This window comes from Silurus meridionalis, chromosome 8 (genome assembly GCF_014805685.1).
Source record: "Silurus meridionalis isolate SWU-2019-XX chromosome 8, ASM1480568v1, whole genome shotgun sequence".
In the NCBI taxonomy this organism is placed as follows: Eukaryota; Metazoa; Chordata; class Actinopteri; order Siluriformes; family Siluridae; genus Silurus; species Silurus meridionalis.
The window spans coordinates 5,559,815-5,691,092 of record NC_060891.1 but is presented as its reverse complement, the minus strand read 5'-3'; the positions used below and the strand labels follow the sequence as shown (position 1 = coordinate 5,691,092).

Genomic DNA, 131,278 nt, shown 5'->3' with positions numbered 1-131,278 from the left:
CACAAAGCTCCTCCATCATACCTAGTTCTGTGGACTGGTGAAATGAACAGAAGTTTTACTGCTCTCAAGAAAGATTTACAGTCTTTCAGATTTTTCACCTCTGTGTGAACATTTAAAATTTTCGATAGATAGATAGATAGATAGATAGATAGATAGATAGATAGATGGATAGATGGATAGATGGATGGATGGATGGATGGATGACTTGGTAGTGCTGGGATTTGAACTCACAACTTTCTAACCAGAAGCTACAAATCTGAATATGTGGAGCATTAAACAGTTATAAATATAACAATATAATAGTAATAGTATAATTGTTTTACTTTTACTCATTACTTTTCTACACAAATATCTGTACTTTCTACTTCTTACATTTAAAAAAAAATTTTTTTAGTTTGAATCTATTTATTTGGTGAAATGTCGATATATTTTATATCTTCACCGCATCCCGATTTCAGCCCATAAACCTGTTTCCTGTCATTGTGCGGCTTTTTCAATCTACTACTGGTGTATCATTTACTGGCTCTCACACACCACAGACGTAGACTAGTTTATGAAGCTCACAATGACCAGATAGCAACAAGAAGTATAATTAACGTGAATGAGACAGAATAGCAGTGATGACTGAGAACAGAGACATTCCTGATCACCTGATCATCATCTTTTCTCTGCTTGTGTTCTATATGGTGGATGTTCAGCCTGGACACATTATAAAGTGTGAATCTACAATTTTCATAGTCATGAAAATAAAGAAAACTCTTTGAATGAGAAGGTGTGTCCAAACTTTTGGTCTGTACTGTATATATTATTTATCCATCTCCCAATTGGTAACTTTCAACAATTAATTCTCACAGTTTCTTTGGCAACTCTTTGTGGCTCATGGCTTTTAGTAGAACAACCCCAAACATTCAAGCAAATACTACAGCAAGAGCTGAATATATATGGTTCTAATCAGAATCACTTTAATTAATGGCATTTTAATTCCATTTACCTATAGGCCTAATTGTGAATGTGGCTGGTTAACTCTGAGAACAGTTTGAGCCCCCATTATGAAAGTGTGTGCAGATTTATACAAACAGAGTGTTGTACAGATGTGGCCATTAAGAATGCGCATCAACGGAAAAGGGATCCCACAATCTTCCACGGCTAGACGCGGCCTGTAGTGATGTTCTCTGGCAGGTGAAGTACATTAAAGTTGTTGGGATGTACTGTACTGTAATCACAAATAAAGTGACAGATACTGGTCTATGCAATTGAAATAGTTTGCTCTAACTCAAAGCATTGCAAATGTGCTATCAGTAAAACTCAAACAGCCTATTTCTGTATTTGTTGCATGTCACTTCTGTAAGTTCCTCAAACCAAAATGCATTAATGGCAGCAATTAAATCAGACTTTGTAGTTGGTTTTGCAGCTTTTTGAATGTAGTCTTTCAGAGCATGCCACACCATCTGAATGGGATTCATGTCAGGGGATTCTGCTGGAGTCTTCACCCAGTTAATGCCCTCTGCATCAATCACTTTTCTTGCAGCAGTGTGGTTCAGGTCATTGTCCTGAAAAAAATGATGATAAACTCTGAAATTTTCCCTAATGTCAAGTCAAGTTTATTTGTATAGCGCTTTTCACAACAGACATTGTCTCAAAGCAGCTTTACACAAATCAACAGTGATGGTGAATGGTGTGAATTTGTCCCTGATGAGCAAGCCGTAGCGACTGTGGCAAGGAAAAACTCCCTTAGATGTTATGAGGAAGAAACCTTGAGAGGAACCAGACTCAAAAAGGGGAACCCATCCTCATCTGGGTGACATCAAGAGTTTGATCATAAATCTTTCAACAATAAAGAACAGTGGACAGTGAGAACTAACATGATTACTGGAGTATAAGATTATAAGTGATGTTCTTTCTGCAGTCTTATACAGTCTATATGGTTAGTAGCTCCGAGTTTTATGAGCTCAGCATTTGTGATCACCACAGATCCAGCATCAGCTTCTCCATGCCAGAGCCTTTAAACACTCCAGGAGGTCCAATGTCAAAACTCCACACATGTAGCTGGATCCAAATGGCACTGGTACGTCTCTAGATGGTTCGGGATGTTTGTGAGTTCGGCATCTACTTCTTCAAAGGTCCGTAATCATCACGAGGTGGGAGGTGACTGGAGCTGGCCAAACCTCAGGGTGTCTCGGGATGGGGAGAGAAAGAGAAGCAGTGGAGAGGAATTAGCGTAGCTGCTGTTCATGATATTAACAAAACAAGTTGATAATGTGCATGTGATCAGATGTTCTGGAGCACAAGGTTATGATGTGAGACGTATGTTATGTGTAGGCTTTGCTAAAAAGATATGTTTTTAATCTACACTTAAACTGGGAGAGTGTGTCTGAGCCCCGAACACCGTCAGGAAGACTATTCCAGAGTTTAGGAGCTAAATGTGAAAATGCTCTACCACCTTTAGTGGACTTTGCTATTCTAATGTATGCAGCAGCCGTATATATCTGTACAATGTATAATCTGTGATAGCATCAGGGTGAGCAACTTGCTGATGAATTTTGCAAGGATTACGTTTGAGAGAATTATGTTCTTTGTAATGTCTTTTAATGGTGCTCAATGTTGCATTTACATCAACAGCTTTTCAGATATTTCGCGAGTGGATCTTCCAGCAGACCTGAAGCTTACTGATCTTGGTCATTTTGAAAAGCCTTTACTGCACCTGTGGATGGACTGTATTCATCTATACAAATCTCTTGGTGTCAATGGGGGTGTGGAAAATAAGTGAGAATGGGTTGTGGATAATCTAGATTCACAGGATGGCCTATTAACAAGTTGTCAATCTAAAGAATAAATAATAATAATCAGGGGAAAAAAAACTAAAATGTAACTTTAGAAATTGTGCTTTCTTTTACAATAATTACTTTCAGATATTTGTTTAGATGAGCAGTTTAATGTTTAGGTTAAAATATACAAATTAGGTTGAGAATTGTATATTTTTTCAGACGCTTTCATGTAAATGTTTATATCTGCTTATTTGAAATTTTCAGTGCAGTCTGTAGAAGACAACATAAAAACTATTTTAATACCCGTATTACACCAAAGAACTGTTCATGATTCCGTACTGGTGTTACGATAAAAATAAAATGCATACTGATTTATTTTTTACGAGCCGAATGTTCCCTGTTATTTTAGTGTTTGGTCACGGCTTGCTCTATTTTCCAGAAGGCTGTAAATAAAGTATAAAGTTTAACACAAGTACTGAATGTAAAATGAGGTCAATAGAAAACAAAAGATTTACTTTTGTTTGATATATTCTATATCTTAGATCCATTCCTCCATAAAAAAGTGTGAATGTTTTTGTATTGACTGCATGTAGACAGAAAATGCCCCAAATTACCAGTTAAATAGACTGTAATATGTTAAGGAACAACCACCTGATAACTACCACTATTCTCAGATCGATTGAATAACTGACTCTAAAGGTCTTTAAAAAAGAAAGATTTTAAGATAATTTAATGTTATGTTAGGACTCAATGTCGCTAATTTATGTTATTTGTGTAGAAGCAATTCCAAAAGCAACAGTCACAATTTGTCAGCACAATCTGCTGTACGAATCTTATCATTTAATTGGATGTCTTAACAAATTTAATACACGATACATGTAAAACAAATGTTTGAGGAATATGTAAAAATAAAAAGAAACAACTGTGACTTAAGAACTTTGTCCCTTAAAAGTGTGGTAACAATGTAATTGTAACAGAAAGAGTAAATATATATACAATTTCTTGTTAAAGAAGAGTTTAGTGTTTGTTTGATGTGAAACGATCTTTTCTCATTTTTCATTCACAAGGCATTCAGTGTATTTTAGGATGAAGCAGTTTTGCTAGTTTTCCCACCCATGTTTTTTAAGGGTTTGTGTCAAATGTCTGCAACTGTGAGTTTAGGCTGTAACTTCAACATATAGAATCAACATATAGAAATACAACAAATACATAGTTACAACCCTTATGAAAATTAACTATGTGTGTTTTATATATATATATATATATATATATATATATATATATATATATATATATATATATATATATATATATATATATTAAAAGTGTAGTAATAACGTTGTTTTTTTAACGTATTGATTACTAGATTTTACTACAGTAATCATGGTTGAACCAGGATTTTTTTTTTTATCAAAACCATGGCTAATTTTCATAGTCCTATTCGGCTTTAGAAATATAGAAAAAAATGTGAAAATGTCATCTTTATTTCCCTTTGAGATCGATGAGATATTTCTAAAACAATGCTAGGTAATTTTTTCATGCATAGCAGCAATATTAAAGGGCTATACAACAACTCTACACATCTAACACTTTTTATTATAAAAATTATTTTAAAGCACAATTTATGCACATAACTTTTAAGTGCATTTATCGAAATTCCTTATCAAAGATTTAATGCAAAATACATGATTGATGTTTGCTTCAGCATTGGATACTGATATATTTTTAGGTTAACTTTCATTGACTGCATGTGACAGACGCCCTTTTTCAGAGCAACTTACAACAGAGCATGGGAGCGTTTTCCAAGCCAAAGTCCAAAGTCCACCTAGATCCTTTATTATACAATTAATTCTCTGTTGCACGTCATCTTTTTTCACACATTCACAGTCATTGTAAATTTAAACAACAAAGACAAATTATACGCTGGTAGGCAGGTTATTGTTCAAATAACTTTACCAGCTAAATAAATTTAAATATACACAAATTAATAGTTGTTAAACTTACTGTACACATGAATACCAAGTCAAGTCAAGAGGCTTTTATTGTCATTTCTACTATACACAGTGGTACACAGTACACAGTAAAAACGAGACAACGTTCCTCCGGAACCCTGGTGCTACACTAAACAACAACATAGAGCTACAACACAACCTTTTTTTTTTTTCAAACAGGCAGCGCTATCACAATAAATTGTTTACAATGCACATCGATTTATAATCCACTTTACACTCGTGTAAATACAGTGTGTAGTGTCCGTATTATCATATCAAATATTTGAGTGTAGTACTATTTTATTTATAATAAAACATCATTGTGGATGTTTTATCACAATAACCACATTACATGCAGATAATCATTTGTCATATACTGATAATTATGTTAATTTTACTTTTGATATGTAATGTACTGTAATAACCTGTAAGCATATTTAACAATCGGCTGGAAACTAGAAAAACATGGAAAACAAAAGAGTAACAAAAGGTCCAAAAAATAGTGTGAATGTTTTTGTATTGACTGCATGTAGACAGAAAATGCCCCAAATTAGCAGTTGAATAGACTGTAAAATGTGAAGGAACAACTTGATAACTACTGCTATTCCCAGAATGATTGAGTAACTGACTCTAAAGGTCTTTAAAAAAAAAAAAAAATATATATATATATATATATTTTTTAAGATAATGTAATGGTTAAGAAAAAACGTAGCAGAATTTTTGTATATTTGACCACATATTGATTACTACCATAGCTAATTTTCAGGGTGTTGTATTAAATTAAAGTAATTTTTACAAATTATTTTTGAAATTATATAATTAGACTCATAAATAACAAACACTCCTGCTTTCTGTAATTGAAACAAACTAGTGCAAAGAACTTCATGAAGCCAGAATCGCTGACACTTGGATTCAGTAAAACAGCATGTACGTGAATGTGCTGATTAAAAAAAAAAAAAAAAAAAAAAACAGTAAAGCTGCTCGCAAACTTTTTTTGGCTTCACCCATTGTTAGAAGGATTCAGACACCCTGACTGTGCTGTGTGTTCTCTCTCTGTGCTGCATGCTCCCTCAGAGTTTCTCCTGCAAAAAAAAAACAACGAAGCAATCCTTAGTAATATTGATTTGAACATAAACCCAATGTCATTATCCAGATCAGTAGCAGTATAAACAGTTGTAACTGTCAAAATGTACAGTCTGCATGTGAATATGAAATAATGGAATCACCACTTTGATCCTGTGCTCAAGTTACTGTTTGAGTTTTAGTGTCTTTCTGCTGTAATCAATTACTGAGATTCTGGATTTTACCCCTGTTCACTACACAACTTTGGAAATTGTGGAAAGAGATGCAAGGAGCTAAAGAGTGCAGGAATATTTTTTACTCCCTGATGCATCCAATACAAGGAGAGAACAAATGTTAATGATTAACAATAGATTAAATGAAAAGGGACAAGCGTAACCATAACAAATTCATCATTTTAAAGGTCTAAGCCTCAAACATCGATCTTAGATCACTGTTTTTCAATGGAAAGTAAAAAATAAATTTCTGAAATTGTGCAATCAGTACTCACCAAAACACAAGCAATGAAAAAGGAAGTGCATACCTTTATGATTATAATAAAGGGTCACAAAAGCATCCACTGCTATGAACTGTGGTGTATTTCGAAAGGTAAGTGTGGACAGAATAACATGCCAGCATGTGCATTTAATCCAACCAAGCAATAATGTTATAAATTTGATGGATATTCCTTTCTTTACATCCCATTGCTTCGGGGAGCATTTTTGTATTATTTACGGAATAACTTATGGACAAAAACTGCACGACTTTATAGCAAACCTCTCACAAACAAAATGAGACCATCCACAAAGTGGATGAAATAAAAGCCGAAAGCTTTTCCCTAAACAACCCAACGTTGCTGTTGCTTTGTGATGACGCACTGCTATGCACAGCCTTTAATTTATCTTAAATATTTCCAGCCAATAGTATTATGTACAGGACATGATTGACAGAATATATAGCCAATAAACGCATGATTCCAACGATATATGGGACGTATATAGCAAGTTATTTTCTTTATGTACATTCGGCGCTCCTATTGGTCAAAGTTGTACCTTGCTCGTGACATTTGGTCACACCTACCACCAGTCAAGGGGCGCAGTATATAAAGTATCTGCTCTTTACACCAACTCAAACTCAAGGAGGAAAGACGACAAAGAAAACTAAGAAACCATGGATCAAGAATTTTTGTTGAAGCTTGCTAGCAGCAGTGAAGAGGACAACACTGTTGAGGAGAGTAGTGACAGCGACAACAGTGATCTGCTTGTGGCTGGAAAACCCGAGCCTAATTTACCCAGGTGAGTTGCAATATATTTTTCTTTACAGTGATATACGATTTGTTTGTTTGTGTTCTAAGTAATTTGCTTGGGGAAATGTTGAATAGAAGAAACAGAGTGGAAAAAAGCAACAAAAAAAAACATTTATCGAAACTAATATTTTGTGTATACAGTTAAACCCTGTTGTACGAGCAACCTATAGTACAAGCAAACGGAGATACAAGCGACCTTGCTCGCAAAATTGTACCCTGTTTCACGAGCAAATTTCGAAGGCACGAGCAAACCTACGCGGTTCCCCGTTTTCGGCGGAGGGAAGTATCAGTCGCTTAGTTGATGACGTATCACTCGGTCTCTCTCGTTGTTCAGTGCAGCAAAAACATAATTTTTTTTAGTTTTATATTTTTATTTCAGCAAGGGGGTGCGCCTGGGAGTTCTGGCATGGAGGCCTTCATTACGCAGGGTGCGCCGTATTGTCTGAGCAGAAACTTCAGTACCCACATCTGACAAATCTTTTCTCAGTTCTTCAGCAGTCACACGGGGACTTTTCTCCACTCTACGCTTCAGGTAGCGCACAGCAGTCTTTAAGGGGTTGAATAATTATGTCAATGAAGAATTCACAAAAGAAACATTTACTACTGTATTACAAAACTAATTGATGTCATTTTAGTTGCATGTGGTTCTTTAAGAAGTCCTTGTAGGATTTCATTCTGAATACAATTACAAATGTACACTAAATTCCCTAAAACCATTTACAGCATTGGGGGTTGAATAATTTTGAACACAACTGTAAATAATTCTATCTCTTAGAGGATTATCAACTATAGATAGTGGATAGTAAAGCCCAGAGTGTCTTTTTTCCACAGATACATAAACTGTGAATGTTTTAAATACGTTAGCAAACATCACTGTTTCATATTTGGGAAGGAGGTAGCAGAGCTGAAGATAAGGTTTTTGTTGGGAGTGACGAGTTTAGACAAGATTAGAAATGAGTTTATTAGAGGGACAGCCCATGTAGGACGTTTTGGTGACAAAGTCAGGGAGGTGAGATTGAGATTGTTTGGACATGTGCAGAGGAGGGACATGAGTTATATTGGTAGAAGAATGCTGAGGATGGAGCCACCAGGAAGGAGGAAAAGAGAAAGGCTAAGGAGGAGGTTCATGAATGTGGTGAGGGAAGACATGCAGGTAGTTGGTGTGAAAGAGGCAGATGGTGGACAGGGTGGTATGAAGACGGATGATCCGCTGTGGCGACCCCTAAAGAGAGCAGCCGAAAGAAGAAGAAGAATTCTGAGAACGTGTACAAGTAATATGTATTTATCCCTGATTAGCAGCCATGGTGACTGTGGCAAGGAAAAACTCCTTAGATGTTATCCTCAAAAGGGGAACCCATCCTCATTTGGGCGATATCAAGATCTATGTGTGGCAGCCTAAGGAAGGAAATAAAAGCTTTTGTCATACTTTGATAGATCGATCTATCAAGGGAAATCTCAACATTAGTAGGTCATTTTCAGCTGTGTAATGTATTGTCATTTTGACAATGTTTTTTAAGTGGCGCTCCGGCCTCCGTAATTGATGCTATGACTCCTCCTACTTTGTATATGCACTGCAGTACCTAATAAAGAACCGAGTATGTCTCGTTACTGAAGCTGTGTGTCAGTCGCATTACTTTACAAGCTCTAAGTCCCAAAAGCAGGGGTGAATGCCATATAATGATCCAAAAGTTTCAGCATAGGTTTATAAGTGCATTGCTGAAATATGTCGTTACATACACGACATTGGTCCAGTGCATCACACTACTCCTTCACAGCTCCAGGATCCCTGGTTTAAACCGGAACTATTGGTACTGTCTATTATCTTAATATATTGTCTATCTTTAGAGCTTCACTGAGACCCAGCTGCAGTTGGTTATAAAAAAAAAACAGTTGAATTGTAACTGCAAGGTCTCATCAGTCTCACACTGACCTCTAGTGGCACTATCAGGACATGCTTTTTGCTTAATCTGTAAAACATTTTTTGTTTTAGACTTATATTTAATGTTGAGATTTCTCTCTCTCTCTCTATTTGAGGTTGGGTTCTGCAGTATGCGTAAAAGAAAAGCTTTGCAGCACAGATAGATAGATAGATAGATAGATAGATAGATAGATAGATAGATAGATAGATAGATAGATAGATAGATAGATAGATAGATAGATAGATAGATCAATAGATCGATAGATCGATAGATCGATAGATCGATCGAAGTATGTCAAAAGCCTTTATTTCCTTCCTTAGGCTGCCACACATAGATCTTGATATCACCCAAATGAGGATTGGTTCCCCTTTTGAGTCTGGTTCCTCTTAAGGTTTCTTCCTTATAACATCTAAGAGAGTTTTTCCTTGCCACAGTCACCATGGCTGCTTATCAGGGATAAATATATATTACTTGTACAACTCTTAAATTCTGTAAAGCTGCTTTGAAACGATGTCTGTTGTGAAAAGCCCTATAGAAATAAACTTGACTTAAATTCAGAATTGATTTCAGCTTCATGTTATGTTGGAAGTTAAATCAGTATTTCTGTAATTTTAAAAGAGGAAACAATTAGAATGAACAGCTGCTGGGGGGTTTTATCGGCTCCTTAACACAATAAAGTTTCGATACTATGATGTTTGTTGCTGGTTTCAGGAAAATATACATTTACATTTTGTCTTTCATGTATGTGTATCACAATTACTTGACAAATTCCTCTTTAAGTTCTTATAAAATGTCAAAAATAATGAGTCAGATCACTCAAAAGCATTTACATTGTTGAAGTCTTTATTTTTATATGATTAATAATAATAAAATAATAGTAATAACAAACAAACTGAATGTATAAAAATAAATAATACAAGGAAATATATATATATACACAATAAGTATATTTTTTATATGGTTATTTACCATGAAAAAAAAAAAGATTAATAATTATTTATTTTTCTTCTTCTTATTTCTCTTTTTCTTTGTACCAAAGAGCATCTTTAGAGTTTCCTGAAAGAGAAATTAAAAGGGGTTTTAGTCTAAACTGTGTGTGTGTGTGTGTGTGTGTGTGTGTGTGTGTGTGTGTGTGAAAATAATGTTGAGTATCACATCAACAATTTGCAGCGCATAATCCAGTTTTAAGGAAAGATACTCACCGGCTTGACTCCTGCTTCTCCTGCCTTTAGGAACATATCCATTTTATCCACCTGCACACAAACACACACATACGCTTCTATCACACGTGTGTCACATGCATATAAAGAGTGAACAGAGGAGTGATATATGTGATTATGAATAGATGTAAATAAGGAATTGGTGGGTGGGGTTTTGTTTCCACATGGCCAAAGCAAAATCACAATTTTAATATCAACAGTTCATCAGAAATGATACACTTGATATATTTTTAGAATAGACCCTTGTTACTACACCCACTTATTACAAATCATTCCTAAGTATAATATTAATAACTGTGTGTGTGTGTGTGTGTGTGTGTGTGTGTGTGTGTGTGTGTGTGTGTGTGCTCACTTTGGCACGCAGGACATCAGGATCTGCAATCATGTTAATGATATTAAAGTTATTTTCACTCTGCACCAGCAACCATGAAATTTTATTTGCATCATTTGGGTGTATTTTCTCAACCAGAGGTAACAGGTGATCATCTGCAGAGAGAGAGAGAGAGAGAGTTACAAAAGTGTACATTAGCCATTATTTTGTGTTTGTGTTGGTAAGTGTGTGTGATACTCACGAGCCATCTCTATCTGCATTTCAAAATCGGCAGACTCCAACATATAGATGGTCAAGCGCTTTTGAGGTGGAGGAGCCATCGGTACATCCTGCACACATACAACATAATTATTATTATAATTATTCATTTAGATTTTGTTTCTTTTTTTTTTTTCAAAAGAAGAACAATATAACTAATAAATATAGTTATTGTTTTGTGTGTGTGTGTGTTTTGTGCTTTACTTACAGATGCTGACGGCACTTTAACTGAAGTTTGAACTGGTTTCTCGTCCACAGCTGGAACTTGAGCTCGAGCTCGTTTGTCTTCCACAGCTGCAACTTGAGCTGGTTTCTCTTCCACAGCTGGATGTTTAGCTGAAGCTGGTTTCTCCACCACATCTGGAGCTTGAGCTGGTTGCAGGTGGAACTGAGTGTGGCGGTTCCCTTCAGCCTTGCGCTCCTTACGGGACTTAAAGTGTTCGATGGAGCTGTTACACAACAGAGACACTGCTCTTAGACACTGCTGTTAGTTTTTATGCCTACGCCACCAAGATTACCCCTGATGGTGAGTGAAATATCCCCATATGATCAAACCCCCCCTTTATATCAATAGCTTACACTTTATGGTCGTTGAAAAGTTTGCCGTCAAGTCTCTCCTTCGCCACATTCGCCGCCTCTGGAGACTCAAACTGGACGTAGCCGTACCCTTTTGTTCCTGTCTTGTAAGCGACAACCTTCAGGAGAGACACGTCATGCCAACACACAAATTATCTAACAGAACTAATACAGGACTTTAGTATAATAGCTGCTAATTATGCTATACAAATGCTATTCAGATCCAAACAGTACAAAGCACAAACCTTGCATGACAGGACATTCCCAAAAACCGAAAAGAGGTCAAAAAGGGCCATGCTGTCAATCGTCGTCATGTCCAAGTTTCTGATGAACAAGTTCCCGACGGCGCTCTTCCTCAAGGTGGAATCCCTCTGAGACCACATGACTCTCATGGGCCACCCCATAAGGAGCTTACAATTAAGAGTTGCCAATGCTCGCTCAGCTGAGGGAACAAAATTAATTCCAGGTCATTCATTTAAGAGAAAAAGACTGTGTAAAGACATATTCAGAATTATTGGCACCCTTGGTACAGATGGGTAACTGAAAACTCACATAAAATGTATTTAAGACACAAATCCTCACCATATCCATGTAAGAAAGCAGTAAATAATACAGAAATGACTCCTGAAGTATTAAGTAGGCTATAAACTGGTATAAAATGCAGAAATAGTGTTTGGGTTCGGGTGTGGTTTGAATTACCATCGGCTTGTTTGTAAAAGTTGACGAATGCATGGTTAATTGAAACGCCGTTATTCCATTTCCTGCAGACCCGGACAGAGTGAACATGGCCTGCAGAGCTGAACTCCTCCACCAGCATGGACTCTGTCACTTCTGGGTGCAGATCACCTACATACAGTGCTGAAAGACTGTAATTCATTTTACCTAAAAATATAAAAATCAAACACTCAGTGGTGAAGAAAATCAAAAACACTAAACTTACAGTCTTAAACAGACAAATATCAGTATAAGTGCAATGCAATCACTTTTCTACTCTGAAATGTAGAAGGATAATAAACATAAAGGCCTAAAGGGTCTACTATATTCTACTACCACTAATTACACTACTTACCAGCTACCTAATGTTCAATAGTAAAAAAAAAAAAAAACAATTGAATAGAGCGGACTGTATGACCCCTGGAACAGTGAGTTTCCAAACTTTATGGGTTTTATTCTCTTTGAAACATAGTTTATCATTTATTTTTGTTGTTATTATTATTATTGGGAAACAAATCACCCATAATAGCCCCAAACAGGTGGAAAGGTGAATATCGGTACAGGAGTGAAGAGGAGAAAAGTAATCTGTTCCTAATTTTTTTGTCTAATCCTTCCTGATATTAGCATAAAGATCATGGGCTTGCAGGAGAGAATGGATAAATGTGACTGAAGAAATTAAGTATGAAAGACTGATAATATGTCCAGAAATGTGAGCAGAAATGGACATTTAGACTAATGGTGTAGGACACATAATTTTTAGCCTCATGCTAGCTGGGTTTGCTAGTGCTGCTTCTGTGTTAGCTAGTTTGTTAGAAATATCAAATATTCGACTAAAAGTTAACCAAAAGACAAATAAAAGTCTAATTTTATTTATTAAGATATATATAACCATTAGCTCGCTAAGAGTGAAATATTTAGACAAAGGATGAAAACTATCAAAGCTAAAATTATCTAGCCAGCTAGTTACCCATGCTAATGTCACTAAATAATTACTTTTTATTTTTCGAGTCTTATACTATAAATAGATAGTCTACTATATTTCACTACTACTAATTAGACTACTTACCAGGCACCTGTATAAAGAAATGTTTAATAATAGAGAAGTTTATAAATTTTGTTTGTCGCTGCTAATTGCTGCTGCTGCTGCTCCTTGCTGCTGTTTGTTTGTTTGGTGGTTGTCAAGGTGATACCTAGATATTTTATGATGACGTAAGAGGATCGATTCTGTACGCGTCGCCGATAATTGCTGCTGGTCCTGCTGCTGCTCCTTGCTGCTGTTTGTTTGTTTGGTGGTTGTCAAGGTGATACCTAGATATTTTATGATGACGTAAGAGGATCGATTCTGTACACATCACTCTGGTCACCTGACCAGCTGGTTAATATGAAGTGCTTCCACAGCTTGCATGTTAATTGGCTGTATGGAGCATTTATTCATTAGTTATTTATTCAGTTAGCATCTGTTAACCTGTTATTTCAATAAAACCAGAGTTTCTCCTGCTAACCAAGTTCAAGAAAATGCTAGAAGGAATTCACTCGCATGTCGTGTTTGCTGGACGTAAATCTTTATTGCACTGGGGTGCTTTAGTACCTAAAGGTCTACGTTTGAACATATTTATTATTTTATTATTATACATTGTTATTATTATATTAATTTCCCCCTTATACTATATCCTAATTCCTTTTATGGTTTGTGCATATAGAATGTGTGTGGTTTTGTAAACATAAAATATTATATTCAATAAGCATATAAAAACAATGCGTTAATAATAGGTTAGATTATTACATGAAATATTAATCAGTATAAAGTAAATGGAAACATACACAGCAATATTGTTAACTATTTGTACAATGCGCACTATCAGGATTTTTTTTTTTTTTTGCTTAATTCTGTACAAATATTATTAATCCTGTTTTGTTGTCTAGTTACATGTAATGATCTGTTATAAAGCAAGATTTTTTTCTTAATAATAACCTTGAGTACAGTTACAAAGTATTTGTACTTCGTTAATTCCCACATCTGGGTGAGAACCTGCTTGGAAACAAGATAAACTTGATCTAACCTCAAATCAGACTCTAAACTGTAGGTTCACACACTCTGGCATGTGTATAAACATAAGATCCTTGGATTTGAGTTTGCAGCCAGACTTTCTTCTACTTCTTTCAGTGACTGATTAATAAAAGGAGTAATGCTTCTAATGCTACTGCACTTGCGTCTTGCTTTGAGGTTGAGAAAGTTTCTACCCATTAAGGGAAGAGGTCAGAGCGGGGCTCAGTGGTGGTGAAGAGGTGCTCGATAATTGGGCAATTACTGTGAAAGTGATCAAGGAGACAGCTAGAAAGGTACTTAGTGTGACATCTGGAAATAGAAAGGAAGACAAAGAGACATGGTGGTGGAATGAGAAAGTGCAGAAGAGCATAAGGAGAAATAGGTTGGCAAAACAGAATTGGGATCAACAGAGTGATGAAAAAAGTAGGCAGGAGTACATGGTGATGCTGCAGCAGGTAAAGAGGGATGTGGTCGAAAGCCAAGGAAAAGGCATATGGGGAGCTGTATAAGAAGTTGGACACTAAGGAAGGAGATAAAGATTTATAACTATTGGCCAGGCAGAGGGACCGAGCTGGGAAGGATGTGCTGCAAGTAAGAGCAAAAAACTTCTACCCAGTCGCCATGGCTTGCTCATCAGGGATAAATGCACACCATTCACCTTGACTGTTGATTTCTGTAAAGCTGCTTGAGACAATGCCTGTGTTAAAAAGCGCTATACAAATAAACTTGACTTGACTTGACTTGACATTCAGAGAAGAGATCTACCATTACCAAGCAGCATTTCTTTTCTTCTCCAGGTGTTACTTCAATAAAATCCATCTATCCATTTTTATGTTCGTGGATGTAAACTCTGAAGAACTTTAATATCTCTGCCTTCATTGTTAGTGGCACAAATCTTTTCACAAACCTTTTGGGAGTAATTAGTAAAACCTTTGGTAAACCAATGTTGTACAATGTTGTCCGATGTACAATGTAATACTATTGTACATCCCTCCTTTTGACTCGTGGTCTTGACAGGCAGGGTTCACCATTAGAGTCGTACCGTGCCCCATCTTTTACTGTACATCCGACTTTTCTCCATGTGTGTTTCTCTTCTACTGTAACTTGTGATTATAGTTCTGCAATATTTGTTGTAGGAATGAATGTGTTATAGACACTTAAATGTTCATTAATCTGACATGATTGTTTATCAGTAATCTCACACTTCAAAATTCCTCCTTCAGTTTCCACCATCTTATTATTAATTCAGTCCTCACCTAACTCTCCTCCTCTTCTTCTTCACCTCCAAACACTGCATGATACAGTTTTGTCACATAAACATGTGATGGAATTAGTGTGATCTTGTCATGGCCAATTATAACAAGTATAAAAATATACTAAGTTCAGGTTTCAGGATGGTGGTGTCAAAGAATAAGACTTTATTCAGCAAAAATAAAGGCAGGCAGTTCTATGGAAGTTCCCAATTCACAGTCCACACACAGTTTTGATTAACTCTCTTCAGCCATATGTGTAACACCAACATTCCTCATTATTTTCTAAAAAGCAGCATGCAATTCTTGTATGGCCACTACATGACCCTCTGTCCCATCCTGACAAATCATCCTTCAAGAATAAGATATGTTATGCTCATTACTGCTTCATTACTGCTGTTTATAATCACACATTAAGCACTTCCTTATATATACTGACTTCATGTGTACCACAAAAATATATTTCATGCATGACAAACACCCAATAATGAAAAAGGCTAAAAGGTTAATAATGCACAATAATCTGAGCACATTTTCTAATTATTTTACAGACAGAAACACCGTTAAAATCTGGAAATCCAAGTACAAAGTCTGACGCCTCAAGAAAAACATCTGATTAATGGAGGTACTTTCTTTTTTTTTCATTTCAAATGCAGAAGGAATTGAACTTTTAGTGAGAACTTTGACTAAATGAAAATAAATGCATTTGTGTTGTATTTTATCAGTTGATGTTTGCTTTTAATCTTAACAGGAGAATAAAGGTAAAACTGTAATCTCTCTGAGTTTCTGTATACCTTGATGTATATGGTATTTGCATTGACTCTGTCATTTATTGTTTATTGTCATTACATGAAAAGGTGTTTCTCCACCCAGACTGAGAACAAACAGAAAGCTGACAAAGTTATTTAAATGTGACATGTAAACTATTTTCTAGAGGAGATACAATTGAATCTTAGCATGTGCTAAAGGAATTCCTTCAAATCCTTCTGATGTATGTACATTCCTCTCCAAAAGTATTGGAACATTTGTTTTGTATGTAATGAAAAAAGAGGCAACAATGCAAAGTGCTTCCAGCATTCCATCCAGTTCCCTTTTCTGTTAAGAAGTTCAGCTTCTCCCAGGCATGCCATTGTGTTCCATCAGTCCTCCAAGCAGGAGAGCTTTGAACAGAGGCACAAATATCAAGTATCTCAGTACATAAAACCATTAACGTCTCTGGCCGAGTTTTCACCAAGACAAAAACTCGACGGCAAAGAGAACTTCCTGTTCTGAGAGATGAAGAGAAAGCAGTCATTTCTGAGTTTTGTGTAAATGAGGTCAGTTCTTATCTTATGTTTTATTTATTGTGCATGCAATTCAAAAGACTTTATCTGTGGATTTAAGTTAAAAAAAAATTCAAAGTCAATCCATAATTAATTGATCCTAATGTTCTTATGATTTGTCATGTAAAATCTTTACTCCCTAATATTTGTTTTAAATACATTTTTGAATACAGGTTTGATTTAGTTGGATGTTGGATGAACATTTTCTTCTGTCTCGTTTAGTCCTTAGCAAAAAGACATTTCTCTCAGTGATTTGGACAAGTTCAAGGCAGAGAGAGAGTTTATGGCACATGATCTCCTGCTGTTTCTCTGTAGGGTTTATGTAGGCTTGTGTTAACAGAGAGGAGGCTCTCACAAAGCACATGCCCTCTCCTACAGACTCCTTATAGGAGGTGAGATTAGATTGACATTTCATTACTTATCTACTAAAAATGGTCTGGACAATGATACAGAGAAGACAGTTGTGTATTGTTGTTGGTGATTTTTCTATACAGTGTATTTTCAGTTTGTGGTAATGTTTTGTTTACTTTGCATTCTTTCCTGATGCCCCAAAATGGTGATGGTGACAGCATGCCAAGTGTTTTGTCCCATCGCAGCTCTTTATTCCAAACCATTCACATAGTCAGCAAACTGAAAGCAAGCAGAAACATATTAGACTCGCTCAGCAAGTATTTGCACTGGGATGAGGTAAGTAGCTGATTTTCAGTGTTCCTCTGTTTCATTGTTTATTACTTGTAGGCCAGAAGAGTCATCGAACATCTTTTTTCAACTAAACCTTTCATGTATTTTTGTGCATTCTGAATCTACTTTAGATTGCCAAATGTCAGTGTAATCTAGTGGGACAAATTCCTTATAAATTATTATTATAACTGTTATAAATTATGAACTGGTTATTAAAGAAAAGATGCATTTTCTGCCAGGAGCCCCCAGAAAACATCTACAATACCATTACCTGCACACTGAAGGCTCTTCTGGAAGACAGCAGTCTGACATTCCAGAAGAACAGCTGATATGGTGAAGATCTCTGTCCTGCTTTCTGGGACTACATCTTTAGCCTGGAGCTTGTGTGTGCACATCTGGGCCGGACATGGACTTTTACCAATATTATACGGTACTGAATGCAAAATGTCCACAACTTAGGAATATTGTTTTATTTTACTGTGTACTGTGTCGACTGTATATGGTTGTAATAACAATAAATCCACTTGTCTTGACTTCAGTTGCAATTTTTTTTATTCTGGTACATTTTGCCCTAAATGTATCAAATATGGAACAAATAATGTTGCATGATTGTTAGAATTAAGATGGGCCTCACACTAGTTCTTAAAACACACATTCCAATGTTGTCTGTTCAGTGTATATAGGATAAGTATGTAAGGTATACAGAATGTCTTTGTCTGTGCTCACACATCTCTGGTTACTATGTCTTTGTAACCAATTAGGAACAGTTTTAGCTCAGGTTTTGTCCAGTGTGTACAGTATATATATACCGTAATTTGTCTACACTGAAACTAATGTACTTTCCACAGGCATTAACGAAAGACACGTTTCACACGGTGTAAAGGGTGAAATATGTTGCGCTTCCTTTAGGAGCATAGCGGTATTTTGGGAATAGCCTGGCACTTCATTTTTCCAGTATTACTGCGTGTGTGCATGACGAGGATTATGTCCTTATTATTTTCTGATGCTTATTTCTAAGTTTCTTTGACTAACCTGTAACGCTGTTGCCAAGAAAAATAAAAAAGCACGAGTTTTGGAAACCTGTCTGTGCTTATATGATTTCTGTTGCAGCTGGAGTTAGCGAGCTATCCAATGACCCAGACTCAACGCGTTACTACGGCTTGTATCTAAACAGTAGCCGACCAATAAAGTCATTGTTCACTGTCTCCTTGCACAACAATTTCTCGCAGGAGTTTATCTTTTGGCATCGTCGTGCGTTTAAAAAAAAAAGTTTTTTTCCCCGATTCCATGCAGCTCAGAACACAGGTGAGGTGCGTTTTTTCGTTTCCGTTCGGAAATTTAATTGGTCTAATGTTATGGGGTTCAGTTTTTTGGCTTGAAGTTTGTGAAACCGGGAAAAACCCAGGAAAAATTCATAAATAAGCCGCTTCGTTGTTTAAGCCGCTGGGTTCAAAACGTGGGGAAAAAGTAGCGGCTTATAGTCCGAAAAATACGGTACTTTTCTGTTATCTGCATAAAATTGAAGAAAAACATATGCACCATTCTGTGTGCAGTGTGATTCTTCCCTGATCAGAAAAGACATCGTAGACTGATGGGAAACCTCTTCAAAAATATCTTTTTTGTTCACTGGATGCTGTTTTCTTTGAAAATATTTTGCTTCATATTTTCTTGTTCCTGGTGTCAGTGCTCACATGCCGAGGTTAAATTTTCTTTTGCAGGTGCACAACTCTGGTGTTCTGCCTTCCCCAGTTCCCTCAAGAACCTTCAAGGGAGCCGTAAATGGAGATTAAGGGCATTCCTCTCCTCCATGTCCATCTTGAACGTCCCTTTTCCCCCGCTTCCAAATTATACCAATTTTAATGGCCTCCAGCTAAGCAACACGTTCCAAAATTCGCTCTCGTTCTCTTGTCCAGCTTTCTTTCTCCTGCCCCACAGTCTTCTCCAGGTCTTCATACTGTTTTAGGGAATGCTGGAGCCTGGTGATCTCCTGGATGTATATGGTCCTCCTTACCTTCAGCTCTTCCACGTCGATCACCATATTGTCTTTCACTCTCTTAAATTCATGCATTTGTTCTGTTGCATTCTGCACCCGGTTAAACAAAGTCTTCAGTTTAGAATTATTTTGATGTTGACTCATGGTCCTCCTTCTCTCCAAACTCCAAACTGATGAAAAGCTGTTCGCTCTCCTCTCCGGCTCCATCCGCCCCTGAACATTCGCCTGACAGCCGGTACATATGACTGTGACGTGCCTTTAAAACCGAGCGCGATTTCAACCATCGCGCGCTCACGCTTGTACTCTGCGCATGCGTAGTGCATATCGCGAGCGCGCGATGGTTGAAATCGCGCTCGGTTTTAAAGACACGTCACAGTATGTCATATGTACTGGCTGTCAGGCGAATGTTCAGGGGCGGATAGAGCTGGAGAGGAGAGCGATTCGCGCGATGTGAATGACTGGGACACTGCAGGAGGGTTTTTTGGGGAAACAGTGACAGGACTGTGGTCGCATTGAGCCGAAACAACTCTAATCCTAAAACCGAGGTAGTTTAGCTGTTTAGCGTTACATGCTAATTTGAGCTTTCAACGTGTTTGGGCAGGTTAGGACTAAATCTCAAGTTTTTCCACAAGCATTCTCTTCTTCTGGAAGGGATGTCCTTATTTTTCTTTTTTATCCACATTATTGTGTGGCACAATGCCTTGAATTATTTTGCAGCATAAAAAACGATATTGCCTTCACATAAGTAGTCTGCGTTATTTCATTTTAATTTGTTTTCATTCAACGAGCTTCATCCAAACTTGTCTTTCTTTCACACTAGACCACAGGGAAGAGCAGATTACCTCAAATTTAACTAAACTAAATATTTTTAAATAAAGAATGTCGATGATGAATTAATGAGCCCTTATCTCAAGATAAATATTGTTAAAATTGTTATTATTAAAGATGTTAATATATTATTATTATTATTTTGATTATTATTATTATTCATGTATTGCAGCCCTGTTCAAATGAAACCCTACAATAATGGTTACTATTATTGATGAAGTGAAGAACTTCATTAATTGCCACCTGGCACCCATCTGTGCAGACATCTGCTGTGATAATGCAAGGTTGCTGTTAACTAACATTACCAGGGCAGATGTCTGCACAGATCACACAGCATCATTAGGGACTCCGCACATCCCGGAAACAAACTGTTTAACCTCTTTTAATAGAAACATTCACGCTAGAACCAGCAGGATCAAAATCAATACCTTAATGAACTGCCAGTAATCTCCATGCAGATCTGCTCTACACTGCACATTCTGTATCATCTTTTGATAAATATAACTGTATAGAATTGTAACTTCATAGCATATTCTACATTATCTTCTACATATCTATAAAATTGTTACAGATGGTCCCCGAGTTATGATGGTTCGTCTTACGATTGTTCGATCTTACGATCACGATAGCGATCCGACAAAATAAAAATATTTAAAATTTCACGCAAAAAGCACAGGCAGAAGCGTACGATGTACGATACATTGGACGTGCATTAGACGTGCATTGGATGTGGGATGAGCGTATCTCTTGCCCTGTGAGATTCCCCACTCTCGCTAGCGGTCGACAGAGTAAAGTTGTCTCAGTGTGTATTTTTTTCTGTTTCAAATGGATTCAAACAGCAATTTTAGTGATATAAGCATGTCTAGCAAGTGCCCAAGTATGTCTTCTGCATCTAGTAAAAAAAAAGAAGAGGAACACCATCAGTTTAGAGCAAAAAATTTAAATCAGCATGAAGTCATCGTAACATATCTCCCTCGTAACCAGAGGACTACCTGTATATACACTGTGCCATTAATTAATTAATTGTGCAATGACAATTAAGTTCTATCTATCTGTCTGTCCGTCCGTCCGTCCGTCCGTCCGTCCGTCTGTATCTATCTATCTATCTATCTATCAATCACAATCTGTATCTCTGGGTAATTGTGTAAACAATCTGTGAATATTTATTCCTTTTCCTCAAGAATTCCTCAAGTCAAGAAGCATTTATTTTTATTTAAATCATATGTAGCTGATGCAGTACACAGGGAATTAAGACAGCATTTCTCCAGACCCTGGTGCTATAAAACATAGAGCTACATCACACCACACAACATACAGAACACAGAGCTAAGGGATAAAATAAGTCCTAGCCATGTAAAGTGCATCGTGTGCAACCTAATGCTAGCAGTGCAGACAAAAGACAGCGTAGGAAAGATAAACTAAACACAAAATAGTGCTGCCAGTAAACTACTCTATGTGTTATACAGTACAATGTGCAAAAAGAGAACTGTGAACAAGAGTGTAAATATAAACATAAAATTTTGTGCAAAACAGCAACAGCAACAATCCTGATGTGCTTTAGGATGGCTGAATAGTTCTCTTTGTCCTTCATACATTCAAATGGGCTTTCAGAAATGTTGCACTCTCCGTCAAAACTTGTGAACAGTTTTTGAGAGAAATAGGCCTTTTGTGTGCATAGAAAAAGTCTTAGATCTTTGAGTTCAGCTCATAAAAAATAGGGGCAAAAACAAAAGTGGTGAATTTATAATTTTGTTCAGTATATTAATAAAAAAACTAAATGTAAATGCTGCCCAATGGTCTTGTTCTTTATAACAAAATATACATAATGTTAAAAAATAGCATGACCCATGCAACAGTGAAGGCGCTGTAAAGGGTTGCGTTTATAATTTTGTTCAGTGTAGGTTGAAACAGTCTGATTTGGATTTTGTGTTGGTGTGTAGTTTTGTAGGCTGTCTAGTTGTTTGATTGTGATTCTTGGATGTATTGTGGCAGTGAATTTCCTGTTCATTTTGATAATGGTTTAGAGCACCATCTAATGGCAAACTGGGTATTGTATCAGGCTGCTTTCTCTGGTGTTCACCGAAAACAGGAAGTGGTGATTGCTCCATGCAGGCATCAGTAGCGATGGCTCTCTTTAATCGATGTTTTAATGTTTTTTGGTAATCTTTAACCTTGCAATAGTATCACTAGTATCAGGGAAGCGGTTCCGAAGCATTCGGGCCGCCACATCCAGACTGTGCAACAGTTTCTTCCCTCAAGCCATCAGGCTACTCAACAAACAACTAAACTGAACTCCCTCTCACACACACACACACACACACACACACACACACACACACACACACACAACTGTGTGACTGATTAGTATAAACCGGACTCAACACACACTCATATTCACTTTGTGTGACTGATCTGTACAAACCGGACTCAACACACATCATACACTTCGCACACCATGATTCAGTACCACTCACACTAATTATTACCGCAAAATGTTTACATGCCGTTTTTGCACATCTTCCAGGATTTCTGCTATTTGTTCTTTTGCACAATATTCTGTCCACATTTTTTTGCCACTGTTTATCTTGATTGCTGCTATTTGTTTATTTGCACAATACTCTGTTTACATTTTCCTGCTACTGTTCACCCTATTTTTTTTACGACAGGTTTACTGGCGGAGCTATTTTGTGTTTTGTGTATTGTCTTGCACTGTCCTGTGTTTTCTTGCACTGTCTTGTGTTGTGTTTTGCACTGTCTTGTGTTGTGTTTTGCACTGTTTGTACCAGGTTGCACACATGCACTTTATGTGGCACGGATTTTTCTACTAGTTCTTAGCCCTGTGTTTTTTGTTTCTGTGACTGTTGTTTTATGTAGCACCTGGGTCCTGGAGGAACGTTGTTTCATTTCACTGTGTACTGCATCAGCTATATATGGTTGAAATGACAATAAAAGCTTCTTGACTCTTGACTTGACTTGTAAGTGTTTATTTGATTTGTATTAATGTGTTGTATTAATGTATTAATGTTATTAGAAATCTGTCAGGGTTTTTGTTGTTTTTCTGGACATTGTTAATATAATGTTGGTCCATTTGTAGTTTCACTTTATACCCAAGACCATTAAACCTATGGCTTATGTCCAGGTGTATCAATGTATCACTGCCATAATGCTGTCTTTTCCTTTCATCCTTTATGTCAAAATGATTGATTTTTTACATAAGTTTTTCCCTCTCAAAAGTTTGCCTTGTATTGGCCGCCATTCCACCAAAGATAGGTGAGGCTAGGGCACCTTTAAATGTTCTGAACACACCAATCATGGCTCAAACCCTCCTTTGAGACGGATCTTTCGTCAGCTTTACCTCCAAGGACCTTGCCCAAGAACTTACTCCTAACGGACTCATCTAAAATCTCCTTTGTCTACCGCATCTGGACTCTTGTGCAGCAACAAAGCCAATGCAAGAAACCGTTTACCAAGTATCTAGATGCGTGTTAAAGGTCTAGCTCCTTTATTAAGGTGAATTTTGATTCCTTGATGATTCTCATTAGGTTGTGGTCAATTTAATGTTAAACTTGCCATTCCTTTTTCTTTCTTCTCTTTTTCTCTCTCTTTTGTCCTAATTTCTCTTTCCCTATATGTATGTTTATGTTTAGTTCTGTGTTACGTGTAATCCCATTCATTAAACACCTTATGTTCACATGATTTTGTCTTTGAGTACTGCTTCACATTCCGAGGTCCCTGAATACTGAATTCCGCTACATGCTAAATTATAAAGGTATAAAATAGGGAGATGTTCCTTTCTTGGCTGGAAAGATAACCTTTCCTAGAATTTATAAAAGATTATACTGTCTGCTCGGTGAATGAACAGATCAAATAATTGTAACACTGATTCTATTGCCATCAATTCTAAGACTTAATTTAAATATTTATAGGTAATTATAACCCGTTATAATTACTCATTAATATTTCCCTGTTTGCAAGCTTAATTTGCTACACAGTTTATATGCCACTTACCGTTCATGTGAAAGTTAGCATGGGAAAATGATTCAGGTATGGCTGCTGGAATCGGCTGCTGAACAAACAGAAAGTCATGTTATGATTAATTTAATAAAAAAAATGAATTCAATTCAATTTCAATTAATTTTTATTTGTATAGCGCTTTTAACAATGAACATTGTCTCAAAGCAGCTTTACACAGAAAATGTGGTGATTAACAGTGAATATGTTTTTTATGAGTAAGTTTGTCCCTGATGAGCAAGTTGCTGGCGAATGTGGCAAGGAAAAACTCCCCGAGATGGCATAAGGAAGAAACCTTGAAAGGAACCAGACTCAAGGGGAAACCCATCCTCATCCTCAATGTCCATTTGTAGCAGACATTTCTTGAGAAAATCACTAAAGAAATAATATATCTTTATGATAATTTATATTTTTTTTAGATCTATTTGTCTATTATAGATGTGTATGTATATATATATATATATATATATATATATATATATATATATATATATATATATATATGTGTGTGTGTATATATATATATATATATATATATATATATATATATATATATATATATATATATATATATATATATATATATATATATACATATATATATATATATGTGTGTGTGTGTATATATATATATATATATATATATATATACATATATATATATTGTGAAGGCGGCATCACGTCCCAGGCAAGCGCTCCGAACACGACAACCAGGGGGGTGCTGGATGGACAGCGCCATATCAGCACCCGTGTTGTGGAAAGCTGCAGAGCACATGGCAGCGGGGCGGAGTGGCATAACGAGGCACGGCTGGAGCCTCATGACGAGAACGCTACCTCCCCATGCTCATCAAGGAGAAAGAGGGATATAAAAGGATCCACTAAGGAGGATATATATATATATATATATATATGTATATCTCTCTATCTCAATCTCATCATCTTCTTCTTCTTCTTCTTCTTCTTCTTCTTCTTCTTCTTCTTCGGCTGCTCCCATTAGGGGTCGCCACAGCGGATCATCCGTCTCCATACCACCCTGTCCTCTACATCTGCCTCTTTCACACCAACTACCTGCATGTCTTTCCTCACCACATCCATGAACCTCCTCCTTGGCCTTCCTCTTTTCCTCCTACCTGGTGGCTCCATCTTCAGCATTCTTCTACCAATATAATTCATGTCCCTTCTCTGCACATGTCCAAACCATCTCAATCTCGCCTCCCTCACCTTGTCACCAAAACATCCTACATGCTGTCCCTCTAATAAACTCATTTCTAATCTTGTCCATCCTCGTCACTCCCAACGAAAACCTTAACATCTTCAGCTCTGCTACCTCCAGCTCTGCCTCCTGCCTTTTACTCAATGCCACTGTCTCTAATCCATACAACATCGCAGGTCTCACCACAGTCCTATAAACTTTCCCTTTCATTCTTGCAGATACCCTACTATCACAAATCACTCCTGTCACTCTTCTCCACCACTCCACCCTGCCTGCACTCTTTTCTTTACTTCTCTAACACACTCTCCATTACTTTGCACTGTTGACCCCAGGTACCTGAACTCCTCCACCTTCTCCACCTCTTCTCCCTGCAACCGCATCACTCCACTGCCCTCCCTCTCATTCACACACATGTACTCTGTCTTACTCCTACTGACTTTCATTCCCCTTCTCTCCAGCGCATATCTCCACCTCTCCAGGCTCTTCTCAACCTGCTCTCTACTCTCACCACAAATCACAATATCATCTGCAAACATCATAGTCCAGGAGACTCCTGTCTGACCTCGTCCGTCAACCTGTCCATCACCACTGCAAACAGGAAAGGGCTCAGGGCCGATCCTTGATGCAGTCAACCTTCACCCTGAACCAGTCTGTCGTACCTACTGCACACTTCACTGCCGTCACACTGTCCTCATACATGTCCTGCACCACCCTCACATACTTCTCTGACACACCTGACTTCCTCATACAATACCACAACTCCTCTCTTGGCACTCTGTCGTCGCTTTCTCTAAATCCACAAATACACAATGCAATTCCTTCTGTCCTTCTCTATACTTCTCCATCAACATCCTCAAAGCAAATAAGGCATCTGTGGTGCTCTTCCTCGGCATGAAACCATACTGTTGCTCACAGATGGTCACCTCTTCTCTCAGCCTGGCTTCCACTACTCTTTCCCATAACTTCATGGTGTGACTGATCAACTTAATTCCCCTGTAGTTACTGCAGGTCTGCACATCTCCCTTATGCTTAAAGATCGGTACCAGCACACTCCTTCTCCATTCCTCAGGCATCCTCTCCCCTTCCAGAATCCTGTTAAACAATCTGGTTAAAAACTCCACTGCCATCTCTCCTAAACATCTCACGCTTCTACCGGTATGTCATCTGGTCCAACCGACTTTCCATTCTTCATCCTCTTAATCGCTGCTCTCACTTCCTCCTTACTAATCCTATCTACATCCTGCTTCACCAACTCCACATCATCCAACCTTCTCTCTCTGTGATTTTCCTCATTCATCAGCTGCTCAAAATACTCCCTCCACCTTCTCAACACACTCTCCTCACTAGTCAACACATTTCCCTCTCCATCCTTTATTGCTCTAACTTGCAGTACATCCTTCCCAGCTCGGTCCCTCTGCCTGGCCAATCGGTATAAATCCTTTTCTCCTTCCTTAGTGTCCAACCTCTTATACAGCTCCTCATATGCCTTTTCCTTGGCTTTTGCCACATCCCTTTTTACCTGCTGCCGCATCTCCTTGTACTCCTGCCTACTTTTCTCATCACTCTGTCGATCCCACTTCTGTTTTGCCAACCTCTTTCCCCTAATGCTCTCCTGCACTTCCTCATTCCACCACCACGTCTCCTTGTCTTGCTTTCTATTTCCAGATGTCACACCAAGTACTTTTCTAGCTGCCTCCCTCATCACTCCTGCAGTAGTTGCCCAATCATCCGCACCTCTTCACCACCACCAAGCCCCTGTCTGACCTCTTCCCTGAACCTCACACTACACTCTTCCTCCTTCAGTTTCCACCATCTTATTCTTCTTTCAATCCTTACTTTCCTCCTCTTCTTCTTCGCCTCCAAAACCATCCTACAGACCACCATCCGATGCTGTCTAGCTACACTGTCCCCGCCAACACCTTACAGTCTCAATCTCCTTCAGGTTGCATCTCCTGCATAGCACATAGTCCACCTGTGTGCACCTTCCTCCACTCTTATCGTCACCCTATGATCCTCCTTCTTCTTAAAATACGTGTTCACCACTGCCATTTCCATCCTTTTAGCAAAATCTACCACCATCTGCCCTTCCACATTCCTCTCCTTAAAACCATACCTACCCATCACCTCCTCATCACCTCTGTTCCCTTCACCTACATGCCCATTAAAGTCTGCCCCAATCACCAATCGTTCTTTCCTAGGTACACCATCTACCACTTCATCTAATTCACTCCAGAATCTTTCCTTTTCCTCCATCTCACAGCCAACTTGTGGAGCATAGGCACTGATGACATTTATCATCATCCTTCAACTTCCACCTTCACGATCATCACCCTATCAGAAACTCTCTTCACCTCCACTACACTCTTACTGTACTCTTCCTTCAGAATCACCCCTACACCATTTCTCTTCCCATCCACACCATGATAAAACAGTTTAAATCCACCTCCAATGTTCCTGGCCTTACTCCCTTTCCACTTGGTCTCCTGAACACACAGCATATCTACCTTTCTCCTCTCCATCATATCAGCTATCTCTCTCCCTTTACCCGTCATAGTACCAACATTTAAAGTACCAACCCGAACCTCTACTCTCCTACACTGCTCCTTTTCCTGCCGTCTCTGTAGCGTCTTCCTCCTCTCCTTCTCCTCCTTGACCAACAGTAGCCCAATTTCCACGGTACCCTGTCGGCTAACGATACCTGTGGCGGTCGTTGTTAACCCGGGCCTCGACCGATCCGGTATGAAATTCTCCTTTGTGATCCGCATATTTGATTTGGCACATGTTTTACGCTGGATGCCCTTCCTAACGCAACCCTCCCCATTTACCCGGGCTTGGGACTGGCACTAAGAGTGCACTGGCTTGTGCCCCCCTAATGGCTGGGTTATATATATATATATATATATATATATATATATATATATATATATATATATATATATATAGATGGATGGATGGATGGATGGATGGATGGATAGCTGAAATAGAGTGTTATACCTGGACCAGTGGGATGAAGTGGTGTTGCATCGCTATACTTAAGTGTGCCCTGTGGGCCACTGGGTAAAATTGGGGAGGCGTAACAGCGTTATGCATGGGATTTTCACAGTGTATATGCTGGATTTGTGTAAGACGTACACAACAACAACATGCATAAAAATGCAGTACTTACACTATAATTGTAATATCGAGTCACAAAAGCATCCACTGCAAATCCCAGTTTATTTCAAAAGAAAAGGGTCCACATGCCGTAAAGCATTTTTGATACCACGAAAAAAGTGTTGTAAATTTGATGGTTATTCCTTCTAATTTCCTAATTTCCATTCCTACATCACAGTACTTTGGGTATTGTTTGTATATACTTTTGAAATAACTTTCGCGAAAAAAATCTTGGTGGTAAAAAAACAAAAACAAATATGGTTGGTAGAATATAGTGTCACAAAACAAATGAGACCACCTACTCAAAAAAAGTCTAAGATATGCGGGATCTTGGGCCTGAGCATACACTCTCTGCAGATGTGGTGACTTTGTCCTGCCTTTTGTTCACCTATCATTTCAAACTTATTTCCAGCCAGTAGCATTATGGTAACAACATGATTGATGGAAAATGTAGCCAATGAGTGAAGGATTCTAATGATATATGGGAGGTTTTTGTTCCCCATGTGGGCGAGTTCTTAGTTTTATTACTCTTTAGAAGCTCTTAGTGGTCAAAGAGCGCAGCATGTGCAATGTGACTCACCTGGCAGGAAATAGATGCAGCTCTCGATTCTGCACAAACAGCTGTTTCCTGCTCGTAGGAACTGGGATTTGTTTACAAAAATAAAGAAAAAATGGACAGTCCAAATATTCGTTTTATTGAAGATTGCACAAAGCAGCTATAAGGCAAATATTCTTGGGGGCGGATTGACAACAGCGACTTGGTGATCTGCATGGGGCTAGAAAATCTGAGCCTATTTTACATCTGTGAGTTACAACTTATCTCCCTTTTTACATTTTTATACGATGTTATACATTATATTGTCCATTTGTTTTTTAAGAGAAATGCTTGAAATGTGTGTGTGTGTCTGTGTGTTGTTGGGATTTATTTGGGGCACAAGGCTGGTTATACCGGCTGCCATGAGAAACAGCATTCTAAAAAAATAGCATGAGGGACACTTGGGACTTGTGAAATGCCGAAAGGGGGTGAGACAGTGTGGTGGCAAGGGTTGAGTCATCAGCTAAAGGAAATAGTGCTGAACTGCAGGACATGCCTTAAAGAGATCTAAAATATCCCTCTAATGCTTACTTAATTCCCTGACAGGCCATAGCAAAGACTAGGGGGAGATTTCTTCATGCTGGGAAACAAGACGTAGCTGCTTGTGGTAGACTTCTATTCCAGATATGTGGAGGTAGCTCAGTTATCACCTACCAGGTCTACTGATGTCATTGTTCACATAAAGTCCATATTTGCACGTCATGGAGTTCCAGAGACACTGGTTACTGACAATGGGCTGCAATTCTATGGGGACTAATTTGCATCTTTCGCAGCACCATATGGACTTGTTCATGTAACTAGTAGCCCAAGATTTCCCCAAAGCAACAGCAGGGCAGAGCAGGTTTTTATAAAAGCTGATGATCCTTATCTTGCTCTTTTAGCTTATAGAGCTACCACCTGAATGGATACAGTCCGGCTCAACTTCTTATGGGCAGGAGGCTCCGGACAACTGTACCCACACTGCCATTGTTGCTAAACCTGGTACTTCCTGATACCACAGTTTATTTTTTTGTTCAAAAGAGAAGTAAAGATAGGATGCAGATGCACAGCGTATAAATAGGAGTAACAGAGCTAGAAAACTCAGCATATTGCAGTCTGGGTATTTGATGGTAAGGATTCAGGAACAACTCGTGGTAAACAAGTCAAACACAGGAAGCTGATAAACCGTCAATGCCCCTCTGTAGTCAGCATTGAGCAAATGATCACTTATCCACATTTACACAAAGGCTTCTAAATTCTGAGGCAAGGTTTGGTTGGTTCGAAGTGTTTGAATGAGAAGGCACTCCCCCTAATCTGCCAACAGTGGATCAGTCCATATCCACAGACAGTCCGGTCAGTGTTCCTTTATTGATGCAAACTCCTCAGAAAATTTAAAGTAATTGTCAACAGCCATCTCTAAACCATGAGTCTGGTGGAGACCATTCCACATCAGCCAAGATAATGCCGATTTTGGTTTTCCACCAGCGACAATGGAGTGGACATCAGTGAGAGATCAATTCAGAACTTGGTTGGATATATAGGAAAACTTTACATTGTCCCATGATCCGAGACATAAATAAAGAGATACATCTCCAACAAGCTCAAATATAAATCAAGCAGGCAAAGCTGGATGGAAGAAGAAACCTCTGCAGCTGATAAAACTAATCTAAAATAAAGAAAGCTCTGCTTGGTGAACTTTTGCCTATCTTTCTTCAAGCATGGAACCAGTGAGTTTCAAGGAGCACATTTCCAAGTTGCTAAGAAAAGGGGTCATACACGAGAGCTCGAATTCCTACGCCTCCCTAATTGTGCAAGTGCTCAAAGCTAATGGGTGTCTAAGACTATGCGTAGACTATAGGAAATTAAATAGTAAGACCCAATGTGACACTTTCCCATTGCTGCACATAGACGAGAGCCTGGACGTGTTGGGGGGGGGGCTGAGATTTTTTTCAACAATCCACCATGCAAGTGTCCATACATGAAAAAGACTGACACAAACTGTGTTTACCACATTGTTTGGGCTATAAATATATTATCATATGCTGTTTGGTCTTTGTAACGCACTTGCAACCTGGTGACCTGGTGTTCCATATTGCCCTTGTTTTCCTAGATGATTTGTTAGTCCGCTAACTGCCCAGATAATCGGGTGAGACTGGAAACTTAAAAGGCTTAAAAGGCTGAGGGATACAAGCCTAAAGATTATGGTAGAAAAGTGTCATTTTTTAAAATCAGAGGTCAGGTTCCTCAAAAATTGAGTTTCAGTTGACCCTGACAAAGTAAGTGCGGTTAAACAGTGGCCAATACCCAGCAGCCTAAAGGAGTTTAGGTCATTCTTGGGGTTCTGCAGCTATTATTGAAGGTTTATTGAGGGTTCCTCTCAAATCGCTGGTCTGCTGCATGACGTAGTTATGCCTGTCTCAGCGAGAACAGTTCTATCAGGGTAGAACTGTTGTTTAAGTCCTCTTGGTCTCCTCTGTGCCAGTCTGTCTTTAAATAACTTAAAGAAAAGCTGACTAGTGCTCCAACACAAGTACCCAAATGTTGCCCTTTTGATTGTTTTGGAAACAGACGCTACTAACCTTGGTTTAGGTGCCATCTTATACCAATATTAGGAAGGAAAAAAGGTTGAGATCGCCTATGCGAGCAGAAAGTTGTGTGGGGCAAATGATCATAATTATAGCAGTATAAAGTTAGAGCTTTTGGCTATGAAATTGGCTGTGACAGAAACGTTTCAAAGTTTCTTGTTGTGGTCAAACTTTACCAGCTTTACTGACAATAATCCTCTCTGCCACCTTACAACTGCAAAGTTAGGGGCAATTAAACAAAGGTGGGCAGCACAGCTACCGTCCCGGGCGTTGTAATACAGTGGTGGATGCACTTTCTAGAAGGCCAGGATTAGATGAGGTGGAGCCTGAAGGTGAGGACCAAGAATATGATGGCCGTGTCACCCTTTGTAATTAGCTCAGAACAGGGACAATTCTAGGGCCAAATCTGTTGCTGGCATGGATTGAATGCTGCAAGATATGTCAGCTACAAGCATCTGGGATAAATGAAGATGACAGTGATTGTAAGAACACTCCTGCCCTGACAGGATACTCTAAAGCCAAACTTTGTCAGTTTAAGGAGGCTGAACCAACTCGCAGTGGACTTTACTACCCTAGAGTGGGAGAATGTCCTTGTGGTAACAGACATTAAGCAAATTTAGTCAGGCATTTGCAACCATGACCAAAAGGTGGAGACGACAGCGAAGATACTGCTAAAGAAATGGATTTTGTTTTTGGTACTTCAACACCTGCATTCAGACCAGGGTAGAAATTTCGAAAGTGCTGTCATTGCTGAGCTTTTGGCAAGCTATACAGAGTAAAGAGAACACAAACACTGCATCATTCTCAAGGAAATCCCCAGTGCTAGAGGTTCAATAAGACCCTACATGACCTAATACAAATGCTCCCACCATAGAAAAAACATATGTGGCCAGAGCACTTCGCAGACCTGGTCTATGCTTACAATGTGATGCCACACTCCTCCACAGGATCACCATACCATTTGCTTTTTGGTATTTAACCCCATCCTCCAATTGATGCCTTGCTGGGTCAAGAACCAGATGTTGACCAGGGATAAGACTGAATGCACACAAAGAAAGACTCTGGGATACACATCTATAGCGTTCCGACTCAGCTCGAGTTCCTGAAAGGGAATGTCTCTAGGTCACATATGTAACCCTATTTCCCTGAGGAAACGAAATGCCACACCTTCGGTGTCCCTTGAGCGCTTCCTTCTCGGTTACAGAAGCTGAAGCCGGCTTCACTCCATGTGCGTTTTATACTTCCTGGTCCTGACATTACCCCGCCGGTGACAGCCTGCCTCCAATTTTGACTCATTACACACATTATTCAGAGTATTCCCAAAGTGACGCAGCATCTAAAATAATTATTTAATATATAGTTTATTTGAATAAATAAAGAACCAAAATATAAAATATTGACAACATACAAAAGAATAAGTTTGCAAAAAGTCTTTATTTATTTATCAAGGTAATACTTTTGAGACATTAGAAGCATTAAAGCTGCTAGTTTCTAACAGACAGCACTTTTATAACTCAAGTGCTAAAGTAGTTTAATAGCTTCACACATTTTTAAAAGCATTTTGCAGTAAAAAGGTTAATCAATTGGAAACTTTTTATTAAACAGAATAAACGTCATAAACTTGCCCAAAACCTGCCTACAGTTAAGTGGCAAGCAGACATTTGGTTACAATGACTTCTTTTAGTCCATCAGCATGAGTAGTTTATACACTATCAAAGGAACAACTACTATATTTTAAACTTGCTTTACCAAAGAGAAGTTTATCCACTGAAACAAAAATTAACAAAGTACATAGTACAGTCTCTACACTAACAGTGATATTTTATGTTGAAAGTAATTAATATCTGTCCATTATTTTTGCAATACATGCATTAATAATTCACTGGAGGTTCAATATCGTCTCATATTTATAAAGAAAGACAGTCCCCAAAACCTCAAACAAAATATTTGTGTTTATCATTAAAAAAATTATATAATTTTATGTGAAAAATAGATTTTGTACAGCAGTGTTATGGAAAACCCATCCAATAAACCCATTAATAATAATAATGAAAACATGGAGTAAACGGATAGCATATATATTAATACACTCTTATACAGTAAACTAAATAGCACAAGCCAGTTTTTTTTTTTTTTTACTGTTCTTTTAGATGGTAGGTACACAGGCGAAATAGATTGCTTAATTTAGGTAAAGCATTTTCCTCCAACCTTGAAAAAAAAGAAAAGCAGAAATAGTAAACAAAATTACTTGCATATTTAAAAATTAAATGAATGAGTTTCAATGTACAAACCAGATATTATTATATTACTTAAAATTTTTTTGCTGAATCTTTATCCAAGGATTTTATTATAATGTTAAATAATGTTACATAATGTCTATTTATGTGAAGAATGTTTTCTTTCTGGTTTTGCTCTACATATTTCCTTGATTGCATGTAATGGAAAATACAGGCAGGAATAAAAAAAGAAAGAAAGTAAAATATGGCCTCCTATAAGGCCTGGAAAACCAGATTTTTGCTCTTTTGTAGTGACTGGAATTTGTGCTTGTGTGTTCAGCCTCTTTGCTACAAACAGCACAGAAGAATTTACTTTAAGCCTGTGTTTAGGCCTTTTAGAGCCAGAAATGAATAGGAAATAGAATTCATAATCCAAAATATGAAATAAAATCCTAATAGACTTTCTATTATTTGGTGAGACAACAGAAAGGCAGCAAATGGTGTCATGTTCATGCAAGAGTTGTATGGTTCTGGTGAGCTGTCATAGAACTGTGCATGTAAAAGGTGTATATGTTGTTTTCCAAAAGCTTAATTTCTTCTGAATCAATCTTGTCTGGTCCTGCCCCACCCTCTGGGAACAGGCAGAAAAATACCTGCAGGAAGCATGACAAAAATAAATAATAAACCAATAAATACACAAATAAATAAATAAATAAATAAATAAATATATATATATATATATATATATATATATATATATATATATATATATTACATATTTTAAATATAAACAGTGGGGGCCTTTGCAGCCTTTAGAGATCTCTGATAATTGCTAGCCTTGCTCCATTAATCCAATCCCAACGTTAATGCATGGAGTAAATGGTGAAATAATATCTGCCCACTGATGTTAGATTGACATCTTTCTGCATGTTGTACTAAGGGAAAATAACTTTATTTAAAAAAATGTATAATAAAATAAACTAAGGTTTAAAAATATTAAAATATTTTTTGTTAATTATTTATTAGTTTATCTCAGCAAATGTTTAATGTTAAATGTAGAAAGTACAGATATCTGTGTAAAAATGTAATGAGTAAAAGTAAAAAGTAAAAAAAGTAAAATGGAAATAAAAATAATGAAGTAAAGTACTGATACTATAGAAATTTACTTAGGTACATTAACAAAGTATATGTACTTCGTTACTTCCCACCTTTGCTGCTAACATCGACTGAATCGAGGCACTCAGTGAGCTTTTCCAGGGTATCAGCAAGCACATAGACTCCCATGTGTGAATGCTGTTCTTGGATTTTAGTCACGCGTTTAACACAATCATCCCCTAGCAGCTAATAAACTAACTTAAACACCTGGGATTCAATCTACTCTCTCTGTAACTGGATGCTGGACTTCTTATCAGAGAGACCGCAAAATGTACAGGTCAGCAAAAAAACATCTAAGACCATCACTCTAAGCACAGTGGCGCCACAAGGGTGCGTGCTCAGTCCGCTGCTCTTGACCCTGTTGACCCTTAATTGTGTACCTATTTACAGCACTAACCACATCCTCAAGTTTGCAGATGACATGACCGTAGTGGGCCTCATCACCAACAACAATGATGCAAACTGCAGGATCGACTTGAGCTGACTGGTTCAGTGGTGAAATAACAATCTTTTCCTCAACGTGGGGAAGACCAAAGAAATTGTCATCGACTTCAGAAGAGGACCTCCACAGCACCATCAATGGTGCAGCAGTGGAGAGGGTGAGCAGCAACAAGTTCCTGTGAGTACATATCTCTGAGGAACTCTCCTGGAAGACAAACACCACATCGCTGGCCAAGAAAGCTCAGTAACACCTTTTACCAGGGCACCATTGAGAGCATTCTCACCATCTGCATCACTGTGTAGTATGGAGGCTGCACTGCCTTCTGTCGAAAGACTCTGCAATGCATAATGAATGCATCCAGCAAGATCATCGGTGTCTCTCTGCCCTCCCTTATGGACATCTTTCTGACCCGCCTCACTAGCAGAGCCATCAGCATTGCTGATGATAGGTCAGACCCATCAAACCGCCACTTTAGCCTCCTGCCTTCAGGGAGAAGGTACCTTATGCCGTCAGGATGTTGAACTCTGTCCTTTACCTCCTCTCTCTCCCACCTACTCCTGAATTTTGAAAATCTACAGCTCACCCCACACTCCTTCATTGCACATAAGACACATTATACTCTCTGCAGGATTCTACACACATGAACCTGTTTACAAACACCTATTTAAAAAACTCAGACATATAGTCATTAAGATGTTTATGAGATATATTCACTCGGTTTATATGTCTATTTATTACGAGTGCACTGCTGTTACCTTGTACAAAATCTGTTTTAAATTGCACTTACTGCTAATATTTCTATACAAATGTTTTATATTGCATTAATGGGGCGTAAATTTCATTTAGTAGGGGGGATAATAAAAATAAAAATTTCTCATTAGCAATTTTGAAGGGGATACAAATAATACAGTCAAATTGAACTTATAAAGATACAGTTTAGGTGCACTGAAAAATGATCTTATGTCCATTTTCCTTTTCTCTGTCATTTTATCTAGTCTATGACACTGCAAGGCAAGTTTATTTATACTGTAGCACATTTCATACACAATGGTAATTCACATAAAGAAAGTAAAACTATCATAAAAAAATAATCACAACAATAAAAACAAGGAATTGAAAAAGGTTTAAAATTGTATTTAAAATTAATTAAGACACTCAAGAACAGAATAGAAATTAATTATACAAAAAAATACAGTGGGGTCAGTTCGGACGTAGCACAGTGCTCATTTAGTAAATGCACAGCTAAACAATATGCTAATTGTGGCCGTCAATGTTAAGTCAACCCAAATAAAACACTGCATGGGAAACGGCTTTGGCGTGTTAGTTACAGTGCACTATGCTACAAGCTACTGTAAACAAGCTAACGTTAACTAGATAAGTCATATTTTAATCCCTAATATAGCAGATTCATGGAAAATTACATCGGTAATCAGCATTTTTGCCGCAACCAATTTATGAATGAGTCTGCATCTACTACATTAAAGAGAATCGCTTTATTTAAAGTGAATAAAATACCCTAGTTAATGGAGTTCAACAATGATTGAGCCGCAGCCACACACCTGACTCGTGTGTGTAGAGTAGGTGAGATGAATTGGGAAAGCAGGCAGTGGGTCAAACCACTGTGAGGAAGGGGAGGGGGGAAACTCAACTGTTTCTGAATGCATTTTTTGCGTTTGTTTTGTTTTCTTCTTACACAATTATTTAGGTATACATACATATATTTTTTACAATAGAGAGTGCGATATTTTTTAAATATTTTTTTGACATGTCCCCTCTGTCCCCCCCAGGATTTACGCCCATGATTACAATGACAATGTAACACTTGATGAAAGAGAAGAAAAGCTGTATTTCGATTCCTCTGTATGTGTGCACATATGGTGGCATTGGCAAATTAAAACCTTGAACTTTAAATCTTAAACCTTGATAGTACAAAATGCATACAAACAATTTACAAGGCTTAACTCTTGGCACTGTTTATTCACAACAAAGGTAACCACAGCAGAAGTACTCAAGGGAGCCAGGAGTTGACTTGCATGTTGCTGGGGCATGCCCTGCATCTAGCATACCCTGCCGAGGTCCCTTCTCCACTCCCGAGCACCACCAAGGTCCCCTCTCCGTTCCCGAGCCCCACCAAGCTCCTCTTTTTACTCCTAAACCGAGGCGCCGCTCCGCTCCAGAGCCCTGCCGAGTGCCCCGCCTAGCTCCAGAGCCATGCTGACTATGTTGTTCCATCCCCGGGTTTTGCTGACGATGTGGTTTCCGCAGAAGGCGTCGCTCCGTCTCAGACCTCTGCAGAGGGGCATCGGTCCTAGAGGCAGCAACCAGAAGGCCAGATCCACAATTCATCTGGCATTTCGTCAGCCATTCTCTTGGAATAGTAAGGTGGAACAGGCCTTTCTGTAATTTAATACCTGGTTCACCTTTGCACCTATCCTTACTCTGCCCGTCCTTTCCTGGCAATTTATTGTGGAGGTTAATGCCTCTGTCAAGGGCGTGGGGGCCATCCTGTCTCAGAGATGAGCCCCTTACAGCCTTCTCCATCCATTTGCCTTCTTCTCATGCCGACTAATATCCAACGGAACAGAACTACTCCATCAGAGACTGCAAGCTGCTGCCAGTCAAGCTGTCCCTTGAGGAATGACGGCATTGGTTGGAGGGCTCTGAACACCCATTCATTGTGTGGACAAACCACCGCAACCTGGAGTATTTACGAGCAGCCAAGCATCTCAATCCCCGGCAGACCAGGTGGGGGCTATTTTTTGAGGTTTTTTGCTTGAAGACCCAAGTCACATCCTTGCTCTGTCCGTTTCTGTCCGAGCCCTTTGCTTGGACATTGAACGCAAGGTACACAGAGCTACTTTGGGGCAGCCCACCACGGATGGCTGTCCGGAGGGGAGACTTTATGTTCCCGACCATCTATCCCAGGTCCTTAAGTGATGCCACAGCTCTCAATTTTTTTTTGCAGCAATGTTTTTAGTGGCCCACTATCAAGTAAGATGTTCAGCAGTTTGTGGCCTCCTGTCCTATTTGTGCCCAGCCCAAGAGCCCCAGAAACTCCCTGGCGGGTCTTCACCGTCCACTTCTCATTCCTCATCGAGCATGGTCCCAAAATTTTATTGGCAATTTTTGGAGAAAATTCTGCCACCTCCTCTGTATCTCAAACAGCTTATCTTCCGGGTCTCACCCGCAGACCAACGGGCAGGCGGAAAGGCTAAACCAAGACTTGGAGCCAGCCCTTCGCATCCTTTGCATGATGAAAATGCCTCGAGGGCTTCACAATTGATATAGGCTGAATATGCCTATTAAACTCTGCCGTTCTCAGCCACCAGCCTCTGCCCCTTCTAGGCCGCTCATGGTTACCACCCACCCATTTTTTTCCTCCCAAGAATTTGAGGCCTTGGTACCATCAGCAGAAGTCTTAGATGAGTGATGGTCAACTGCTGCCGCCATTCGTGGAAGAAGACCTAGGCTACTCTCCTCAGGTCTACCGACTTATATGCCCACTGGGCCAACCGCAGGCACAGACCAGCACCTGCTTACCACCTCAACCAGAGGGTCTGGCTCTCTACTACGGACCTGCCCCTGAAAGTTGCATGTGGAAAGCTAGCCCCTTGCCTTAAAAATGAAAAAGACCTAAGAATATGACAAACGTAAAATCTAATTTTCATCATTAAGGCCACTTGCAATAGTAAATCAGCAAACAAACTGATGTGGTATTTACGGTGTTATAAAGAAATCTGAAATATTAGGATGGGTCAAGGACAAGAAAGAACTAGGAGTCCTAGAAAACGTTAAAAAATCTTTTGAGAAGTGTTTCCTCTTCAAGAAAATGGAAAAAGTACTTACTTACTTTTCCATCATTTTGTTGTCACCGTGCCAACTTTTCTGAGACCCATTGCAACCATTAAATTTAAAATGATCTTTGAACATTTTATATATTTTCAATTTTCTATTACAAATGAATGTGGCTTTATGACATTTACAAAACATCTTAGTCAGCGTACCGAATGTTTTTGAATTGGAGTAATATAATGTGAAAAATTGTCAAAGATTTTGAACTATTAACAGTGTATAAACTCAAGGTTAACAATGCCAAAATATTGCAGATTATACTTACATGTAATCAACTCCTGATGAAAATTTCAGCTCAGGTGTGAATAGCTCACCTTTGCTGTTTTTCAAACAAAAAGAATTATGCAGATTATTAAGAAGACCTTGAAAATTCTTAGTACTAGACATTTTTCACAAATATTAAGAAGATGCAAAACTCCCAAGATTTTCCCAAAAGAAGAGTTTCCCAAGACAAAGCCCAAATTTAACACTTTATTTTCTCAATGCACATTACAGTAGACTTTGCCCCAAATAATTCAACTTGCTATGCTGTGAACCCCAAAACATATTGCAAGAAAGTTAAGTCAAGTGGTATTAAGATAAAAAATTTATAATAAAACCAGGGCTATTTACTGTAGCATGCTAAATGCACCACACAAACACATTTATTAAAATATTTATTAAAATACAGAACAGCTCAAAAATCACCTATATTTGGACTATATATCTGGACTCCATTTCTCTTTCCTTTTCATCTTAGGCACTTCTTCCTGATAAACACACACACACACACACACACACACACACACACACACACACACACACACACACACACACAAAAGACTATTTAAAAAATAATTCTCTAAGAAATTAACACTTGGGAAATAACCAGTAAATGCAAATTTTGTTTTGTAAATGCAAGGTTGTTTGGAAGCATGCTGCAGATTATATTGGCATGATTATTTAATTATCACCTAGTAAACAAGACTTTTTTGTTTTTGTTCATTTAAAACCAGGGAATATTTTTTTTTTCATCTTATTTTTGAGAGGATGAAAAATGTGCAGTGAGCTTGGTAGTACTAAGCCAGGCCAGGCATGATCTATCAAAACATTAAAAACAAAGCTTTGTTTTTCTTAACCTGTTAGCTTTTGTCACCGCTTTTGGGACTCACAGCTGAAAATTCCCTACCTAGATTTTAATGTGAACAGTTTCTGAATAAAGTAGGCGACATACACGGTTTAAATATATTTGAAAAGAAGACACTTTAAACTTGACTACAAATTCAAAGTTGATATTGCTCAAAGAAATAATTATTATTACAATTACAATACAACATAGCAGGTCTCATGACAGTCCTATAAAATTTCCCTCCTACTCTTGCAAAAACCTTTCTATCAAAAATCACTTCTGCCACTCTTCTCCACTCACTCTGCTCTGCCTGCACTCCTTTCTTCACTGCTCTAACACACTCTCCATTACTTTGTACTGTGGACCCCATGTACCAGCCAATCAGTACAAATCCCCTTCTCCTTCCTTAGTGTCCAAATTCTCATACACAAACACAAAAAAAAATACAACTCTAAAATATGTACACATGCACAGGTTGGTGTTCAAGCTTCACACTGCCGAATTCCCACATTTTGGCCCTTGAGCAAGCATCATAACCCACACGTACAAAATTGTTGCATCAATACCCTGTATTCTAAACCCATGTCATAACAAGCTAGGATATACATTTATAAACCCATAAAAATTAAGTAACAGACTTACACTTACTTTGTGTTCCAGGGTCTTCTTCTCTACTAATGCCTCTCTTTCGACCTCATTGAAAGATTCCCATGTTGCTGCGTTCTGGCATGGGGCATTAAACTGCTTGCCATTCTGCTCAGAATTCCGCCTGGGTGATGATTTTTTAAAGTCGTTTGAGTTCTTCTGACTAAAAAATATGTGGCAAAAATAAACTACTTTACATAAAAAAAATGTAATCGAATAATTTTATGAGATATATAACAAATATGTATATTTGTATATAAGTCTAAGATCCCAATTAATGATTAAAGATCTTATCAAATGTAGTTTCTAATTTTTATGTGATCACTGTTTCTCTATATAACTGCTCAGTCTTGATGTTTTACTTATATTTAATGTCATGAATGACTTTTTGCTGTTTTTATACCAGTTTTCTTGCTGGTCCAGGCCCCGCCCTGCATTGGTTGGATCAGCATTGATGTTGGAGTTCTCAGCAAGCAAGCCTGTAGAGAGGGAAAACACTTCTAACTCTGCATCTCTTACAATGTCCCTTTAAACCTTCACCCTATCATCACACTCTCCACTGAAGAATGTTGGTTCCTTCACTTTCTCTTCCTTTATCTCTTCTTCTTTTACTACAGAAGAAAACTTCCTCATGACCTCTGTCCAAAAAAGAGAAAAATAATGGCCTTCAACATATTCTTAGAGTGTAAGGCCATTTTCAGAACATGTTGATAATGATTGAGATTATGAAAACAATGAAAGCACAGCTTCCTGAATTTTGTATTTTTTAGGTTGTATTCTATTTTTGTCTCCTGATTACTTTGATGAATGGTTTGTGAGAAGTGATGGATGGCAAAAATGCATGGCAAAAGAGACACATATTTCTTTGTAGGCCAGTGCAGAATATATGTTCTCACTGGTTTCATTTATAAGACGTGATTTTACCTGTGATCACAGTATTCACATGATGTCATGTGTGTTTACTTGGAATTAAATTTCAGGGCATTGCATTGCCCTGTGATCACATTATTTACCAAATCATATATGATTTCTGAATATAAAGATTCTATGAGGACACCAGTCAGAAAATGTTCCAAGATCCTCTATTTTTTAATGAAATAACCACAATGCCACCTACTTGGTTTCTGTTGTCTTACATCACATAGTTAAATAATTTACATGGGCCCAAAGTGAACTACATATAATTCTTTAAAATGCATACTTTAATGCAACAGATTTAAAGTGTTTACATCCCTGCTAAAATGCCAAGATTCTACTATAAATATGAAAAATATAAAAATGTTTAATAATTAGAAGCCATTTTGGGGTAAATATGTCAAATAAAACAAGTAATCTAACTAATAAATAAATAGAGAATATGGCTCATAAAAACTTCACATTTAATTTTATATTTCACGTTTTATATATATATATATATATATATATATATATATATATATATATATATATATATATATATATATATATACACATAAACACACACTCTATATATAGCCTACACAGACAAACGTTTTGGGACACCTGACAAAGTTGGAGGCACACAATTGTACAGAAATAAATTTTGTATAAAATAGATTGTAAAAAAAATGTTCTTAAACCTGTTCCTGCATGACAGTGCTCCTGTGCACAAAGCAAGCTCCATAAAGATATGATTTGCATGGGTTGGAGTGAAAGAACTTGAGTGGCTTATAGAGCTCTGACCTTAACCTTATTAACATCCATTCTTCTGGGAAGGTGTTCTACTATATTCTGGTGTGTGTTTCTTGATGATTGTGCTCATTTAGTACAAGGGAGCTAGCAGATGCTAGTACTGATTTAGGGTGAGGAGGCCAGGGTTGCAGTCAGCATTTTAATTCATTCCAACGGTGTTCAAGGTTTTATGATTAGATGTCTACAAACATTTGTCACTATAATGTTTATATATTGGTGGTACAATAATAACTTTTGGAATTCTGGAATTATTAATTTTGGGCTAAAAAAGGTGTATCAACAAGCACATCACATGCATGAGCACAGATGTTGCAGATGATTTTTTAGTCAGCAAAAACAATTAGATAAAACATTTTCTTCATACAGGGTGGTCCTAGTCCAGAATGAGTGTTGAGTGTTCAGTTGCACTCATACTGAGTGTTTACACATCCTTGTGGCAGAGTAGGTAGAGTTTTTGGTGGAGCCAGAATTATTATTTTTTAAATATTAAGTCTGGATTTAATTAATGATACAGAGTAAAAAAATAGTGTAGAGCATTTTGCATGCATCTTCAGGACCTTGTAAATGTGTGGCTATAAGGGATTACTGTTGTTTAGGCTCATGGATTTTTTTCATGCATAACATTTTATTGGAGAACAGAGTATAATCAGGTGTAATGCCGAGAAGGAGTCAGTAGTTTTGCAATCCATTCGCAAATTTATTAAATACTCAGAGCAGGGACGCAATAGCAAGAGCAATAGCAGTAGTAATAAAAATAAAAAGTTAGAGAAGACTGGTAAGAGTTCAGTACACTAGAAGAACGATCAACAAGGCAAAATGAACCAAAATACACAGTGCGCAACTCGCAATTCATGAAAACAAAACAGGGTCGAAATACATAGAAGCAATAAACATGAAAATGGCTTGTTATGGTGCAGAGAAACAAACACAATACTTTGCGAGTTACAATAGCATGAGCACTGCTCAAAAATGCTAACAACAGGAACTGTTCATATGAACAGGAAGTGTTCAGAACTAGTGACGGTTCCCTGTGGTGGCCTGGCGGAAACATTACTCCTGGGTGCATTACATCAGGTTAATAAGACCACACAAAAAACTTGTTTTAAGGCATTCTCCTTGTCTTCTCCACCCTTAATATAACTGAATGGTCCAATTTATGAAAGAGGACACATACAATATTTCACAAAATTTACTCACATTTTAGCAACCATTTTAGTATATAATCTCAAGGGACAATACTATACAAAATTACACTCGGATATATTTTAGAGTAGTCAATATAGAGCTTGGATAGTAATAAAGATTAACTGTCCTCTGAAAATAACTCAACATGCAGCCATTATTGTCAAAATAGCTGGCAACTAAAGTGAGTACACCCTAAGAAACAACAGCTGTATGCAGAGGTGGGAAGTAACGGAGTACAAATACTTCGTTACTGTACTTAAGTAGATTTTTTTGGTATCAGTACTTTACTCCACTATTTATTTTTCAGACAACTTTTTACTTTTACTCATTAAATTTTTACACAAATATCTGTACTTTTTACTTCTTACATTTTCAAAAACGGCTTGTTACTTTAGTTTTAATCCATTGATTTGGTGAAATATTTTTTTTATTTTCACTGTGCGCCGATTTCAGCCGAACAACCGATTTCCTGTCATTGCATGTCTTTTTCAATCCGCTGGTGTATAAAGTCCTGACTCTCACTCACCACAGATGTAGACTAGTTTACGGAGCTAAGAATCAGCAGGCAGAAGGCAGTAAGAAGTTTGGGGTTAATGTGGATGAGACAGAGGAGTCAGTGATGTAAACATGACTGAGAACAGACACATTCCTGATCATCATCATCTTTTCTCTGCTTGTGTTCTATATGTGGATCTTCAGCCTGGATACATTCATTAGGTAACAACATTTTTAATTCGTTTTGTATTAATATATATATATATATATATATATATATATATATATATATATATATATATATATATATATATATATACAGTGAGGAAAATAAGTATTTGAACACCCTGCTATTTTGCAAGTTCTCCCATTTAGAAATCATGGAGGGGTCTGAAATTGTCATCGTAGGTGCATGTCCACTGTGAGAGACATAATCTAAAAAAAAATCCAGGAATCACAATGTATGATTTTTTAACTATTAATTGTATGATACAGCTGCAAATAAGTATTTGAACACCTGAGAAAGTCAATGTTAATATTTGGTACAGTAGCCTTTGTTTGCAATTACAGAGGTCAAACGTTTCCTGTGGTTTTTCACCAGGTTTGCACCACTGCAGGAGGGATTTTGGCCCACTCCTCCACACAGATCTTCTCTAGATCAGTCAGGTTTCTGGCCTGTCCCTGAGAATCACGGAGTTTGAGCTCCCTCCAAAGATTCTCTATTGGGTTTAGGTCTGGAGACTGGCTAGGCCACGCGAGAACCTTGATATGCTTCTTACAGAGCCACTCCTTCGTTATCCTGGCTGTGTGCTTCAGGCCATTGTCATGTTGGAAGACCCAGCCTCGACCCATCTTCAATGCTCTAACTGAGGGAAGGAGGTTGTTCCCCAAAATCTCGCAATACATGGCCCCGGTCATCCTCTCTTTAATACAGTGCAGTCGCCCTGTCCCATGTGCAGAAAAACACCCCCAAAGCATGATGCTACCACCCCCATGCTTCACAGTAGGGATGGTGTTCTTGGGATGGTACTCATCATTCTTCTTCCTCCAAACATGTTTAGTGGAATTATGACCCAAAAGTTCTATTTTGGTCTCATCTGACCACATGACTTTCTCCCATGACTCCTCTGGATCATCCAAATGGTCATTGGCAAACTTAAGACGTGCCTGGGCATGTGCTGGTTTAAGCAGGGAAACCTTCCATGCCATGCATGATTTCAAACCATGACGTTTTAGTGTATTACCAACAGTAACCTTGGAAACGGTGGTCCCAGCTCTTTTCAGGTCATTGACCAGCTCCTCCCGTGTAGTTCTGGGCTGATCACCTTCCTTAGGATCATTGAGACCCCACGAGGTGAAATCTTGCATGGAGCCCCAGTCCGAGGGAGATTGATAGTCATGTTTAGCTTCTTCCATTTTCTAATGATTGCTCCAACAGTGGACCTTTTTTCACCAAGCTGCTTGGCAATTTCCCCGTAGCCCTTTCCAGCCTTGTGGAGGTGTACAGTTTTGTCTCTAGTGTCTCTGGACAGCTCTTTGGTCTTGGCCATGTTAGTAGTTGGATTCTTACTGATTGTGTGGGGTGGACAGGTGTCTTTATGCAGCTAACGACCTCAAACAGGTGCATCTAATTTAGGATAATAAATGTAGTGAAGGTGGACATTTTAAAGGCAGACTAACAGGTCTTTGAGGGTCAGAATTCTAGCTGATAGACAGGTGTTCAAATACTTATTTGCAGCTGTATCATACAAATAAATAGCAAAGTATCACCTCATTAACTGTCCGTGTGGAAACATAGCAAAGGCTCTAAATGATGTCCACACATCTCTGCACTGATAAAGCCTTTATATTTAATCACTGTACATATGCTTACATACATATCACATGCTGTAAATATGATACATGTTTAACACCTCCAAGCTGCCAGTTTTGGGCACCTGAGCAAGCACTTAACTCACTACTGCTCATTTAGTAAATGAGATCATTAAGAGTCGCTCCGGATAAACACTTCCAACAGGAAGTGGCTATATCTCGCTATCTTTGTCTCTCTATTTTCTCTATCGAATTGTCTCTGTGTCTCTTTTAGTAAATGTCTCTGTCTCACTGTATATGTCTCTCTCTTGCTGTCTCTCTATTTGTTTCTCACTCTTTCTAAAGCTGTGTCTGTGTCTCTTTGTCTTTGTCTCTGTCTTTCCTGCTTATTTACATGTCTAACAAAGTTTTGAGTTTTGAAGTAATGCCATTAGCGATCTATGATGAAAGACTTTCCTGGTTCGATTCTTACCTCTAGTTTCATATTGAACATTATAAGAAGTTTTTAAAAACAGAACAATAAAAGGTCATTAAAATTGGTTGCTGGTAAATCATGGTATATCAGTGGTGCAGGTGTTGGAGATGTGGTTCCTGTACCTGAGTCACTTCTCATAGACTTCGAGTTACTGAGAGAATGTACAGGAAGGAGAAGTTTTGACCCTCTACCATCATGATCTAAGAGAAAACAGTGGTCTCTTAACTATAGAAAAACCAAGAGTCCAATAAGCAAAGCCTTGATTGCCACCCCTGTGGTAGTGTAGTGGTTAGAAAAACCAAGAGTCCAATAAGCAAAGCCTTGATTGCCACCCCTGTGGTAGTGTAGTGGTTAGTAATGCGGCCTCTGCTATCTGACTCACCCGGTTCAATTCCTACCCCTTAGCTATCCTTTAAATTGGTTAAAAAGTTTTATAAAAGATCCAAAAAAGGTCCTAAAAATCAGGTTCTTGCAGGAGATCCTGTGGCTCAATTGGAAGAGCTTTGCCTCTGGGTTGAGAGGTTGCTGGTTCAAACCCCAGCCAGGGCTCAAAGTTAAGAGTGTGGAAGGTTCCGTTGACCAGAGTGAGGAAGGTGTCAGAAATGGCTGCATGGAAGGTTGGATGTGGATAGTTTCAGAGGGCATATCCTGTACCAGGGGGGCAATATCCAGGCATCTGCCCCCCTGGCATCTGAGAAGCTGAAAACAGGGGGTTATGAAGCAAAAATGTCCAAAAAAGTTTCAACATAGGCTCCTGGCAGAAATTTATTTTTCTTCCTGGACTCACCTCCCCCAAATGCAAAACTATCACCTTCACTTTTTACTGAGGCTGTAACCCAGCAGGTCTTCACAGCTTGTTGCTGCTGCTTGCTTTTTTTTTTTCCCCTCCCCCAACACCCACTCCATTGCTCACCACACAATATTTTCCACACAACTTACCCAGTGTGGGGACAAGCCAGATTTGAACCAGCAACCTCTGAGCTGAGAGGCAAGGCTTTTACCACAAAGCCATCAAGTCCCACAACTAACCTTCTTTTTTTGGGGGGTTTATCCTTCGTTTCATGCTTCAAAGCAAGAAATTCAGACCAGAAAGAAACACAGAAAGCAGGATTCGAACCCTGAACCCCACCAACAGCAAAATACCAGTCTTAACCCACTGAACCATCAGGAAGGACAGGCTGTGCTAATTGTTAGAGCAGGTCTATCTACCTTTAAACCATCAACACAAGAATATAATGCTAAAGACAGACTTAGGAAGCAAACCCATATAGTGACAAGCAGGGACAATGCAGGATTTTAATCCTGATTCACGCCATTAGCGAGGCCCCAACATTAACCCACTGAACCATCAGGAAGGACAAGCTGGGAAGTTTGTTCAGAGCAGGTCTTTCTTTTTAACCCATCAAAACAAGAATATGAAGATGTAGGAATCAGGAATTTAACCTACCTCATGACTAGCAGACAGAAAGCCAGGTTTGAACCCTGACCACCAACACTAACCAAGTACCAGCCTTAACCCACTAAGCCATCAGGAAAAAACAGGAGGGTAAGCTTGATTAGAGCAGGTCTATTTTCCTTTTCAAGTCATCACCACAAGAATTTAATGTGTAAGATGTAGGAAGTGAATACAGATGTAAGTAGCACAAGTTAAACCCACATTGTAAATAGCAGGATTCGAACCAAGCTCCCCACCCCCAGCGAGACACCAACGTTAACCCATTGAACCATCGGTGAGGACAGGCTAGGATGCTTGTTTAGAGCAGGTCTATCTTTCTTTTCAACCCATTAAAAACAAAAATATATCGCTAAAGAAAAATGTAGGAAGTGAATCCTGATCGTGAAGGGCAGGCAGAAAGCAGGATTCGAACCCTGAACCCCACCAAAAGCACGACACCTGATTTAACCCACTGGACCATCAGAGAAGACAGGCCAGGAAACTTGTTTAGAGCAGGTCTATCTACCTTTAAACCATCAACACAAGCTAAAGAAAGATTTAGGAAGCAGGAACATAACCGACATCGCAACTAGCAGGATTCAAACCCGGATCCTTACCCTCAGCAAGGCACCAGCCTTAATCCGATGAACCATGGAAGAGATCAGACTGGGATGCATGTTTAGATGAGGCACAAGCCTTAAACCACTGAGCGACCACTGCTAAAAAGCATGTGTGCTTTTTGGAGGGTTTTTACTTTGTTTCATGCCAGCGCAGTAAGAAAGAAGGCACGTAGGACTGGCTTTGAAACCTTATCACCAGCGTGGACTATATTAAGGACCGACCATGTTCAGGCACAAGCCTTAACCCACTGAGCTACTACAGATGTGCTTCTTTTTTTTTTTTTTTTGGTGGGGTTATCTTTCATTAAAGACCAGGCTACCAAGAAATTAATCCAACACAGAAAGGACAGAATTGAAATGTTTTCAGAGTGGACAAGGTCCAGAAGTTTTATTTACCAACACAGCAACCAGCTCGACCAGGAATCAAACTCTCAAACTCATCCTCGTAGGGACCCTAACATTAACCCACTAGGCTATCACATCCATCCATCCATCCATCCATCCATCCATCTATCTATCTATCTATCTATCTATCTATCTATCTATCTATCTATCTATCTATCTATCTATCTATCTATCTATCTATCTATCTATCTATCTATCTATCTATCTAATATGATGTGAGGTCCAGTTAACAGCTAAAACAGGTAGCAGTAATAACTACTTTTTACTTAAGTACATGTCTGAGCCAAAACTTCTTTACTTTCACTTAAGTAAAAAAGTATAATCAGTACTTCAACTTTTACCCGAGTATTTTAAAACATGAGGATCTGTACTTCTACTTAAGTAAAGGATGTGTGTACTTTTGCCACCTCTGGCTGTATGTCATGTAACCATGCAAAGCCACATATCCTATTCACTGTTTTCATATTTTTGTCTGCTTGACAGGACCATAAAAATGTGTTTATCTTTTATAAGAGCAGTTAAAATTTGGTGCTTTTAGTACAATTCTCCTATACTGACCACTGGATGTTCAAAATGGCACGTCATAGTAAAGAAGTCTGAGGATTTGAGAATTAGAATTGATGGCCTAGGATATAAGAATATCGATAACACCCTGAGTTACAGTACAGTGGCCAGGGTCATACAGAGGTTTTGCATCAAACAAAAAGTTTACTGAAGACAACCTGTCCAAGAGCATGAATTTCTGTCAAGCATGGTGAAGGTAGCATCATAGTCTGGGGCTGCATGTGTGCTGCTGGTACTGGAGAACTGAGGTTCATTGAGGGAAACATAGATTTCAACAATTACTATGATATTCTAAAGCAGAACCTAACCTAACCTAACCTGGTGCTCACACAAAATATTGACACTTTAGACACAAGTGCTCTCTGTGTGGTAAGACTAGTGGCAATGGACTGTGTGTTTACATCAACACGGCATACAGCAAGAGAATCTATGGCAGGTTCCAGGACAGCTTAGACACCCGGTGGCAGGGCATCCAGGACAAATGTAAATGTAAATGGAGGGTTTCAGTAGAGGCTCAGTTTCCAGCCCTAGCTGGCGGGCAAGGTCCTGAACCTTGAATTCCTAATCCGCCCAGAGTCCACAAAGGGCGCCAGCGAAAGATTCTGATTGCCAGAAAGGATGCCTGGAACCCACACCTCTCAACAACAAGCCCGTACTTTTGCTGGACACAATGCCACCATTTGCCCAGCCTCATACATAAATCAGCAGAATAATGCAAAACAGAAAAAGAGGAGAGACAGCAAACAAGAGAAAAATACACCAAGAGGGTTCATTGTAACAGTGATTTCTAACACATCTGAAAGTACTTTGCCTTAAAGTACAGCTGCAGATAATCCTAGAATATGCATTGCATTCTGTTGTGATACCTTGGCAACCAGTAGAAGTGTTGTGAGTGACCAGAGATTTCAAAGAAAATCTTTCATAAATAAGGAAACTAAATATTAGATAACAAATCTTTAGAAATAGTTATTTTTGTTGTGAGTTGTGAATAAATAAAACCATTGATTAAAAAAAAAACAAAAAAAAACAAAGTTAATGATAGTAAAAAGACTGAGAGAGAACAAGAGGTAATTTCTGTTTAAAAAGTCAAGAAGATTCATGGAAAAGTTTAAAAAGAGACACTTTATTTAATAATAGCATTAGCTTCACGCTGTAAAAAGTTTCATAAAATTGAAAATAATATGATATTCACTGAAACTGAACTGATTAAGGTAGTTTGGGGATGATCTACAAAATAAATAAGTGGGCTAAATATATTAAAGCACAACTTAAATGTAAATGTATTTAAAGCACAATTCTGATTCTACATGTGATCCAAAAATAAAAAATGCATGAGAAGTAAAGATGTCAATATATAATTGTAGGGAAACAAGGTGTAGCTATACAGGTGCATGTTTTGAAAAATAGATGTAAATGCCTGATTCAGTTCCACATATCATTTTGTACATAAGAAAAATATGGGAAGCAAAAGTGGTCCTATGATAAAGTGTACAGAAACCCTTTTAATTTTCCATGCACAGGTTAAGGCTTTTGTTTAAATATTGTTTACTACTAACATTTCCACTCCAAGTTGTGCACAGGGAGTTAATACTTATAGATAGTAAGTATTGCAAATCAGACATGTTACATTACAAGTAGCCGCTGAGCTATGGTCTCTACTACTACTACTGTAGTGTGAAGTCAGCTGGTCTGATTAGAATTAAAACTAGGCTAGTAGCCTATTTACATAATTAACTATAGAATCAGGGCATACAAAGGACTAGTATGCCATTAAAACATCAATCATTAAAACATCAAGTTATTGTAAGACATAGATACTGTCAATTTTTTGTGTTTATCTGCATTGAATAGATTTAAGCATGTGCTTGAGGCTCCAATGCTTAAATCTAAAAAAAGGTTCTACATACTCGCAAAGCTTTTCAACTGGAATCAGGATGAATGGATGATTTAAAGAGAAGCAAAAGGGGTGTTCAGTGCATGGAATTCAATATTTTTTAGATGGAATTTCAGCACAGGTAAAGAGATTTGCTTTTCATACTTTTTAAAAGCCAGATAACAAATATTTTTTGACTCATGACATGCTGGGTTCTATACGGAAGCGCATTGCATTCACAAAGAGAAAAAAAAATCACAGAAAGGATCTCATTATGACTTCCTTACTAATTATGACTTAATATCTTATGAACATCTGTACATTTGTTTAACAACTTTTTTACTCTGTATATATTGCATTATTTAACTGTCTGGTTTACTATTCTGTTACACTATGTCTGTACTTCTTCTGCACTGGAAGCTTCTGATGCCAAGTCAAATTCCTTGTGTGTGTAAGCATACTTAGTAATAAAGCTATTTCTGTTTCTGATAATTATGAGATCCTGATCTCATAATTATGACTTACTAACTTATAATTATGACTTAATATCTCATAATTATGAGATCCTGATCTCATTATTATGACTTACTAACTAATAATTAGGTCAAAATATAATAATAATAATAATAATAATAATAGTTAATGCCCCGTATCTATTAACTGAAGCAAAACTTACCGTAACTAAATTAATTAGCAGGAAGGGCAGGTCAGCAAGGAAATGTCCAGTAGCTAATTAAACTAATATACAGTCATCAAGCTAAACCATATAATAGCTGGTACATCATTGTTGCTCAATGAGGTCCTTCCGAGCAAAGAATGCAGTAACGCCAGATCCGGTGTTATGCGCTAAAATGCTCCGCTGCCACATACTGCCCCAACTTATCTCATAATTATGAGATAATAAGTCATATTTATGAGATACTAAGTAATAATCATGAGTTAGTAAGTCATAATTATGAGATCAGGATCTCATAATTATGAGATAGTAAGTCATATTTATGAGATACTAATTCATAATTATGAGTTAGTAAGTCATAATTTTGATAAACAGATCTCATAATTATGAGATAGTAAGTCATAATTATAAGATATCAAGCTATTAAGATCCTTTCTATGATTTTTTTTCTCTTTGTGAATGCAATGTGCTGCCGTAGTTCCACAATGGCAATACTAAAATAACCAAACATAGCTACAGGAATTAGGAATGTAGAAATCTATGCTACAGAAACCTGTATTAAAACTTGTTGCTTGTATCCACAAAAACACTACACATTTAAAAACAACTACACGTTTACTGTATCTCTTTTATTCCACATATGAATATGTTACAGTATTTTATTGCCAGTACAGTGTCTCCTTTTAAAAGTCATATATACAATATTCACAAGAATAGCACCACACAGCAAATGATGTGCATTGACCAAATGGAAGCATCATGCAAAAAATGTCTCATCCTCCAGACCATCATATGTAAATTTAGATCCATACCCATAAATAAAGTGGCAGTGGGATGGGTGTAACATTATAAAAACAAATTGTTTAATTAAAAAAATATTGTTTCTGAGAATATTTCATAAAAGTTTCTTGAACACACACTAAAGAAATCAAAAAATAATTATTTTTTACAGGAGTTACACGCTCTGAAGCTGATGTTTAACAGAAGAAATCATTATATTATCTCCTATATAATACTAGGAGCTTTGTGGGAAGCATTATATATATAATATTTACACACATACATACATCAGTTCCAATCAAATCTGAATTAAATAGTACCAGTACCTTCTCCTTCAGTGTGTTTTCTTTATTTTTATTACTTTCAACACTGTACATTAGTAGTGAAGAAATGCAAACTATGTGATGAATGAAATTATGTAGTAAACAATTTTTTTTTTAACAACTGAGAAGTTGTTTGATTTTATAAAAAGAAAATATGCTGTGCTGTATCAGATTACTTGGCCTCCGCAATCACCTGAATTAAATCCAATTTAGATGTAACAAATAAATACGCAATACTCAATACCTCTGGGAATTTTAAAAAGATTGTTGCAAAAGCATTCTGGGAGACTACCTCAGGAGGCTGGCTGAGAGAGTTTGAAAAATCTGTCATTATAGGACACTTTAAATATTTTAATTCTAAAAATATGTTCAGGGTATTTAACAGATTGCTAACTATATAATTCTAAATTTGTTTAAACATAATTAAAAATTTTCAATTCAGTGTTGATAAACAAAGTTGAAAACAATAAAAAAGAAAAAACATTGAATAAGAAGGTATTTCCAAAACTTTGGCTGGTACTATGTGTATATATATGGGTTTAGTTCGGTACGTACCTTGGTAACGGTTCAGTTCAATTACAGTACGGTTAGGGGGAAGAAATGTTGCTTGTCGTTTTTTATTAACGAAGTTTATTATTATTACCATTTGTGATCATCCACGTGTGATTTTTAAATTTTAAATAAAATACGTGCTTGGTTATTATTTTAATATTTTGGTTAATATAATAATTTATAAAGAAATGTACTAGAATTAATGCAATACACTTATTATATTGATTAAATTAAGTAATCAATTAAATTGGCATAAATAAAACTGATTAAATAAAATTAAATACATGAAAGTATTAAATCTGTATTAAATCGTTTTCATTTGTCAGACCCCATTTGGGAATACAGATGTGTGTGTGTGTGTGTGTGTGTGTGTGTGTGTGTGTGCATTGTGGTGTATATTGTCAAGTTCAAGAATAATAATAAAATGCACTAAAAGTGCGAGGCAGAGACTAAACAAACTTGCAGTCCACCACTTAATACGTTCCTGAGGGAACTCATGTTTTAACTATGTTCCGCTTGTAAAAAAGGATTTGATGTGTACTGAACCGAGAGCCCTGTACCAAAAAATTTCTGCACTGTTTCACCCCTAAAAATTAATTTTATATATATATATATATATATATATATATATATATATATATATATATATATATATATATATATATATATAAAATAATAAATGAAGAATGGAAGAATGGTGTGGGGTGGAATCTAAACTTTACCATCTGCTTTCTCCACAGCGCTATCATCTGCAAAACTTCTGGTGCCTGAAATGTTACCATAGTCAAATATGGGCCCTTCCAGAAGAGTCACAATATCCATCCGGTTCACTTTGGTCAACACTGTAGTCAGAGCATCCGCTGGGGAAAAAATGCACACAAATATTCTGATGTACTGCACATATTTAATGCAGATTACATTGGCAGCATTCGCCTAAAACATTGTCTTCAATTGTGTCTTGAAAAAATCCACATGGTCAAGTACACTGTTTCAGTAAATGAAAACCAAAAACTATTTTTACAGTACCAGTCAAAAGTTTGGACACACTTCTCCTTCTGTGTGTTTTCTTTATTACTGTTACTTTCACCATTGTATGTTGTACTTTTGAAGAAACTATAATCCAAACCATGAAGAACTATGTAACACGTATAGAATTACAGTATGTAGTAAACAAAAAAGTGTTCAACAACCCAGTATTTGTTTTATATTTTAGACTGTCCAAAGTAGCTACATTTAGCTTTGATTACAGCTTGGCAAACTTTAATATCCGAAAGCTAGGATAAGTTACAATTTAGACGGTAATTCAGTTAAAACTGAGGGCACACTTGACAGTATGGCTACAACATTTTGAAGCAACATGCTGTCTGGTTTGCACTTAGCAGGGCCATCATTTGTTTCCCAACAAGACACTGAACTCAAACACACCTCTAAGTTATGTAAGAGTTAAATGATCTTAAATAATGAGAGTATTAGAATTGCATCAGATGACCTGACCTCCACAATCACCCAATCTAAATCCTCCTGAGATGGTTTTGAGATGAGTTAAAGAAAGAAAAAGCACCCACTAGTCACTCAACACCTCTGTAAACAAGATTGTTGAAAAGATTATTGGAAAACCATTCCAGAGTACTGCCTCTTGAGGCTGAATGAGATAATGCCTAGAGTGTGTCAAGCTGTCATTAAAGCAAAAAATCGCTAATTTGAAGAACTGAAAATATATAAGCATATTCTGTGTTATTTAATACATATGTTCTTTCCATGCACGTTGTTTCATAGTTTGGATCTCTTCAGTAGTAAATGTACAATATTGAAAATAATAGGAATAAAAAAAACTTTTGTCTGACACTGTAGTATGGGAAACACAACCACTTGCTAAAGATTTGGGTGGAAAAAGTGTATTCCTAAAACTGAGAAAGAATAAAGAAAGACTTACTGGTTGCATTTTTTCCATCCCTGCTCACCCATTTCTTCATTAGCATGAAACTCTGGGCAGTGAGGGAGTTTGGGTTCTCTGTGCGAATGTGATTGATCTCATCCACTGAGAAGTTCATTTCTCGTGCAAGCTCTATATCAGATCAGATCAGAACAAATTATATTAATACATACCACACCAAAGTTGCAAAATACATGTCTTCCTAATCAAACAAATTTAGGAGATGTACAACCCTAATTCCACAAAAGAGTGGACATTGTGTAAAATTTCAATAAAAACATAATGCAATGATTTGCAGATCTCATAAATCCATATTCTATTCACAATAAAACAAACATAAACATTACATGTTTAGACTGAGAATATATAACATTTTAAGGAAAAGGTTTAATGTTGCATTTGATGGCTACAACAGGTCTAAAAAGAATTTGGGACAGGGCCATGTTTACTACTGTCTAGCATTACATTTTCTGTCCGTATACATCTGGGAACTGAGGAGAGCAGTTTGTGAAGATTTGGCAAAGGAATGTTGTCAACACAAAGATGCTCAACATTTCTGGGTGTCCTTTGTTGTATTTTTCGTTTTCGTTGATGCGCAAAGAGTTTTCAAATGGCGAAAGGTCTACACTGCAGGCAGGCCAGTTTAGCACTGAGTCTCTTCTACTATGCTATTGTAATGGATGTAGTATGCAACATTGTCCTGCTCAAATATGCAGCGCTTTTTCTCTAAAGGACTTTTTTTTCTTTAAAACCTGTAAATACCATTTACTATTGATGGAGCCTGTTTAAATATGCAAGCTGCCCATTCCACAGGCAAAAAATATACCAGATCAGAGATGTGGCTATTTTTTTTAACTGAGCACTGATAACAAGCCAGATGGTCCCTCTCCTCTTTAATCCAGTGAATGTGGTGTCCATGGTTTCCAAAAAGAAATTTAAATTCTTCTGACCACAGAACAGTTTTCCAATTTGCCTCAGCACATTTTAAATAAGCTTTGGCCCAGAGAGGATATGGTTGTTTCTGGATTTTGTTTACTTATGCCTTCTTCTTTGCATGACAGAGATTTAACCTGAATTTGTGGATGACATGGCAAACTGTGTTCGCAGACAATAATTTCTGGAGGTGTTAATGAGCCTATGCAGTGATTAGCATTACATAATCATGTAAAAATGCTAAATTGTTCCACTATTTGTAGAAACAGATTTCACAGATTGATGAAGCTCTGACAATTTTTTTATTTTTTTTACTTCCGAGACACTCTGCCGCTCTAAGATACACTATTTATACCCAATCATCTTACTGGCCTGTTGTCAATTAACCTAATTAGTTGCAATGTTTCTGCAACTGTTTAATTATAATGACACTTAGTTTAGCCAGACATTTGTTGCCACGTCCCAACCTTTTTGAGATGTGTTGCAGCCATGAAATACAAAAGTACTTTAGATTTCCCCTACAATTATTGAAAGTTTAAACATTTAATATGATTCTATGTTCTATTATGAATAAAATATGGGTTTGTGAGATTTGCAAACCATTGAATTGTGTTTTTGCTACATTATACTCAGTGTCCCAACATTTTTGGAATTGGGATTGTATAGAGCGCCCTTACATTATTTTTTTTTCTTTTTCATTAGGAAATTTCCTGATGCATAAATCTGCAAAGAAAATAGCCCTCTTCAATTGCTCATCAAATGCATTTCTATGTAGAATGTGTGCTGGTTTCAGTTATACCACATCATATTAGAGAACAAAGTGCCACGTAATTTTTAAAACCTTTAGAATCTAAATGTTCTAATCCCCTGTAAATTATAAATACATTACAAACTTGGAAAAAAAATGGACATGCCCTCTATCCTGTTTATATAGCTCTGTCCATTGTAATTCAATGTCTATCTGGTCATTGAATTCAGCAACACCTATGAGACATACACAACAAAAGCATAAGGACATACTGTTAAATTTTAGATCACTATCATTGCTTACACATTTCTAAAAATAGCTGCAAAGTTACATGTTTTCAGAAATTTATGCAAAATACATAGTAAAGATAAACATTCCATTAAGCCTCACCAGTCCAGCTAAGTCCCAGATGATCAGCCACAATAGCCATTCGAAGGTCTGTTCTCTCACATGGGCTTTGTGGACCTAGGAAAGAGAAACATAAATTTGCTCATAAAATCAAGAATTATTCAGAACTAATTAGCTAAATAATTGAAACCTATAGAAATACATTTAGTGGCAGCCTTTTGTGGCCAAATGCTTAATTCTGAGATACATTAAAAAATACATAGAATTCGAGCTATAGAACTAGATTTATTTGTCAACATAGCATTTCTTATGTTTGCATATAATTAAGGTTATTGCTGTTCCTGCAACAGGTTAGCCAGCATTGAGTACATTATGCAGTACATTAGGAAATTAGGAAACATTTCATCCTTATTTTTTAAAGCTTCTGTGGTCTTGTAAGCACCAACCACTAAAATATATTTTGTATAATTACAAAAAGAACCTTTTTTTGTGCTTTATTGCTGTCAGAAAAGGGTTGCAAGTTTCTGGTGTATAAATTAGGACAATCACATGTTAGATGTTGTAATGTTGTAAAGTATGTTGAGGAATCTATTTCAAATTAGTGTAGGTGGTGCAGGAACATCATATTGAGGCTCAAAAAGTAAACCCACTGGGGCTTGCCCAACAAAAAAAACACACAAAATATAGCTAACCCATCTGTCCAAATATGCCAGGCTACTTCTGTGTGTGTGTGTGTGTGTGTGTGTGTGTGTGTGTGTGTGTGTGTATATATATATATATATATATATATATATATATATATATATATATATATATATATATATATATATATTAAGAATGTATGCACAAAACCATTTTGACTATATATGCATACTATAAGCTAAAACACAGGTATGTAATCTTTCACACATTAAGATGGTGACTCGATATGAAAAAGTAAGCATGCAGAAGATCTAGCATTCTACTAAAATACTCTAATTTCTTATAGAAATCTTTGTACAGACAGGCTGGAGTGGACCCCCCCATTTAAACATGCTATACCAATGTTAATTTAGAAAAAGAGGGATCTGTCAAGTACAGTACACGCAAACATTACAGGAATAAGAAAATGAAAAGAATGGTAGCTACTATTCACGCAGGCAATTTGATCAATCACAATGGGTCATGCAACTAAAGTTCAAGTAAAGTTTTTAATAAAGTTTTACAAACTAGGCTTGATCTCCGCGATGGGGGGCAACCCGCAAACCCCAGTGCCCCTATTGCCCTCCTTCCCTCCTCCTGTCCTTCTAGATCTCCTCTCACTGCCCGAAGACCTTGTGACCTTTGACCTTATGGGTGTGACCCCCTGGAAGGACCCATCAGAGAGGGAGGGCTGGGACTGGGAGTGGTCCGATATGGAGGTACATCGTGATGTGTTGTTGTCCTCCTCCGACTGCTCTGCCTGCGTCTGTTTCTCCTTGTCTGAAAGATGGTCCATCACATTTGCTGTTTCCATACTAAAGCTCTGTAAGAACTTAATGGATTGCCCACTTAGCTTGGTTTTGTCTGCCTCATCTGTACAAATGTTTTTAGTCGCTGATGACCCATCTCTCTTTGGCACCTGGTATGAAACTACTTTTCTCGTTTTCTTTTTAAACTTCCTTTCCTGCCTTAGTAAATTATGCCCTACAACAGAGCTGACTGCACCATTACTTTTGATACGTTTGACAGGAATTCTAGATTTGGGCTCCATACTAACATCATCAAATTTTCTGGTCTCAGGTTTAACAACATGCTGTGAGCTTTGTTTCACTGAATTAGGTTTTTGAAAAATAAATCCTGTAGTCTTAACAGGAAGCCTAGACTTAGGCTGACATTTTAGCTGTAAATCTTTTTTAAAGTGAAGAGTCCCAATATTGGATTTGTCCTCTACTAACTCCAAGGATGTCGTACAGAAATGAGCTTCTATCTTATTGGCTTGTTGCAGGATGGGTTCTGGGGGTGGCTGGAGATTAAACATTATGCTACCACCATGGTTGTAATTGGCCTGGACACTGGAAGCTTCTAAGTTATTGTTGTTATTGGAGTTCTCTGAATCATTCCTGTCAGATGGAGAATCAGAGCATGTGCTACCAAACTGACTGTAGTTTACGTGGGTCTCCAGATCATCATTCACCAGCACTTGACTTGCTGTGGAATCTGGTCTAAAATTAGTCCATTCAGCAGAATCTTTCTTAATGCTTATGGATGCTGCAATTCCCATCTTTATTGGGATGTGAAATTTAGAATTGACCTTGGAGGTGGTAATAGTGCAAGAGGTGGTTTCATTTACAATATCAGTGCATGATGATGCATCCTGGCAGGCACTGTTGCTCTGACTAAAATGGTTTCTGGATGGTGTAATGTTTGTGGTAGCATCTATCCTCCCCACTACAGATCTTCCCCTAGACTTTCCCACTATTCCCTTGTCCCATGACTTCCTATTTTCAGTATGCTCACCAATCTGAAAAAATTGGAGCCTCTCTTCAACAAAGTCCCGCTTGCTCATGTCAATAGCACCACTTCGGGTCATCTCAAACATCTTGCCCTCGTGGAAGGGAAAGGGGTTAGGTTCACTAGTTGGGGTGCTGTCATCGGTAGGTGTTCGAGCTGGAGTTGTGTCTGGTGTAGTAGCTTGGGATTTGTCCTCCACCACCAAACCAAAAGGTTTTGGATCTTCTTCTTTGCTTTTAAACTCAAACACCTCTTCTTCTCCTCCTTTGTTTGACCATGGATCAAAGTCCAAGCCTTTTGTGGCAACAGTTTTAAATGTAGAAGGCATTTCTTCCTCAAGTTTGTAGCTGAAATAGCTATCTGCAAACTCTTGTCTATCGGGGTGTCTTCCCTCCAAAGAGTAGATCTTGCCTGGATCTTTAACATTTTCAGATTCTTTGCAAAAATTGATTTTAGGTGTTGTCTTTTCACTTTCCTCATTTGGGGTGCTCTCTTTTCCACCCTCTGTTTTGTTTTGGTTAGTGGGAAAGTGATTGAGTGTCTTTACCTCATTTGAAAGGCTTAAAGTTTTGGTATCACCCAACCCATCATCCTCATCCTGCAGGTCATATCCATCCAGAGAGTCTATCTCTGTGGCATCAGTGTCATGGGAAAACTCAGCTGTTGTTGCTATAGAGCAGTCAGAAACTGAATGGTCATTTGCATTTTGCTCATCCTCATCATCTCCCTTAATATTTAGACTTTGTGACTCTTTGTGAGGGCAGTCATCTTTGTCTGGGTCACTAAGCTTGACAATCTTTTTATTATTCTGATGCATTTTTAAGCTGCTCTTCTTGAGAGGAATAGGATCAATGACAGATTCATCATCACTAGAATCAGTGTTGTCTGCCCCAGGTGGAAGAGGAGATGGTGGATGGATTTGAATTACAGGCTCTGAAAATAGATGCCTGTCATGCTCCTCTTGCAGATTCACCTCTATCATCTCTGTGTCTGGTTTAGAAGGTGGTGAGCCGTTCTTAAATTCCATCTGCTCAGATTGTTGTGCGTCTTGGGGTGGAAGTGGTGGAAACTCAAAGTGCACTAACTGTTTGCCTTTAGCTCTTTTTCCAGGTGACTCATAGTTTCCTTTGGAGAATTCTGATGGAGTAGCAGCTTTGGCCTTCTCTGCTGATACTTCCCTGAAAGTGAAAGTCACAGGTTGGTCCTCTTTATCCTCTTTAATTTGGCAATGCACCTCTGCCACAGAATTAATTGCAGAGTCTGTTATTCTGGACTTTAAGCCAAAGTTAGCCTCTGGATTTTTTCCAGAACTGTCAATAAAGATGACGTGCTCTAGTGTGTCATCCTTTGTGCTCCCCTGGGCTAAAGGTTGCTGTCTGACTGTATAAAAGACTTGACTTGCCTCATGCATTGTTTTGCTTGAATGGCTAACAACGTTTTTGCATGTGCTAGGTTGTTCATTGGCTGTCTCTTTCTCATACTGCTTGCCAACTGGAATGCTGACATATACTGGTAAAGGTTTAATTTCTGCTGTCACACTTGAAGCAATTCTCTCCGTATTTCCAGTTTGTTTACTGTCAACACCATTGCAAACTAAGTTAATTCTTCCGAGTGACAATTCACTAGATGAATTTTTTGCATCATTACTACAATACTTGCTTCTAGCTGATGGTGATATTTGTGACTCTGTGCCATCAGGTTTAACAGATAAATCTAGCTTTAGTGTACTTGTATTATGGTCTACAAAACCAGAGGAAATCCTAATAGGAGTATGTAATTCTGATTTTCTATTTAGAGAACCATTATATTTTTCAGTACTCAAAGGGCCTTCCTGAATCTGGAGCTCTGTATATATGATCTTTTTGGTTGATTGTTCTTTGGCTAACTTATCTCTTCCTTCACTGTCGACCAAATTGTTTGTTTCAACTATATTTGATATCTGCGATAAATCATGTCCATTGCCATGACTTTCCCAAGTTTTCTCAACCTTATCTTCACTGTATAATATTTTTTGGTGATTGGATGTGGTGTTTTCACACACCTTAAGTGAGTGACCCTTTTGGACATTAGATCTTTGCCCTTCACTTTCAAGAATTTCCTTTGAACATTTTGGATTTTGAAAATTTCCTCCATCAAACACTTGGCAGATGGGTAATTTAGTTTCCTGCAGCTTGTTGACTACTACACTAGATGTTTGACCACATTTAGGCACTTTGTCTTGCTTTTTAGCCTCAGCTTCAAATTTCATACGAACTGAGCTGACCTTAGATGTTGATGGCTGGAAACATTTAGAGGATTTACTTGTAATACTTGCTAAGAAGTAGTCCTCTTGTTTTCTGTTGTCATCACTGTACTGAAGTAAAACAGACCCCTCTGGGCTACTTGGAAGGCTGGTACACTTCCTATCATAAGGACCATATTTGTCTCTAAGCCTCTCTCTGCTCCAGTGTTCTCCACCACCATTCTTTAATACTGTTTTCTCTGGGCTGCTGCAGGGAGAACTGGGCATAGACTGAGATTCTCTAATATTTAGCCTATGAATTTTCTTCTCAGGGATCTGAAGCTCATCCTTTAGTTTCTCAGATTTATCCCGGAAAAATAATGAGACTTCCGTAAGCTTTTCCTCAGCTTCCTTGACAGTTTTATCTATTTTGTCCTCAAATCTATATTTCTCTGTACTTATCTGCCTGTCGTCAGCTGAGGCATACTTAAGTAGTGATATGTTATCACAGGTTTTATTTTCTTCTAGGGCACTATCTGATTTATCTGGGTTAAGCATGGCATATCTCACTGAGTCACCATGGGTTTTAATGTCATAATAATGAGATCTTTCAGTCAAAGGTTCATCTAAATCAGAATAAGGAGAGTCAAATTTCTCAGAGAATCGCTTTTTATCTGTAATTTTATTTGACTCTTTTCTCATAACTGATGAATCTTCTTCATGGTACTCCATTGAGTGTGGTCTTTGTAATTTTAGAGTCTTGTAAAAGTCTTTTGTGATTAATTGGACAGTGGTGGTGACATCATCCTCCTGTAAAAAAGGGTTGACCACTTTCTCCACTTCCTCTCTGTTTTGAAACTCGTTTTTGCTGTTGCTACTTTGATAAATGTAAATTTCTTTCTCAGGGTGGTTTTTGGTTTCCATTATAATGACCTCTCTAGGTTCAGTTGTATTTCCTTTTTCAATGCGAATTTTAATAATGTGTTCCACTTTGGGCATCGAGTCTTTGCTCAGAGGTTTATGTGTTTCTTTCCATCTTTCATTGCTGCTGTGATGTTCAAATAGGCCTTTAGATGGATCTCGGCTAGACTGATAGGATTTTGTAATGGTCTCTTCAAACCTCTCTGAGGTTGTCTCCTTACTTGCCGGTTTATACAACATTCGGGTGGTGGTTTTTATGTGAGTTTCCTCTTTAAGTCGCATGGCATTACAAATTATGTGTTCCTCAGGACTGGATCTGGTTTGGAAGATTTTTACTTTATCTTTTTTGGAGCCACTAGGTAATCTGAAGCCTGTGTTAGTGCATTTGGGTGGAGAATTTGCCATTTTAACCTCATCCACCACATGCTCATTGGTGGTCTCTCGTGGTTTGTAACGCCGTATGACATGTACAGTTTCAGTAAAGGTTTCAGCAATGACAGGTGAGATTTCCTGAAATGGAGCTGTGGGGCCAAAGCTGTCAGAACTCTGTAGGGCTGAGGGTGTTTTCTCACTCCGTGTTTCAAATCCACTGTCTGATAAGGGACTTTTTTTTTTATCACAGGCATCATTTGAGTCTTGAATGACTTCTGTAGTAAACAATGTATCTGCTGACTTAGATAGCTCTTTCTCTGATGTTGAAGGGCACATTGTCTGTGGAGACATTTTGAGCTTGCGTTCTTGAACTGCCATAGCAGGTTTTAAGACACGTTTAACTTTTTCCTTCTTCTCTCTCCTGGTCTCTTCATTTCTCTGTGTTGTAGTAACAGTTTTGGATAAAGGATATGTTCCTGTGTCATTGGTTAAATAGTCAACCACATTTGCCAAATTAAAGTCTCTGTCAGTCATAACTTTGTTTTTGACCTGAGGTGCAACTGTCTCATATCGAGGGGGACACCTCCATCCATTATGTTGGTTATCAATGTCATCCTCAAAATCTTCAGTCTTGCTACTTTTTTTGTATTTTTTACCCTCCTTTAAAAAGTCATTGGTTAGTATCTTACTAACCTTAACTAAGTCTTGTTTGACCTTTTCCATAATCTTGTATGGTTCCTCATTTTCTATCACATGTTCCTTATGTGAGTTAGACTGGAAACCTTTGGAAATCGAACATGTATCATTTTGCAAAATCGCAGAGATTCGAATTAAATCTTCCTTCATTTCATGCACATCCTTCAGTATCTCCTGTCTGTTTGACAGAGTTTTATCAGAAGAGAGAATTCTGGCAGAGGCAGACTGTGTTTGGGCATTAGACTTTGAGTCCATAACTTTTTTGGGGGACAAGAAGGCTGCTGTTGATTTGGATATGTCAGGAAGCTTTTTAAATTGCTGTTCTGGCATAACATTTCTTGATGAATAAACAGGCATTGCCACTGTAGTATAGTTGACAGAAGTTGTGGATTTGGGGGGAAATCTAAGAGAGTCATACATGGAACCTGAAGATCGGCTAGACTGATATGTGGGGGGTGAAAAGGACGAGACAGCCTTGAGTTTTTCATGGTCTGCCGAGCAGGAAGTTAGTGTCCTCTCTACTTCATCAAAAGCAGCATTGACACTGGTTGTGGCAGCAATTGTTGTAGCCTGTATCCTCTCTTGAAGGCTGCCAGACAGAACAAAAATAGTTGTGGGGGAGTGATATTTAGTTGGAGAGGTTTGAGAGCTGGATGTATCAGTTACAGTTTTAATTGTGGTGTGCCCTGGGAATGTTTTACTGGGAGAAGCAGTCACTGAAGCATTTAAAGCATTAACAGATTTATTGGAAACATTTGAGGTATGAATGTAAAGAGAGGACTTAGGTGAGGCGGGTGGAGTCAATGTAGTGGAGGATTTCTCCTGTATTGAGTCCCCAACTGAAAGGGAAGTTGTTCTGCCTGAAAGGGATGGTGTGGATTTTACAGTGAGAGATTCTGGGACATTTTTCACTGGAGATGACAAAAAGGTCAGAGGTGCCTGAACTGGGAACTCAGTCTGTTGCTCCACTGTCTTTTGTGGGGAAACAACTTTGTAGGATTGTATTGGTAATGCAACTTCACTGACAGCCTTGACAGAAGGGGTAATCGAGCCTGTAATGACTGATCTGATGGGAGATTGAGAGTTTTCTGACAACATAGATCTCAGTGGTGAGGCAGATGGAGTGTTGGAGGATGAGCTAGAAAGAGAGGCAAATCCTGACTTCACTTGGCCACTGGCACTACTAGTAGCTGGACTGGTTACCCAACCCTGGTACTGGTGTTTCAATAAAGCAGGTTTGTAGGCGTAGCCAAAAGTCTGTGATGTGGTTTTCACAGCAGTGTTTCCTCTTTTGTTCTTTTCTATCATAAGTATATTAATAAAGTTAAAATAAAAACAGAAAACAAAACAAAGAAGACAGAGAATTTAAAAAAGTTTAGTTATCATGTCAGTACTGTTCCATTATTGATAATGGAAGTATTGTGATTTGTTTGTAGATGAATGTGACAAAACATTAATGTTTATTATAAACAAATAATTCAACAGAAAAAAGTGAATTAACAAATGAAGCAAAATATTTTAAAGACAGGACAATCGAAGCATGCAGTTAAGGTAATGTAACAAATGTAATATAATGTAGTTTTTGATCCAGTGACTGAAAAATATATATTTAGTAAATAGGAACACATATATATCTTCTCATTCATAAAATTATCCAATTGACACTGCAACACAAAAAAAATCTTGCAATAACATCAAACATCAGAATGGAAAAAAATATATGTACAGTACACAGAATGGTGCAACAACCAATTGCAAACAAATGCAAACAGTGATGGCAGTTCTGTAGACAGTTTTATAGACATAGAATGGTGCAACAACTAAAAAACAAACAGTGAAAATGAGTTCTGTAAATATTTCTATAGACAGGTTATTTGAAGATTGCATATGTTCTTAATTTTGGATTGGCTTGAAAAAGCATGTCGCTATTCATTTAAACCTAAAAAATATTCAAAATGATATGCAAAAATAAATCAGAATGCTGTCTTAAGAAACATTCAAGACATAAATCTTTGAACAGAAAATAGATGAAATGGAATAATAAAAACTCATCCAAACCAACATAACCAAATGACAACATATGTAAAGAAACCTAAATATTTTGTTGTATAAACTCACTTTACACTTTATTAGGAACACATGAACACCTCTTAATTTATGCACACCAACTTATTTATTAAACCACTTTTTATCTAAGAATTTCACAAGCAGCAGTATCTACAGTTTACTAAAAATGATCTAGTGAGCAGCAGATATGAAGATAGAAATGCCTTGAGAAAACAGTGGAGAATGGCCAGACTGTTGTAAGCTGACAGAAAGGCTACAGAAACTCAGATAATCACTCTTTGTAATTGGGGTAAGCTGAAAAGCATCCTACAGTGCAAAAGATATCTAATGGGCTACAATAGCTAAATCTGGCCAATAGGCAGTTGTAATGTCATTGGCAGGCGACGTCATGCAAACCAGGAAGCTACAAAATGGGAGCACGATGGGAGCAACATCAGCTTCCGAAAAAGCAAAAGGTATGCGCTGTAGGGATGCAGGGAATATGGCCCATTGACGCAGCTCTCGTTCCCTCAGGGAACTAGGGTTACATACGTAACCTAGTGAGTTACTAGTGGCTCTGATGTTGAGGTCATAAAACCTGACAAAGGTCAGCGAGGTAGACCTGTCCGCAGCATTACAAATGCCCTGGAGCGACACTCCATCCGTAGAGGCCGCCATACCCCGGGTGGAATGAGCCTTAACTCCGAAAGGAGTGGAAAGACCAGAAGACTCATAACACATATCACAATCCATCTACTGTGCGTCTGCTTATTAGCCGGGAAAACTTTCCTGTGAGGGCCATAGCAGAGGAACAGCTGCTTCGACTTCCTCCACGGACTCATCCTGTGGAGATATGTGTCCAGTGCTCGCATTGGACACAGTCAATTTTGCTTTTCCTGTTTAGGAGCTAGGTAAGGAGGAGGGCAGAACGACCGGTCGTGAGGAAGCCGCAGGCACCTAAGGCACATACCCTGTTTTGAGGTAAAGAATAGCACTGGCCATGCCAGGGGCAAACTTTAGGAGAGACGGGGCCACAAAAAGAACCTGTAGGTCACCGACCCTCTTAAGGGAGGGTCTTAACCGACAAATACCTAAGGGCCACCTTGGCTAAGGGTTTGAAACGGGGCTCGGATAGAGCTGCCAGCACCAGGGCCAAGTCCCACACAGGCACTCTGGGTTGTTTCCCGGGCCTCAGCCTCCGGGTGCTGTGTAGGACTCCTGTCACGAGGGGGTGCTTCCCCGGCGACTGCCCCACTGGCGGGGTACAATAAGCTGCGATAGCGGACACGTAAACATTCATCCATTTTGTTGGGAACGCATTGCTTCCGCTTCTCGTCGGGCCAAGCTATCTCTAGCTTAGCGATGGCCTGCGTCATTACCTCCAGGAGCTCCTTAAACAGCACATGCTATGAGGGGTCTGTGGGCACGCTAGCATCCGAAAACTCTCCCTCCACAGAGTAAGAGGTCCAGAGCTTCGCGTCACATGCGCTGGAAGAAAGGGCTGCCAAAGCGAGTGCTTTCCGGGAATGGGAGCTCGGCCCAGCAGCAGAGGCTGAAAAGGACTCATCCTTCTCCATGCCTTTTGCTAGGTCGGCCTGCGAGCCCCACGACCTTCGGTGCCGCTTCACCTCGGCTCCCATCGCTTCTATTTTGTAGCTTCCTGGTTTGTGTGACATTGCCCGCCAATGACATCACGACTGCCTGTTGGGCAGATTTTACAGTTGATTCAGAGAGTGAACAACGCGAGGCGTTCCCAAAGCGTAGCTTGAGTTCCTAAAAGGGAACTCCAAACAGAAATTTGTTGCAGTAGTCACAGAACTGCCAACACTTTATAGGAATAACTGAAACCTATGTATCCTGGTCTAATAAATAATGGTATAGGGAATATTTAACTGGGCCTGTTAATACAATGGACACAACTTATTTATGCATCTAAAAAATAAAAATAATAATAATGATTGTATGTCTACTTCCAGCAGATAATACACCATATCTTAAAGGAAATATTTTCTCATACTGGTTGTATAAACATGGCAATGAGCTATACTTTCCTAACTGCCTTCTCAGTCACCAGATGTGAATCCAGAAGTATACCTTTTGGATGTCATAGATTCGCAGGGTGCTTACAATATTAAAGTGAACCTGAAGAATCATGTCAACAAAGACTAGCTCTCTACAGAATGTTTTTAGCATATTTTGGAATCCCCCCTATTAATTATTAAGGCTGTTCTGAAAGCAAAGTGAAGCCCTGAAGAATAAGAATAGTGTTCCTAATAAACTGCTTAGTAAGTGTATACTGAAACTATTTAACTAAATATATATTACATGTCATCAAATCATTTTGAACTAAATGGCAAAATAGCAAAGACATCATCTTTCAAAATTATCCACAGAAAATTTTGACTCACTGGATGTGGGATCAGATAAACAGCTGAAACGCTGTCGTAATGCTAATGAAGCAGTGATATGACGTTCTCTGTCATTCTGTAAACAGAATGAAAAAAATATATAATTATAAGGAAAGTTAATGTAACTTTAATTATTTTTACTTTAATATTTCTAATTATCTACTGATATGCATGTTTTATATATATATATATATATATATATATATATATATATATATATATATATATATATATATATATATATATATATATATATATGGTATTTCAGAGAAACACTAAATATACATTTTACATCTCATTTGGTAGGTTTTTACACATCATGTGCAGCTAATTAAATAAGAAAAGATGTCATAGCAACACAGCATTCAGTGTCATCACATAAAATTTACTTAAACAAATAAAACTGATTGGACCAAAAGGAATAAATAAAAAAATAAATGAGTAAATAAATAAAACTCTGAAAATGACTAATCAACTTTCCAAATGTAACATACATTTAATACTAACATATTACATTCAAGCATAATCATTTATTAAAATCACTTATTTATGGAATTAGTGTAGATGGCATGTCTATGATCTATAAAAACAAGTGACAAGTAAAAAAGTTCCAAAGAAAACTACCAGCAAATGACCACAGAAAGCAAGGCAAAAAAGTTGCTCAAGAAAAGTTCATATTTACCACATTATCAGGTTCCGTCACCATCTTCTATTTTCCCATGATGCACAGAAAAAAAGGAAAGCATTAAATCAGAGTGATAATAGTAGAATAGTGAAAAAATAAACAACAGGGGAAAAAATAAATTCAAAGGCAAGAGAAGTGAGGATTTAACAAACAAAGCACAAAGAAAGAACTGCAACAAGGTTTGTATTTACCAAACAAATTTGACTCAGGTGATATTCAGACTAGCGTCTAAGTTATCTCAAGGTTTTTTTTTTTGTTGGTTTGCTATTTACTCTAAAATACTCTGAAACTTAAATTCATAATTTAAAATAAATATTTAATAATTATTTACCTTTAAGGTAATCGATACAAAGATAATCCTGATTTCACGTTGAACAAGTAAATTAAAGTATAATTTATATTTCAGTCATGATGCTGAGATATCCATACCCATCCTGGCAGACACCTCAAGAATGACTTAAGAGATCCTATAAAGTTTTATCTTAAAATAGGGTAATCTGTAATGAGTGGCAAAAGATTGTTTTGGTCAGGGTTTTGTCTTAAAATTGAATAAAAAGCTTATTTTGCTTAATAAATTATCAAAATGTATTTCATTTATATTCTTAAATATTAATGAATTTACAAACGAATATCGATTATTACTTAATGCATACATTTCAATGCTAACTGCAAAAAACACTGCTATGCTACATTCTAAAAAGTTTCCATGGTACATACAACAAATAAAAATGTCACCACCTTAAATATTACATTTACATACTTTGCGCAAATAAATTAAATTTGATCATAAATGCATTTGAATGATCAAGTCCAGGCCTTGTTGCAATGTTGCTTCTCGCCTGAACCCACATATATTTCTTTCTCATAATTTTCTCTTACTACTAAGTAACATTTCTAAAACCATTGGTTAATACATTTTTTTTATACAATTGTTACATTTCCTAAAAAAAATTTCAGTTGACTAATTGAGGAAATGTGCATTGTTTTATCTTCAATAAAGCTGATTGACTATATGCACCAGGGGTGTCCAATCCAATGATTGGAATAAAAGCCTGCACACTGATGACACCCTGAATAATCATAACAGACTGTTTTTTTGTTTTTTTTGTAGGTAAGGTTAAAATTTGTGATTTCTATTGCTGCAGGGTGGAAAGCTGACAGAACATAATAAAGGGTTAAACTCACCTCCTGGTGGCACTACCATATGCATATTTCTTAAAACTGCCTGGAAATCTTTACATGCTCAACATGAAATCAAGTTTCTCTCTGTATTGCTTCCAACTAGCAACTTTGACTTAGACATTAGAACTCATACATCTAAATGGTTGGTTGTTAATGAAACAATAAACTAAACTATAAAATAAACTATGAATAAATGAAATTAATTATTTTGGATGCAGTTATATACATCAGCCTCAATTAACTGGCAGAGGAGGATGTGTCAGTTAATTATAATGAGAATCTACTGTAGTTGGCAACAAAATACATTCAATGCATTAAAATTTTTGATAATGGCAAAACATGTAGCCACAAAAATAAGTTTTTTGCTACATCATGCAACCCGGAAGCTATAAAATGGGAGCACGATGGGAACGAGGGTCCTACTGTGGTGGGACACAAGCAGGTTCTGGTCCTGGAACAGGAAGTACACACCCTCTTAAGGAAAGGGGCCATCGAGATCTGCACTCTTTGAACCGCTCACCCAAGAGGCTCAGGTTCAAGATGCTTACTCTCAAGGAGATCGTGTCTCATATCAAGTCCAAGGACTGGTTTGTCAGGATAGACCTAAATGATGCCTATTTTCACATAGCCATCCTTTCTTCTCACAGGAGTCTCCTGAGGTTTGCTTTCACAGAGTGGGGAGCGGTCATGAGTGGGACAAGTCACATCTTTATTGGCACATAAACTGCCTGGAGATGATGGCCATGTTCTTGGCACTGGAACACTTCCACCGAGACCTAAAAGGTTACCACATGCTGGTCCTCATACATTAACCACCAGGGGCATCTCTGGTCTCGACCCCTGTACAGGCTGGCATAGCAGATCATCCTATGGTCCCAGGGTAAACTCATTAGGAGCAGCTTATTGCAAGGGCTTATTGTACCCCGCCAGCAGGTCAGTCGCTGGGGAAGCACCCCCTCATGACATGATTCCTATGCGGCCCCCGAGGTACCTGGCAGTCTCCTCCTTTAAGAGGGTCGGGGACATACAGGCTCTTTCCGTGGCCCAGTCTCTTCTGAAATTTGCCCCTGGCATGGCCAGTGCTATACTTTACCCCAAACTGCGGTATGTGCCTACGGTGCCTGCGGCTCTCTGACGACCTGTCGTTTTGCAGGTATTCTGCCCCCCTCCTTTTCTAGCCCCCAACCAGGAAAAGCAAAATTGATTGTGTTGACAGTGCAAGCATTGGACACATACCTCCACAGGAGGAGTCAATGGAGGACGTCGGAGCAGCTGTTCGTCTGCTATGGCCCTCAGAGGAAAGATTTTACAGCTAATAAGCAGACGCTTAGTAGATGGATTGTGGATGCCATTTGTCTGTGTTATGAGTCTTCTCGTCTTCCCACCCCTTTCGGAGTAAAGGCTAAATCCACCCGGGGTATGGCGGCCTCTCTGGCCTGGTCTACTGGAGTGTCGCTCCAGGATATTTGTAACGCTGCGGGCTGGTCCACCCCACTGACCTTTGTCAGGTTTCTACGACCTCAACATGTCCTGCATGCAGGTTCTGCTCAGACTAGACACTAGGCATGGACTGGACAGTATGGCGTGATTGTACACTCGTTCCCAAAGCGTATTCGTTGCAGCTCAATTTCCTGAAAGGGAACATCATTAGGTTACGTATGAAACCCTAGTTCCCTGAGGGAATGAGAGCTGCGTCAACCGGCCATACTCCCTGCATCCCTGCAGCGCTTAACTTCTACTTTTTCAAAAGCTGATGTCGCTCCCATCGTGCTCCCATTTTGTAGCTTCCTGATTTGCACGACGTCGCCCGCCAATGACGTCACAACTGCCTATTGGCCAGATTTTACACGTGATTCAGAGCATGAACAACGCGAGGCATTCACAAAGTGCTTTCGACGCAGCTCTCATTCTCTTAGGGAAGTAGGGTTACATACGTAACCTAGTGACGTTATCAACTATGATTGGATCACCATCTAACCCACAGAGCTTGATCTGAGGACTGAATGGTTAGGGTTAATGTTCTTCTATACTGTATATAATGTACCTCCACTTAAAAAAGTTTGAGAAAAAATCTCTCACACTGTTTAAAACAGACCACTCAAAACTTATTATAAATAATAATAGTTTATAAATGTTATAAAATTAAGTTGGTGGTATGCCAAGCGGCATAGAGAGATAGTGCTGCTAGATCTACATATTGTATCACTTCACTCTTACAAAGGATAACATAAATAATTATATATTTTTTTTTAGTTTAATACTGTTGTAAAAAATAACTAGGAATAAATACTAGAGTAACTAAGCAACATCCTCAGCAAAGAAAGAGCGACATCTTTAGTGAAGCATGGAAGTGGATTTTTGCTCTTGAAGTCTTGTGGAGAAAATGTTAATGACTATTGTTTCAGGTTTTTACTTTATATCTTTTACAATGTTTCTGTCATTAGCTGGTATTGTGTGCCTTGGCCAGCTTGTTCAATATACGGATGAAAATGTACAAAATAGTGTATATTTTTTTCTCTTTTAAAACATTCTAAATTGTTTTGCCTATTTTTGATTGTGTAAAGATTCAAATGAATCTATTTCTTTAAATTAACTCATCTTTCACCCTTTTAATCTCATTTGTTTTTTTTTCCTGTCTAAACAACAAATACTTTCTTCACATGTGAATCCTAGGGTTTAACCAATAGTAGAATTTTGGGGATATTAACTGTTTAAAAAACACCTGGATATTCCAGAACTTATGATGACTTATGTGCCATATTATACATTTGTTAGAAAGTACACACATCCTTTACTCAAGTAAAAGTACAGATACTCATATTTTAAAAGATATAGGTAAAACTTTAAGTACTGACTTCACGTTTGCACTCAAGTAAAAGTAAAGAAGTATGTTACTTAAGTAACAAGTAGCCATTACTACTACCTGTTTTAGTGTAATGCTGGTAACTGGACCTCACATCATATTAATATATTAATACAAAAACGAATTTCAAATTTTGTTACCTAATGAATGTATCCCGGCTGAACATCCACCATATAGAACACAAGCAGAGAAAAGATGATGATGATCATGTGATCAGGAATGTCTTTGTTCTCAGTCATGTTTACATCGCTGTCTCATCCACGTTAGCCATTCTACTTGTTGCCATCTGCTGTGCTTGTTGTTAGCTTCATAAGCTAGCCTACATATGTGGTGCGTGATAGCCAGGAAATGATATACTAGTGGTAGTTTGAAAAAACGCGCAAAAACAGAAAATAGATTGATGGGCTGAAAACGGCATGCAATGAGAAAATAAAATAGTGACATTTGACCAAATAAATTACAACTAAAAAATAATGAGACTGGTTTGAAAATGTAAGAAGTAGAAAGTACAAATATTTGTGTAAAAAGATTTAATAAGTAAAAGTAAAAAATTGTCCAAAAAATAAATAGTGAAGTAAAGTACTAATACTAGAAAAATCTATTCAACAGTAACAAAGTATTTGTACTTTCGTTACTTTCCACCCCTGGCACTAACACATATGAAACTGTAAGTCTGTGCCATCAAACAACAACTGCAGAGGTTCTTGCCCCTCAGCACCACAAGTAAATTCACTTGTAGCCAAGAGAAGACTCCACAGCCCATTGATGAATTAACATTGATGGGGAACTCTTTCGCCAGGGTAATGCAGCAACAGAAATCCCCACACAAAGTCAATACTATCTACAGTAAGTACAAAAGATCATAATACAGTGCTAGAAACTTGGGACTTCTGTCACTGAAGCTGAAAAAAAAAAGTCTTATGTTTTTGTGTGTTAGATTAGATTACATTTGAGTATTAGTTTATATAAATAATATTTTGTCTGCTCTTAAAGATACACACTGCTTGTGTGTAGCTTGCTTAGGAAAGGGCATGCTCAGTCGGCTCTTAAGGGAGGGTGAGCACTCTTGGAGGAGGGTGCTCTCCCTCATGGCTCTGGCCCCGCTGTTGCTGAGGCAAAGCATTGTCAGATGTCGTGGGGTTCGCAGGAGGATCTGGCATAGGCTTGGAGACGGGCTTGTCCCTTTCTCCCTCCTCACCTGCCGGATCCAGCGCTCTCGACTTTGGGTTTGGAAGCATGCCGTTTGACGGTTTCTTCTGCAGTAAAGGCAGGGCTGTGCACCACCTCTCTTCCTCTGAGGAGGGGAGGGCATGGAGACTAGCTAGCTCACTGACTCCTCCCAGCTAGTGCTGTATGAGGAGCTTCTGGAGGTGGTCACTCGTCCTGTGTCCATGCTTCCAAGATTTGGCTCGGCCAGACGAGAAGCAGAAGCTGCACACACCTAGTAGGCTGGATTAATGCTTTATGCACCCTTCCGCTCTACCTCCACACCAGGGTATGCCCTTTTTTCCTGATCTGCAAACTGAAGTGTCCAGATCCTGAAAAAGCCCATACTCGGCACACCTCTTCACCACTCTTAATATCTCTCTCAACGTTAACGTAGTGGGGTTAAAAGAGCATTTATGGGGTGATACCCCGGGTTGAAGAGATGCTAGCTGGCTATCTCTGCCCGGGTTCAGCTTCGTCCCTTAAAGCCCCGGTTCTGCCCACCAAGCCCTTGAGATCGACTTCAGCCTTTTTTGGCAAGGCTTAAGCAGCAGTGGGTCAGGTTGCTGGTTGCCTCCACACCATGGCTGTGTTGCAGGCTTACCAGGCTGACCTGCTGCAAAAGTTGGATAAGGGGGTAAGCTCTGGAGCTGACTATATTCAGGAGCTATGTTGTGCAGCAACCTAGCTCTTAGGACCACCAAGGAAATGGCTAAGGCCGTGGGTTGGTCGATGTCAGCCTTAGTAACCACAGAAAGACATCTTGTGGCTCACCATGTCTGACATTCCAGACAGGGTCCCTTCTTGTTCAGCGACGCTGTGGGTGTGGTCGTCGACAAGTTTCAGAAAGCTTAAAAGCAGTCGGTGGCATTTCAGTGCTACCTGCTTGTCGCTCCTAGGGGGCTGCTCGGCGTCAGCACCGTGAAGCCCAGAAACTCCCCTGGCTCTCCGGGCGATGCTCAGACACCCTGACAGTTGGTGGGGTCTTAGCTAGGGGGAAGGGTGGTGTACACCTCACTATATGGTGCCTGTCCCTCCTCAGCGTCATCAGGAGCTCAGTCTGTTAACGCTGCCACGACGTGTGATTAGGGCACAGCAACCTCAAGCGGGTGCATCCCTCCACCTCTGGTCCCATAGCAGCTAGGGAGGCCCACTGCCTGTTAGGAGGCACCGACAGCTGCAGGGCATTGCTCGAGAGACTGGTTCCCTTAAAAGACTACCTGGCAGCCTGGAAATGCCTTCCAGATGTGTCTCAGTGGGTCCTTCGTACTGTAGAGAAGGGCTAGTCAATTCAGTTCAACGGGGTGTGTCCAACTCTTGTGGGACCCCAGCAGGGTCTGGTCTTGGAACAAGAGGTACTTACTCTCTTAAGGAAGGAGGCAATTGAAGTGGTCCCTCCTTTAGACAGAGAGTCTGGGTTTTACAGCCGGTACTTTATGGTTCCCAAGAAGGATGAGGGGTTGCATCATATTCTATATCTGCGCTCCATGAACTGTTTGCTAATGAGGCTCAGGTTCAGGATGCTTACATTCAAGGAGGTCATGTCTCAAATCAGGTCCGAGGACTATTTTGTCACCTTAGATCTAAGGGATGCTTACTTCCACATATCCATTCTTCCACCTCACAGGAAGTTCCTGAAGTTTGCTTTTGGGGAAAAGCATCAAAAGAGGTGGGACAAGGCCAGTCACTCACTGTGAAGCAGTTCCAGAAAGTGCTGGGGTTGATAGCAGCAGCATCCAATGTGATTCCACTTGGCCTCCTGCACATGAAACACCCTTTGAGCCTTAGATGTGTGGAGAGAACCTGCATTCCTGTCTTAAGGCCCCGTGCTGAGGGGTGGGAAGCGGTCATGAGTGGCCACTCCGCCCAAGGACTCCATCTCACTTGGCACATCAAATCCCTGGAGATGCTGGCCGTGCTTCTGGCTCTTAACCACTTTCCCAGACCTGAGAAACCACCATGTGCTGGTCCGTACGGACAATACATCATTGGTCTCCTATATCAACCATCAGAGGGGTCTGCAATCTCTCACTCTACACAGGCTGGCACAGCAGATCCTTCTGTGGAACCAGAAAAGGCTGCTCTCCTTGAGGGGAGCTTACATCCCGGGGTACATAAATCAGAAAGCAGACACCCTCGCGAGATAAGGGCAGAGGCCCAGGGAATGGAGGCTCCACCCTAAAGTGGTGTAGCAAATTTGGGGGAAGTTTTACAGAGCACAAGTTGATCTGTTTGCAACTCAAGAGACATTGCATTGTCCCCTCTGGTTTTCCCTTACTCACCCAGCCCCTCTTAAACTGGACGCCATGATACTTTTAGAGAAACCTTTATGGATCTTCTGTTAACTGCCCGGTTGGTTCAGTGCTGGAGTTCCTGCAGGAGCAGTTTGCCTCAGGGTTATCTCCTACTACCCTAAAAGGTTATGTGTTTGCTATCGTAGCTTATTGTGCTCTGCTTGCTGAGCAGTGGCTGAGTAAGCACCATTAAGTGACACGGTTTCTGCATGGCGCCTGGAGGCCGAGGACAGGGAAACGACCCAGAGTGCCTGTGTGGGACTTGCCAGTTGTGCTGGAGGCTCTGTCTAAGCCCCCCATCGAGCCATTGGCCAAGGTCGCCCTTAGGTTTCTGGCAGTCAAGACCTATATTCTCTCTCTATGGCCCCGTCCCTCCTGGAGTTCACCCCAGGCCTGGCTAGTGCCTTTCTTTACCCCAGACAGGGATATGTACCTAAGGTGCCCTCAGTTTGTCTACTACCTGTTGTGCTGCAGGCATTCTATCCTCCTCCTTTCCAGGCTCCTGACCAGGAGAAGCTGAACCAACTGTGTCTGCTGTGAGACCTGGACACATACGTCCACAGGACAGAACTGTGGAGGAAGTCGGAGCAGCTGTTTGTCTGCTACACTCCCTGCCAACAAGCAGACCGTCAGCAGGTGGATAGTGGATGCCATTTTATTCTCCTTTGAGTCCTCTGGTCTCCCTGCTCCTTTCGTGTCAAGGCTCACTCTACGTGTGGCTGCCTCTACGGCCTGGTCCTCCGGAGTCCCACTCCAAGACATTTGCAATGCTGCGGGCTGGTCCACCTCACTGACCTTAATCAGGTTTTATAACCGTGACTTCAAAGCCACTCCTGGCTCCTCTCTCTTGCAGTCTAGCTCAGGCCATCTACACTAGGCAGGGACTGGTCAGTTTGGTGTGATTGGACTCTCTTTTCCAAAGTGTTGAACATCTGTGCCTCCAAGCCACACTCCCAGCATCCCTGTGGCACTTCCTTTCCTTTTCAGAAGCTAGTGTCAGCTCCACCACATGCAAGTTTTATAGCTTTCTGGTCATGACTTCACCCCGCCGGTGACTTCACGCCTCTTCATTCATGCACACGATTGAACCAACTGTGTCTGCTGCGAGCCCTGGACACATACGTCTAGGACAGAACTGTGGAGGAAGTCGGAGCAGCTGTTTGTCTGCTACAGTCCCTATAATAAAGGGCTCCCTGCCAACAAGCAGACCGTCAGCAGGTGGATAGTAGAAGCCATTTTATTCTCAAGACTTCACCCTGCTGGTGACTTCACGTCTTTTCATTGGACAGATTGCACACGTGATTCAGAGCGTGGACAACATGGAAAGTCCCGAAAAGCATTGTTGATGCAGCGTCTTATTCCCTCAGGGAACCAGGGTTATATATGTAACCTAAAAGAAATCCTCCAGCACTGGTCGATTGGACCCACCTTCTCTCAGGGTAAGAGCCAAGTATACCTCAAGGCTCTGCTCTGTTCTGGCATCGAGGTGTTGAAATAAACTTCCTCTAGATGTTCGAACAACAGAGTTGTAGGCTGATTTATCTTAAGTTTGTAATATATCATACCAGTGTATATTTATTAATTTATAGAGACTCAAAGCACTTTTGTATGTCACTCTGGACAAGGGCGTCTGCTAAATGCCATAAATGTAAATATAAATGCAAAGATGATGATGATCAGGTGATCAGGAATGTCTCTGTTCTCAGTTATGTTTACTTTGCTGACTCCCTCGCTCTTATCCACGTAAGCCATACTTCTTGTTGCCTTCTGCCTTGCTTGTTGTTAGCTTCACAGGCTAGCCTACATCTGTGGTGTGTAAAACCCAGGAAATTATACACTAGTGGTAAATTGAAAAAGCCACACAATGACAAGAAATAGGTTGATGGGCTGAACAGTTCACAATGAGAAGAAAAAATATTGATCATGTAACGAGCCTGGTTTGAAAATCTAAGAAGTAAAAAGTACAGATATTTGTGTAAAAAATTTAATGTGAGAAAGTAAAAAGTTATTTAAAAAATAAATAGTGAAGTAAAGTAGTTATACCAGAAAAATCTACTTAAGTACATTAACAAAGTATTTTTACTTCATTTCTTCCCCTCTGTTATGGAAATAATAAAATACTGTTAAAATATTATGTTTGCATATTTATATAAGCCAATATACTGATTTATGAAATATTCTGGCAGTTCAATTACTTAAATTGTTTATTAAATCTTTCTTTACATTATAAAACATTTTTATATTAAATAAATATTTAGCTGCATGAACAAAAATATTAACTTCGGAAGGCTCATAAAAACAGGAAGTGATCTTATCAACAGCTTGATGTTTAGCATGCAAATTATATCTCCTTGGGTGTATTATATTGCACCTTCTTGTGTGCTGGCAGTATGAATTTAAGGTTGCAGATAACACTCTGTGGAAGGCTTTTAGTAGTCTTCAGCTCCTTCATAAATGAGAGTCTTCCATATGGCTCCTGATCCATGTCCCACACCTAAGCAAACACCAGGAAGTATACAAAGATACAAATACAGTGACCATAAGTGTACAAACAGTACAGACTTGGTGATGATATAGTTGCAGATAATACTATCATAACATCAGTTCAAAATAAACTGTAGACATAATAGTATACAAATAAATGCTATTTCTTTTGCAAACATTAGTCAGAATCTGACGTCACAACGTCTCTAGGTTACATATGTAACCCTAGTTCCCTGAGGGAACAAGACTGCTTTGTCCATGCTCTAAATAATTACTCTAATCAGTCAAAATTAAAGGCAGGCTGTCACCGGCAGGGTGACGTCACGACCAGGAAGTATATCGCACATGGAGAGAAGCCAGCTTCAGCTTCTGTAACTGAGAAGGAAGCGCTAAAGGGAAGCCGGAGGTGTGGCATAGAGACACAGCATCTCATTCCCTCAGGGACCTAGGGTTACAAACATAACCAAGAGACGTTCCCTTTCAGGAACTCGAGCTGCGTCGAAACTCTTTAGGAACGAGAATCCAATACCACCACACCGACCAGTCCCTGACTAGTATGAATGAGCACAGCTAGGTTGGGTGCCAGGAGTGGCACAGGGGTCAAGGTTGTAAAACCTGGCAACGGTGAGCAGAGTGGACCAGCCCGCAGCATCGCAGAGGTCTTAGAGGGACACTCCAGAGGACCAAGCCTTGGAGGCTGCCACACTCCAGGTCAAGGAGACCAGAGGACCTGTAAGAGGATGCTATAGCATCAATAATTCATTTGCTAAACGCTTGCTTATGAGCAGGAAGGCCTCTCCTCGGAGGGCCATAGCAGATGAACAATTGTTCCGACTTCCTCCATGGACTTGTCCAGAGGACATAGCAGTTCAGTGCTCAGAAAGGGCACAGCTGGTTCAATCTCTCCTGGTCTGGAGTCTGGAATGGAAGAGGATTGAATGCCTGGAGACTGACAGGTCGTGGGACGACCGAGAGCACCTTAGGGGACATAACCCACTCTATAGTGCATGATGGCACTGGACATGCCTGGAGTGAACTCCAGGAAAGAGGGGGCCAAAGAAAGGGCCTATAAATCAACTACTCTCCTCAGCCAGCAAGAACGCGGTCTGAACGGACAAATGCCTCCATGAAATCTTAGCCAAAGGCTAAGGGGGCTCAGACAGAGCCTCCAAAACTATGGCCAAGTCCCACCCAGGCACTCTTGGATGCACCAGAGGCCTCAGCCGGGTGCCACGAAGAAAACGCATCAGGAGTGGGTCTCTGCCCAGTGAATGCCTGGACACGGGGGCGTGATACACCGAAACGGCAGACGCGTAGACTTTTACAGTGGACAGAGCTAACCCTTTTGCAAACTGCTCCTGCAGAAACTCCAGCACTGAACCAACTGGGCAATGGACTGAATCTAATTAGTACAAAGAGCACCACACAGTGAACAAGCGCCATCTCGCAGCATACAACCTCCTCAGGGAGGGAGCTCTAGATTGAAGAATGGACTCTAGAACCGCATCGACACACTTTGTGAAGGTGCGGGGTGACAAAGCAAAGCCAAACGGAATGACCCGATATTGGTACGCTATGACCCCAAAAAGCGAACCTCAGAAATTTCCTGTGAGAAGGTAGGATGGGTACATGGAATTATGCATCCTGTAGATCTACCGTGACAAACCAGTTCTCGGATCTAATCTGAGACACAACCAGCTTGAGGGTCAGCATTTTGAACTGGAGCCTCATCAAAGAGCTGACATAGATCTAGGATAGAATGCAATACACCATCCTTTTTGGGAACTATGAAGTACCGGCTGTAGAACCCGGACTCTCTGTCTGACGGAGGGACCACCTCGATGGCCTCCTTCCTCAGGAGAGTGTATACTATACTCATGTTCCAAGCTTAGAGTCTGCTCCCTCACCAAAGTGCGAGAGAGCCCGTTAAACCAGGGCGGGCGAGACCCAAACTGAATGTCTGGGACATTTCTGGCCTAGCCATCGAGGTTGCTAGGTGCTTCCTTAAGGGTTTAAGTCTTTCGAGACTGACCTTCGGTGTGTTTAGAGCCGGGGCAGTGCCCTGACCTGGCTCTAGAGACAAGACCTCCTGGTCAGCAACGATGCTGGGCGAAACCCAAGGAGGGAGGGAGCTGGAGCTGGCCGTGCCCTGAAACATTTCATGGCAGGGTTAATTAGCCAGGTCCCTGAAGGGGTCAGAGGGAAATGGGTACAAAGAGAAGCAGTGCTACACCCCCTCCAGTCATCCCACCACAGGTCGAGTCAGGACCTTTCTGTCCTCGGACCTGTCACCTCACGGGGCTTTGAGTCAGGGTGCCACACAGGATACCGCACAGGGGCAGAGCGCATCTCGATGAAGTGCTGGGCTGGGGTTGGGGCTGCGTCCGCCAAGCAGCCGCATGAGAGCGGTGTGGGAGATACCGCTGAAACCGATTGTCTCTTGGATGTCTGGAACCTGTCGACTACTGAATCAGACCCGAAAAAGAGAGTAGCTATTAAGGCGGCCATAGACTGGCCAATGGCCTTAATGGTCTCTTTTGTGGCCCATAGGGCCAGATCTGCCGTATGTAGGGTATGGCCACCCAAGGGGTCTCCCAGATCCAGCTCCCCCAGCAGGTCAGCTTGGTATGCCTTTTTTTGACTGATTAGACTCATTAATCAGAGCCTGTCTGACGCAGCTCGAGTTCCTGAAAGGGAATGTTATTATATACATTATACACAAATACACACCTTAACACTAAAAGGTAGACGGTTCTCTTTGAAGGCATAGAAGGTAAAAACAAGCTGCTGGCTGGTCTTGCTGACAGGAGACAGATTGCCATAGCAATGCACATAGATGGGTTTTCCTTCTGAAACCTGAAGCCAGTGTAACAGAACCACTTTTGAAATCAAATCCAGTTTGGAATATTTTGTTTAAAAAAAATTTAACATTACATGAAATGTAATTTGCTAAATATGCTGTATGTGAAGTGGTGACAAATGTTTCTTGGTAAGCCTGTATATATCTATATATAAAGAGACATGTTTAAATGTATCATTTTTTTCCATAGCCTGTGTACAACTTGAGAGTATGCATTATGGTCCACACCTCAATATCTTTGCTTCTAGCCACTTCTTCAAAGTTTTCCTGCTGCTCGAGTGTTTTGTCCACCTTATCGTCAGTAATACAGAAGCAACGCAGTTGTGCCTCTGCTTTGTCAATGGGCTTCGCAAACACCACAAATTTGGCAAGGTATGGCACACAAATCAATTCTTTGTAAACCGGGGTTGCCAGTGCAACTGTCTCACTCACTTGCTGACAGTCTACAATCCAGAATCTGCAAAGAAAAATAGGAGGTAGGGGGAAATTGGTAAAAACAAAAAAATATATAAAGAAAAGAAAGAAAAGAAGAAAAAGTTAAAACTATAGAAGGTTTAGAGAATGTCAAACCTGTAATTCTTAGTGAAAAGGATTAAGGACCAAGCCAGGTTAACTCATAAGCACCCCAATGCCCATTAAGGACAAAGAAACTGTGGAATGCATTTTTTTTAGAGAATTCAACATACTTTGATAAGTCAATCCAAATCAAATAGATAAAATAGAAAAAAATCTGCTAAATCACATAAATGTCAATTTAAAATTTGGTGCTGCAGTTGCAGATTTTGTTAAAATGCAAATAAGGATTTAGCACAAACTTTGACACAGAAAACATACTGTACTCACATCGTCCACATTAGTGAAAAAAACAGTGCAAACATTTATATGTTAAAAAATGTGCTCACTAATATAGGGAAAATGTAGAGGTTTTTTTTGGCACCACCACAAGTAAAGATCCATCAATAACAAAGTCTCTCTAGAAACAACCTTGCTTACATTCCTTCTTCTGAGCAAAAAAAAGTGTTGATAATGCTATAAATGAATACCCCCTGGACCAATGTTCCCAAACATCAGTAATCAAGCATCTTTCTTTCAGCATCAGTAATCTCGACTTTTCTTTATATGGAGGCCCATTTTTTTTTTAAACATTCTGACCTGCTCAATATACAATTAATAAAGAAGGTTCAATAGCAGATGGCAAACTTTAGTAACAATTTATTTGAATGGTACCTACATTTGGCAGTATACATTCTTAAACAAAACATGAAATAATGTGGTAAGATTTTGCCAACATTTTTTCTTTTTATTACTAATTACACATCAATGTACAGCAGCTTTGACACATTCACTAAGTGTTACTTATTTAAGTAGGCCATGTATTTGTTTTTTCATCAAGTAGTAACCAGATTTGCATTTAGAAAACTGATATTAAGCACTGTATATACCTTTATAATTTTTCTTATTTAGGAGCCTCAAATCATATCAACTAAATAAGTAGTTACTGAATGTGCTGTTAGTAAAAACAAACAAAAAAAGGTTAGAGGTGGATTGCAGAAGGTAAAAACCCCCAAAAATATAGTTTACTTGTAAGGCATGGTGAGAAGCAAAACACATGTATGTAAACTCTGTGTGTTCTTTATTGGGGTAGTTCCAAAACAGGTATATTCCTAGACACAATCCATAGTGGGGCGCATAACAAAGTCAGGCAGAAACAAGCTGGAATAATCTACAAAAACGGCTTAGAACTTAAGTAGTCTAAACATACGATCAGCCAATGCACTGACACAATGAAACAACATGGCTAAGATGCACAAATTAATCAAGACCTAAAATGAAAAGAAAAAAAAAAGAAAAAAGCAGTGAGACCAAACATGACACAACGAGATGGTAAATCAGTGGATGGAAATAATGAATTAAAATAACCCACACATAATATAAACAAAATATTTGCTAATGCAATCACATAACGGAAACAAACATGAAACACAGAAGCAGGAACTGTTCACACTGCAAACCTCTTTGTAAATCTGGAAGGAGGGCACTGGACAGCCAGACAGAATAAGCCTCAGCGGAGAAGGGTGATGAACTGATGCCCTCTGCAATGCTCAGAGATGAAGCAACGCCTTCTGTGAAGCCTACTGAATGAGCAACACCTTCTCTTAAGCCTGGAGGCAGACACAAGACAGCCGGGCAGGGCGACGATCAGGTTGCTTGACAGCCCACCTTCCACAATCCCGAAAGGGACTGAGTACATTTGCTTTTTCAAGAGAACTGAAAACTCCACTGTGTTCTCTAATCCTCGCGATATGACAGCTTTCAGACCATTCTCAAGCTCTGCTTGTAAGGATAGCATAAAGCATGTGAGGTACTAAATTAATCTAGGTAATAAAATTATAGGGTGTGTTGCATAAATAAACCTTTTGGCAGGGAATCTCCCCAACAAAAACGTTCAAGTATAAACAACATGAGAGACAGAAAAAAAATCAGCCAGCATTCTGCAGATATGTCTTGTACTTTATACACCAAGCTGCTGCATTGGAGGTGAAGTGTTCTGTAATGCATGTTGAGAAGCAGGGCTTATAGGCATAAATGTATCATGTACTATATTGTGGTTAATTAAAAAATTATCATGGTCACGGTGAGAGTGGAAAAACAGGCCGGCAGAAACAAACTATGATTATCAATATTTAAAAGCATGAAAATGAGTACTGGGTCTAAACATGGAAATAATATAATGGAAAACACGGAAAGTGTAAAGTTACAATATACAATATACATTGAGACAATATAACACCAGGACTTAAATACACAAACAAACGGAGAAATTAAAAATTGTAACACAATGAAATTATTTAAGACAAAATATAGACAATGTATTAAAATGAAGATGTGCAAAATGTTCCTACACAATCACATGACAAAATCAATAAAAAAAATTATGATGCCCACGAATGATTTTTTATTATTACATTAAAAACAAAAACTACACATCAGAAAAAAATCAACCACCAACAATAAGCAATGCAAAAAAAAGAAAATTAATTTATTAAGGCCCAATGTAGTTACCCTCAAATAAAGTGTTAACTGTTTTTCCTTCTTTCTTTTTGTCTAATCAATGGCCAGTTTTGTTCTAGTTACTAAGAAATAGTAACTAGTTACAGTTACTAGTTACTTCATTCAAAAACTCAATTACTTTGTTGATTACTTACACCAAAAAGTAATGCGTTATTGTTAAAAGTAACCTTTTAGTTACTTTTTTGTTCCCATTAATGCCCTTTTATGGTCTTTATGGTCTATACAAACACAAAACTGACTTAAACACAAAGTCATTTTAAACACTATTTTATTTAAGTCAGACCTGCACAAAATGAATATATCACAAGGATTTCTGAAATACATAACAAAACAAGTTAATAATAATATATTCAGAATCAAAAACTAAAGTGGCTTCTGCATCATAAAAGCTGTTGTGTTGCGCCCTTACAAATGTTCCTTTCACAGCTTAAGTATTAAAACTATCAACAATGTACAACATAACACCGGGTTAGCTTCTAGTTTCGTCGAGGCATGGAGTTTCTGGAGGTGCTTCGACAGTTTGGAGTTGCTGCTACGACCTTCGAACCAGAAAGACACAGCTTACATTTGACTAAAAAGTTTTTGTCTTTATGCTCAACTAAAGTGAAATAATGAGCATATTTCCACTTTAAGAAACTCGTCTTGCTCTTGCCTTGACTCGCCGTTACTACCGCACATACTTGAATAAACGGAAACACGCCTACAGTGCATCTTCTTCGTGTTTACAGTGGTTCCTCCACCAATCCTACAATGCGTCGCTGCTGTAAACAGGTTAGGCTGTAGGCTACACTTCAGCCAAAATTAACTAATTAAAAAAAGTAACGGACAATGCACCATACGGTAACGGTAAAGGAGTTACTTTATTTAAAAAGTAACGCGTTACAGTATTAGTTACTGTCAAAAGTACCTGCGTTACAGTAACGCGTTATTGCCCAACACTGTTAATGGCCAATATCAAACCTCCAAAATCAAAGAAAATGTTGCAGCACAGTACTAAGGTTCACATTTACAGAGGTAATGAACTGTATTGGTCAGGATTTAGGCCTCATCATAGCATAAAGACAGTGCTGGTTAAGGTGGTAGTTTATCTTCTACTGGCCTTTATATGGATTTGTGTCTATTTGCTTGTAATGTTTGATCTTAGGGCAGCTTTTGATAACATATCTTGATCATGATCATACTATTCTCCTTGTGTCTTTTTTGGTATGTTTGTGTTTATCTAATAACGTATTAAAAATAGAAAGCCAGGAAATCCATGTAAAATATTGAATTTTCAATGTTTTGTACCAAAGGTGTTATCCACTGTTCAGAAAATTGTGCCAAAGAGGTGTTAATGTACCATTGGGGGTGATGTCTTTACAAATGAAATGTACAAATTAAAGTGAAATAGAAAAAAAAATTCATGCATTTGCAGATTGACAAATAATAAGTGTTAATAAAAACTATAAAGACACAAATCTGAAAAAAAGAATTCAAAATGATTATGATCACACACAAAATCTTGATTTCTCCAAATATTTTTGCAGTAGTTCTGTGCTTATGCTTAAAAATTTCAATCAATGGTCGGACTTAAGCATAATCATTGGTCCACAAGATCTAGAGGTGAGATATATATTTATTCTAAGAGTACAATTTATTTTGTTTAAAAATATGGCCATCTGCCAAATGCATTTAAGGTAAATGTACAGTCAGAAGATAAAGATAGCAAATGCTGAACAATAATAGTTTATGGAATGTAATAATATACAATAAACACAGTAATATTGGACATGATATGTCTGTTTTGTGAATTACGCCAGTTTTGTGGATTTTGGCTTATTTTGGATTTTTTTATTTTAATTTCATAACATGGTATATGTATATTCACAGCATCTGCCAAACACTAACAATATATGTGCAACATTTACGAGCTGATGCTGGTGAATCATCTTCATACCTGTACAAGTTAAAAAAGCAGCTGTTAATCTAGAACTAGTGGACCAATGATGACGCTTATGTCCACCCTCTGATTTACATAAAACTCTAACTACAACATTTAGAAATGCAGACACAGAACATTACTAGGTTACTTATGTCAAGTCAAGTCAAGTTTATTTTTATAGTGCTTTTCACAATGGACATTGTCTCAAAGCAGCTTTACAGAATTTAAGAGTTAAGTTAAGAGTTAAATCAACTCCTGGTTCTCTGAGGGAACGAGACACTGCATGCAACGCTTTGGGAACACTTCTACATGGCCACAAGTGTGCTATCTGTCCAACAAAAAGTGTTTTTTTCAGTGTTCCCAAAGTGTCCTGGTCGTTCTCCACAACCAGGAAGCTTAGACACGTTCTTTTCAGGAACTCGAGCTGCATCAACAACGCTTTGCGAACGAGAGTACAATACCGCCAGACTGGCCAGCCTAGTGTGGATGGGCACAGCTAGGCCGAAGGACGGCAGAGCCAGGAGTGACCCTGCGGTCAAGGCTATAGAACCTGACAAAGGTCAGCGGGGTGCAAATGTCTTGGAGAAATGCTCCAGAGGACCAGGCTTTAGATGTCACCTCTGACCCCTAAAGGCGCAGGAAGACCAGAGGACTCATAAGAGGATGAGATAGCACTGGACACAGCCGGTAAAGTTTTTTTCCTGGTCAGGGGCCTGAAAGGAAGGAGGATAGAATGCATGCAGCATGATGGGTCAGGGGTCACCAACGGCACCTTAGGGACATACCCCAATTTTGATTTAGAGAAAGGCACTGGCCATGCCTGGGGTAAACTTTCATGCCTGGGGCCATGAAAAAGGCCCCAAAAAGCACACCTCAGGAACCTGTGTGAAGGAAGGATGCATATGTGGAAGTAAGTGACAAACCAGTCCTTGGATCTGATTTAAGACACGACCTGCTTGAGGGTGAGCTTCTTGAACCAGCTGACACGGGTCCAGAATGCGATGCAACTCCCATCCTTTTTGATAACTATGAAGTACCGGCTGTAGAACCTGGACTCTCTGTCTAGCAGAGAGACTACCTTAAATGGCCTCCTTCCTTAAGAGAGTGTGTACTTCTTGTTCCATGACCGGAGCCACAGGGACACATCTCGTTGAACCAGTGTGGACAAAACTGAATCGAGTAGCCCCTTTCTACAGTGCGCAGGACCCACAGAGACACATCTGGCAGGTGTTACCAGGCTGCCAGATAGTCTCTTAAGGGAATCAAGACTGACTGTCTCTCAAGACTGATCTCTGGTATGCCTAGAGCAGCCGGAGCGGTGCCTTTGTGTAAGCCCCTGACATGTCAGGTTCTCAAATCCGTCAGCTCTTTGGACTTCAGCTTAGAGTGTTGCCCAGGTTTTAGGATTTACAGTGCCTGCTTGTGCTGGGCTGGGGCTGCACCCACTTATCAGCCTCATGGGAGCCGCGAGGGAGGTAGCGTTTAAATACAGCTGACTGCTTTTTTTGTCTTTTGAAACCTGCTGATGACCGTATTCACATTCAGTTCGTATAACCGGGCATCCAGGAGGATAACTTTGTCCCTGTCAGGAATATCTGACAGGGTGAGCCACAGATGCCTCTCTGTGGCCACAGGGGATGACATGGACTGGCCAATGGCTCTAGCGGTCTCCTTAGTGGCCCTAAGACCCAGGTCCGTAGCACAGCATAGCTCTTAGACATCGTCAGGCCCAGTTATAGCTCTATCATACAGCTTTTGAAGCAGGTCAGCCTGCAGTATTGCCAAGGTGTACAGGCAACCAGCAGCTTGACCCACTGCAATGTAAGCCTTGCCCATCAAGGCCAAGGAAGTCCAAAGGGGCTTAGTGGGCAGTGCCTTAAGGGATATTGCAGAACCAGAGGAAAACATAGCCAGCTAGCATCGCCCCATTAACCACACTCTTTCAGCCCTACTACATTTACATAGAGGAAGACATTGGAACTGAAGAGGCAGACCAATTATGGGATGCTCCAGGACCTGGACACCTCATAGGAAAAAAGGCAAACCTCATGGTGGATGCAGTGATGTGGGTTACAGAAAGCATTCGTCCAGCTTACTTGGCGGGCGCTGCTTCTGATTTTCATCTCTGCACAAGTCACCACCTCCGAAAGCTCCTCAAACAGGATTGGCTGAAAGGGAGTGTCAGCAGGTATACTGGTTGTTCCCTCTACAGGGGGAAGAAACTGCCGAATGGCATGCTTCTAAACCCTGGGAGAAGGCACTGGATCTGACTGGTGAAGCCAAAGAAAGGGACAAGCCTGTATCCAAGCCCTCTGCCAGATCCATCTGCGAACCCATGGCCAGAACTGGGAGGAGTGAGAGCACCCATATAGAAGAGGGCTCTGCAGGAGCACAGGGCCCACATGGACATGCGGCCACAACGAGAGCAGTCAGCTACCTTGAGAACTGACTGAGCATGCTTCGCTCCCAGGCTAGCTACACACAAGCTCTGTTTATTTCCCCCCTTTGATAGGAGAAACACACAGCTGGTACCCATGATTGCTTTCTTTTTTTATATATATATACAGGGAGTGCAGAATTATTAGGCAAGTTGTATTTTTGAGGATTAATTTTATTTGAGGATTTAATTTGAACAACAACCATGTTCTCAATGAACACAAAAAACTCATTAATATCAAAGCTGAATATTTTTGGAAGTAGTTTTTAGTTTTAGCTATTTTAGGGGGATATCTGTGTGTGCAGGTGACTATTACTGTGCATAATTATTAGGCAACTTAACAAAAAACAAATTCATACCCATTTCAATTATTTATTTTTACCAGTGAAACCAATATAACATCTCAACATTCACAAATATACATTTCTGACATTCAAAACCAAACAAAAACAAATCAGTGACCAATATAGCCACCTTTCTTTGCAAGGACACTCAAAAGCCTGCCATCCATGGATTCTGTCAGTGTTTTGATCTGTTCACCATCAACATTGCGTGCAGCAGCAACCACAGCCTCCCAGACACTGTTCAGAGAGGTGTACTGTTTTCCCTCCTTGTAAATCGCACATTTGATGATGGACCACAGGTTCTCAATGGGGTTCAGATCAGGTGAACAAGGAGGCCATATCATTAGATTTTCTTCTTTTATACCCTTTCTTGCCAGCCACGCTGTGGAGTACTTGGACGTGTGTGATGGAGCATTGTCCTGCATGAAAATCATGTTTTTCTTGAAGGATGCAGACTTCTTCCTGTACCACTGCTTGAAGAAGGTGTCTTCCAGAAACTGGCAGTAGGACTGGGAGTTCAGCTTGACTCCATCCTCAACCCGAAAAGGCCCCACAAGCTCATCTTTGATGATACCAGCCCAAACCAGTACTCCACCTCCACCTTGCTGGCGTCTGAGTCGGACTGGAGCTCTCTGCCCTTTACCAATCCAGCCACGGGCCCATCCATCTGGCCCATCAAGACTCACTCTCATTTCATCAGTCCATAAAACCTTAGAAAAATCAGTCTTGAGATATTTCTTGGCCCAGTCTTGACGTTTCAGCTTGTGTGTCTTGTTCAGTGGTGGTCGACTTTCTGCCTTTCTTACCTTGGCCATGAGTATTGCACACCTTGTGCTTTTGGGCACTCCAGTGATGTTGCAGCTCTGAAATATGGCCAAACTGGTGGCAAGTGGCATCTTGGCAGCTGCACGCTTGACTTTTCTCAGTTCACGGGCAGTTATTTTGCGCCTTGGTTTTTCCACGCTTCTTGCGACCCTGTTGACTATTTTGAATGAAACGCTTGATTGTTCGATGATCACGCTTCAGAAGCTTGGCTATTTTAAGACTGCTGCATCCCTCTGCAATATATCTCACTATTTTTGACTTTTCTGAGCCTGTCAAGTCCTTCTTTTGACCCATTTTGCCAAAGGAAAGGAAGTTGCCTAATAATTATGCACACCTGATATAGGGTGTTGATGTCATTAGACCACACCCCTTCTCATTACAGAGATGCACATCACCTAATATGCTTAATTGGTAGTAGGCTTTCCAGCCTATACAGCTTGGAGTAAGACAACATGCATAACGAGGATGATGTGGTCAAAATACTCATTTGCCTAATAATTCTGCACTCCCTGTATATTTCTTAATGTTTTTTTTAATTTTATATATTTTTTTATTTTACCACTTTCCATTGACACAGACACACACACACAGCTTCCTGAACAAGCAGAAGCTAGCATATTCTCCACTGCATGGGCATTTTTATAGTTAACTGGTTGTGACGTCACCCCACCAGTGACATCGCACCTTTCCGCTGGACAGATTACACACGTGATTCAGAGTGTGGAAGCAGAAGTGTTACCAAAGCATTGTTGATGCAGCTCGAGTTCCTAAAATAAACTAAATAAATTAAAATAAATAAGTGGAGAAAAAGGGAAAAAATAGGCATAAAATCTTTAATATGCACAGAATGCATGATTTTGTGTGTGATTCTGGTCACATTGAATTCATCTTTCAGTTTTGTGCAATATATTTGAAAGATTTTTGGACACAGGTCAAGAAATTCTGACAAGAATTTCAAAATTATTTTTCAATCTGCAACCATCATGCTTTTGGCAAATAAATTCATCACATAGTAATACCCTGATGTGCCTATATGAAGCTATATCTCCATTTTTATTCAAGCAGGTGCATATTTTAATGGGAAATTATTAGTTTTATTATTATTAGTGCATAATTAATGAATATTTACAAGCTGGTTGCTGGTATGAACCAACATTAGCAATATCATTGGCACATTCTCTTTTGGGTTAATGCAAGCCTCTTAGTAAACTATGAAAAATATTTTTGATAACTGAACTTTACATGCTGATGGTTCACTTAATTTCCTTTGAGTTTAATTTCAGCAGAATGTAATTACAATGTTAAATTACAATGTAGTACAATAGTTTCTGGGGCAAGAATTTCTTATTTTTCATGTTTTTATTCAGTAACAGATGTGATTTCAAATATAATAGAGTACTATACTTATAGGAAAATATTATAATAAAGTAAAGAAAAATTCATGCTACAGAATTCAAAAACTACTTTAAAAAGTGCACCAAAAATTACTTAAATACAGTAACACATGTAAATGTAATTTCATTATTTTCAAGTTAACTGTAACTTGAAGTGTTTACATTTGGGTTAATGCTAATAGCAGTGGCCAAAAGGATTAGCAGTTAGCAGCTAGCATGCTGAGTAATCTCTCACTTACTTGTCAGCAAGTAAGTAACTTGTTGGAACATAAGCATTTAAAGTTTTTTTGGTTTGTTTGTTTGCTTTTGTGGCTCTCATTACTTGTGAAAATAGTTCCTGCCTCATTAAATGAAGCTCTACCCAGGGTACCAGAAGCTGATCTTCAAATAGGCTACTGCAATTTAGAGTAAAAGGTGCCTGGGTTCCAACTATCATTGACTATCATCAAAACACACAGCTGTCCTCTTGAGGAGCAAAACCCCCAAACAAATTTAACATACAACAAACTATCCATGTAAACTAATCATATGTTGAGCAGAATTTAGTAGAATTTGTTTTTAAATCTGGGTTCTTCCTTTCTTCTGTCAGTAATTGCTGTCACTATTTTTGCTCTCTCATCTGCCTTTCTTTTCCACTTGTAAGTAAAACCTAGAACAATTGCGAACTTAGACACCCCTACCAAACAATTATTATTATTAATATTACTAGACATCTTGTGGGTTGTTGCCTTAAGGCACAGAAGCCTTCAATTTTCTTGCGCTGACCAAAAGAGGGGATGTAGGATATTAAAGCAACAATTAGCAAGATGTCTAATAATTTTATGGGTGGCCTTTCTGTTTAGATAAAGTGCTGCTATAACAGACCTTGGTGTTTTTTTGGACCTCACGCTATCATTTGAACCTCATGTAGATAAAATAACTAATATTGCATTTTTAGTGCAGAAATAATGCTAAAATATACAAATTAATATCACTGCATGCTACAGACAGACTAGTTCATGTTTTTGTTACCTGTAGGTTGGATTGTTGTAATGCATTTTGTCTGAATGTTTCAAAAGGATCATAATTGCTCCAGGTCAAAGAATGGTTCCAGTTGTTCCAAAATGAAGCAGGGAGAGTCCTTACTGGAATCTTATTCATACTTCATTGGCTCCCAAAATATTTTACATTGATTATGAAATAATACTATTGGCCTTTAACACACTGGTCTTAAGTCATTAGTCCACTGATAGCCAATTCAATCACAAAGTGCAAACTATTTGTTTGTACCTCAAATAGTGAAGGCTACAGCAGAGGGTAGAACCACAAAAAACTGGCAGTCCCAAGGTTATGGAACATTCTCTATTTAGTAGAAGACAGATACAGTCTCAGTCTAGGTTAAAAGTATATTTCTTAACAGAAAGACCTTGGGGCTTTAAATGCTTTCGGTGTATTAATGCTGTTGCTATACCAACACTTACCACCCACATGGCACCACCAAACCCAAAAAGCACACATGTTCAGTAAGTTAAGTAGCTTAAATTTTTTTTAACTTTTATTCTTTAGTCTTTAATTTTTGTTTTTGATATCTTATATATGGTAAAATCCTTACAATTTGTAAATGTGTATTTGAAAAGGGAAAATAAATTATCAAAAGACACGATGTCTCACATAGACAGACTTTAGCACATGGGCAAATTTCCTGCGTAGTTGATTCCAGATAAAATATTTGTGTAAATATACAAATTTATACAAAACTTTAGAGTCTCCAATAAAATTTAACAAAAAATAGAAAAAATACTTTTTAATATTTCCTTTTTAAAGGAACACCAATAATATTGTAATTGAAGTTTATCAGTGTGTATTACCTGGCTGAAACATTTGTGGTGAATGAGACACAGTCAGTGACAAAGGAGAGTGGAGTAGAGCCAGTGATATCCTCCCACTGAGCTGGAGAAGTGCCACCTACATGTGCACACAAATTATGTTTTAGAACCATATCCATACATAAAAAATATATAAAGCACAAACTCTCACATTTTTTTAACACAAATAAAAAAATATTTTAGAATTATTTGAAATTTTACAATTTATCATGGTGGGGAACAATACAGTACTCAGGCATATAATAGATTACAAGCAGGTTTAACTGTAGAGTAGCACTAGTAGCAAATATGGGCAGTGCATTGCTAAATGTATAGACATTCATAAAAGTTGTTTTAAATCTGGGTTCTTCCTTTCTTCTGTCAGTAATTGCTGTCACTATTTTTGCTCTCTCATCTGCCTTTCTTTTCCACTTGTAAGTAAAACCTAGAACAATTGCGAACTTAGACACCCCTACCAAACAATTATTATTATTAATATTACTAGACATCTTGTGGGTTGTTGCCTTAAGGCACAGAAGCCTTCAATTTTCTTGCGCTGACCAAAAGAGGGGATGTAGGATATTAAAGCAACAATTAGCAAGATGTCTAATAATTTTATGGGTGGCCTTTCTGTTTAGATAAAGTGCTGCTATAACAGACCTTGGTGTTTTTTTGGACCTCACGCTATCATTTGAACCTCATGTAGATAAAATAACTAATATTGCATTTTTAGTGCAGAAATAATGCTAAAATATACAAATTAATATCACTGCATGCTACAGACAGACTAGTTCATGTTTTTGTTACCTGTAGGTTGGATTGTTGTAATGCATTTTGTCTGAATGTTTCAAAAGGATCATAATTGCTCCAGGTCAAAGAATGGTTCCAGTTGTTCCAAAATGAAGCAGGGAGAGTCCTTACTGGAATCTTATTCATACTTCATTGGCTCCCAAAATATTTTACATTGATTATGAAATAATACTATTGGCCTTTAACACACTGGTCTTAAGTCATTAGTCCACTGATAGCCAATTCAATCACAAAGTGCAAACTATTTGTTTGTACCTCAAATAGTGAAGGCTACAGCAGAGGGTAGAACCACAAAAAACTGGCAGTCCCAAGGTTATGGAACATTCTCTATTTAGTAGAAGACAGATACAGTCTCAGTCTAGGTTAAAAGTATATTTCTTAACAGAAAGACCTTGGGGCTTTAAATGCTTTCGGTGTATTAATGCTGTTGCTATACCAACACTTACCACCCACATGGCACCACCAAACCCAAAAAGCACACATGTGCAGTAAGTTAAGTAGCTTAAATTTTTTTTAACTTTTATTCTTTAGTCTTTAATTTTTGTTTTTGATATCTTATATATGGTAAAATCCTTACAATTTGTAAATGTGTATTTGAAAAGGGAAAATAAATTATCAAAAGACATGATGTCTCACATAGACAGACTTTAGCACATGGGCAAATTTCCTGCGTAGTTGATTCCAGATAAAATATTTGTGTAAATATACAAATTTATACAAAACTTTAGAGTCTCAATAAAATTTAACAAAAAATAGAAAAATACTTTTTAATATTTCCTTTTTAAAGGAACACCAATAATATTGTAATTGAAGTTTATCAGTGTGTATTACCTGGCTGAAACATTTGTGGTGAATGAGACACAGTCAGTGACAAAGGAGAGTGGAGTAGAGCCAGTGATATCCTCCCACTGAGCTGGAGAAGTGCCACCTACATGTGCACACAAATTATGTTTTAGAACCATATCCATACATAAAAAATATATAAAGCACAAACTCTCACATTTTTTTAACACAAATAAAAAAATATTTTAGAATTATTTGAAATTTTACAATTTATCATGGTGGGGAACAATACAGTACTCAGGCATATAATAGATTACAAGCAGGTTTAACTGTAGAGTAGCACTAGTAGCAAATATGGGCAGTGCATTGCTAAATGTATAGACATTCATAAAAAGTTAAGTCCTTTGCAAACTGCAAATGGTTTCATTCTAGAATTGCTCTGTATTTGGCTTCATTTTGTCCTTAATGTGACCTCAACCAAATCCACTGCAAAAACTTGATGATGTTACCACCAGGTTTTTCTATGGCCAGGCTAAGGCAGAAGAACTAGATTTTAGTCTCATCAGAGCAGGGATTTTTTTCCAAGATATGTTTTTTTTGTTGTTTTCTGCTTAATTTAATAAAATTCATACAGTACCTTAAAAAAAAAAAGGCGGGACTTTTTACCAGACTTTTTTTTTAATAGCATACAGTATTTACAATATTTTTTGCTTAGGTATATTTCACAAATTTTGAGACCTTCCAGGTGTAACAAGACATATAATTTATAAACCGGTGGACTGGCTACACCAGAAACAACTTTGAAAATTTTTGCAACAATTTGTAAACTATATATTTTTTTTACCCTCAATATTATGGGCTGTTTTGTGTCGATTTTGTCAGGTTCCCCTTCAGGAACTCGAGCTGCGTCAACAACACTTTGGGAAAGCTTCCGTGTTGTCCACACTTTGAATCACGTGTGCAATTAGTCCAATGAAAAGTGCGGCATCACCGGCAGGGTGATGTCATGACAAGGAAGCTAAAAAAGGCACATGGAGTAAAACCAGCGATTGCTACTGTTTGTTTAGGAAGCGCTCTGTGTATGTGTTGTCCTTGTGGTAAATGCCAATAAAAATAATTAATGAAGTGATGAAGAAACAAAGCATTCTTTTTGTTCATGCATTCCTCCCTGGTCCGCACAATTCCGTGTCACTTGTCCCGGAGCAGAGCATGCTGGGTTGGTTCCCGAGAGGAGCGGCTGCACAGATTGCGCTCACATGTTGATGCACTGAGGCAAAGCTGCGTTTGAGGACCTGGAGCTTGCAACCTGGTCCAGCATTTTGTTGCAACACTTTTGGCAGTTTCTTTCTTTTGCACTCAGCTACACCTCTCTCCTCTGAGGAAGGGGGGGAAATGGAGCTCTGTGAGTCCACAGAGACAACCCGTCAGCCAGTCCTTTTGAGAAGCTATTAGAGGTAGTAACCCATGCCGTAGCCATGCTTGAGATAGATTGGCTAGCCAATCAGCAGAAGCTCACCCGTGCTTGTTTAATGTTTACAGAGAGAGAGAGAGAGAGAGAGAGAGAGAGAGAGAGAGAGAGAGAGAGAGAGAGAGAGAAAGAGAAGGATATGGATTATTATGTGTCCTTATTGTGATAGTTATGATATGTATGATAGTTAAGGACACTGTGTAGTTGAAACTCTGGCAAGACTCACTATGGCAGCCTAACTAATAGGGAGAACTAGAAGGTAACACAGACATGAGGGATCTCCGGGATAAGAGATGACCCACCACACCACCGTCAACAAACCTGAGTGAATGTGTGAATGTGAGGGGACGACAGCATACAAATATTCCAGTTTACCAAACATTCTATATCCATGATCCCTCCAGATCTGCTCCTTTACCTAAGAAAAATCTATTGATAAAATACTTGAATAAATAAATGTTTTTAGCCTTGACTTGAACACTGAGACTGTGTCTGAGACCCGAACACTGATTGGAAGGCTGTTCCAAAACTGTGGGGCTTTATAAGAAAAAGATCTGCCCCCTACTGTAGTCTTCATTATTTGAGGTACCAACAAATAGCCTGCATCTTTTGATCTAAGTAGGCATTAAGGATCATATTGGTAGAGATGTTCTCTCAGATACTGTGGTGCTTTATACGTCAGTAGTAGTATTTTATAATCAATGCGAGATTTAATTGAGAGCCAGTGTAGGCTGATGTAGGCTGGTGAAAGAAGGCGATCCTGGTAATATTATTTATGTAGGCCTTAAAGGAAAGAAAGGGTTAATAATCACACCAAGGTTTTTGACTGCTGTACACACTGAGACAGAAACTCCATCCAGAGATGCTACGTAATTGGAAAGTTTACTTCTAGCTGCATGTGGTCCTAGTGAAAGTATTTCCGTTTTATCCAAGTTAAGCAAAAGGAAGCATCCTCTGCCTATCCACTGTCTAATGTCCTTTACACACTCATCAACATTTTTAAGCTGATCTCTCTCATCTGGCTTTGCTGAAATATACAGCTGTGTATCATCAGCATAGCAATGGAGGCGTATGCCTCAGCAGGTCAAGCCACAGGCTGTCTGCACACACCATCTGTGCTGCAGGCCTATCAGGCTGAACTTATGGGAGATCACGAGATCCGAGTGCTCCACTGTGTGACAGACTTAGCTCTCAGGGCAACTAAAGAGACCGCTATGGCCATTGGCCAGTCCATGGCCACTCTTGTGTCTAGTGAAAGGCACCTGGTATCTCCCAGATCGTTCTTGTGGGGCTACTCAGTGGGCATTGCATGCTATATTGATCCACATCAGCTGAACCACTCACCTTTGAGACTCAGGTTCAAGATGCTGAACCTAAATCAGGTTGTGTCTCAAATCAGGTCCGAGGACTGGTTTGTCATGATAGATATGAAGAATGCATACTTTCAGGCATCCATCCTTCTAGCAAGCTGGTCTGTTAACCCTGCCACACTCAGTGCTTTAGGGCACGGCCAGCTCCAGCAAATGCCCTTCCAGTTCTGCCCGGCACCGTAGTGGGCTTAAAGAGTTTGCCGCCTCTCAGGAGGCCCCTAGAGCTGCACCAGGGTTTAAGATCCGGCTCCAGCACACCAGAGGTCAGTCTCGAGAGACTGATTCCCTTAGAGACTATCTAGCAACCTGGCAGGGCATCCGCATTCTAATTTATATTGACGTTTGTTTGATGTTGGCTCAATCGGAGCAACTAGTGGTCTGGCATCAAGATGTCATTCTTGCCCAACATGAAGGAGCTGGGGTTAATGCTGAACACCAAAAAGAGTGAGCTTTCTCCATCACAGAGAACCACCTATTTGGGCGTACTATGGGATCGAATTCATCCTCGCAGCCGTCAAGAAAGTGAGGGAAGGCCAGTGAAGCAGTTTCAACTGCTGGGTCTGATGTCGGCACTGTCCAATGTGCTTCCACTTGGCCTCCTGCATATGAGACCCCTCCAGTGGTGGCTCAGGGCCCTAGGATACTTTTAGAGGAGCAATCCACTCCATACGATCGAGGTCACGCAGCGAGCCCTGCTTGCCTTAGATGTATAGAGAGATCCCGGTTTCCTGTTTCACATGCTGGGAGTTCCTAGTCAGTCTGGCAATGATTGGACTCAGCTCGAGTTCCTAAAGGGGAACATCTCCAGGTTACATATGTAACTATGGTTTTCAGAGGGAACAAGATGCTGCGTCTCCATGCCACACTGTCTGCATCCCTGAAGCGCTTCCTTCCTTTTTCAGAAGCTAGCGCCGGTTTCACTCCATGTGCTTTTTGTAGCTTCCTGGTGGTGGTGTCACCTAGCCGGTGATGCTGCGCTTTCCATTGGACTGCACATGTGATTCAGAGCCTAGACAACATGGAAGCATTCCCAAAGCTTTGTTGATGCAACGTCTCATTCCCAAGGCAAACCATTGTTACATACATAACCTGGAGACAATTCTATCTGTCTGTCTTTTTCTGTACTTGTCTTTCTTACATTTCCCCACCAGATGATGCCTGTGTGTTATCTTGTATCTCAATAATTACCAATCATCTACACTAGTTTTCATTTACCCCAGTATATTTAAGGTACCCTCTGTTCCTTGCTTAAAGTTTATAGCCAGTCACTGTATGCTCTCCTTTTTTTCACTCTTGTGTTTCTTTAACCTGTTGGCCTTCTACCCATGCAAGTTTTTGGTTTTTCTATTCTTTAGGACTTTCCTCTGCATTGTGACTTTTAGCTTGGGTTTTCTGCCAAGAAGACTTTTTGAACTTTTTTCCTTTTTTATTTCTTGTTTCTTGGTTAAAACCCCAGTCCTGACAGATTAAAGACATCAAAATGATGTCTATTTCAGTTCTTGACTATAACACTGCATAATGTGGGGGAAAAAAATTGCTTGTTTGAATGCTTATGAAATGCAATGGTATTTGTAATCTCAGAATAATCTCAAACACTGTTAGTTAATATTCAAGCCTATTTTTTTAATGCCACATTAAGAATAAATTCTAAATAATAAAAAAAGAGTAAACGTTTAAAATATAATGTTTATTTGGCACTCTATATCAACTGTGACCTCTATCTAGGTACCTGTAATGCTGCAGAGCAGTCTCAAGCAGGGAACAGGATCTCCTTTGCGTCTTTTAGCTGTAACCTCCCTAGCTCTGGGTGGGACAGGAATTGTTATGGTAATAGGCTTATGAAACTTCCTCCTCCTGGGTTCTACGATTACAATGGGGCTGAATGAGGCTTGGTTATCTATCACACTATGCACAATTTCCTCTGCCACTGGCTGAGCCTGTAAAAAAAAAAAAGAAGAACGATTAATAATTGTTAACAATATCAAATTTAAATATCGATTTGTGTTTTTTATTCGGTGCAATATATAAAGATATTATGACATTGTTAAACATTTAAAGCTGTACGAAATAAAGATAAGATTTCCTTTAAACATTATGCTATGTTTAGTCAAATAAGATATTAATTCTATTTGAAAATTTGTCAACAAAATAAATATTTCAGTACAGTACAGTTCATTTTCTTGTCACAGTTTCTCTTTATGTCAGTACTGTCATGGTAGCACAGCTATCACAGTGATACCCACAAGCAATATCATGACACATGACCACACAAACCTGTATCATGTTTTTATGAGTATTTAAGTCACACATTAAAACACATTCTCTTTCTCTCTCAGCTCTCTTCTCTCTTCCTTTTAATCTTATCCCTCACTCACTGCAGCAGAGAACATTTATTAGTAAAATCACACAAGTTGTGTTATCCTTACTGCTTGCTTCCTCATGCTTTGCTCTTTATTTGCAAACTGGCACTCTGTCATGCACATGCTGCCAGATGCCCCCACTGCCTGACTCGCGGTGGGCAGTATTTCCACCCTCCCAATCTCAGTTTTTTGTGTTTACTGTGAGTCTCACCCACCACATGGTTCAAAGGACCACCCTCTAGTGCTGTAAATGGCACTGCCAGTCATTAGTATAAATTATTGTAATCTAAGTAGGCAGACACGTTGAAACATCACTGGGGTTCCACATGACACAAATGGAAGAGTGACAAACTGGTTAAAACCAAAGTTTTGAAATCCAGTGTTGGATAAAGCCTGCTGTACCTAGCTAATTGAGCAGTCCTTCAATGCCAGGCAACAGAGATTAGTCATATTTAAACACTGCATTGAATTTTCAATGGGGGGGGGGTGTTGAATGTGTGAAGTGCAGATCAGAGGGGATGGCGGGCGGTAGACTGGGCTAAAACTGGCAGTAAAACACAATAAGTGTTCTCTGTTGTAGTGAGCAAAGGAGAGGATAAAAGCGGCGTGTGTTTGTTTGTGTGTGCATTCAAAAAAACCTGAAAATTAAAAGTAAAGCATGGTAAAATAAAGCCAGTATTTCGTTTGAGAACCAGGTGGCTGCTTCCACTTTTTTTTTCTCCCCAAGCCAGCAAGCTCTCCACAACTGTGACTACACAAAAGGTGAGAGGGTCCTGCAAGATGTAAATGCAAGGATGGTGACATGGATGGGGTCTTTTCCCAAATTACCATTTTCTGATAACAGAACTCCGGTACAGTAAGGGCACAGGCCAACAACACAATGATAACTGCTAATCTTCATATGCTGTTAACAACTTAGGGAAATGTGTGCAATATTCAGCGACAGCGACTATTTCTGTGACTATGTGCAATATTCAGCTAGAAGCGCAATATTTGTCTGTCTTGCTTGTCTAATATTTGCTTGTTCTTTGGACTGTGTTGATTTGTACTGTACATTTTACTACCAATATTTATTTTTTTGCAATTATTGTATATTCATTTACACTCATACTGGGTAAACATTATAATAAAGTATGTTTCATAATATGATCTCCATCTGAAAACAAAAATAATTTAATGTAACCTCCAGCTTTATCCTTTACATTTTGCCCCTGTCTAAAGCAATAATCAGGAATGAAAATGAACACATCAACTTAATACAGGAATTTAAACTTTGTGCACATTTCTGTGACTTTTTTTTGAGTCCATGATTATCAAGAATTCATAAAAAATCTCAAACAACAAAGTGTAAGCAATGTAGAATTTGTACCTGTAAGCCGACACGTATCTTCTTGGTGAGTGCCCCAGGAGGAAAGGCTGCCCTCACCATTGGAACAGATTCACTAATTAACACTCCACCTTCAGGACCAATGTATTCTCTCTCTTGTTTAATTCGAGACACAACTGCAAAGTATTGTGGGAAGTCCTTAGTAATAATGCGGCAAATATTCTTCTTTTCCAGCTCAGCAGGGCTATCCAGCTCTGGAAAATGACGAACATTAATAAAAATTAACAACAGATTTAAACCTTGTATGTTCTTCTTTTGACTGCTCCTGATAAGGGAGGCTACAGTGAAAATCTGTCTCCATATTACTCTGTCTTCTGCATCTGCCTCTTTCAACTCATCCACCTGCATGTCTTCCCTCACCACATCCATAAAACTTCTCTATGGTCTTTCTCTTTTACTCCTGCCTGGTGGCTCCATCATCAGCATTCTTCTACCGATATACCCCATGTCCCTCCTCTGCACATGAACAAACCATTTCAATCTTCTCTCACTTGTGTCCAAACTTCCTACCTGTCCGGTTCTCTTTGTCAATGCCACTGTCTCTAAACCATATAACACATCAGGTCTCACCACAATCTTATAAACTTTCCGTTTCACTCTTAGAGATACCCTTCTATAAAAAATTTCTCCTCTTACTCTTCTCCACCCTGTCCATTACTTTGCATACCTTACCCCAGGTATTTTAACTCCTCCACCTTCGACACCTCCACTGCCTTACCCCTCATACATACATTGTTTGTACTGAGTTTTATTCCCCCTTCTCTCCAGCATGTAGCTCCTCCTCACCAGGCTTGTATCAACCTGCTCCCTACTTTCACCACTAATCACAATATTCTTCACGAACATCATAGTCCATGGAGACTTTTGTCCGATCTTGTCCGTCAACCAGATCCTTGATTCAATCTCACCTCCACCTTTAACCAGTCTATCATTCCTACTGCACTTCTCATTGCTGTCACACTGTCCTCATACATGTCCTGCACCACCCTCACATACTTCTGTCATACTTGACTTCCACATACAATACCACATCTCCTTTCCCGGCACCCTGTCAGATGCTTTCTCTAGATCCACAAACACACAGTGCAACTCCTTCTAACATTCTCTATACTTTATCAGCATTCTCTAAGCAAATATTGCATCCAGTGCTCTTTCTTAGCATGAAACAATACTGTTACTCACAAATGGTCACCTCTTCTCTTAGCCTGGCTTCCACTACTCGGTCCCATAACTTTATGGTGTGACTGATCCTTAAAAATCGGTACAGCACACTCATCAAGCCATTCATCAAGCATCCCCTCACCTTCCAAAATTTTGGTAAAACAAACTATTTAAGAACACTGCCATCTCTCCTAAACATCTCCATGCTTCAATTGGTATGACATCTGGACATTTCCACTCTTCTTCCTCTTAATAGCTGCTCTCACTTCCCCCGTACTAATCCTGTGCACTTCCTGCTTTAGCGTCTCCACATCATACATTCTCCTCTCTCTTATTTTCCTCATTCATCAGCTTCTCAAAAAACTCCCTTCACCTTCTTAACACACTCTCCTCACTTGTCAACACATTTCCATCTGCATTCTTTATTGCACTTACTATCAGCCCATCCTTCCCACCTCGATTCCTCTGTCTGGCCAATCGGCACAAATCGTTTACTCTTTCCTTAGTGTCCAACTTCTCATACGGCTCCTCATATGCCTTTTCTTGGCTCTTGCTAAATCCTCTTCACCTGCTGCGGCATGTCCTTGAACTCCTGCCTACTTTTCTCATCTCTCTGCTGAGACCAATCCTGTTTTGCCAACCTCTTTCTCCTTATGCTTTCCTGCACTTCCTCATTCCACCACCATGTCTCTTTGTCTTCCTTTCTATTTCCAGAAGTCACACCAGGTACTTGATTCAATCTCACCTCCACCTTTAACCAGTCTATCATTCCTACTGCACTTCTCATTGCTGTCACACTGTCCTCATACATGTCCTGCACCACCCTCACATACTTCTGTCATACTTGACTTCCACATACAATACCACATCTCCTTTCCGGCACCCTGTCAGATGCTTTCTCTAGATCCACAAACACACAGTGCAACTCCTTCTAACATTCTCTATACTTTATCAGCATTCTCTAAGCAAATATTGCATCCACAGTGCTCTTTCTTAGCATGAAACAATACTGTTACTCACAAATGGTCACCTCTTCTCTTAGCCTGGCTTCCACTACTCGGTCCCATAACTTTATGGTGTGACTGATCCTTAAAATCGGTACAGCACACTCATCAAGCCATTCATCAAGCATCCCCTCACCTTCCAAAATTTTGGTAAAACAAACTATTTAAGAACACTGCCATCTCTCCTAAACATCTCCATGCTTCAATTGGTATGACATCTGGACATTTCCACTCTTCTTCCTCTTAATAGCTGCTCTCACTTCCCCCGTACTAATCCTGTGCACTTCCTGCTTTAGCGTCTCCACATCATACATTCTCCTCTCTCTTATTTTCCTCATTCATCAGCTTCTCAAAAACTCCCTTCACCTTCTTAACACACTCTCCTCACTTGTCAACACATTTCCATCTGCATTCTTTATTGCACTTACTATCAGCCCATCCTTCCCACCTTGATTCCTCTGTCTGGCCAATCGGCACAAATCGTTTACTCTTTCCTTAGTGTCCAACTTCTCATACGGCTCCTCATATGCCTTTTTCTTGGCTCTTGCTAAATCCCTCTTCACCTGCTGCGGCATGTCCTTGAACTCCTGCCTACTTTTCTCATCTCTCTGCTGAGACCAATCCTGTTTTGCCAACCTCTTTCTCCTTATGCTTTCCTGCACTTCCTCATTCCACCACCATGTCTCTTTGTCTTCCTTTCTATTTCCAGAAGTCACACCAGGTACTTTTTTAGCAGTCTCCCTTATCACTTCTGCAGTAGTTTCCAAATTGCCCAGCACCTCTTTACCCCCGTCTGACATTTTCCCTGAACCTCACACCACAGTCTTCCTCCTTTAGTTTCCAACATCTTATTCTTTTTTTAGTCCTCATTCACCTCATCTTGTTCTGGACCTCCAAAGCTATCCTACAGACCACCTTCCCCACTCTTATGTCACCCTATGCTCCTCCTTTTTAAAGCCATACCTACCCATCACCTCCTCATCACCTGTTCCCTTCATCAACATGCCCATTAAAGTCTGCCCCTATCACCAATCTTTCATTTCTAGGTACACCATCTACCACTTCATCTAACTCACTCCAGAATTTGTCATGATGTACCTGTTTAATGTAAAGTTTGAGTGAACTAACCCGAACTAATCAAATAACAAAAAAATAAGCATTATGTTTTTCTATTATTTGTTGTACATATTAAAATGAGATCTAGTAGGCTGTTCTGGTCAGACAGTGTAATTACTAATTAATGCCAACAGTGCAGTAAATTTGGTACACTTATGGATATTTTTGTTCATTAGCCACCAGGGTATTACAAAAGGCATGCACTGATGTAGGCTTGGGGTGTAGTCAGCTTTTCAATCCATCCCAAAGGATGAGATCAGAGCTCTATAGCAGGCCACTCAAGATCTTTCTTTTTTAAAGCACGTAAACCATATCTTTAAGGAGCCCACTTTGTGCAGGGGGGCAATGCCATACTGGAACAGGTTTGGTTTTCCAACTTCAAGTGAATGCAAAATTTTATTCTAGTGCATCTAAAGACCATCTAAAGGGTCTCGGACATACTTTTTTCCAGAAAAGCTAGACATTGTGAGGAGAGGTCTGCCAACCCCGAAGCTAGCTAGCTTGTCTCAGCCCGGAAAAGGGTTTGTTGGGGTTTGTTTACCACTTCAAAACTAGTGAATACGAGCGGTACCACTGGCTTACAGCCTCTTAGGAGCAGCACAAATTATGAGTATGCATCTCTGTGAGCAGGTAGTATTTTATTTAAATTTTATGTTTTTGTCATGTTATTAGACAAATATTGGTTTTGAACTGCTCCAGATGATGTAGGTGCACAGTTGCAGTTGTAGTGTAGAGGTTTGGAGCTTGCTTTAGTAAAATGGTATTCACCCTCCATATGCAAAATGCCTCTCTCTCTGTAATACCACATGTTGTTATATTGAGTTTTTGTATAGTATTTATGGTTTCTATAATTGCGATGTGATAGTGGTGGTATTAAGTTGGGTAAGTCCCCACTGAAGGCCCAGGTAACAAATGCATGAAACGACTAATGTAACTCCTACAATCTTAAGTACACAAGTACACCACACTAATTTATAACATTGCAGGTTCGGTTCAATTTTGGTAAGGTTAGGGGGAAGAAATGCAAGACATATAATTGGTTGTCGTTATTTATTAATACAGTTTATTATTATTAACATTTTTGATCAACATTTGAACAGTTTACATTTTTAAAACAATTTTTAATAAAATGCCTGCTTGGTTAAATTTATATATTTTATAATATTTTACAAAAATAAAAATGTAATTAATTAATTTTTTTTATTAACGTTCTATTATATTGATTAAATGAAATAATCAATTAAATTGTCAAAAATAAGAAGACATTATATGATCTTATTAACTGTTCTACTTATTTTTAGCATACGTTAACAAATGTCTTCATTCCTTCAATCCGTCATTTATTCGCCTGCTCGATATTTTCTTCTTTTAAGAGCAATTCTTGAAGCTGAGCATAAAACACTAAATAATCCATATTATAGCATCAATTGCTAGCCACTTTCTGGTTAGCGGCTAAAGCTAGCGCTATGTAGTCTTTAGCTTTTTCATGCATGCACAAATAAAAACTTATTTCTGGTATGGATTGAGTAGCTGTCAGGGTGCGAGTGAAACAGGAGGCGGAAGCCGGAATACAGCTCGCTCAGTTTTAATGACAGGGTTAAGGAAGAGAGACACTCACACACACACACACACACACACGCACACATGCATGCACGCACACTCACACACACTGCAGTCCTTAGGTTGCGAGAGTCCGAAGTGCGCTTGGGGAGAGGTGTAGCGTATCCGAGATGCACAGGAGGAGAAGCGCAGCTGGTACCGGATAGTAGATTCTGAATGGAACGGATTGCATAGAGTACTGCATGCACCAGTGAACCCATGCAGCAGTATGTAACACCTAACACATTCAATAACGAACGGGGAGTGGGTGTGAATGAGGGGTTTATGTAGGAGCAGGGTGGAGTGGTGATGAGCTTCAGGTGAGCATGATTAGGCCTGGAGCTCTAGAGAGAGTGGAGGCATGATTGATGATGAGCCCCAGGTGTGCGTGGTTAAACCTGGAGCTCTAGGGAGAGCGGAGGCATAGAGAGCCAGGTGGATCCCTGGCATTACCACCCCAGAGGGGGCGGCACCTGACGCCCCAAACCCACTGATGCCTGGAGGGCCAGGGCACTCGAAAGAGGACCCCGGTGTCCATCCAGGGTCGAAAGGGACCTGATCAGAACCGCCTGTAGCAGAGACCTGAGACCGAGTGACGTACTCGGCGGCAATCAGGGGCGGATTGATGCCCACTGGAAAGGTCAGGAGACATCGCCAGGAAGGGGACATGGAGGTGTTACCTCGGCCGGAGAGGAACCCGGAGGCGAAACGTCGCATGGAGCGAAATGCTGAGGCGTGACTTCGCCTTCAGATGGTCTAGGAGATGTGGCTTCGCCTTTTGGGGGACTTGGGGCTGAGACGTCTTCGTCGGAGGAGCTCTTGGGCGATACGTCGCCTTCGGAGGAGCTCTTAGGCGAGACGCCGCCGACGGAGGAGCCCGGGGGCGAGAGGCCACGGACGGAGGAGCCCGGGGGCAAGACGTCGCCGACGGAGGAGCCCGGGGGTGAGACATCGCCGAAGGAGGTCAGGAGAGAGACGTCGCCTTCGGAGGAGCTTCGGAGGATAGACGTCGCCTTCGGAGGAGCTCGGAGGAGAGACATCGCCATCGGAGGAGCTCTTAGGTGATACGTCACCTTCGGAGGAGCTCTTAGGCGAGACGCCGCCAACGGAGGAGCCCGGGGGCCGAGAGGCCGCCAACGGAGGAGCCCGGGGGTGAGACATCGCCGACGGAGGAGCCCGGGGATGAGACGTCGTCGAAGAAGGTCAGGAGAGAGACGTCGCCATCGGAGGCGCTCGGAGGCGAGACGTCGCCATCGGAGGAGCTCGGAGGTGAGACGTCGCCATCGGAGGAGCTCGGAGGCGAGACGTCGCCATCGGAGGAGCTCTGAGGCGAGACGTCACCATCAGAAAAGCATGGGGCTGTGGTGTCGCCCTCAGAAGAGTCTGGGACCGCCACATCACTGCCAGATGGCTCTGGAAGGGACCTGGGGCTGTCTGAGGAACCGTGGGCCACCTTCATAGGCGGTCGGAGTCGATATGACCTCCTTCTCGTGGCCAGGCGGCGGTGTGACGACCCTCTTGCGACCAGGCGGCTTTTCAAGGTCAAGTCAAGGTCAAGAGGCTTTTATTGTCATTTTTTACTATACACAGTGGTACACAGTACACAGTAAAAACGAAACAACGTTCCTCCGGAACCCTGGTGCTACACTAAACAACAGCAGCATAGAGCTGCAACACAAACATAAAGTGCATCGAGTGCAACCTGGTGCAAACAGTGCAAACAAAAAAAACAGTACAGACAGACAGTGCAGACAGACAACTCAAGACAAGACAAAAGACAAAAAACCAAGTATAGCGCCGACTAGTAAACCTACTGTATACTTGATTATACAGTACTGTCAAGGAGAAATGTAAAAAAAAACTATACCCAGGAGAGAATACAAATAGAACAGAACAGAACAATGTAGTGCAAAAAAACAGCAGCAAAGAGGTGCAAAGGCAGCATGTAAACATTATACTGAATACAAAGGTGCAAAGACAGCATGTAAACATTCTACTGTAGTACAAGGTGCGAGTATAAATAATAATAAATAGATAAATGGTGGAGTGGTTTGAGATGAGTGATGATTGTGTTTAGTCCAGGTTGTACAGTTCGGTAACACACATTTGATTGAGTGTGTGTGAGTGTGAGTGTGTGTGTGTGAGTTCTGTTTCAGTTCTGTGTGTTGAGAAGCCTGATGGCTTCTGTGCTCTCCTAAAGTCCACAACCATCTCTTCGTTTTGTCCACGTTCAGAGACAGGTTGTTAGCTCCACACCAGGCAGTTAACCGTTGCACCTCCTCTCTATATGCTGACTCGTCGTTCTTGCTGATTAGACCCACCACGGTCGTGTCATCGGCAAACTTGATGATATGATTTGAGCTGTGCGTTGGTGCACAGTCGTGAGTCAGCAGAGTGAACAGCAGTGGACTGAGCACACAGCCCTGAGGGGCTCCAGTGCTCAGTGTGGTGGTGCTGGAGATGCTGTTCCCGATCCGGACTGACTGAGGTCTCCCAGTCAGGAAGTCCAGGATCCAGTTGCAGAGGGAGGTGTTCAGGCCCAGAAGGTTCAACTTTTCAATCAGGTGCTGAGGAATGATTGTGTTGAATGCTGAACTGAAGTCAATGAACAGCATTCGTACATATGAGTCCTTGTTATCCAGGTGGGTGAGGGCCAGATGGAGGGTTGTGGAGATGGCATCGTCCGTGGAACGGTTTGGACGATACCGCAAACTGCATGGGGTCCAGGGAGGGTGGAAGCTGTGTCTTGATGTGCCTCATGAAGAGCCTCTCGAAGCACTTCATCACGATGGGAGTGAGCACGACGGGACGATAGTCATTAAGGCAGGAGACAGTCGGTTTCTTCGGCACAGGAACAATGATCGTTGTCTTGAGGCACGTGGGAACAACGTTGCTGCTCAGGGAGATGTTGAAGATGTCAGTGAAGACATCTGCTAGTTGTTCTGCACATTCCCTGAGCACTCTGCCAGGAATGTTGTCAGGTCCAGCAGACTTCCGTGGGTTAACTCTGCATAAAGTTTACCTCACTTCAGCTGTGGTTAGACAGAGCACCTGGTCAGTGGGAGGAGGGATGGTCTTCCTCGCCACCACGTTGTTCTGTACCTCAAACCGGGCGTAGAAGTCGTTCAGCGCATCTGGGAGGGAGGCGTCACGGTCACAAGCAGGTGAAGTGGTCTTGTAATTCGTGATCACCTGGATGCCCTGCCACATGCGCCGGGTGTCTCCGCTGTCCTGGAAGTGGTTGTGGATTTTCTTCGCGTGTGTGCTCTTCGCCTCTCTGATGGCACGAGACAGTTTGGCCCTTGCTGTTTTTAAGGCCATCTTGTCCCCTGTTCTAAAGGCAGAGTCTCTTTGTTTCAACAGCGCACGCACATTTGCAGTCATTCACGGCTTCTGGTTGGAGCGTGTAGTGATGGTCTTGGAGATGGTCACATCATCAACACACTTGCTGATGTAGCAGGTCACTGATGATGTGTACTCCTCCAAGTTGATGGAATCGCCATTGGTTGCAGCCTCTCTAAACATGTCCCAGTCAGTGCATTCAAAACAGTCCTGAAGAGCAGAAGTAGCTCCATCTGGCCAGGTTTTCACCTGTTTCAGAACCGGTTTAGAGCGTCTGATGAGCGGTCTGTATGCTGGAATGAACATAACAGAGCAGTGGTCTAAATATCCGAGATGGGGGCGGGGCTCCACACGATACATGCCGGGGATGTTTGTGTAAACAAGATCCAGCATGTTCGCTCCTCTCGTTGCAAAGTCCACATGCTGATGGACTGCTGGACATGCTGATGTTCGACAACCCTCTTGCGACCAGGCGGCTGTTCGACGTCCCTTTTGCGGCCAGGCGGTGGCACGACGTTCCTTTCGTGGCCAGGCGGTGGCACGACGTTCCTCTCGCGGCCACAGGGCGGAACGGAGCTGTCCTGGTGATCCTGGAGTGAAACTGAGCTCGCCTGAAGACCTTGGAGCTGAGAGGAGCTCTCGGAGACATGCTGGAGCTAAGAGGAGCTCCCGGAGACATACTGGAGCTGAGAGGAGCTCTCGGAGACATGCTGGAGCTGAGAGGAGCTCTTGGAGACGCTCTGGGACAGTGAGGAGCTCTCTGTGGAGACCTGGAGAGGAGCTGAGCTCTCCTGGAGGTCCTGGAGCGGAGCTGAGCTCTCCTGGAGGTCCTGGAATGAAGCTGAGCTCTCCTGGAGGTCCTGGAACAAAGCTGAGCTCTCCTGGAGGTCCTGGAACGGAGCTGAGCTCTCCTGGAGGTCCTGGAACGGAGCTGAGCTCTCCTGGAGGTCCAGAAGTGGAGCTGAGCTCTCCTGGAGGTCCAGGAGCGGAGCTGGGCTCTCATGGAGGTCCTGGGGCAGAGCTGGGCTCTCCTGGAGGTCCTGGAATGGAGCTGGGCTCTCCTGGAGGTCCTGGAACGGAGCTGAGCTCTCCTGGAGGTCCTGGAACAAAGCTGAGCTCTCCTGGAGGTCCTGGAACGGAGCCGAGCTCTCCTGGAGGCCCTGGAACGGAGCTGAGCTCTCCTGGAGGTCCAGAAGTGGAGCTGGGCTATCCTGGAGGTCCAGGAGCAAAGCTGGGCTCTCATGGAGGTCCTGGGGCAGAGCTGGGCTCTCCTGGAGGTCCTGGAACAAAGCTGAGCTCTCCTGGAGGTCCTGGAACAGAGCTGAGCTCTCCTGGAGCTCCTGGAACGGAGCTGAGCTCTCCTGGAGGTCCAGAAGTGGAGCTGGGCTCTCCTGGAGGTCCAGGAGTGGAGCTGGGCTCTCATGGAGGTCCTGGGGCAGAGCTGGGCTCTCATGGAGGTCCTGGGGCAGAGCTGTGCTCTCTTGGAGGTCCTGGAGCAGGGTGAGGATCTCCTGAAGGCCCGGGGGCAGAGCAGAGCCGTCCTGCAGGACCTGGAGCAGGGCAGAGATCTCCTGGATGTCCTGGGGTGAAGCGGTGCCATCCTGGAGGGCCTGGAGCAGGGCCTGGAGCAGGGTAGTGATCCCCTGGAGGTCCTGGGACGGAGCAGAGCTCTCCGGGATAATCTGGTGCGGAACCAAGCTCTCCGGGAAACAATGGAGTGGATCCGTGCTCTCGGGAGCGGGAGAGAGATGGTGGAGATCCGCGGTGACCATCCCTAGTTCCCTGGTGAGAAGCCGGATAAACCGGGCGCACGAGCCGAATTCGCCTCCAGTTGCGCTTTAGTGGGGTAAGAGGAGGAATAAAGGTCCATGTGTACACCGACGCTGTGTATAAACCCGCCCCACTCAGCCCTGTCGCCGGAGAAGCGAGCCGGGAAATCCATGACGTCATCACGGGGGCGTGGCGCTGCCGAGCATGACCCGCGTGAAACGGCAGCGGACTTCTGGGTTTTCCCTGAGGCGGAGCTTGGTGGCCGTTTTATCGCGGCATGAATCCTACCTCCAAAGTTCGGTTCGCGCCGGGACCAAGGCGGTAATCCGATCATTTTCCTTCTCCTTTTTTTTTTTTTTTTTTTTTAATATTCCTTTTCAGAGGTTCGTTATTCTGTCAGGGTGCGAGTGAAACAGGAGGCAGAAGCCAGAATACAGCTCGCTCAGGTTTAATGACAGGATTGAGGAAGAGAGACACACACACACACACACACACACACGCGCACGCACACTCACACACACACTGCGGTCCTTAGGTTGCGAGAGTCCGAAGTGCGCTTGGGGAGAGGTGTAGCGGATCCGAGATGCACGGGAAGGAGAAGCGCAGCCGGTACCGGATAGTAGATTCCGAATGGAACGGATTGCATAAAGTACTGCATGCACCAGTGATCCCATGCAGCAGTATGTAACACCTAACACATTCAATAACAAACAGGGAGTGGGTGTGAATGAGGGGTTTATGTAGGAGCGGGGTGGAGTGGTGATGAGCTCCAGGTGAGCGTGATTAGGCCTGGAGCTCTGGAGAGAGCGGAGGCATAGAGAGCCACCAAAGGGGGCGTGGCAGGTGGATCCCTGACAGTAGCCACAGTGACACTGCACTGCATGACTCGTTTATTTTTAATACCCCTGAGATTATTTTGTATGTCTTCAAATAAATAATAATAATAATAAAAGTACACAAAGTGCGAGGCGGAGACTAAACAAACTTGCGGTCCACCACTTAATATGTTCATGATGGATTTAGGATTTTAACAGTGTTCCACACGTAAAAAGGATTGCATAATTATTGCACCGAAAGCCCTGTACTGTAAAATTTTGGTACGAGTACATGTACTATTAATAAATATATATATACATTAGCATGACTAGAGCACTGGAGGCTGCTACTGTCATACACTTTGTACACATAGCAAGGTCAAGCTTTATGTAATAGCAATTTTCACAATTCTTCTTAATTTAATTTACCTTCATCCATGCCATTCAGCAGAGCAAAGATATCTTCTGGACGGCAGTCATAGTGATGCTCTTTCCATGTTTCACCATTATCACTGCGTAGTACAATCAACTCACGTTCCTTTTCACGCATTGAGCCAAAATGTGGGATCTCCACAATGACTGACCTGAAAACCATTAAAATTATATATATTTATAAACATAATTGTTAGTTTTGTACTGCAATATAATACTTATTTTGTTTAAACAATGTCAATCATTTTTGTATCAGTTTTGTCGTCTGTACTATAGGCCAATATTAAGCTTTCCCTTTATCAATAAAAAGCCTAGAAAAGGATGTTTCAAACAGATACAGTATGCTCACCTATACAGAAATAACATTTAACAAATTTCTAATTTTGGCTTTGTACCTCATCGTATAACAGAAGCAGCATTGGATAAAAAAGTAAAAAATGACCTGCTATTAGCCTCTGTTCATGGATGTAGCTCCTTGCATTTCTGGAACTGTTCCACAAGGTTATGTTATGTTCCACAAGGTTATGTTAGACTGTTCTGTTATAAATGCTCTAGGTAAAATGGTTCATAAATGTAGTAACTTCGACTATTATGCTGATGACACAGTTGCCTGTTTCAGCAAATCTATATGCTTGAAACCATGGAACCATGGAAAGTTGAGAAGGCTATTAACAAGTTGAAAAACTTCAACCAACATGTTGTGTTCTGTTTTAGAAATAATTATAAATCTGGAGTGTTAAGGAAACCTAATAAATGAAAATTACTAGGAAAGCATTATTTTAGAGATTTGATTTTATAATATAGCTAAACAAGACCATGGGCCTTTATAATACCTAATTTGAATCAAGATTTTAGGGTCAGTCTTACCCCAAAAAATGTGCTCCAACTGGTCCCACTTCTACTAGCCTGCTAACAAGCCCCTCACCCTCCAACATGGGGGATGGATATGGCAGGCATTGGCGCTTTGACAAACGACATGTGACTCGTGTTGGTGCTGGACACCTCCTGGGTGGGATGATAATGCGCATGCCATTATGACGACTTCCTCTCATAGAGCCACCTCTGGCATCCACCATGAAGCTCACCAGGAACCTGTCAAGAGCAAGGTGAGTTAGGAGAGAGAGAGAGAGAGAGAGAGAGAGAGAGAGAGAGAGAGAGAGAGAGTATTACACTGCTGTGTGTGTTAACTAATGATAAAAATAAGAAAGAAAGTAGAAAGTAAAAAAAAATGAAAGCTGGAAAGCAAGCAAGAAAGAAAGAAAAGAAAAGAAACAAAGAAATTAAGGGAAAGTTTTACAAAAGAAAAAAAAAAAAAGAAAGAAAATATGGCTGGGAAAAAAAGGAACAAATGCAAACAAAGAACGTTTGGTGATATCAGGTCAACACTTCCAGAACGCATTATGGTCTCAAATATGGCCACCACAGCCACTTCTCAACAACCGTTACTGAATTACTGAATTCACTTTTACCTAATTTCTGATTACACACTTGTGCACAATCAACTGAAACAACACAATCAACAGTTTTCAGTTTTCTTCAACAGTTTCTTCAGTTTTGTTATGCATCTGATTTGTAATTTGTTATTTTACCAAAGTATTGATGTAAGCCATTGGCCGATAGCTGTTTGATCTTAGCCGTTGGATGTGACAACATAGTTTTCTGTTTTCAAATAGTTTGCGGCAAGCTTTTTTTTTTTTTTTTTTCAGCATTTTAACATTTCACTTTTGGATAACCACTTTTTTCCTGTTTAAAAACAGAAATTGGAGACCATTCCTGGTGGAACTGTGAACAAACAAGCTAAACAAACCTAGTATCTATATTACAAACATCCAGCTTTTTCAGTGTGTGGAGTATGGAATGTTTAGTCTGTCTTTCTTTGTTGCTAGTAATAGTTTTGTTAGTAAAAAAAAAAGGTAGGGTAGTTTGCTCTCTGTCAGAGAAGATCCCAGTATTAGAGGATCATGTCCAGATTTTAAAGAGGGTTAGTGAGAGTGAGAGCAGTACAGTTTAATTAGGCAGACTTAGGAATCCCACCATTCAGAGTGGACTCACGGCATACTCGCATCACCAAAGCTAACACTTAAGCTCTCCCATAGGAGCACTATTCTGCTTAGCATGTCTAACAGGTTTGCTCTCTTCAGGGAAACATGGACTGAGAAACCATGAAAGAGCTCTGGTTATAGAACTCTATTCTAAGGCACATGAAATTAGCTAGGCCCTTCAAGGCACCAGCAGCACAGGTTAGATGTATACTGGGAGCCAGAGCACCAGATGTAACAGATCATCTTATGTTTCCAGGCAAGCATCAGTTCTCTAAGATTTTAGGTTTTTATGTAGGTTCTACTTATATTTATGGTCTGATGAGTCCAAATTAAAAAATGTTGGTTCTGACTCTTATGCCTCTGTTGAAAGGTGAATGGATGATTTCTGAATGTGTAGTTGCCACTGTGAAGCATGGAAGAGGAAATTGAGGTGCTTTACTGGTGGCACTGTTGGTGACTTAAAAATTAAGGCCACACTTAACCAGCATGGCTACCAAAGCATTCTGCAGTGACACGTCATCCCATCTGGTTTGCACTGAAAGGGCCATCACTTGTTTTCCAACAGGACAATGACCCCAAACTCATCTCTAGGTTATCTCTGAGCTTTTTGTCCAAGAAGGAGAGTGACCTGGCCTCTACAATCACCCGATCTAAATCTAGTTGAGATGGTTTGGGATTGTTTTTAAACCAATTAAGGTGACAACCTTATAAGGGTGACTGAGAGAATGCAAAGTGTGTGCAAGTCTGCACACAAATCTTATGTTTGTTGATGATGGTGTGGTGGGCCGTCTTATATGCCAGACATCCGTCATGCCTGTCTCACTGGGTCTGCTCTGTCATGGCTTTTTTCACACTAATCGTAATACACAGTGTTTAACCATCAGGACAAAAAATAAGGTTTCCCTCTCCCTGTCGCCTCTCTCTCTTGCTCTTTGTCTCTCTCTCTCTCTCTCTCTCTCTCTCTCTCTCTCTCTCTCTCTCTTTTTTCTTTTTCTGTCCAGTGGAAAAGAATTATAGTTCCATCATTGTGAGGTGTTCAACAGTTGGTGTCACGGAGATAAGGCTGGGTTACCTTGTGAGTCTGGTTCCTCTATGCATATATATTTAATAATAATCTTTAATAATTTAACAATTAAAATAAATAAAGTCAGGGCTCTGACTGGGCTACTCTAAAACATTCACAGAGTTGTCCTGTAGGAAAGTGAACTTTTGGCCCAGTCTGAGGTTGTGGGCACTGTGGAACAGGTTTTTATTGAGGATATCTCTGAACCCTTCAGGTGGTTGTTGGCAAACTCCAAGCAGGCTTCCATCTAGTTACCTTGCCATAAAGCCCAGATCAGTGGAAGGCTGCAGTGATGATTGTGCTTTTGGAACTTTGTCTCCAAACAGGATCTCCAGATCTCAGATAGGGTGACATTCGGGTTCTCTTACTAAGGCCTTCTCCCCTGATTGCTCAGTTTGGCCAGGTGACCAGCTCTTGGAATAGTCCTGGTTGTGCCAAACGTCTTAGATTTGAGACTTATGTAGGCCATTGTGCTCTTGGGAATCTCCGGAGCAGCAGCAATTTTTTTATAGTCTGCTCCAGATTTGTGCCTTATAACAATACAGCCTCTGAGCTTTGCATGCAGTTCCTCTGACCTCTTGGCTTGGTTTTTGCTCTGATGCATTGTCAGCATTGAGAGGTGTGTGTTAGCAATAAACAAAAGAATTGGGAGGCACCTTAAGGCAACTTAATTATTATTATATATTTTATTATATATATTTTTTCATAATAAACTAAATACTTTAGACTTATAAAATCACAATGAGAATACTTTATAATAATACTGTCTCACTTACCCTGAGTGGATGGGACTGGACAGGGTGTTCTGTGCATGGTTCACTGTGTCTGGAGTCCAGCTATAATGCCTGAAATGTTCATTCTGTTCCCGAGTGACTGAGAGGTGCTGGAAATATGTCACACATAAAACACACACACACACACACACACACACACACACACACACACACACACACACATGAAGATATGTACAGTGAGAGATCTTGTAAAAACACGATTTACCCACTGGGCAGTAAAATAATGGTAATGTGTTTCAGCTATGGCCATAAAAAGTTGGATTTTAAATTTTTTTATTAAGAAACCTAAAATTACCTTTGGTGGCTCATCGCTGAAGTGATGTTGTACTGTGGCCCCCATCAGAGTTTTGGTTTAATGCTATTTTTTAATCCCTGACCCACTGAACTACAGTATAAGGAGGTTATAGTGATTATAAAGTAATTTTAGGGTCTGTTTGCTAAGTCCTACAAATGCATTTAATGGGAAGGATTTCATTATTTTAAGATACTAAACACCTCAGTTTTGCAACTCACCCATTTACATTTAGCAGGCTCATTATTTGCCATTATGTTTGCTTCATTTCCACCTTAGGACCAAATTTGTACAGCTGCTACATCATACATTTATGTGCTTTTATTAAACAGTTCTATTGCATTTTTATATGTTTTAAGATTTAAATGTAATTTATACTTACTGTGTAAGTGTGTAAAGGCTTAAACACTTAAAAAGGAAAAATGATTCATACAAGCATGATTCTGTCTGAATAAAGCCAGTTTGTTTTTGGAGAATTCATAACCTCTTTCTTCCACCCAAGCCAGTGAGCTCTCTACACTGGTGCCAAAATCTAAGAAATTTGGAAGAGTTGTTAATTTATGCCACCATGGAGTCTTCACCACTAAGTGAGCTGGTCAAAGCCCTTGCAGAGCTCCAGCAGACACAACACCAAGCCCTTCTTCAACTGCACACAGAGCAGGATCAACACTATCAGGCAATGCTTCAAAGGGGAGGACTAGAGGGCATTTTGCAGTGTGCTCAAGAAACAGAGTGCTCCAACAGCAGCCACGACAGCTGCCACCTACATCCTGCTCAACAAAATGGGTGATGCCTAGGCTTTCCTTGAGTTGTATGAGCACGTGGCCACCATGCAAGGCTGACCCGCTGGTAAATTCTCCAGCGGGTCAGCAGTAACCCCCTGAGCAGCACAGACAGCGCTTCCACTTCTAACACTTCATGAGGTTGGCTGGCCATTTGCGTTCATGCAGCTGCTTTGCAGCACTGGATGGTAGTGGCTGCTGGAGAAGGAGCGTGACACAAAAATAAATAAATCAACCTGTTGACTCTGGAGCAGTATTTCACCTGACTCCTAATAAGCATGGTAAAGTGGGTCCAGTTCCAGCTGTCTGAAGACCATTTGGTGGTGTACCCAGGACAGGCAACTTTTCCTCTCATGTTCCCTCTCTCCTTCTCATTCTGCCTCTTCCTCACCCTGCTCTCCCACATACCCATTTCTCAGAAATGAGGATCCCCCAAGGCCGGTGCCCCACACTTACACTTCTCTCCCTCTACCTCCTTATGGACACATCTGTCTGTTTTTGTCCCCACAGGTAGGATATTCTGATATCATAATGTGTTGGAGAGAAGCATGGGTTGGCCTGCTGGCACTCCGGGAAGCCCAGCCATTTCCAGGACCAATGTGCACTATCTCCTTTTTGTTTTACAGATGAATGCCTCTGACTGGGAGCTGGGGATGTGTTTTCCCTGGTTGGTGAAGGGGGAGGAGTGCCCTGTGCCATACATCAGCTATAAGCTCTCACTGCAATCCAGACTGTACAACACTATGAAAAGGAGTGCCTGGAAATCGAATTATGGGTCCTCACCCTCCAAGACTATCAGCTGGGACAGCCCTTTACTCTCTATTTAGACTACTTCCTGCGCCAATGGCTCTATTGCATGAGAAATACTAACTCGCAGATTACTCTGTTATATCTGGCACATCAGATTTTTTACTTTAAGGTGGTCACAAAACAGGGGGCAAAGTTGACTCTAGCCAATTTCTTCTTTCAGTTGGCAGGGGGATATATAAGCTTGGTAGAGTTTAAGTTTTAAGTGCTGGTAATTCCATTAACTGTCTTGATCAATTCTTCTAAAGTGGTTCTGACCCAGCCTGTAGGTATGTTTTGGGTCATTACATTGATGTTTACCAGAGGGTATTGCATGAAGCACCACTCAGACCATCACGCTTTCTCCTTCATGTTGGTGTCATACAACAATAGTGTTTGGGCTGGGGTAAAAACACATTTATTTAGTCAAGTCTTTTGTCAGTAGTTTATACAACTTTATAAACTCTTTATCTCTGTAAAGCTGCCTTGAGACAAAGTCAATTGTGAAAAGTGCAATACAAATTAAGTGAATAAACTTGCTTTAATGTAAATCATGACAAAAAGCATACAAAATGAACATTTTATAGTCAAGATGCACACATTATTTTAATTATTCAATGTGGACTCTCAGGGTTGGGCAAAAAACTAAAGAGAATAAAAGTAGCAGGAAATGTTTTCATAGGTCTCACCGTGCTTTTGGTTGGAACAAGGATGTCCTCAATTATGCTGTCTCTTGCAACTGATGCACGCTTCACGGTGTTGGATCTGTCCGAGCTACGGGAACGCATTCTGTGGTGTCTAATTGAATTATATACAAACAAGCACATATACACACACACACACACACACACACACACACACACACACACACACACACACACACAGAATTGGAGGGTGAGAAAAACAGTGAGAGAGAGTGAGAGCGAGAGATGAGGTATGCATAGAGGGACAAACAAAACACAAATATTACTGCATGTAAGAAACAGTCCTTCATGTCCAGAAAATGGCAGAGGGACTGTCTTTCTGAGCTTTCTGAGGGCAGAAAGAACAGCAGATCCTCATAGAGGTGGATGGGAATACATTAAATGCGCATGCGCATTACCATATGTGCTTATGCTGCAGTTCTGTTAAGACTGCAAGCCTGCACTGTACTACATGTGTGAGTTCTGAATTAGTAAGCAAAACTGCATCTGAAATGCTGCATTGTTCAGCACAGGAGCTATAATAAAGTAGATCTTCATTAAGCACCTCACAAATGGATGGACAATATGCTTAAATCTGTATTCTCAATCTGCATAGGTCAGTATTTTCAATCAATCTGTTTGTGTGCTATTTTAAATTAAAGCAATTTTTGGGGGTTTTTGTACACGTAAAGAGAGTTTCAGGAGTTTTTCCTTATATGTAATCTGTCATGGTGCAACTTTGCATCCAGTATTCTCTTTCCTATCTCGGCATTTATCATAAGAATATATATTTCAAGAAAAAAAAATCTATTATTTGTGTGATCTATTATCTACTATCGACTCCAAAGAGATTTGGTAGTTTGTGCAGTGTAGTATGTGGTAGGAGTATGTTAAAGTTGAGTTCATCAGACAAACCTTGAACATTTAAGAGATTTTTCCATAAAGATATTGCTACAACAAAAATTACGCAGATGTTGCTTATATGAGGTTATAAGACTAGCTCTGTTTACAAGAAAGAAATGCTCCCAGGATTACTCCCACTTCTGAAATATGTCCTGGACGTCTCCTTTTTAAAGCATGTCAAGAACCTTCTGGATTTCCACAGTGGTGTCAAAACTGCAACCTTTGAGCTGGATCTTTATCTTTGGGAAGAGGGCAAAGTCCGCAGGTGCCAAAACTGGTGAGAAGGGTGTGTGCGGAAGTGAGATCATGTGGATCGTTCTCAGACGGTCATCATTAACAAGTTGCCGAATTGTTTAGACATTTTCGATTGTTGAGCTCTTGAAGATGTGACTGACCTCTCAACATCTTCCACTGCTGTTCTCCTCTTGAAGCAAACGGCACTTAAAACACCTCAAAAGTCTCATTGCGGTATCGCCCGTATTGCAAACGTATGTCATGTATTTTGGTCTCCAAAAAGAATGCAAAATATCTGTTTTTACTATTAAGGTGGCTTTGAAGAATTTCAGAAAAAAAAAAAGCAGACAAGCATACTAAATCCTATGGATAGCCTTGTGTTGTGCTAAGAAAGCGTATTGGCAGAGGTATGAATTGGTAGGCATAAATCCTGTTTACCATGTCAAAGAAGCGAATTGGAAAAAGGGCTAAATTTGGCAGGTCACTTAATGACGAGTGTGGAGAAGAAAACAGATGTGAAACTGAGAGCATCTGTACTGAGTATGCAAAAAAAAAAAAACTCAATCAGTCTCTAAATCAGAATAGTTGATCCATTATTTAAATGTATGTAATACATTACAAAATGGTAATAGTTGTAGATTGTAGTGCAAACACACATTTTATAAACAGTTTATAAACAGATAGAATGCCAAAAATAACCATGGTAAACTCACAGTAGAAACTGAATGAAAGTGTCTAGGCATACTTTAAGCAAACTTACAAAGAAATGGGGATAAAAGACATGAGCACAGAATGTCAAGAAGAAGGAAGATTTGATGTGGTGTTGTGAGGAAAATGGAAACATGAAAAGTTAAAGATAAAAAAAGCAATTAAAACGAGAAAGAAAATAGCATTCTTTACTTTCAATGTTCAGATGCCTAAGAAAAAAGACCCTCTTCCATATGTTTTACCAAAGGTTCAGTAGTAAACATTAGGAACAGGGAGAGTGGAAGAACAAAAGGAAAAAACAAAAGCATGCAAGGCACAGAAGTAAAATGAAAAGGGCACATAATAAAGGATAAAGAGCAACATTATCTGAATAGTAGAAACAGAATCAAATGCTAACATGTACTGGCTAGAGGCAATAAATTGGGATGTGTGTAGAAGTGTTGCTAAATGGGTAAAAATTATTGAGGCTCTGATCCCTGGGGTGCAACCATTTACATCTGAATTTCATTGTACAATAATATATGACCCAAAGCAAGATTTAGTAATTGATAATAAAATAAACTGGCAGAAAAGTATTTAAAATACTCCTGTTATCTTAACTCATGGTGATAAGCCAACATGAAGTGAATTTGTTAGAAGTTTGTTCACAGATCCTAATACCAACTATCGAACACAGTGTTTGAGGGGAAGTGGTAATAATTTAGACTTGCAGCCAGAGAACCTGGGCAACTTGCAGTCATTGATTTGGCTATTAGCTCCTCTGTCTATCAAAGTATGAAACAAATATGAGGCCAGCTGTCCAACAGCTGAAACTTTGCCAAAACTGAGTAATGCAACAGGACAATTCTACAACAGAACGCAGAAAAAGAACATAATCAAGGTGTTGCAATGGCCCACTTCAAAGTCCAGACCTTAACCTGCACTTAACCTTACTGAAACAGCGTGGCAGGACCTTAAGAAATCTGTACATAAACAAATTCCTGCAAACCTCAATGAACTCAATGAACCTCACTATAAGAGTAATAAAGTCATACAGAACACGATTACTCTAACACCTGCTAAAGGTGGTTCTCCAAGCTATTGCATCACAAGCTGTAGTTCACACATGTTTTCTCCATTTTGACTTATTTTTGAAAAATAAATAATATGGTGTAATATGTCGTGTTGTTAATTTGAAGTTGTATTTTCCTAAATCTAAGATCCGATGTGGACCAGATGATTTTTATTATCTCTTATCTTTAAACTAGAGGTCAACTGATCATGGATTTAAAAATTAAAAACTAAAAAGAAACATTACTGAATCATGAAAATGTGCAAAATGCAATAAATAAGAATATCTTAATTAAAAAAAACAAACAGCACGTGGCATCAGTGATTCACCTCTAGAGGCCGCCAATGATAGCAGATTGTAAGCCGGAAAAACTATTGGTATGGATTTTTGCTGATAGCTGACAGTTCCAACTATCAGAGCTAATTAATCAGCAAAAACAATTAATTGGTCGACCTCCGAATAAAACCAAGGAATTCAAAGAGGGAGTACTTTCATTTTCACAACTGTATGTGGTTATAGGGTGGTCTAATGATTCCACTGCCTATGCATATGTGAAAGCATTTACACTCAGAACAAAGTCATAGCATTAAACGAACAGAGATAGATTTTTTATGACTGTCCAACATATATATATGAAAATAGAAATGGAATATAAAAAAACTAAATAACTAAATAAATAGAAGTATATTAAAGTATTATGTATAACTATAGAGTATAGAGTATAGAGTATATATATATATATATATATATATATATATATATATATATATATATATATATATATATATATATTAGGCAGGTCGTATATTTTATTTAAAAACTGAGAGAAAGGGCAGGACCAATCCTTAAAGGGCTCTATGACTTATCACTAAGGCATCTTGGAAAGCAAATTGTGTTCTTTTAAACAGCTCATATACAACAATGAACAAATCACAATTTGAGCTTGTGTTGCAGCCACACGACCTGAGAAAGTCCAGAAAATAAGCCCAATGAGATTTGGTGGTATAAGATCTTAGGAGAGTTGTGTCTCACTGTTTGGATTTACATAAGCATATACCTATGATTGGATGTAATTATGCAGTGATTAATATTTTAGCTGCCAACAATCCAGTGAACTCTTAACTAATGCAGCTTTCATTTCATAAACATCTTTGTTAGATGGTGTTTCCAGTGCTTGTGAAAGCGATGCTGTTGTGTTTCATAAGGGCAAATGACTGGCCTTTAAAAAGCAAAGAAAAAAATTATCCAAGGAAACTGCTGAAATGTGAAAATCACACAAATCTGGTAGCTATGCCATATGCTATATAATGTCTGCTGAGCCGAGACCTGACCGAGTGAAGCATCGCCTCATGTGCTTTCCTCTTTGATGAAATTATCATTGCTCAGCAGATAATATCAGTCCTTTTGAGTCATGAGAAATACCTTAGGTTTAAATAATAGAAAAAAAAGAAAAAGAGGCAGATGTAGAGGACAAGGGGGATTGGAAACGGATGATCTGCTGTGGCGACCCCTAATAGGAGAAGCCAAAAGAAGAAGAAGACACTTCTAGTACTGAACACAGAATTTTCAGTAATGTCAGTCAGAGTTGGCTTGGTTTTATGCATAATTTGAGTTTTCTTAATTCTATCATAAATCATTAGAGTGATTGGTTTTGCCTGTAACCTTCTTTGAGGTGTGAATTAGAGACCTGTGTTTTCCAGGTAAAATGTATAAGTAGTTTTAATTTTTAATGTACTAACTGCTTCTTTTTTTGTTGTTGCTGTTTCACTTGCTTTCCTTTTAAATATGAATGAAAAAGAAACGGAAAATTAACAAACGTTCCGTTTTTTTGAGTTCGACTTTGTCATGTCAAGTCAAGTCAAGTCAAGAAGCTTTTATTGTCATTTCAACCATATATAGCTGACGCAGTATACAGTAAAATGAAACAACGTTTCTCCAGAACCCTGATGCTACATACAACAACAATCACACGAAAACAGAAAACACAGAGCTAAGGACTAGTAAGTGTCCTCGCCACATAAAGTGCATCGTGTGCAACCTGGTGCAAACAGTGCAAAGACAACATAAGACAGTGCAAGAGAATACAGGACAGTGCAAGACAAATACACAAAACACAAAATAGCTCTGCCAGTAAACCTGTTGTATATTACACACTGTAGTGTGTAAGAGACATGAAGTGAACAGTAACAAAAATGTAAACAAAATGTTGAGAGCAATAGCAGAAAAGATGTGCAAAAACAGCATGTAAACAGTTTATGGTAATGAAGTGATGTAATGTGAGTGGTACTGAAGATCACTCACGTGAGTAAATGATGAACATGGACATGAACAAGGAACTTTTTCGAACATAGAACATCAACTGAAACTATATCTTGTAAGAAAGTGTTCCTTTCTTTAATAAAGAAGGTAATTTCTGTAGCAGTCAGTGTTTCTCCTCTGTCTTGCGCTTCATTATGCCTACATTGTGCCTCGGCGTGCTCGAATAGTCTACCACACATGAACCACGCGCGAGATCACTTACGACCTTGTGCCTGCAAATCGTTTTCTTGTATTTAAGTTGTCATTGTTGCTTTTGTGGTGTAGATACCTATCAGTTTATTTGTTTTTAGCAATCTATTCTTTTTGTAATATTTTCAAGACTATTTTGCGGGAGTCACACGAATGATTGTATTCTCCTGCAACCCACACACACGAGTATTTTACCCGCATTCACCCATCAAATCTCGTCCCGTGCCGCAATTATTTGCGTTGGGACCCACGGGTGTGCAGGCTCTAGTGGCTCAAGCCTATTTCAGTGTGGGTCCTATAACAGCGCCTCCTACAGGATGCGACATCCTAATACAGAGATGCGCACACAGCCATACCTGAACTCTGGTCCATGGTGCATCATTTGATATAATTACTACACACTAATGAACACAGTGCAAGCAGAAGTTGATACCTGGCAGACCTGGCTCCAGCGTTGAATTCCATGTCCTGCGACAACAGTGAAGCACCAACCCTTTTCGTTCAGGTCGTGTAGCCACAGATATATCTCCGTCTCATCTTCACCTGAGGGACCAGCACGAGTTACCGTATGCACACAGCAGCAGCGGCTCACACGCAAACGGATTTCCCACTGTTTCAGAAGAACTGCTAATAGTTTGGGTTCCTGAAGAAAACGTTGCTCCAAGATCAGCGTAGTTACAATGTAACAACATAGGAATGCATCCTGTCAGGGGATGCGCATCATCCCCAACATCCGGCTGGACCACTTCCCATTACCTTCCTATTCCCATTCGTCTGTGAGTTATAAAGGTCTATAAACCATCAATCTATTCTGAGCTATGCAGTTTAAAATGGAAAAGAAAGCATTATAGAAAAATTCTCCCGCATCACCAATGCCAGAAGCTAGAAGCCCACCCCCTCTCTCTCTCTCTCTCGCTCTCTCTCCCTCTTTCTCTCTCTGCGGCATTCCCCCCTCCTTTCTTCGCTCACTGACTAATTGCTTCTCCGCAAGGTTCAGGCTTGACTATTATAATACCTCCATCATGTACTAATTACGACACACACACACACATCTCTGTAGAATTTGAGGGCACACTGCGGATTTTCTTTTCCAGCACTCGCATGACAGATCAACATTTACTGCTACTTTCTACTCCTGTACAGGCGCTTTTTCCAACACCGCAGTACAGCATTATGGCCAAATCTCTGACCAACAAGCGCAGAAAACTCACATGATGCTGCAGCCGCATCCACGCTTTAAATCCCCGCAGTGAAATGATCTCCCATGTGTACAGAGTAGAGGGACTGGGATCAGGACTAGGTACAGTACGTGTACACTTTTTATTCACATTGAGATCTGGGCTACAGCACACACACACACACACACCGAAACGCTTGAACGTGTGAACGATCGCGTGCCTGCGTGTGTGTGTGTGTGAGCGTGTGTGTGTGTTTACGTGTTTTTATTTATTTATTTATTTATTTATTTATTTTTATAATTAATTCAAATCTATCCAGTTTTATTTCTATAGCTCTTTTAACCATTGTCCCAAAACAGCTTTACAAAGATAAATAGGTAATGCAAGTTAAATGTATACTTGTAGTAAGTATAATTTTAGTGCCTATAAGTTTATCCCTAATAAGCAAACCAGTGGCAACAGTGGCAAATAAAAATGTCCTGAGATATCATGAGGAAGAAACCACGAGAGAATCACAACCTCATTCTCAACATTGGGTGGCGCCAAATGTCACCTTTGAGACTTGAGAACTTTGAGGTGCAAGATATGGCATTCGGTTTGGAGGTGTTCAAAGAGAAATAAATACTTTTGTTTCTTTTTTAATGGATTGTTTTTTATTTTTATAGAAGTGAGTGCAGTGTAATGCTTAAATAGCTTTTTCTGTTTTAGTTTTAAATAGTTTTATTAACATTACACTACATTGGCTCAGGACCACAGGTTGGTGTTTGCATTTAAGCACCTGAACACTACACTTCAGCAATGATGGAACTGTAATGAATGGGCATTCAGTGTCACCCAGATAAGTGACTACTTTTTCAGTAGTAGTTTTTACTTTTACTCATTACATTTTTATACAAATATCTGTACTTTTTACTTCTTACATTTTCAAAACCGGCTCGTTACTTTAGTTTTAATCCATTTATTTGGTGAAATATTATTTTTTATTTTCACTGCGGAACAGTGAAAGCAGAACAAACGATTTTCTGTCATTGCGTGTCTTTTTCAATCCACTGGTGTATAAAGTCCTGACTCTCACTCACCACAGATGTAGATTAGTTTACGGAGCTAGGAAATCAGCAGGCAGAAGGCAGTAAGAAGTTTGGGGTTAATGTGGATGAGACAGAGGGAGTCAGTGATGTAAACATGTCTGAGAACAGACACATTCCTGATCATCATCATCTTTCTCTGCTTGTGTTCTATATGTGGATCTTCAGCCTGGATACATTCATTAGGTAACAAGATTTTTAATTCGTTTTGTATTTATATATATATATATATATATATATATATATATATATATATATATATATATATATATATATATATATACATACAGTGCCATACAATTATTGGCACCCTGTTTACGATGTGGTCGTGGACTTCAAAAATTCTCCTTTTTTTTAAAACAACATAGAACCCAAATGCAAAAAAAGAGAAAAATCCAACCTTTTATTTAAGTACATTACTTTGGTGGTAAAAAAAATCACACATTTAGAAAAAAAAACTTGAAATCATGTGTGCCACAATTATTGGCACCTGATGTTAATACTTTGTACAACATCCTTTTGCCAACAAGACAGCACTTAATCTCCTCCTATAACATTTCACAAGATTGGAGAACACAGAGAGGGATTTTGACCATTCTTCTTTGCACAATCTTTCTAGATCATCCAGTGTCCTGGGTCCTCTCTTATGCACTCTTCTCTTTAGCTCGCCCCACAGGTTTTCGATTGGGTTGAGGTCTGGGGACTGAGATGGCCATGGGAGGACCTTGAGTTTGTGACTGCTGAACCACTTTTGTGTAGATTTTGCCACATGTTTTGGATCATTATCCTGCTGAAAGACCCAATGACGACCCATCTTCAGCTTTCTGGCAGAGGCCATCAGGTTTTTATTTAAAATATCCTGGTACTTCAAAGCGTTCATAATGCCATGCACCCTAACAAGGTTCCCAGGGCCTTTGGAAGAGAAACAGGCCCACAGCATCACAGATCCTCCACCATACTTCACGGTGGGCATTAGGTGCTTTTTGGCATACTCATCTTTTGTTTTACGCCAGACCCACTTAGAGTGTTTGTTGCCAAAAGCTCAATCTTAGTCTCATCTGACCAAAGCACACGATCCCAGTTGAAGTCCCAGTACCGCTTAGCAAACTCCAGGCGTTTACGTTTGTGAGTGTTAGTGAGAAAAGGCTTTTTCCTTGCATGCCTCCCAAACAGCTTGTTGGCATGTAGAGAGCGTCTGATGGTTGTTTTGGAGACTCTGTGACCCCAAGATGCCACTCTTTGATGCAATTCTGTGACGGTGAGCTTGGGAAATTTTTACTTCTCTTACCATCCTCCTCACTGTGCGTTGTGGCAAGATAAACTTGGGACCTCTTCCAGCCTTGTTTGTCACTGTTCCAGTTGTTTTAAACTTCTTAATGATTCCTCTGACTGTAGATACCGGCAAGTTAAGGCGGTGGCTATTTTCTTGTAGCCATTGCCTGACTTATGAAGGTCGACACACATCTGCCTTACTTGAATGGTGTGTTCTCTTGTCTTTGCCATGTTGACAAATGGGTAAGAGAATTAGGCCTCTGTGTCACGTCATATTTATACCCCAGGAAACAGGAAATCATGAATTACTAATTAAAAGTCCCTAGATACCCTGACCAACCTTAGCAACTACAGAAAATATATACAAAAAAAACAATTAAATTTTTCAGAGGAATTGTTAGGGGTGCCAATAATTGTGGGACACATGATTTCAAGGTTTTTTTTCTAAATGTATGATTTTTTACCACCAAAGTTATGTACTTAAATGAAAGGTTGGATTTTCTCTTTTTTGCATTTGGGTTCTATGTTGTTTTAAAAAAGGAGAATTTTAGAAGTCCACGACCACATCTTAAACAGGGGTGCCAATAATTGTGGAGGGCACTGTATATATATATATATATATATATATATATATATATATATATATATATATATATATATATATATATGTCTGAATGTATGTATGTATGTATGTATATATATATGTATATTTGGCTGTCAAAATTAAAATTATTGTAAACGGCACTAAATTTTATTAACGCTATCAATTCAGCGTGCATTTCTGTTTCACCATTTTTATAGAAAATTTAAATACATCAATAAATACCTAAATGAAAAAGAGGCGCAATTAATACGCAAAAAATACGTTTATCCACGACGTCCTTTCTTAGATATAAAATAAATAGATAAACTCCAGATAAAAATATTTTTAATCAGTAAACTTTTGTTTTATTTCTGCGCCAAGTCTCAAATCAAACACCAAATCCGCCATGTTTTACACAATTAACCCTCTGGGTGGCGCTTTGTGGGTTTTTCCCTCATAATGGCGACACAAACATAAATTACTGTCTTTATTGATCGTACAGATAAAAACAATACATCATTCAAATCTGTAAAATGTCTATAATTTTCTATATATAAGCTTCCTGACTTGACTTGAAGAGGTGCAGTTTCTCCGGTATCACCTCATTAACTGTCCGTGTGGAAACATAGCAAAGGCTCTTAATGATGTCCACACATCTCTGCACTGATATAGCCTTTATATTTAATCACTGTACATATGCTTACATACATATCACATGCTGTAAATATGATACATGTTTAACACCTCCAAGCTGCCAGTTTTGGGCACCGGAGCAAGCACTTAACTCACTACTGCTCATTTAGTAAATGAGATCATTAAGAGTAGCTCGGGATAAACACTTCCAACAGGAAGTGGCTATATCTCGCTATCTTTGTTTCTCTATTTTCTCTATCTAATTGTCTCTGTGTCTCTTTTAGTAAATGTCTCTGTCTCACTGTATATGTCTCTCTCTTGCTTTCTCTCTATTTGTTTCCCACTCTTTCTAAAGCTGTGTCTGTGTCTCTTTGTCTTTGTCTCTATCTTCCCTGCTTATTTACATGTCTAACAAAGTTTTGAGTTTTGAAAGTAATGCCATTAGCGATCTATGATGAAAGACTTTCCTGGTTCGATTCTTACCTCTAGTTTCATATTTACAGAACAGAACAATAAAAGGTCATTAAAATTGGTTGCTGGTAAATCATGGTATATCAGTGGTGCAGGTGTTGGAGATGTGGTTCTTGTACCTGAGTCACTTCTCATAGACTTCGAGTAACTGAGAGAATGAACAGG

General features: G+C 39.6%; 2 protein-coding genes and 1 long non-coding RNA gene across 3 annotated transcripts; 1 reads left to right on the top strand and 2 right to left on the bottom strand.

Annotated features, from left to right (window-relative positions):
• Positions 1–10,224: 10,224 nt before the first annotated feature.
• LOC124390054 (polyadenylate-binding protein 1-like) lies at positions 10,225–17,440 on the bottom strand. Its single transcript, XM_046855740.1, has 8 exons — positions 17,286–17,440; positions 12,125–12,307; positions 11,671–11,867; positions 11,429–11,544; positions 11,058–11,298; positions 10,833–10,920; positions 10,613–10,746; positions 10,225–10,293 (listed from the first exon to the last, which is right to left on the bottom strand). The coding sequence occupies exons 1-8, from the start codon at positions 17,347–17,349 to the stop codon at positions 10,225–10,227; spliced, it is 1,092 nt and encodes a 363-aa protein (XP_046711696.1). The 5' UTR covers positions 17,350–17,440.
• Positions 17,441–33,211: 15,771 nt separating this feature from the next.
• Positions 33,212–126,770, bottom strand: LOC124390205 (ankyrin-3-like). Its single transcript, XM_046856010.1, has 22 exons — positions 126,325–126,770; positions 120,494–120,602; positions 117,927–118,033; positions 114,913–115,137; positions 114,043–114,197; positions 102,789–103,000; positions 100,789–100,996; positions 96,270–96,366; positions 83,020–83,248; positions 82,662–82,787; positions 79,819–79,941; positions 69,900–69,926; positions 69,218–69,293; positions 59,291–66,064; positions 58,124–58,198; positions 56,053–56,184; positions 54,842–54,979; positions 41,618–41,693; positions 41,212–41,377; positions 40,149–40,210; positions 39,727–39,780; positions 33,212–34,665 (listed from the first exon to the last, which is right to left on the bottom strand). The coding sequence occupies exons 1-20, from the start codon at positions 126,354–126,356 to the stop codon at positions 40,160–40,162; spliced, it is 9,138 nt and encodes a 3,045-aa protein (XP_046711966.1). The 5' UTR covers positions 126,357–126,770; the 3' UTR covers positions 33,212–34,665; positions 39,727–39,780; positions 40,149–40,159.
• LOC124390206 lies at positions 37,318–42,277 on the top strand. Its single transcript, XR_006926700.1, has 3 exons — positions 37,318–37,986; positions 41,230–41,342; positions 41,621–42,277. It is a non-coding gene; the product is annotated as an uncharacterized LOC124390206 (long non-coding RNA).
• Positions 126,771–131,278: the final 4,508 nt, after the last annotated feature.

Coding starts and splice junctions, on each gene's coding strand:
- LOC124390054 (XM_046855740.1), bottom strand. CDS start 17,349: ATGGGACAAAACACTTGGCATGCTGTCACCATCACCATTTTGGGGCAT. Junction 12,308..17,285: donor GCATCAGGAAAGAATGCAAA/GTAAACAAAACA, acceptor TTATATTTTTAG/GTAAAATGAATTACAGTCTT. Junction 10,294..10,612: donor CTGATGTCCTGCGTGCCAAA/GTGAGCACACAC, acceptor GTTTGTGTGCAG/GTGGATAAAATGGATATGTT.
- LOC124390205 (XM_046856010.1), bottom strand. CDS start 126,356: ATGGAATTCAACGCTGGAGCCAGGTCTGCCAG. Junction 100,997..102,788: donor AGATACGTGTCGGCTTACAG/GTACAAATTCTA, acceptor TTTTTTTTACAG/GCTCAGCCAGTGGCAGAGGA. Junction 82,788..83,019: donor CTAGAAGCAAAGATATTGAG/GTGTGGACCATA, acceptor CACTGGCTTCAG/GTTTCAGAAGGAAAACCCAT.